Source organism: Stigmatopora nigra, chromosome 1 (assembly GCF_051989575.1).
Source record: "Stigmatopora nigra isolate UIUO_SnigA chromosome 1, RoL_Snig_1.1, whole genome shotgun sequence".
Classification (NCBI taxonomy): domain Eukaryota; kingdom Metazoa; phylum Chordata; class Actinopteri; order Syngnathiformes; family Syngnathidae; genus Stigmatopora; species Stigmatopora nigra.
In genome coordinates this window covers 20,605,626-20,727,521 of record NC_135508.1, presented here as the reverse complement: position 1 = coordinate 20,727,521, position 121,896 = coordinate 20,605,626, and the positions used below count along the sequence as shown (strand labels likewise).

The 121,896-nt window shown below is 40.0% G+C and overlaps 7 protein-coding genes and 1 long non-coding RNA gene across 25 annotated transcripts in view; 5 read left to right on the top strand and 3 right to left on the bottom strand.

Moving 5' to 3' along the window:
* The first annotated feature begins 263 nt into the window (after positions 1–263).
* Positions 264–29,105, top strand: mcf2la (mcf.2 cell line derived transforming sequence-like a). Of its 5 annotated transcripts, XM_077710294.1 has the most exons (33): positions 264–333; positions 417–529; positions 12,221–12,304; positions 12,641–12,755; positions 14,007–14,097; positions 17,595–17,708; positions 17,818–17,934; positions 18,009–18,158; positions 18,824–18,948; positions 19,013–19,127; positions 19,203–19,322; positions 19,398–19,589; positions 19,667–19,858; positions 19,947–20,100; positions 20,184–20,236; positions 20,315–20,394; positions 20,479–20,545; positions 20,633–20,748; positions 20,828–20,897; positions 20,961–21,053; positions 22,661–22,753; positions 22,840–22,965; positions 23,045–23,266; positions 23,347–23,439; positions 24,283–24,361; positions 24,425–24,488; positions 24,561–24,664; positions 24,839–24,931; positions 25,323–25,397; positions 26,001–26,110; positions 26,892–27,004; positions 27,077–27,180; positions 27,273–29,105. In XM_077710294.1, exons 2-33 carry the CDS (start codon positions 487–489, stop codon positions 27,350–27,352), a joined length of 3,447 nt encoding a protein of 1,148 aa, XP_077566420.1. In that variant the 5' UTR covers positions 264–333; positions 417–486; the 3' UTR covers positions 27,353–29,105. The 5 variants fall into 5 exon arrangements, with proteins under 5 accessions (XP_077566420.1, XP_077566404.1, XP_077566428.1 ...); XM_077710278.1 differs by lacking the exons at positions 264–333; positions 417–529 and adding an exon at positions 3,300–3,453; XM_077710287.1 differs by lacking the exons at positions 264–333; positions 417–529 and adding an exon at positions 6,567–6,794.
* A 572-nt stretch (positions 29,106–29,677) lies between these two features.
* On the top strand, positions 29,678–35,043 carry cab39l (calcium binding protein 39-like). The gene is made up of 9 exons (XM_077710322.1): positions 29,678–29,910; positions 32,047–32,173; positions 32,261–32,425; positions 32,506–32,624; positions 33,084–33,252; positions 33,326–33,385; positions 33,483–33,548; positions 33,606–33,749; positions 33,813–35,043. Exons 2-9 carry the CDS (start codon positions 32,072–32,074, stop codon positions 34,029–34,031), a joined length of 1,044 nt encoding a protein of 347 aa, XP_077566448.1. The 5' UTR covers positions 29,678–29,910; positions 32,047–32,071; the 3' UTR covers positions 34,032–35,043.
* Positions 35,044–35,723: 680 nt separating this feature from the next.
* On the bottom strand, positions 35,724–41,096 carry cdadc1 (cytidine and dCMP deaminase domain containing 1). Its single transcript, XM_077729299.1, has 11 exons — positions 40,564–41,096; positions 39,401–39,498; positions 38,441–38,618; positions 38,092–38,371; positions 37,810–38,016; positions 37,428–37,522; positions 37,291–37,340; positions 37,037–37,206; positions 36,782–36,971; positions 36,275–36,311; positions 35,724–36,171 (listed from the first exon to the last, which is right to left on the bottom strand). Exons 1-11 carry the CDS (start codon positions 40,670–40,672, stop codon positions 36,068–36,070), a joined length of 1,518 nt encoding a protein of 505 aa, XP_077585425.1. The 5' UTR covers positions 40,673–41,096; the 3' UTR covers positions 35,724–36,067.
* A 637-nt stretch (positions 41,097–41,733) lies between these two features.
* Positions 41,734–71,609, top strand: LOC144196650 (fibroblast growth factor 14-like). 2 transcript variants are annotated; one of them, XM_077717011.1, is made up of 5 exons: positions 41,734–42,947; positions 57,783–57,893; positions 59,353–59,456; positions 65,699–65,897; positions 66,445–71,609. In XM_077717011.1, exons 1-5 carry the CDS (start codon positions 42,293–42,295, stop codon positions 66,591–66,593), a joined length of 1,218 nt encoding a protein of 405 aa, XP_077573137.1. In that variant the 5' UTR covers positions 41,734–42,292; the 3' UTR covers positions 66,594–71,609. The 2 variants fall into 2 exon arrangements, with proteins under 2 accessions (XP_077573137.1, XP_077573146.1); XM_077717020.1 differs by lacking the exon at positions 41,734–42,947 and adding an exon at positions 53,176–53,983.
* Positions 71,610–74,612: 3,003 nt separating this feature from the next.
* LOC144199778 (uncharacterized) lies at positions 74,613–76,629 on the top strand. The gene is made up of 3 exons (XR_013326971.1): positions 74,613–74,894; positions 75,447–75,513; positions 76,508–76,629. It is a non-coding gene; the product is annotated as an uncharacterized LOC144199778 (long non-coding RNA).
* Positions 76,630–77,490: 861 nt separating this feature from the next.
* tubgcp3 (tubulin gamma complex component 3) lies at positions 77,491–84,120 on the bottom strand. Its single transcript, XM_077731169.1, has 22 exons — positions 83,874–84,120; positions 83,118–83,225; positions 82,609–82,676; positions 82,434–82,511; positions 82,141–82,349; positions 81,884–82,053; positions 81,555–81,667; positions 81,323–81,448; positions 81,177–81,245; positions 80,971–81,103; positions 80,729–80,895; positions 80,547–80,657; positions 80,340–80,448; positions 80,019–80,208; positions 79,441–79,645; positions 79,241–79,376; positions 79,072–79,160; positions 78,787–78,918; positions 78,411–78,551; positions 78,218–78,334; positions 78,040–78,134; positions 77,491–77,970 (listed from the first exon to the last, which is right to left on the bottom strand). The coding sequence occupies exons 1-22, from the start codon at positions 83,947–83,949 to the stop codon at positions 77,904–77,906; spliced, it is 2,709 nt and encodes a 902-aa protein (XP_077587295.1). The 5' UTR covers positions 83,950–84,120; the 3' UTR covers positions 77,491–77,903.
* A 981-nt stretch (positions 84,121–85,101) lies between these two features.
* Positions 85,102–108,299, top strand: atp11a (ATPase phospholipid transporting 11A). Of its 12 annotated transcripts, none has more exons than XR_013325961.1 (33): positions 85,102–85,487; positions 95,457–95,579; positions 96,009–96,098; positions 96,923–97,003; positions 97,076–97,183; positions 97,342–97,470; positions 97,578–97,681; positions 97,780–97,827; positions 97,981–98,045; positions 98,130–98,211; positions 98,377–98,527; positions 98,642–98,839; positions 98,910–99,023; positions 99,139–99,198; positions 99,282–99,448; positions 99,527–99,598; positions 99,694–99,767; positions 99,835–99,938; positions 100,027–100,208; positions 100,675–100,923; positions 101,052–101,229; positions 101,312–101,414; positions 101,496–101,641; positions 101,720–101,779; positions 101,851–101,978; positions 102,824–102,959; positions 103,371–103,394; positions 104,454–104,519; positions 104,598–104,701; positions 104,801–104,966; positions 105,573–105,664; positions 105,845–105,948; positions 106,371–106,498. XR_013325961.1 is itself a non-coding variant. In XM_077713936.1 (33 exons), exons 1-32 carry the CDS (start codon positions 85,443–85,445, stop codon positions 106,989–106,991), a joined length of 3,537 nt encoding a protein of 1,178 aa, XP_077570062.1. In that variant the 5' UTR covers positions 85,102–85,442; the 3' UTR covers positions 106,992–107,007; positions 107,568–108,299. The 12 variants fall into 12 exon arrangements, 7 of the variants coding, with proteins under 7 accessions (XP_077570062.1, XP_077570076.1, XP_077570055.1 ...); XM_077713936.1 differs by lacking the exons at positions 105,573–105,664; positions 105,845–105,948 and adding exons at positions 106,940–107,007; positions 107,568–108,299; XM_077713950.1 differs by lacking the exon at positions 105,573–105,664 and adding an exon at positions 105,118–105,156 and having other exon boundaries at positions 106,371–106,519.
* An 11,371-nt stretch (positions 108,300–119,670) lies between these two features.
* Positions 119,671–121,896, bottom strand: part of sox1b (SRY-box transcription factor 1b) — a 3,065-nt gene continuing 839 nt past the window's right edge. The window contains exons 1-2 of one of the 2 annotated variants that reach the window (XM_077727365.1): positions 121,607–121,896; positions 119,671–121,472 (exon numbers count right to left, since the gene is read on the bottom strand). The exon at positions 121,607–121,896 is cut by the window's right edge and continues 839 nt beyond it. In XM_077727365.1, coding sequence (XP_077583491.1) covers positions 121,157–121,472; positions 121,607–121,896 — 606 coding nt within the window. In that variant the 3' untranslated portion in view covers positions 119,671–121,156. The other variant, XM_077727364.1, reaches the window with a different exon arrangement.

Below are 121,896 nucleotides of genomic sequence, written 5' to 3'. Positions count from 1 at the left end.
ATTTAGGCTAATTGGGACCTGATGAGTGTATAAACGAAGAATTATCTTTTTACATGATGTAGTTTCTGAGAAAAATGAGTAGTCGCCAGGCTTTTGTAGTCCACAATTTAACATTGTAGTCTTGTGACAACCAAAAATGTGATGTCCACACATGTGGATGCCAGTTCCTAGGTAAACAAGCTCTAGTGTGCTATATAGTCTAAAAGGCAGCCCTCTACTGGCAAATTCCTAAAATACAGAATGCCTACTTTAACTCCAGCCCTGATACAAAAAAGGGGAAAAAAGGGCTCTGAGGATCAATTGATACTGGCCACAACCTTCACCCTGTCAAAAGTAAACAACACAGAAGGGTTATATGACTGAGGTTGGCAAGTTTCTTCAACTTCACAGCATTCACTGTGCTTTTCCACATTCAGGTTTAGACAGCTGAGGAGGAGTGGTCGCTGGATTACAGTACCTTCCCACCGGAACAGGGTGGGAGCAAAGATGGATCTGGAATACACACCGACGGCATTACCACCAATCGACGGTAGGAAACCATTTCTTTCTGTGGCCTTTTAGAAGTAATGACTTGCATTTAGTACGACTAATATTGGTTTCTAAAATCCACGGAGCTGACTTATTATTATTGACATTTGGCAATGTGGCTCTCTACAGCATACGACTAAAGTGTACTTTATGTAGTTAAATTTATTCCTAAGTATGTGAAAGTACACTAAAAAAGGTAGGATTTAAAAATAGGGAATAAAATAAATGGATTATTGGTCCTTTTCTGTTATCACTGTGACTAGCCCAGCTGATTATGTCACTTGCTGATTATGTCATTGCCTAATAAAACTCAGCGTGGGAAAGCTTTTTATGTTTAACAGCCTATCCTCTTTCTTAACATCTCATTTAGATATATTTTCTGCCAATGTTTGATTTCTTAGTTTGTGTAATTACATAATGAAAGCTGGAAAGGCGTTCCGAAAACGACTCAATAAATTAAATAATAAAAAAAACTTAGATGAATGGGTTTTTTCCTTACTTTAAACATTTGAATGGATGTGTTTCTATACGTGAATATAATAGATTAATACAATGCAATACCATAAAATAATACATTGCATGGTTCTGGTGCCCTGCAATTGGCTGGGCACCGATTCAGCTCCAGCACCCCCTGCAAGCCTAGTGAGGATAAAGCGGTTCAGAAAATGATTGAATGCCTGGTTCTGTTGGAATTTTTTTTAAATTATTTTTTTAATGAAAGAATTAATTTTTATATAAAGTTCTCACCATACTGCTGTTCATATTTTGATGATATTAGACTAGGACAACATGTAACAATTGGGCAATGTTATCTCACCATTGTAAGATCAAAAACAGGAACTTCTCAGAGGGAAGTAGTCTGATTGAGTCACTGCTATCATGAGGTGGTAAAAGAGGGTCAACAATATAGATGAATAAAATTAAATACGAGCACAAACTTATTTTTGATGCCTTTAACAAGATCAAGAAGTCCTTAGATGAATAATTACAGCTTATTGTCATGATAAAGTGGAAATTTATGATATGAATGATCTAAATTTAGCCCATCTCAGTCAACTATGGGCAGTCGGCGGGTTACCCCCTGAAAAGGTTGCCAGCCAATCACAGGGCATGAGGAGACAAACAACCATTTGTGCTCACAGTCACAATTAGGGAGACTTTGGAGTGTTCAAGCAGTCTACAATGCACGTTTAGGAAAGTGTGAGGAACCAGAGTACCCAGAGAAAACCCACGCAGCCTTGGGAAGAACTTCCAAGAAGGTCGAAAGAGAAAAGAAAGGTCGTAAATTGATAACCCACCAGGACAATTGACCGCTGGAACTGTGAGCCAGTTGTACAAGCCACTCATCAACTGCAGTTTAATTATGAATTATTTGAATTACAGAGTTGTTTTACTCTAAAGTAGAGCTACTCACACTCAAATTGAGCTGAAGCTAGTAGTAGTAATTGGTTTCTTCTTTTTAATGGAAGGCGCCACTTTAATTTTCAGATTGGCCCAGAAGGGCGTGCCGTAAATAAATGTAGACACTTGACCCCGATTATCAAATTCATTCAGCACATTGGTTCAAAGGAAAGGCTTCTTGTCAGAGGAGACCCTCCTCCTCTCCTTTTCCTCTGATAAAGCAGTCCAGACATGGAGATAAATAAACACACAAACAGAAAGCAGCAGGGTGGTATCGAGCCGGCCCAACCGCGCTAATACCACCACATCAATAGGAAAAGACCATGACTCTAGTGGAGTTGATTTACGAAGTTCAAACTTTGTTGAGTCAATTGTTTCGCAATTTGTCTTATGGACTACACACCAGCAATGCATCAATAACCAGCAAAGACAAATATCCAACTTCAGGTTTGCGTTCTCTTTCACATGTACAGTATTGTTTGTTCCAAATGTGTGCTCTAATCTACCCTTTCAGAAGAGACTACATCCAGTAAGCAATACTTTCCTCTGCTCTTTATACTTAAGTGTAGTGGTACGTGGCAGCTTGACCTTAGTAACTGATTATCTCTACTCAAGTGGCTATTTGCTGGCAACGTTTATGCCTCTATACGCCCACATGAACATTTGTGGCTCAGCTGACTTGCCAACACAGGTTGATTAGTCAATAGGAAAAAGCAAAGAACAAGAAAATATCAATACAGCCACATAAGGAAGTCTGCTTGAACTCACAATGTCTGCCTGCCTTTGCTGTGGAGGACTAAAAGACAATTCTATGTATTCACCCATTAAGAACACAGGTAAGTTTGATTTCCTTGTATTAGGGTTTTATTGCCAGTTCATATGATTGCAACGGAATCTGCATGGCATGGTGTCGGAACACGTTTCGTGCACCAAGTGAACGAAACCAGACGCTTATTTGGTTTTGGGATATTTTTTTGTTTGAGCTTTTCTAAGCAAATAGTGTGCAATCCCTTCAGGGCCACTGATGTGTGTTTTAGAATGAGTAGTAGCAGACACCTTTGTGAAGGTATGTCAGTGCTAATTTACTCTTTCTGGACTATGGTCAGTTCATATAATTGCTGCAAGTGAAGTGCAGGTCTGTGCAATAAGGAATACAAATGTTATGTTGACAATTGAGTGCGCAAGTTGGATCAAAGACGTGTTTCGGAAGTCATTTCGTTAAAGGGAGTATGCAAAATCATCTCTTTGTTGGTCTGATACTCTTCTACACAACAGCACAGGGGCGGGTAAAAGGGAGGAGTAATGATGTGAGATGACAGGTGTACTTGAGTATTGAGAGGGAGAGAATCAGATATATAAAATACAATGAGAAGCGCAGGACACGAATGTGTGTTTCATTAGTGAATACAGGGAATAAAGAGCAGATGAGTGGGGAGAAGAAAGCAGGTGAGCGGTTTGTCTGTGTCTCATTGGTGGAGATGGAGAGCTACTACAGATATACACAGTGCTGTCAACATCTGCAGTGTAAGTGTGAATAATTGTTTTTGTCTTATTTGACTTACTCCAACCTTTACCTCGATGTACAAGTCAAGCCCGAATGAAAAAGCTCTGACTGGGTGAGCAGTAATGGCCGAGTTACGACCCGAATTCTGTTAATTCATGTCAGCTGTCACCTAGCAGGATGGAGAGCTTTACTTGTGTTGTAAAGTGCTTAAGTGCTCCTCTTTCAATCTTCAAGGGATGATTAAAGTTATGGGCTTTAATGCCAAATAATGTTTTGTGATGGTTTTGCTTCATATGACAAACTTTTGCAGCCAGCTGGTTGGGGCTTAATTTCCACATCCGTGTTTATTGAAGGTGGTTTGATTAGACATTCGCATGGATTGTGTTTGCGTGAAATGATTGATCATGGTAGTGGTATATTTTTGGAAAACCATGCCTGCAAAGGATACTCTGATCCATGTGCTTTGTTCTTTTTATAGACCTTACCTGGGTATTTTTAGTCTTTACTACAGTTGTGATACTACCACGCTACTATTAGGTGCTTTTCCACTTAGATAACTATTTATCTTTTATATGATTGTTTCCTTTTTATTAAAAATGGAAAAATGCTGGCCTAAGAGTCAAATTCTATTTCTGTATCAATGTCTTTTTGCTTATGTTTTCATGTACCTATCAAGTGATCTATTAATATAACAGTCTATGTAAATGCTGGTAATAAACTGCGCACACACACACAACTCGTAGCATATAATGTCAAATTATTTTGAAGTAGGTACTTTGTTAACCTTGAAAGTCATTTGCCCTCAGTTCTCTATGGGTGGAATTTAAAACTGATCATGTGCGGTCACCTGGTTCAAAATTTGCAAGAGGTTATCAGGTGCTCAGGACATAGAACCGCTTGCACAAACAATCAGCTGCTTTTCAATACTTCCTCCGGTAGTTCCCTGAATCCTGTGTGACCATATTCAATATATGTTTTTGTATTTGTTTGTACTGTGGCTTGGGTGGCACTTCCTCCTCAAGTAATATGGAAATCACAAGATTTATGATGCTTTTTGGCCCTACTGTGCAAAGGCCTTAGATGAGATTTAACATTGTTGTTTTTAATATGCATTTTTTTGACACAATAATCAGATTTAGTGTGATTTCCAGACTATAAGCCTCTACTTTTATTTTGCCGTCTTAAACCCTGCGGCTTGTTTATGGATTTTTTACTGGCTAAAGTCCTGCATTTCATTTTCTGTAAATATCACAATGTACAATGTGTACAATTTTGAGATTGCGATTTATACTCCATAAACTTTGGTATTTACCCTATCTATGTATTAATGCTGGATAATATGGAAAAAAAATATCACAATGTGGGTCATTTCATACTCTGATAGTGATATGCCATGAAATAGTCTACTCTGTGGTATTTTATGATAGATTATACAACTAACACAACCATTTCCCCCTTTTACTTTTGTTCAACACTGCTATTTCCAATTGTTTTTAATCCATGCCATCATTTTGCTAGTTTAGTAGGTTTTGTTTATTGCAAATACATGCTAGCAAATTGAAAAGGACAAAACCTAACCTTGTGCCTCCTCCCTGCAGATGTAAAAAACATGAATCTGCCATCTCTTTCTGTGGTGAGCTGCCTTTTAAATTGGCGTCTTCCTGTTTACTTTCTATCCGGCCAATAGTGTTTTCACCGAGCAGCGGAAAGAGTCGATAGCGCGTCAAATAAAAATACATTTAGTCTTGTTTGCTATCCCCTCCCCCGAGCACACCCACGTGTCTCGTTAACATCCCGTGCATGCATTTCCTACTATGAACAAATTTCTGCAGACCTCTTTTTTTTTAATGATATTTTGGTATTTTATGGTAATTTTATGCAGCCAAAATTCACCATGTCTATTTACTGATTTAAATTATTCTTGAGTGATGGCACCTTCAAAGTGCTCACAAATTTAATCACACATTGTCCAAATCGAACCAATTTCTCATGCCTGCTATAATAACCACACCTTGTATGCTTTGCTAAAGGATGTGATCCAGTTACAAAGTACATAAAATAACTCATAATTTTAATGAACTGATGTCCTCAGGGTCAAGCTTTCACTTTAATCTGTGTGGCACAATGGCTTCTCCAACTCTATGCCTATTCATAATCGACTGTAATAATAAATAAATAAATTAAGAGGAAAAAAATGCATAAAAATCTTATGACCTTACCCATTGCATTCATCAACTGCAATTAAAAAGCTTACTTTTCACTAGTGAGAGTGCCATTGTGCCGTCATGTTTTTCCTCTAGATATTCGTAAAATCCTATTTGGGTGGTACACTGTATGTAGTGGTCTTTGGGAGGGAACCTGAACGCTCCCATAGTAAACAAGTTGTCGGGAGGGAGCCCATCTAATTTTCTTAACTGCTTCATCCTCATTAGGGTCGCAGGGGGTGCTGGACCCTATCCCAGCTGACTACGGGCCAGAGGCGGGGGACACCCTGAATCGGTGGCCAGCCAATTGCAGGGCATAAGAAGACAAACAACCATTCACGCTCACACTCGTACCTAGGGGCAATGTGGAGTGTCCAATCAGCCTACCATTCATGTTTTTGGAATGTGGGAGGAAACCGGAGTACCCGGAGGAAACCCACGTAGGCCCAGCGAGAACATGCAAACTCCACACAGGTGGACATGATCTGTATTTAGGCCATATTAGTAACAGTTAAAATTTATAATACAGTAAATATTAATATTGGCCACAATTGAACTGCTTGCTAGAGTTATTAACTACTCCCTTGTTATCCTACAGCAGTTACTATATGTGAGATCAACTTCAAAATTTGTTTCAGGTTTATTTTGATGATAATATTGGGGAGTTTAGAATGAAGCACCAATGTTTATTTTTAAACACGAGGTTGGACCTTGGTTTGCATGCATGTGCTTAGTATACATTGCACGCGACAGAAACACAACCAAACAATGTTCAAGACTCGTGTGTAGCCTGTCAAGCATCAGCGATGCTCTTTGTGTAGAAACGGTGTGAAATGTGAAACTGGGGGCGGACCCTCCAAAGCGCCGCCTACTAGGGGGATACGGCGTGGTAAGGTTTGTGTGTATGTGTGTGTGTGTGCCACCACTGAGCTCTGACAGCTCGGTGAGCGGCTTCAGTCCTCAGAAGCGTAGGAATGGACGACCAGTGGCGATATTTCCAGTGGGATGTTCTCTGACAATATGTGGCTGTGTGTGAGGGTGTTTTGTGTGTGCACATGATTCTAACAGAGAGGTACCAGCAATCATGGCTGTAAACCGAATATCTCAACTGTGCTTTGACATCACCAGGCTTTGGCTTCAACTGAAGATGATGACAGGTAGAGTGACTTCTCTAGACTTCACTTTTTGTCTTTTGCTGCTGCTATGCGCAACACTGTTTCCATGTTGTGTATCTAGTTTGGAGGACCTAATAGTTTATTTTTGTTCTGCTTCAAGAAAAGAAAATCACTAATATTCTTATTTTTACACGGCCCAGCATTTCCAAAGCCTATGGTCATCCAGATTTTCTCACTGACAATATTATTAGGAATTATTTGTTTATTATGCTAATCAATACTTCAGTCATTCATTTGGGTTTTGAGGGTTGCTGGAGCTTAACCCAGCTGACTTTGAGAGAAAGGCAGACTACACCCTAGACTGGTCGCCAGTCAGCCATAGTGCACGCAAAGATAGAAACCATACACGTTCAGAATAGTACCAGCAGGAATTGAGCCCACGGATGCCCGCACAGAAGTCAGACGGGTGGACCTCTACACCATCAGGTGGTTTTCTGCTAAACATAGAAGTGTAAATAAAGTATCCCATTCACATTTAGATGAGCTTCTTAAGGAAGTTTGTTGGCAATTGGTACATCTACAAGACAGGGTTATGTTGTTGCTTCATTTGAAGTTCAATTCTAGAATCAGCTGATGAACTCTCATTGTTCCCTGAAGGCACATGTCACATCCATGGTTTTATTAATGACTCCGGTGAATGAACATGGTCTTATTGATTTTAGTCTCATTGTAACAAGACACTTCTCCTTCTGAAAGCACCACGATCCGTCCGTGTTACATAATGCAAGACGTGAATTGACCTGAGGGGAGATTCACATATTGAAGGATTGTGTTTGAGTGTGTTTTCCACTGTGTAAAGACACTGTGTTGGTCATATTATCCTAGTGACATTTGAGCAAATGAAGCCTTTTAAATGTTTGAATGTCAAATTCTTCTTCATGTGACTTTGTTTTTAAACACTTTTGACTCTCACGCGATACATTTATGGGTGCTTGCTTGCTTTGTGTTTTGGCAAGTCCAGATTAGAAGCTGTTAAGCTCCCATAATGCAGCCTGGCATGTGAGCTGTGCGCACACGGCAGAAGAGTGGTTTAATAGCAACACTATGGTTGTAATAGACTTTGTTTCGCAAGGGGACCCTTTGCTGAAGAGAGCATCTGCATCAATAAACAGAATCATCATTTGTTCACTTCATGAAATTAATTAAAGAAACTGATACCATGTTCTCGCTTCCCAAATAAATATAATGGTTGTTGGAAGTAATCTTATTTTAAGAATACAGTATCTAAATCACTGTCTTATGGAGCCAGAAGAAACACACTCATTTGCTGACTTTTCTGCAGAGGGATTGCCCTTGAGCAATTGTTGACCTTTCGATTGGGACTTATTTAAATTACAGCCAAACTCAGCACATTACTACAAGGTGCCAGATAAATATAGAGGGTATCTTTTTTTATTTCGTTTTTAAGTTTCTGGATTTGGATGTTGATTATAATAATTGATTGCTCAGAGTAAAGCCAGAATGGTACGTTTACGTCCCTTAACTCCACTGCTATTGACAACATTAGGCGTAAAATCCATTTTAAACTGGAATTGCTAGTATTGAATGTAATTATTTCAGTGCCAATGTGGGTGATTGACGTCCAATTCATTTTGACTAAGATGGGCAAACAGCAATAACAAAGCTACCAAATTAGTTGAAGAAAATATTCAAGCCATAATAACTGAAGGAAGATTGTCTGTTTCCGTACTTTGAGTGTTGTAACTGGTAATTTGACAAAGTTCTTGTGTGCCTTTCTAAGGGTCTATTCACACAGTTGTGTGTCACTGAAAGGGCTGAACTTGAAACCTTGTTTTTTTTTTTGGACATTATTTGGCAAGCAAAGCCAAACAGTAGCGGCAGAAAATAATCCATTGAACAAATACAGAAATTGGAGGCTTGGCACTTAGCTGGTGCTTTATAATTATAAAATGTTTTGTGACCGATGTCTCTGGCTGCAGTTTCCCCGTTGTTCCCTAATTCTAGCTTTGGGGTTAGAAATAGACAACACATGCACATACTATATCCCTGTCAGTCTGAGTGACCCAGTTTTTGTCAAGCAATTTGTGCGAATGTGCATTCATGTACCAGTGACGGTGGCAGTGCCAGATGGCAGATGGCATTTTGGTAAAGCCTCACCGTAATGCCTGATAATAGAGCTTGGCTTCACTTACTACACGGGTGCGTGCACTTTACCACACACACACACACACACAGTACAATCGTAGTAAATCCTGGCATCCCTACAAACATACACGTGCAGTAAAATGCAACGCTCCATTTCTCTGTTGGCATTTCACGTTTGCGTTCACCACGTCATCCCCATTAAGGTTTTTTTCTTCTTCTTTGTTTGCATGGCGAACAAGTGGGAACTTGTGGATATGTACATAGTGGACGACGTGCTTCAACTTCCTGGGTCTTTGAAATTTTACCAGCTGTCAGCTTCTGCAGCGACAAACAGCTGTCTGCTCTGTTTGAACTGGCAGTATGTGTTTAAGAAGAAAAAAAAAAAAGCTACTGGGAGGATGAGTGGTGAACAAAAGACCGGGCTTGACTCTGTCATTAAAAGTATTAGACTAAAATTCACTACCAGATGCAGCAAATTGCTCTTGAATTGGTGGTGTATAGTGTACACAAGATTTACTGTACAACAACCACAGTATAAGACTGTTGGTCACTAAAGCAGCCTGTGGGTTTTATCATCACTGCCAAAACATGGATTTGAATCTTATTTCGGTCAGTTGCGGGTTACAACTTGTCATGTGTTGGAAAGTTTGAGCCATTGGAAACGCACCAGTCTTGAGAAAGAATGGGACTACATATTAAAAATGTAAACGTGTAAAGATATCCTGTGTTGGCTCACTCAGTTGACATTGAGCACCTCGTGCTCTTCACTTTCTCAGCTGTAACAGTCATCTGTACATAGTGTCATTGTTGAATTACCGGGCAATATTAAATTCAGATAGGATCATCAACAAAGGGTCGGCCCGGCGGATGAGTGGTTAGCGCATCGGCTTCGCAGTGGCGGACAAGGGTTCAAATCCAGGTCGGTCCACCTGTGTGGAGTTTGCATGTTCTTCCCGGGCCTGTGTGGGTTTTCTCCAAGTACTCCGGTTTCCTCCCACATTCCAAAGACATGCATGGTAGGCTGATTGGACCCTCTAAATTGCCTCTAAGTATGAGTGTGAGCATGAATGTTTGTTTGTCTCCTAATGCCCTGTGATTGGCTGCCCACCAACCAGCGTGTACTCAGCCTCTGGCTGGGATAGGCTCCAACACCCCCAGTGACCCTAGTGAGGATAGAGCAGTTCAGAAAATGAGATGAGATCATCAACAAGGCTGTTCAAATGAACATTTCCTATTCTTACGTATTAGGATGTGTGTTATGTTTCCCCGTTTAGCCGATGAAAAAGCATGAATGAAGTGAAGAAGGGGTGGTTGGGGGAGGGGGGTAGAGACTAAGGCTGAGAGACATTCTTTACTCTGCCCCCCATAATCACTATTTGTGTGTGCCCCACTTCCACTGTGAATACATGTGAACTAAAGAGTTCTGTAGTGCTGAAAAAAGACGCCTGCATGTCTGATGCCGGTCTTTGCATTGGCCTGACTTCTCGTTCTAAATTCTATTGACAGAATGCAGTATTTGACCAAAGTGGCATTAGTCTTGCTTGGAATTTTAAGTACTTTCAGAGAGGCAAGTAAAATAATCTCACCAAAAATGTGCAACCAAACCTTCCAGTAAGGTTTACCTGAAAAAAACTAATTAGCACCAATCATAAGAAGGCCGGATTAAGTTGTTTAATGGCAGCAGCAGTAAGTCGAAGGGTGACCTACGCGCATGCAAACAAAGAATTACCATTTACATGTTTTTAAACTCTTTACAAGTTGCTCTTCATTGTGGAGATTCACTTCACTCAAGCATAGTGCAGATAATTATAGCATAAGGGCTTGGTTTTTGGCCAAATTAGAGGCTTTGCTGGAATGTTTGTGGTCTGGTTTGAATCGTCCTAGTGACCCACAGCTGTGCCACGTCTCAATTTTACCATCCTTTAACCTGGCCACCATATGTTTTCCTGATTTACCTTTTAATACTTCCTTTGCCTCATCAAAGCTTCCGCATGTCCATACTTTTTTACCAAAAAAAGAGACAAAGCAGGTAGTATCTTAGTTTCTAAAGATATACCATGTTGATTAGAAGATTATAGGTGTGTGGCCTCCAACAAAGTCAGAATAGCAGACTAAAGGTCCTTCAAGGTCCACTCTACTCTGAAGTCACCTTTTGCGTTTATTGTGAAACTTGTGGGAAGTATATGTCCCATGTAGACATCAATGAGCTGGGTGAACACAAATTACAGTGTCGCTTGCTGAGTCCACATTGGTAGCTGTACTATAATTTCACATTGTAAAGCGTGAGGTTTCAAATTGCAGGCTAGATTGAAACTGCTTAGTTAAGCACAATTCAGATTATTTTTTTGCTCTGTGTTATGCCAAATGGCAACAAATATGGAGGAAAATTGGTTATTACCCAGTTTGATGTCAATCTTATTCATAATTGAGATACAAATGAAAACTATAATGTTGATGAAGTCCATCAGCTCCATAAATAATTTTCAGTATTTCATTACTTTAACGGTAAATTTGGAAATCACCAAAACCTCAAGGCTTGTATTTCGCAAATTCAACAAAAACACAAGACTTTTTTTTGACGAACTCACGAAAACCTCAAGGATTAGCTTTCACAGACTCACTAAAACCTCCAAAGCTTGTCTTTCACTGCCGGGATTGCTGGTGCTAATATATTTGCCGATAAATATCTCAACTAAATCTATGTAACTCTGTGTTGATTAACTGCACGTGTTCATTTCAATACAATTGTAACCTATCTTATCCTATTCGAGTGTAACATGAAGTTTCACCTAATTGAGTCTCTGGACATATTCTCTTATGCATGGAGAAAATGTCTATTATCGCAATACAAGTGATGTGCCATCAGGGCCTTCATGGCCTTCTCTGCAGGCCTAAGAAATATCTGAATCACAGACTGATGTTAATTATATTTTGTCCATGAATACTTATTAAAGAGGGATGGATATTGTGTACTGTTAAAAATGATTTTTGGTGAGTAAAATATGACTATATTCCTAAATAATATTTCAATTGTATGAGGTTATTATTGATTATTTTTTGTGTCGCAGCTGTAGCTGCAGTAGAGGTTTTATAGCCATAAAATAGTTTTTGCTGAAGGCGTCACTAGGAAATGTAAGGACCGCCACTGTGCAACACCATACCCAAGTATTAAAAGAAAATTTTATTTGCAACATAACTTGTACTACTCCCTATCACTGGTGATTCATTTGGTAATAACATAAATGTTAAAGACATTTTGTAATAAACATATTAAGAACAAATGCTCCAATTTTTCTTCTCAGATGAAATTTTGCAGACAGAAGATCTTCCTATGTGTGCAGCACAAATTGGCACCGAACTCCAGAAGCAGTTTGCTATCCTGCCAGGTTGGTTTGTTTTCTGTTTCCTTTTCACATTCATGTTTTCCCATACTGACAAAACTCTTTATTTAGGGCAACAATTCAAACTTTTGCACTCGAGTCGTTCACAAGAACGAAACACTGGGCATTGGGTTGCCATGACGATGACGACTGCTTTGTGACGCTATGTGAATAATTCATCACTGTGATCTATCTGCGTTGCAATTTGACCCACACACACACACTTTATGCCCCTTTTTTTGCAAAGGTTGCAAACTTTATTCACACTGTACATGTCGATAAGAAAAAAACATTTGAATTGGATAGATGCAACTTTTACTAATTTTTCTTCCGATTCTACAGGAGGCCGAGGTACTGATGGGAGCCCAATCATCATCTTCCCAGAATGTCCAGGTTTCAATGAACTGGAAGAGGACGAAATCCAAAATGTGCTTAACTACCTCACTACTGTGCCCAGGTCAGTGGTCTTTCTCTGTAGTACTGCTTGACGCCAACAGATGACAGTACAGCACAACAGTGTTCCCTGAGGGATGACATCATCGATTGTTTAAAAATAGACATTATAGCTACAACAAATTAATTTAAAAAAGGATAAAACAATGATTTTTTTGTTATGATTGGATCAACTCGGGGGCAATATAAAGACATACTGTATAGTTCTCTGTGTGTGTCATAGCGGCCTGGCCAGTCTCTTTTTTTTTTTCTTGCGGCTATTGCTTTTCATATCCAGCACCCCTCTTTGAGTCCCCTCCCTTATTCCCGCTAGCTCTTTGCACCCAACTGACAATCTGGCAGCGCTCCAGAGCTCTGATAGGCTGTGAAAGACCAGTAAGATGCAGGGCTCGTCTCTAATTGGCTAACCGTGAGATGCTGCTGGTGGAGGAGGAGGAGTTGGAGGAGAGAGAGAAGGGGGGTGGGGGGCCTTGCTCTTTAAGGATGAGAACAGTCCCCTCTCTTCATCTGCACCCTGCAAGCAGATGATCAGTGATGCAGACAAAATGGAATCACAAAAAAATGAAGGAATATATCTGGATCATAACGATGGAATATTGAAGACGTGCTTTTTATAGGACTGGAATTCGATGCATGTATTTGATTTAGCTGGTTTAAATATTCATCGTTTTTGGGGGATGGATTGAAGATTTGCTGTTGCTGCTGCTGCTGCTACAGTTGTAAGGTAGCATTTTGCTAACGTGCTTACATATACTCCTTGGAAAATTGTTCACCTATCTACAAGGGCAGAACACCTATTCATGTTTAATGTGCACATTATGTGTTGCAATGTCTTTCCTTTTTCGTCTATGCAATTTGAGCAGAAATGCTGATATATTTGGACAGACCTATGGTGAAAAGGTTGGCTTGAATTGCTAACACACATAAACAGGCACCTACATGTTAATGAGATTTCTGCATCAGGCACCATAATGGCAAAATTGTTGCATACACAAAACAGCAGAGCCATGGTTGTCATGGCGATCGTGTGGATCGCAATCACTGCAAAATTGTTAATTGGCAACATTGCTGGGCAGCAAGTTATTAAAACCTTTGCTGCTCAAGCATTTGACTCCCAAGAACAACTTTGACGCAAACCGTAAAGCCCAAACGTGAACGTGAAAAAGTCATACTAATATGTGCAAAAGAATAGTTAGAGTAGTTCACAGATTAATGAATAAAAAACAACCAATGTGTTTTTTTCTCTCCCTATTAGCCTTGCCTCTTCTGGAATCGGATTCATACTGGTCATCGACAGGCGACTGGACCGATGGGCTGCTGTCAGGGCGACCCTGCTTCGAATCGCAGTAAGACACTTAATACAATGTGTGTTTGATGTGTGCGTGAAGCCATATTCCATCTGCAGGTGTCCACCCGTCTGTGGGTACTCAGGTTAATGCAGTTAAAAAAAAGAACATTTTATTTGTTAAACACAACAAGCCAGTTACTGGCCATGCTTCTTTAGCACAGCACAATAATGTACATCTGTTTTCAATATGGTTATCCTGTGGAACCCTGTTGAGCTTATTAGTTATATGCATATTTATGAGAATATATGCTAATTGGACATCATCAGTCCCTTCAACCCCTTGCGCCGTACTCTTGGTACACATGGGGTTGATTGCTAGTCCATTATGTGAAGTGTGTATAAAATGATCAATTTTTTATCTTAGGATTCAACCAGTTAGCCCGCAGTGCATTGAAGTGTGTGAATGAACATGCCTTGCTAACTAGCCAATAACCGTGTGCTCTATTGCCAAGTCCTGTCCTGTGGGATGCTCCCATTCTCAAGGTTGTTCAAGGTCACATGCTGTCCTTCTGTTGGTAGTTGTAATTAATACCCAACTCTTGATGGAGAACCTTGTCCTTGCATTGTGTGTATGCAGTGGCGTTTATTAGATATGGAGTCATTGAGGCGTGCTGGAGAACGCTGCAGGGTGAAACTTAGTGGGGTGCACACAAGCTAGACTGCAGTCCATTACGAAAGTATTCACTGTACTGAGTCACAGACATAATACAGAATGTGATCAATTTGTTTCACACAAAATTCCATACAGAGCACATCGCAATCTGTGCAAGTGTACACTAAGCTAATTGCTGAATCTGAGGTTTTTTTTCTGTAAAACTGCAAAACATCCTGATAGCATGATAGTGCCGCGTTTACTATATGGATGGTGCTGGCCAGGTGATGAGAGTTGCCTTGGTTCCACCAAATATGATTTAATCTGGAATGAGTGCCAAAAAGCCGTCTTTTTTCATTGGATCAGAGGATATTGTATCAATGTCTTAAACGTGTTTAGGTGCCCTTTCAAAATGGAGTCTCTACATGACCTTTTTTAATGACAGTAGGGGAATTAAGATCATGTTAATATCTAATTTTTTTTTTACTAGTGGTGCTAGCAATAAAAATCTTTCTTCCGGGTATATTTCTCTCAAATGCCGTTCCTATTCCTGCATCCTAACCTTTTGCAACTGTGACAATGACATTTCCCGAATACGGGATGAATAAAGTTATCCAATCCAATATTTACCACTTTGCATAAATTTAGTTGATCATTGTCTTTTTTTCATTGACAGTATGAGAAATTAAACTAACGTTAGAGTTTGAAGCTACATTTGAGTACGGCTCGTTTGTATGTAAACACATTTTCCTTAGTTTTTAAGGCTTAGAATCTAAGTCATGGCTTCAGACCTTCCCACATTTGGAAGAAAGCTTGTAAATACTTACTTGGAAACCCATGACAGTGAAAGATGAGAATGGTGTCGATATTCCAATATTGGTAAGATATTCTATAGTGCATCTCAAAGACATTTGATCAGGTTCTTCTATATCTGTATCTGGCTTGTTAGAACAGAACATGATATTGACTGTTAGTGCTAAATTGAAATCAAGGGATTGTCCAAAAGGTGTTGTTTAAAGAAACATTAAAGTTAATACTATGGGGATATTAGGAAAAGGAATTTTATGCCTTATTGGGAAAAAAAAGAATCAAAGGTGCAGTGTCGGTCCCATTTTGCCCATAAAGACTATTTTTGATATATTCCAGTTGACAATGCTCCTGCATTAAAACAAATCCCTTTGTCCCAAAAGAGGCCAGACCTTGTGGATTAGCACGTGGCGATGCTGCTCCTGGGAGAGCGACAAGCAGATTGTTCGTACGAGTATTTAAATCAGCCTGGTCGGCAGAAGATTCAATTTCTTATCATTTATTTATGAAATCATTTGATCTGGGGGTCTGGTAGTGTGTTTTGGGTGTGAACATCATTTGACTGTGATATTGTATCTCTACATTAGCATGGAGTGGGTAAGCATTGCATTGTCATGTTAATGCAACAAGACCACTCTGAATAAATTACATTTAATTCATTCCTTTTGCGTATATACAGCATTGTGTGTCAGTGTTATTGTAACGCACAGCTGATCTGCACAAACTAAGCAATTTTTGTGTTGGTGTGTGCTTGGCGAGTCTCTCTCTCTCTCTCTGTCATCTCAGATTTTGTGACTGCATTGCAGCCTGTGCCTGTTCCAAGGAGATTGGTTTCCATGGCAACTTCATGCAGTTCATGACTAGGATGAATGTGTATGTGTATTGGGTGTGCATGTCATCTTTGTGACTCAGTTACATCATTTCTACATTGACTTCATCAATATCATAGATTCAAAGGTGTCCTTTCTTTTCAGATATAAACCTTTGTGAGGTCATTGTCTTTGCCTAAAAAAATGCCATTACACACTTTATAAAAATGTATTAAAGAAAAAGTCATGACCTCAATTTCTATTTATAATTTTTACTAAGAATATGCTTTGTAATGGTGTCCTTTTGACTTTTTCATATCACACTAAGGGCAATTCTAAAGCACAATAACAATATGGCACAATATGATAAGTTTTTAATTACAAGGCAAAAACTTAAACACTTAATTTTTAAATTAATATTAAACTGCGCTGCCATAAATGTTAGAAGTGTCAAGCAATACTGCAACCTGAAACTATAGTTATATAAATATTTCGGCTCAAATGTAAAGATATCCAATCATGTATAGTAATTGTGACAAGAGATCTTAACTTTAAGTCTGTGTATTAGCCGAGTGTGAAATCATTAATAAAAGATAAATATTGATTATTAACTGTCATAAGGTGGATTGCTAAACATATCTTTTTATAGTGATTATTTATATAAATTGATGTTTAAATCAAAAGCCTTTATTGTCATTATACAACATCTGTGTATAATGAAATTAGTGGTGCTACTCCACAAAGTGTGTATTTCAATAAAATCAAATCCGTAATTTAAAAAGTCACGTATGGGCAAAGTAATTCTAAAATATTGCACAGACTAAGATATTGCAATATTTTAGAATTACCTAAACCTAACCCGTGATTTTTTAAAATCACTTATTTATGTTTTGATTGAAACATGCACTTTAAAATGCTAATATAAAAAATTGCAATTGTTTTGGCAATATATTTTGTCATATCATACAGCGGGAGTGAGTAGTCACAACATAGAAAGTAGTGAAGACAAAAAGCTGACTTCAATTTTAGTTTTGTCATGAAAAAAAATCTAACACTGCAAAATGTTTCACCCCTGCCCCATTGTGAATTATTTTTCTTTAATCCCTTCATTGTAGACATTTGGATTTTATCAGGATCAAAAAAACATCAATCAGCAATTATAGTACTTTGAAACAGCTGGGCCGATATCATAAATTACCAACATAATCATTCAAATAGTACTTGATGTTAAAATGATTTGTTGTTGTTTTTTTTTTTTAGTAGGGCTTACAATATGTTGCTTTCCAGGGCACCTTCCCAGCGAATGTAAACTTGGTTCTGGTATTGCGTCCTACTACTCTTCTGCAGCGGGCACTGTCAGACTTCCTCTTCAAGTTCAACAAGGATGAATTCAAAATGAAGGTGTGTCTTTTCTCCCTGTAATTGGCTCAGTTTACATGTTGTGCTTAACAATCAGGAATATCTGCCCGGCCCACCCCTACTCGCTCCAATCTGCTACGTGCCTTTGCAGGTGGTCATGCTGAGCTCGGTGACCGAGCTCCATGCCTATATCGACCCAGGACAACTAACCACAGAATTGGGGGGCACTCAAGAGTACTGCAATGAAAGCTGGATTTCACACCGCACTGTATGCGCTTGCTTAAAAATCTCAGGATGACATTTTTGGGTCATCTTAACCTTATTTTTGTCTTTCCAATGCAGGCAATCGAAGCATTTGCTCTCATGGTGAAGACAACAGCTCACACCCTGCAGGCCTTTGGCACTGAGCTTGCAGAGACAGAAATGCCAAACGATGCTGAGGTCACCACCAGCTTGTTGCAATCACATTCTCTCAAAAAAGACAAAATGAAGGTCTGTTTCCCCATTTTTTTCATTAGAGTGTTACTCTTGCCAGATCTATTTTATATTTCGCTCTATTTCTGGATTAATGGGAACTGATTTACTGTGATCTATTTCGAGTTTTTTAAGTGACCAAGTTGTTTTGGGCTTTTGTTTATTCATTTTCTGTTATAATAAATCCTATTTTGTTGTCTCAAAATGTAATTATATTGCACTAGCAAATCAAGAAAAAAAAATCCAACTGCCAAAAGGCCATTTTTAACCAAAAATAAATCAATAGAAGAATGTTAACCCAAAGAAAATTACTAATCTACATCAGGAGGGTCATCAAAATCATCTTTGTCACTGGCCGTCTGCTCACTAGGGCTGTCACAAATAATTGACTTATTGATAGCTGACCGGGCATCAAACGAATCAACAACAATTTTGATGACTCAATTAGAGAAACTATTAATCACAAGAATACATTTAATGTATTTACAGATATTAAATAATAAAACAACAATAGCATTCATCAAAAATACCAAGAAACAATAGTAAAAAAATAAATAAACAGGAAAATAATGGGAAAAGTTACCTATTAGGTTAGTTAACCCTTACCCCTGAATAGATGGGTCTTGAGTTTGGTTTTGATGACTCTACACATATTCTCATGTCATAAAATCTGTATTTTGCAGGAGGACCTACAGGTATCGCAATCTCAAGGCGCACGCCTATTGGACTGCATTAATGAACCGTTTCAGAATGACACGGAGTACCACATGACCCACGATGAGCTGGAAAACCTAGCCACTGTACAACGGTAAGAGTGATTTATCTTTGTTTTTAACTTGTTCATTTTAATTTTTGTCTCCTTTCTCCATCAGACTGCTGGGTCAACTGGATGAGACCGAGACGGCGTTCGATGACTTCTGGGAACGCCACCGCTCCAAGTTAGAGCAGTGCTTGCAGCTTCGCCATTTTGAGCAGCACTTCCGTGAAGTAAGTGTCAAAAATTCTAGCCCTACATTTTTTTCCTCGGTCTAAAAACCAACCTTGATTTCTCGTGACTCACAGGTACGCTCCAAACTTGATTCCACGTCGGAGCGGCTATGCGGTTTCTCGGAGGTCAGTGTCAATCCTGCCCATGCCGAGCACGTCCTTCGAGAGCTCAGCAGTCACGAGGAAAAGGCCTTCGTAAGTATGTTTTTTTTTTAAAAGTGCCTAAGGAAAACCCGAAAAATGCAAACACACTTTCTGCCATTCCAACAGGAGGTTTTGGACTACGCCCTTTCACTTGCCAGTGAAGGCGACCGGCTGATCGAAAGCGCTCATTATGCTGAGGATTCCATTCGGCCAAAATGCTGCGAGCTTAGAGTAGTCTGTGAGGAGATCAGCTCCACGTTGAGAGACAAGAAGAACCTCCTTCTAAGAACAATGGAGCTTCACCACACCTTGGACAAGGTACCCACTCTCCGGGGCCTAAAATCTACTTCTACTGTGAGAAAGTCTGAGAGCACTTAATAGATTTGTTTGATCAGGCTTCCCGTTGGTGCGAAGAGGGAATTTACCTTTTGGCGAGCCAACCAGTGGACCGATGTCAGTCTCAAGATGGAGCCGAAGCTGCGCTCAAAGAATTGGAACGATACCTGGATACAGCATCTCTACACGCCCTCGTTGACTGCAGCGCCATCTACTGCCAGTATGAGGCGGTGGTCACTACCCAGCTCAGGGTCAGCCAGACTGACATGTTTTATTAATCTGTCTAGCTTTTAGTTTTTTTTTTAATGTCATTAACATTTTGATGCGTGTTTTCATCAGGATCAAGTAGAGCAGATTTTCCAGAAGCAAAGCTCTGTCCAGGAGATGTTTGAGAAGAGACGTGTTAGCCTGAAAAAACTTGCCGCCAAGCAAACACGACCAGTTCAGCCAGTGGCTCCAAGACCAGAAGTCAAGTCCCCATTGTCATCTCCCAGTATGTTTTTTTAATCAAAATCATTCAATTCAATTTGTACATTAAACTCGCTGACTCAATAAAATGTTTTATCTGTTTGTCAGACCAACAGAGAAAAGAGAGAAGATACTCGGCAGATAATGCCCTGAATAGAAAGGTACATTTTTCCCTTTTAAGACCAATTGGGACACACTTGAAACTTTTGGAGCTCCTTTAAAATAGTGTACATGTCCAGGTGGAGTCTCCCGTACCCAACGGCAACACCAGACACGCATCCCTTTCCGAGGAAGACGAAAACCTGGCCGTGCTTCGACGGTGAGGAACTTTAACCACTTTTTGACCATGTCTTTGGAGATGGTTGGCATGATAAACCATCTTGTTTGTGTCTTTATTTTCTAGTCACGTGATGAATGAACTGCTGGAGACCGAACGAGCCTACGTTGAGGAGCTTTTGTGTGTTTTAGAGGTGATTTAATTTGCGGTCCGCTCTGTTCTTAGGCTGTTTATTGTTTACACAGTCACTATTCAATTAACTAGGGTTGTGTTACTGCAGGGTTATGCAGCTGAGATGGAAAATCCTTCCCTAGCTCATCTCATGCCCAGTACGCTGCTGAGTAAGAAAGACATCCTTTTTGGAAACATGTCCGAAATCTATCAGTTTCATAAAAGGTATTCTTCTCCCCATAGGATAATTGGCTCTTATGAAATTGCCTTATACATCTTAAATGTGATTGAATTGAATTTGCAGGACATTTCTGAAGGAATTGGAGGCTTACACTAACTGCCCTGAACTTGTGGGCCGCTGCTTTTTAGAAAGAGTAAGCACTTTTTGATCAAAAAGACACAAAGATCTATGTTAAAAATGTGTCTTCTTTTCTCAGATGAAGGACCTACAAATCTACGAGGCTTACTGCCAGAATAAACCTCGCTCTGAAAGTTTATGGCGACAGTGTTCGGATTGTGCCTTCTTTCAGGTTCTTTGAATATATATACACATATATACATATATATACACATATATACATATATATACTCATAAATACATATATATATATATATATATATATATATATATATATATATATATATATATATATATATATATATATATATATATATATATATATATATATATATATATATATATATATATATATATATATATATATATATATACACATATATACATATATATACACATATATACATATATACACATATATACATATATATATACACATATATACATATATATACACATATATACATATATATACACATATATACATATATATACACATATATACATGTATATATACACATATATACATGTGTATATATACACATATATACATGTGTATATATACACATATATACATGTATATACACATATATACATGTATATACACATATATACATGTATATACACATATATACATGTATATACATGTATATACATGTATATAGATGTATATACACATATATACACATATATACATATATATACACATATATACACATATATACACATATATACACATATATACACATATATACACATATATACACATATATACACATATACACATATATACACATATATACATAGATATACACATATATACACATATATACACATATACACATATATACACATATATACACATATATACACATATACACATATATACACATATACACATATACACATATACATATATACACATACACACATACACACATACACACACACACACATACACATACACATACACATACACATACACACATACACACATACACACATACACACATACACACATACACACATACACACACACACACATACACACACACATATACACATACACACATACACATACACACATACACATACACATACACACATACACACATACACACATACACACATACACACATACACACATACACACATACACACATACACACATACACACATACACACATACACACATCACACATACACACATACACACATACACACATACACACATACACACATACACACATACACACATACACACATACACACATACACACATACACACATACACTCATACACACATACACACATACACACATACACACATACACACATACACACATACACACATACACACATACACACATACACACACATACACACATACACATATACACATATACACATACACATTACACATACACACATACACACATACACATATACACATATACACATACACATATACACATACATATACACATACACACACATATACACATACACACATACACACACATATACACATACACACATACACACACATATACACATACACACATACACACACATATACACATACACACATACACACACATATACACATACACTTACACATACACATACACATATACATACACACATATACACATACACTTATACATATACACATATACATATACACATATACATATACATATACATAAATCCTGTATTAGAGTTTTAACTTTAATCAATCAATCAGTCCTGTACTAATATGCCAATTCACTGGATCAGGAGTGTCAGAAAAAGTTGGAACATAAACTAGGATTGGACTCCTACCTACTTAAACCTGTCCAGAGAATTACCAAGTACCAGCTGCTGCTAAAGGTGAGCTGCATTCACGTGGCATAGAGTTGGCAAGTTAGGCAAAAAAAAGAAAAAAAACTAGCTAAGCTTCCTATTGCTTTTTGCAGGAGTTGTTAAAGTACAGTAAAGGTTGTGATGGCAGTGATGATCTCCAAGAAGCTCTCTCCTCCATTTTGGGCATCTTGAAGGCAGTCAATGACTCCATGCATCTCATCGCTATTACAGGCTACGAGGTCCAATTGTGTTTTTTTTTTTTGCAACTTTCACTATTTGGTCTTAAATTTCTTAGAATCCATGTTTTTTTTATTTCAGGGCAACCTTGCCGAGCTTGGTCGTTTACTAATGCAAGGCTCCTTCAGCGTGTGGACGGAGCACAAGAAGGGGCATGCCAAAGTGAAGGACTTTGCAAGGTTCAAGCCCATGCAGAGGCATCTGTTCCTACATGAGAAGGCGCTGCTCTTTTGCAAGAAGAGGGAGGAGAATGGCGAGGGATACGAAAAAGCTCCATCGTACAGCTTTAAACATTCTCTCAATGTGAGGCACTACCACACTCAGTGCAGCATGTTCCATGGTTCAATGGCAATGCTCACATAGTCTTTGCTTTTCACCAACAGATGAGTGCAGTGGGAATTACAGAGAATGCAAAAGGAGACAATAAGAAGTTTGAGGTTTGGTGCAATTCAAGAGAAGAGGTCTTCATTGTCCAGGTAAGTTTCAAATTTCAGATCATGTACATCATAGTCATAATGTGCACTCACTTAAAGACTGAGATGAGCATCTTGTCCTGGTAGTATTTTTTATTTTTTAGTAAAGACAACAGACAACATCACTGTGTAGAATAAAACAGCATACAGTTAGACGAAATAGCAAGAAAACATTCTAATGAACAGACAGTTTTCTGATTGTTATTGTACTTTCCAGCACTCAGAATTATCTCAATATTGACTTTTTGATTCCTGATGCAATCTGATTCTACTCAATATATGTTTATAACCATTGTCCATACTTTTAGACCAATAAGAATGATAATGTAACCAGAAAATGATGAATAATCACTTGTATCGAAGGGCTTTCGGCCATGGTAGCTCTTGCCGCCGTCTGGCGGACAAACACAGATATTACATTGATAACAGTCGTGAAAGGAGATATTTCAGCGGTGCAGAGCACCTTTTCTTGTGCTCTATTTATTTTTAGACATGAATAAATCATTTCCTCATAGTTTTCTCTTATTTTTGGGTGTTTCCTCACATCTTTAATAGAAAATTGGGACGATTTGACCAATTTGAAAGGGTTTAGTTGGTAGTTGTGTGAGTACCATGGAACGAATTAATACATTTACATATAAAGTACACCTACTTACAAAATGTTCAAGTTACGAAAAGGTCTTGGAACCAATTAAGTAGAGGTACGGCTGTATGTTGTTGTTTTAAACCTTTTTTGTTACTTCAAATGTCTTTAAACCACTTTAATTAATATTCCTCAGTAAACCAGAATCCAAAATCCTGTGCCTAAACCACACTTGAATAAATATAAATATAATTTTTGTTTAGGCTCCAACACCTGAGATCAAATCATCATGGGTGACTGAGATTCGAAAAGTTCTTACCCGACAGCTCAAAGCTTGCAGAGGTAAACACTTGACTCAGAGCAAATGCCAGTGCATTTGTAACCTTTTGGCACAAACATCTGCAGATGCCAGCCAAAATAAGAGCTGTGACTCCCCAAACAACTCCTCCAACAGCCCTGTCTCCCTCAGGTCAGTAGCTCTGCACCACAATGTTTTACCGCCACATTATGTTGATGACTTTATTTTACCATTTGAACACAGTCCTTTCCGGAGTAATAGTCAGAAGAATCCTAAAAAAACAGAGGAAAAGAAAGTGGAGGCGAACCTTGTGCCTGAAAACAGCGCTTCACTTTCCAAACCCAAAGGTGAATACTACTCTTTAAGGGTTTTTTTTTTCTTTCAAAAATGCTTGAAAAACTCTCACTGATATGAAATCCTGCTTTTCTACATCATCTCATCTACATCACCTTTTTTTTCGGGCACTTACTTTGTTCGTTTGGGATCTTCTCGTTTCCTACATATCAATTCATTGCTTCCAGATGAGACGGTGACAAGTCCGAGCGCGGACAGGTCCTCAGTGGCTAAAAAGCGTTTTACTTTGCAGGGCTTCAGCAATCTCAAGAGTCCTAAAGGTAACCTTATTAAACCTTGAATTGCATTATCCAATGGACGCACTTTAGTTATAAAAAAAATGGTACATCTGCGCTTACTTTAATTTCACAAAGGTTTAACTCAAGCACATAAGAGTAATACAAATACAGCATTTGAATAGACAAAAAGATCTGCGGAACATCTATTGCATTAAATCAAAAGTACTTTCACACGTGGTATTTATTTTATGGTACTCAATCAATAGAGGTATAAAAGTTTGACCCCTTTGGAATATTAATGCACACAATCTACTTGCACTCCTGGTGCAGAATTCTATCATTTTTAGACAAAATGACAAAGAAATTATGTTTCTTATGTTTTCTCTCACATTCCTCCTCCCCTTTTCTAAACTCCACTTGCCTGCGTGGCTAGGCTCGGGCCTAAGCCCAGAGCACAGTGCCAAGCGTCACTTGGTCAAGAGTGACCCGACTCCGTTTGGGTTCAAAGGTATAATGTTCTTTTATAAGTCAACAGGATGTTGGTCTTCCATTTTGTCATCTGTATTTTCATGACTTAAACATCTGAGTGCCGTCTTGTCTTATGCGTTATCATCATCAAATGTTTTTTTTTCATCCAGTCCTTGGATGTGACAATGCTAATCTGTCTATTATCCACAGGTAGTAACCATCATCATTCTGTCATGAGATTGTTTTGTTTTGTTTTTTGTGGGGTTTCCCTCCCTTCTCAAGTGGTAACTTCTGCTAAGTCTTGCTGGCTTTTTGTTCTTGTCCAGCCTCTCACGTCAATCTGAGCAAAGTCAAATGGACCAGCACCTCTAGTCTCTTACAGAGAAAACGGCGAGGTACAGAGAAACCATTGCGGCCTATTGCTGTGAAATGCTGTGCTTGTTTGAGTTTGCTCGGTGAAATGTGGGCCAGATTCAGGCCTTCGATGTGGATCATATTTTGGGCTCTTGATACAAAAGGCTAGCCCAGGCCTTCTGGCAAAAGCTCAACACACATCCTGTCCATCAGTGCCATTCAATCACCGTTTTGAAGTTGTCTTTTATATCATAAATCAAACTTCCCCTGCTCATGTCTTCTACCACAGGCTGGACCAAAGTCTCGCTCTCGGTGGATGCCTCTGAGGAGAATGATGGCTACTCAAGTGGCGAGGAGCCGTTGAATTCTGACACTGAAGATGATGTTGGACAGAAGCTGGTGAGAGTTGCAAAAATATTTGGGCGACGGGAGAACCTTTCATGTTGAACACAATCCATCTCGGAATGCTTGTTGACCTGATTTGTATGGTGTCATTTTAGTAGTCTAGTTTTAGCTGACATATACTCAAAACCTAGACACTTGGCATTTTCGCTGTGTGTCGGCATCTGTTAACTGTCAAGCATCTCGTGGTGTTTTACTCACCCAAGAATCGTTTAGCTCGTTATTCGTGACATCATCACTAAAAAAAGGTCTTCAACATAATATATGTTCTTGCAAACGTAGACAAACAATGGGGCTTTTTTTTAAGCAGAAATCAACATTTTAGGAGAGTTTTGATGTAAAACTTGCAAATACAATTACCAAAGTTTGAACTCCGTATCATTTATATTAAGTAAGGAGAACTTAAAAGTAGGCAAAACGTATAAAGTAACCTGGAGATATGTTCAAGCACATTATATAGATTATATGTACATATATCAAGTTAACCCAAGTGGTATTTTGACTGGGGCCTACTGTTTGACAGCAAAGTCAACTAAAAACTTCATACAAGCACAACTTAACATTTCATTTGATGGTACTCTTGACCGTTTAATAACATTTAAAACAGAACACTAGTAAGGCTGTTGATCTTTTTCCTTATATTAATGTTTGTAAGTGGTGATATGCAAAAGTGAATGTGGTCAATGTAAAAACAGTTCAATTTTAAAGGAACTCTAATTTGGCAGACAATAAGCTCCATAAGCTTCTGTGGCATGCTCAAAACTGGTTTGCCTTTAAGATTCCAGGGAAGTACACGGTGGTAGCAGACTCCGAGAAGGCGGGACCTCAGGAGGTGTCAGTCAAGAGTGGAGATGTGGTGCAGCTCATCAGAGAAGGAGACGAGGGACAATGGTAAACGTCTTCAAATGTTAGCATAGTAACACCGATTTGTCGCGCTTTTGCAACAAATGAATCCCTGTACAGGTTTGTGAAGAACATTCGCAGTAATAAGGAAGGCTGGATGGCACAGGCAAACCTACTGAACTTGATTTCTGAGTCCAGATCATCTCAATCACTCAGCAGCTCAGGTTGGGTTCAGTCATCTCCACAAATTTCATTTTATATTTGAACTTTTTCTTTTAGTCTCCAGAGCTGATGCAAGCTTTCATTTGTCCTGCAGATGACAGTGTCTCTGGAAATATTAGCACGTCCTCCAGTTGCAGTGAGACCTACACCAGCTTCTCAGATATCAAACCCTGATCTTCCATCACTGATCTTCACCAGTGTTTTAACTGAGTGTGATATGCTATTTACAGTCTGTCTTCAATTATGTAGCAAATGTGGACACATCTCAAGAATGTCTGCACTAGATTTGTAGCGTACTGCTGGCAGTGAGTCACGGGGAATGGAATTCTCCTGAGAAAAGCCTGCGTAAGGCGGCACTTGGTGTCCCATATTGACAAACACGGGTGAAAATTGCCATGGGGTTGCAACTAAAATATCATTTGAAGGGAGACAAGAGTCCACAAAAACTTAGATCTGGTGTCGGATAGTTGTAGCTGCTCCAATCAATAAGGAATGTAACAATGCTGGAATCACCGGCGCCATCTGGTGCTCAAACCCCATCTCGAACTGTAGGAAAGCAATCAGAGAGGATGTGGACCTTTGTTCTGTTTTGCGAGAGCGTGCTGGGCTCACCTCTCAGCTGCTCTGGATTATCCTCTCAGGCGGCACGGGGCTGGCAGGTGTGACTGCATTCCTGCCCCGCATGGACTAAAGTCTAAATTCTTATAGATACTAAACATCTAACTACTCTCCTGAGCAAATTGTACATGTGTTTTGCCACAGATCCAAACATTGGATTGAAGCGTAATCACAGAATTGTTCCAAATTTGGCTTAACTATCGTTGGTTAACACTTGGGCACAAAAATAAGCTTTGTCCCAGCCCAACGCAGGCATGTGACAGTAGTCACTTACCTTCCAAGCCATTAAACCTAGACCGGCCAAGCCCGTTTGTTCTCCACAACCACAGCCTTGTTCTTTTACTACAGCCCTGCCACATTGCCGATGGACAGGCGCAAATATTACATGATTTTGTGAGGGAATACACAGCAGGAATGGCCCTTAAATAACAGCCCAATGATGATGAAACTCAATCTCAGTGAGAATCAGAGGAATTGTTAACAATTAATGTTTACTGTTTCTTTTTTTCTAAACACAACCTGGTTTGCAACACTCATTTTCTATGCTCACAAGGTTGTGTAATATGTGCGGCACATACATAGTGTTGCTCACTCGTGCAGTAAAATCAGCCCTGCCTGTTTATTGCTGAAAAATGAGTCTACGTACTCTAGAAAAGGAAGGCGAGGAGGCAGATTTTGTGAGAATTCTCTATGGCATTCATTGGTCTAGCAACGTAATGTTCTTGTTCTCCTCAAGAACCTCTAAAGTCCAATTTAATTGTCGAGCACAGAATGCATGTCAACCCTATGAAGGGGGACGTTCTTGTCTTACAATAAGTAAAATATAGGAACACAGGAAATCTCAAATTATGGCACGTTCTGTCTGTTGGTCATTGTAATACAGAAATGTTGCTCCTGTCTGTAATGTGTTCAGTCAATTAACTCACATCTAATTTTCTAAAGTTTGAAAATAGTTTTTTCCCCCTCGAGTCCACACCCAAGAACACATTTTACCAGTCATTGTTGTAAATTTGAAGTGTTTATTTTCTGCCCTCATATGAAAGCTGACACAGGCATGAATGCTGTAATGTTTGATCACAATTCACAAAATTATTTGTACTGTAAACATGCAAACGGGAGAGATTTTGTTTATATTTTGTACTTTCTTTTTACACAGCACATTGCAGCAACCGCAATCTTTATTTTCCTACTGTACATGTACTGATTATCGCATTGATATAAAACTAATATCTGTATATTTGTAAATATGTAATTCTTTATTGTATGTAAAATCAGATGCAGCTTTAATAAAGTCGGATGGTTTCCTCTATATAGTCCATTTACTTTTTTTGATGAGGAAGAAAACACTGCTTAAAATTTAATTTTGCTATCTTCAGTAGCCTTTATTTCATTTTTTTAAAGAAGGTTGAACGGTATAAAACCCTGAACTGTTAATTTAAAAAAAAAACATCCCATAAAAACCTGGAATGCTCATATGTATTCTTATTTTAATATATTTTAGGAACTAATTCAATTATATATTTTATTATAATTCTTTTAAAATAGGTGGGCTACCTTTCAGACTTAACCAGTCTTAACAGATTGGACGTCTATCACCGACAATGGCAGGTTTTAAATGAGACGACACACTTCATACGTGAGGTGGCGTGAACAAGACCAACCACGGCTGTAAAGCTAAAGTTGCCATGCGAACAACAACCAGAAGTGACGTAACAACACCTAAAAAATACATACTATTCTAGTTTTGATTTATAGCTACAAACAAATCATTTCTATTAATAATTAAGTATATTCCTAACCATTGTTATTTTTTTACCCAATATGTAGATATGGAAGTGGATTAGGGCAAGAACCTAAAGCCATCGTCTCGCTTTAAACCAAACCGGAAGTCGTGCAGTTTGTCAATGCTAGATTGACAAAAGGCTGGAACGTAACCAGATGGAATTCTGCACTGCCTTCCTAACAGATTCCTCACAATTTCAATTGTTTCGCACACTTTTTAGCACGCGGCCCAGTGGACTAACAACCCTGGCGTGACAAGTCAACTTGATCTGGGCGGCTGTGACGCGGGACAGAAGCGCAATAGACGCTCAGCAATTCCGATTCTTCTAACTGTAAGTATCTTTCCTTGGATAGCGGCTCGTAATGTTTTATTGCCATTGATTGTCTTGTATAACATCACTCGGGATCCGTGTGTGATTTTCCACAGATGTTTGCAACCGGGTGATTAGCATTGGAAATCCGTCTGACAAATAGCGACTTGCAAAGGGGAGAGGGGTGTAGTCTCGTCAAATCACGTTTTCTAACACTCGTCGTCGTGCGCTGCCTTTGCTTCCAAACTGTCTCCCAAACCTATTGACACACAATCGGCAAATTGATTGACGATCTGATTAGTTGATGTCCGATGGTCATTTTATTTATTCTCTTCTTGCGATTATACTTTGGACGTCAGGTGGCAAGGCTAACCGCCACGGCAACAAAGCTACGTCCGGTCATTTTCAAAACAAAACCCGGAAGTGTGGCCTTGTGCCCTGTTAAATAACCATAATAAAAGAGTGTATCCTCACACCCTGAATTGATTACCAGCCAATCAGAGGACACAATGAGACAAACAAAGCTTCACGCTCACACTCATACCTGGGGATAATTTAAAGCAGGGGGTCCCCTATCCTGTCTGTCTTTTCTAATTGTGTATGCATGCCGTATAACAACTTTTGCACAGGATTTTTTTTGTAAAACTGAGATTCTTTTACCCATTTTGGCCCTAATCTATATCGTCTTCGTCAATGGTGGCAGAAGAAAATGTCACCGCCGACTGCAAATGCTCTCTTACCTCTACTTATGAAATTAATTGTTCCAGAAGTTTTTTCGTAACTTGAAAATGTTGTAAGTAGAGCAGTACATTATATGTAAATTCTCTATTTCGTTCCACAGTCCTCACACAACTACCAACTAAACCCTTTAAACTTGGTCAAAGTGTCCAAATTTTGTATGAAAGCAATGAAAACAGAACAAAATGATAGAAAATTATTTAGAAAATATTTATTAATGTCTTAAAATCCTAAAAAGCATGCTGTCATATCGTAACCAGTTGGGCGCATTGACGCTATTCTTATCATTGTAACTATCCCCTAATATTATGACCTCATCCGTGAAAGCAGAAGTACGGCATGTTGCTGGGTTGGCCCTGGAATCCTGGAATTTGTCTCTCAGGTGCTAAAGGAATGCGCCCATCGTCCCTATGACAACCTCCGAACAGAGGCTTGAGTTAACTCCGGCTGATATCTTGTTTTGCTGACATTGCAATTCTTTGTTGAGCAAGCGGAAGTAGTTGAAGTGGTTTGAAGAGTGAAAGGTTGGGACTCAAATTATATCATGGAAATTGGGACTGGCTAACTAGGTTGTGGACATTTTCTGGGAAATCACTTGTTTTCACCACGGCATCAGACCTGAATTAATGTGTGTGTGAAACTCTTGAATGAATTTTGATTGGTATTCACATATTTGATGTTTGCTTGGATGAGGTTTCTGAAGTTTATCTTAATGCTATACACAGCAACTATAGGCCAGCATAAATTTGAATGCCAATGAAGCATATTGCAGGGGATTTTGGCACAATTAAATTCAGTTTTGTTGTCACTGTTTATTGGTTAAACTGTTGAAAAACCTGCACCCACTACAGCCCTTTGTGGAATAATTTGGACACCCCTAATTTAACCCATTCAAATCTAACATACACGCTGCATTTATATGGTTTTGCATTTATTAATACTTTCTTTTATGCTCTTAATGTGCTCGTTTTTTAGATTTAAATGTATCTAAAACATGCGCAATCGGTTCACACCCGCACAATCCCAACTAAGCAAGAACGTTTTTTTGAGGGAACTATACTATAATAGTAAATTAGGCCTTTCTGCTTCATACTGCCCTCGTGTGGCCAAAATGGTTATCAGATTTTTTATATTTTTCATGGCATTATTGATTGATTTTATAAAGTACTTCAATATTATCAAATTAAAATCTGACCTAATACACAAAATGTGTATCCTATTTTTTTCCAGTTGAACAGAACAAATACTGTTTACATTAACTTCAGTTTGGGGGAAAATATTTGAGTTGTGACTGTTATGAGCATTGTCACAAAACTAACTTGTATGTTAAGGTACCTTTTGTGCTGCGTATCGCAAATAAAATGCAAATTGGTAGAGACCTGTTCTTGAACTGAAGTCTCGTGCCGTTTCACTTTCCAGGACTTGAGGCGAGTTTGTGAACATCATGCCTCTGTTTGGTAAATCCCACAAGACTCCGGTAGAGATCGTCAAGACCCTCAAGGAGAACTTGGCTGTGCTGATTAAACAGGAGAAGAAGACTGAAAAGGTTGGTACGAGAATAACCGATTCCCGGTTCCCCCAGCACGCCTATATGTCGCCCAAGTTTAAATTCCAACTCAACTCTGTTCTGCAGGCATCTGAGGAAGTGTCAAAATGTCTGGTATCCATGAAGGAGATCCTATATGGGAGCAATGATAAGGAACCACACACAGAGACGGTGGCCCAATTGGCCCAGGAGCTCTACACTAGTGGCCTGCTGATCACAATGGTGGAGAACCTGCAGGTCATTGAGTTTGAGGTAAGGAAGAGTGCAGTGACCAGCCAATGGAGCACTACCAACACGCTCTGTTGAGTCCTGTTTGACGCCTGTGCTTCCAGGGTAAGAAGGATGTGTGTCAGATCTTCAACAACATCTTGAGGAGGCAAATCGGAACCAGGAGCCCCACTGTAGAGTACTTTTGTTCTCATCAAGAAGTTCTCTTCATTCTGTTGAATGGGTGAGTCTGTCTTACTTCCTTCATTTGCGCTTCCCGGTCAAATGGATTAGAAGTATAGTGCTGTCAATGGGACGGAAAAATGATCATTTCTGTGTGTAGATCTGATCATATTCATTTTTATTTGGTTCTGTTACAAAAAAAAAACTTTGACGAAAAGGAATTTAATAATGGATCTTTAAATTTTGTTTCTTAAGTACAAAAAAACAAGTTATCAAGTTGTATGCATTTGTTTAATTTTGTTTTCTTTGTTTAGCTATCCTGATTTATTGTGACTATGTATTTTTTTTATTATTTGATGTAAAGCTCTTTGAAATTTCTTGTCTTGTATTGTGTTGTACAAATATATTTTCCTTGCCAAAAATGGTTACCTGCTCTTTGGAGCAGCTGTCCACTTCAGCGACCACAGTCCCTGAAATGGTTAATGGGCTGCAGTTAATCCAACTCACTTTGCTTTCACAGGTACGAGGCACCCCAGGTGGCGCTCAACTGCGGGATCATGCTGCGGGAGTGCATCCGCCACGAGCCGCTTGCCAAAGTGGTTCTGTATTCGGATCAGTTCCACAGTTTCTTCACCTACGTGGAAATGTCCACCTTCGACATCGCTTCGGATGCCTTTGCCACATTCAAGGTACTTCAGGCCTTCAACGGCCAACTTTGCCTGTGCGTTGTTGTTGTGCGTTAAGCGCTTGTTTTTATCGCAGGATCTCCTGACGAGGCATAAAGTGCTTGTTGCAGAGTATCTCGAACAAAACTATGATGCGGTAGGTGACCCCCCCACCCCACCCCTCCTCAACCTGCACAGATCCATTTGGTAGAGAATGTTTCGGAGCTAAACGTTCAAGCCGTGTGTCACTTTAGGTATTTACAGACTACGAGAAGCTTCTGCACTCGGAGAACTACGTGACCAAGAGGCAGTCGCTCAAGGTTTGTGCTCTAGCAAGTTAGCAGTCGTAACCCCACCAAAATGTCACTCTCCCGCAGCTTCTAGGCGAGCTCCTGCTGGACCGACACAACTTCACGGTGATGACACGCTACATCAGCAAGCCGGAGAATCTCAAGATGATGATGAACTTGTTAAGGGACAAGAGTGCAAACATCCAGTTTGAAGCTTTCCACGTCTTCAAGGTACCATTTGAGACGTTACATGTTGAGCGTTTAATAGTTAAGCGTGTCTGTTGTCGTCCTCAGGTTTTTGTGGCCAACCCCAATAAGACCCAGCCCATCGTTGACATCCTCCTCAAGAACCAGAGCAAGTTGATCGATTTCCTGAGCAACTTCCACAAGGACCGTACGGACGACGAGCAGTTCAACGATGAGAAAACCTACCTAATTAAACAGATAAGGGATCTTAAAAAAACAGCCGAGAATTCCGGCCCTCCGTCCACTAATACAACTCTGTACCAATAGCAACGTGTAGGGAAAAAAACTATTTAAAAAAATATATATTTGTATTTTCTCTTTGGCTTCACTAAAAATGTGTGCAAAAATAGTTCTCAATCAATCACTTACTTACCTTAAATCTTTTTTAATTTTTTTTTTTTAAATCTCCAGTATGTAGCAGTGCCACGACTCACTTGGTTGGTAGCATCTAATTGGCTAAGTGGGCGTCAGTAGCAGTTCAATTCGCGCTGAAGCACGATCATGCCAGCCCTCCCAGTTAAAATGTTTATTTAGTTGATAAGTCAGCACCGAAACTTAAACTTGGTCTAATAAACACCAAGTGAATACAACTAAATACACAGAGCAACTTAAAAAAAAGCACCATTGTCAATGCACTTACTCTTGATTTCCAAATCAAAAGCCTTTTAATTGGGCTAGCATTGATTCTTTTCCTGGCACTTGATAGCACTTTCTATTATATTTTAAATGGTTCTTTTAAAAAGTCTCGGGGTGAATCATTGTATTCATGCTGTTCTGTGTTCTTTTGTACAAGATTACGTGACAAGCTTTCTTTCCTGTGTTGGTCTGTTTCAGATGTTGAGTGGAAGATTTAAAAGTGCCATTTTAGTTTGCAGTGTTTTTTCTCCCTCAATTTTCCAATGTTTTTGTTGTATTTTTAATTGGGAAGTTTAGATTTCAAAGCAATTGGCTATGGACTGGATATCTGAGGTGTGTTGTTTGCATACATGTGCAGAATCCCGTTAAAAACTCACGTCTGGGCTCTATTTTAATTACAAAGTGCAGCGGCAAGTGTTAAAAAGCCACATGAAAAGCAATGTGTGCAAAATTAAGCATGAAATGATTGCAGGAATTACAACAAACGACACAACAGCTCGAATGGAATTAGTTTATTTCCCAGTGGATGTTTCACCAAGTCTTGTCCATATTCTGAATAGAGTAGTTTGCTTTTTACATCTGGAAAAAAGCAGCTTCAGTGTGTATTATACTGAGAATGAATAAATGGATTGAAATGCTGCAATTTTGTCTCTTATCAGCATTTTTTCAGGAACAGACTTCATTCCATTGCCACTGGGGGAGTGGCATTGAAAGATAGCATGCCAATGCAATTGATGCCAACATACAGCCAACCATATTAACGGTAAGCCTTGCATGTCCAATTGGATTGGGCGCCTATGAATCCATGATTAAAGTGCCATTTTTTAAAGTGCAATTTGGAATGAGTTAACCCATTGATACCTATGCTTTTGACCCATACTTGGATATCTTATATGTATGTATATGTGTATGTGAGTATATATATATATATATATGTATATGTGTGTATATATATACACATGTATGTGTATATATGTATATATACACATACATGTGTATATATACATATATACACATACATGTGTATATATACATATATACACATACATGTGTATATATACATATATACACATACATGTGTATATATGTATATATACACATGTATGTGTATATATGTATATATACACATGTATGTGTATATATGTATATATACACATGTATGTGTATATATACATATATACACATACATGTGTATATATACATATATACACATACATGTGTATATATACATATATACACATACATGTGTATATATGAGTGTATATATATATATGAATGTATATGTATATAAGAGCAAAATTGATTGGACATCTATACACTGGCAGCGGATGAGTTAATTTATAAAACTTCGGCATCAAGGGATTCATCTATTGACTGCATATAATAAATAATCTGTGAAACACAAGCCAATAAAACCATCTAAACTTCACCATAATATAATAGTGACATTTTCCACTAAATATTTTTTCAATAAAATTCTGCTTTTGATAACCCGATAGCAATCTCAACCCACTTTTGGGTTTGCGTCGTCAATAGAATGGTTTAAGTTGCTCTAATATTGGGGTCGGTATCACAAGTTCGGGCCTCAATGCTAATGCAAGTGAGGTATCACACTCCCAACTTGGTTCCAGTGGATGCGTGTGGTTTCACCAGTCTGGGAGTGAGAATCAGGTGGTGGTTGACAAGTCATCGTTTGATTTACTGCCACAAAACTTCTTAACGTTGTGCGTGTCCTCCGGCTCTGTCATGCCGCGTTTGCAGGCATGACCGTCTAAAAGAAAAAGGTTGGCCGTTCAGATATTAGGCAGCTCAAGTGCACATATTTGCCTTTTGTGTGTGTGTGTGTGTGTGTGTGTGTACAAGAGGGAGCTTACTGGTGATGTTGGAAGATGTTGCAGGCTCTCTTTGCCACTGTGGAGAAGAAAAAAATGTCATTTGGTCACTTCAAACGAGATTTGTTATAATGGGCAAGTAGTGATTAGAACGTAAGTTCTCAAACAGCAAGTAACACCAAAGAAAACTTGGTTCTTGGTCAAAAACTATCAGGGTGCACATTTAAGCTTTCATGTACATATAAGGATTGTATACTTCTTAAATGTTTGTTATTTGGTTTATATAAGTGGGGCCTATGGGATGTGATTCTGCAGGACCAATTGACCTCCAATTGCAGTAATGTGTGGTGTATCAATTTAAATAAAATCAATTGAATTTAAAATATGAATAAATAAATCATTTAAATAGTAATAAAAGGCAGAAATGAAAAAAACACCATCAAATTGAAAAAATAATTGTGTTGTCTTTCAAAGAAGACTTAAGTGATACAAAAGTAGTGGTGGTGACGCTTTGGTAAAAATCTGAAAAATCGATCAGTTTTTGCTCACAATAAACTTTTGGATGTCCTTTAGATTGCTGAATCGGAGGTAGGAAATGTCGCCTTTATTCCTGTCCCGGTCCTGGTCGCTGGTGAAGATGTGGGTGATACCGGCCCCTCTAATCAGAGGGACGCACTCATCGCATGGGCATTTTGTCACGAACAGCATGCCATCTTCCTCCGGGTGCACATCGCGAGTTCTACAAAGATCTGCACCGTCAAACTGCTGTGAGGCGACGTAAACTCAACACGATATGCTCCGTACCTGAAGGTAAGTGCATTCTGCTCAGCATGTACAATGTAGCGATACTTGCGTCGATTTCTGTCCTCCTGTTTATCGTCCATTAGTGGGTATTCTGCATACTGGGAGCCAGCTGGGTAAGCATTATAGCCACAACCCACCAGGGACAGATGACGGGGTCCATTAAGGCCAGCCTGGGAAACGGGACGATTTACTTACAAAAGAAAAAAGCTCAATCGATTTAGTAAAGTTCAAAGAAGAAAAAGAAATGAACTCACTGACTTCCTTTTGGCCCAAATAACGGCACCGACACCCACTTTCGGGTCCTCTGAAGTGATAACAAGATGGTTACAGGCAGTTTAGTTAAAGGTTAAAGCAATGATTTGAGAGCTAGATATTTAAATTACAAGCAAACCTGTTCTGTAGGCGAGTAGTCTGGCTTGGATGATGCAATGACGGGCGAAATCTTGCATCGAGCTGGGTACTAATGTATTTGGGCCCGGGGGTTCCCTGTACCAGGTGACATTGTCTCTTTTGTTTTAAACTCGTAACTGCAGTAGATTACAAATTCCATTCAACTGGGATGGCTGACATTGAATGATTGATCATTGAGGACTAGGAATTAGCATTTGTTACCATTTTATGGCATTCAAAAGAAGTTATCGCAGTAGGAATGTTGTTAGTGGTGATATGCCAAAGTCACCATGTGGTCATTGTAAAAATTGTTCATTTTTGGAAGAGGTCTATTTTGCCTATCATTTTCAATGGCAGCCAATGATTCCCAAAGTCTTTCTAACCGGTGAAATCCATAGTGACGCTGCGGCACCCCGGCCACCACGGCAGCCAGGACTTTGACCACCTCCCCCATGTTGTGTCGCAGGTTGGAAAAATAGGGCTCCACGCCAAAGTTCTCCAGGTGCATTTGAGTCAGAAGCTCTCGATGCTGATGGTAGTCAGCGATCAGGAAACGTTTAGAGAAATCTTCCAAGTGTTTCTCCTGTTCCCTATTAGAAGAGCCATAATAAGTATTGTTGTTAGTCTCATTCTGGAGTGCAGCTACAGACAACAGGTTGAAACACCTGTGGAAGAGCTCCTCCCTGTTCAGGTCGGGCTCGTGGTCGGTCAGCGTCACCATGAAATCGCATTCTCTGGACGTCTCGGCCACAAACTGCACCATGCCCGAGGCCAGGGGTTGGAGCAGTAAGCAGATGTGTACACGGCTGTTGGACTTGAGCTTCTCCGTAGCCACCGCGTCCAGCGCGGCTTCCTCGGAGATACTGCCAGAGGGAGCGGGTGAGCCGGACCTCAGCATGCTGACCTCGGGATCTCCGGGCCAGAAGGAGATCTCGGTCACACCGGCTGAAAACACAGTCCATTGTTGAGAACTTGTGATAAATGATGACTCAATCTCGTTTGTGCTCTGCACACCGTTGATGATCATCTTCAGGCAGGTCGCGCACGGTCGCCTAGAGAAGTACAGCTGACAGTCGGCCAGGCGTGCGGCGTGCTGGACGATGGCTGCCTGGCCCGCGTGGAGCTCTGGTCCACTGTAGTGGAGGCCTACTATCTTACGGTCTCGCACAACCACCAGACCCACTTTGCCAATCTGGAAAACAGCGGGCCAGATGAAAGGAAGGTGCCTTAAGATACAATGTGTTGTCGTTTGACCTACAGTGAGTGGTACCTCGACATATGAGCAATTTCAGATACGAGTAAAATTTCGGCCAAGTATTTATTCTGAGATGAGACATATTTTGATATACGAGCATACCAAGAGGCTGCTCATGAGAACATCATGGGCACTGTCTTTCTGGTCGCAACTCCCTCATGTAATGTCTCTGTGAGCACTGGGGGGAGCGTTGGATTTTTTCAGTGATACCCCCCACCCCCCCGCTAGGCAGTGCGAATGACATATGTACTACTTTACGTTGGCAAGTGGTCATGCGTTATCCTATTGTGAGGACATACGAGTGCATCATTTTCTGAATATTTTGAAGGGAATACAAAAGCAAACAGCCAATCAATAGTGAAAGTCATGGTAGAAGAGGTGGGGCAATAGAACCAAACCAGGAGAAGAAATGTATCAAAATGTGAATCAAGTTTAGTGTAAGGTTAGATTAAATGTATTTTTTTAGTGTGTCTGAATGGTAATCTGAGTTCAATTAAACTTGTTTGTTATGTTACGAGCGCGTTGCCGTGCAAAAAGTAGCCCCCTCCTCCCTTTCTCTCTCTGTGCGTCTCTCAAATTACTTGATTTATTTATTTATTTCATTCACCTATAGTTTAAGATAATAATTTTGAATAGTGTTGACTGAGGTGATTTAAGCCAAATTACACAATTATACAAGTTTTTTTTTTTTAAAAATATCCTGGTATTTTCCCACCAACCTGATTACCATCTTCTTCTGGTTTCTCCCGAGGAAACAGCTCCAACCACAAACTCAGCAAGTTAAACAGATTGATCTTTGATAATCTGGGACCATGTCCTGCAGCACACCAAAAAATAAAAATTAAAAAAAAAAAAAAAAAAAAAATAATAATAATAATAATAATAATAACATCAATGTTTCACATGGCTTCATTATTTCTATTGACACTAATTATTTGGACTATGCAAAAAAAAAAATCCCAATAATTCACATTACTGCACTATGATGGTGTATTAGGGCCACGCAAAATAGATTTTTTTTTGTGGAAATATTACAAGATGAGTCATAATGTTTAGGTAATTTTATTTAATGTTATGAGAGTGATGTCATAATGATATGAGAAAAAAGTTGTAATATTACGATATTAAAGTCATTACATCACGTAGTTCTTTGTAATGTGTATTGATTAATACAGTGCGACTAATTTAGATAAATTAGCTCCAACTTCATAAAGCCCTTCACATCTATTGAGTATCTCAATAGATTGTATTTTAGAACCAGTTTCACAAATAAGGAAATCCTTCATCTATTAGCACATTTACATCATATTCCATCTACACTAATATTTCATTGTAGGGGGCCACCAAATGGTGCAGTGGTTCACACGCCTGACTTCGTGGCGGGCAGGCGCTATTCCGCACCACCTATCTACACTAGTATCGCGACTGGTAGTATCACGACTAGAATCTCGTAGTATCCCAATGTATTACTTTATTCTTGCATTATGACTTTATTTGATTTTTTTGCTCCATAAAGTTAACCTTTCACGATCTACCTTTTTTCTTTTTTTACAGGCCACCGACAAATCTCAGCAATTATTTATATAGCTCACATTAGACAACATGTAGAGGAGAGGCAAGGAATGAGGGGTCAAAATCCACTCTTGATTCACGCTAAAACTAATTACATGCCAAATTCATAAGAGCCTACTTAAGGAAACCAACAGAGGAGGGAGGGGATCAAAATATTGTCGTGCAATCTACCAATATAGTACCGGTAGATCGCGATCAACATAATGGGCACCCCTGGCATAGACCTATTACTTCCTTCCTTTGCGTGGCCCAAAAACACCGTCGTAGTGCACTATTTGTATTGACACATAATTTGGCGATCGGGTCAAACCTCGCACTAGGGTGGCCGTCTGACAGCTGGATTCTGTCTCCAAAGGACTCCCCTGGTCCGAATCGGTTGGACTTTCTCTGCAGCTTTCTTCCATTCGATCAGCGTTCATTATAAAACCTTGGGAAATTCAGTTCCGAATGCGGCCAGTAGGAGGATCGCTCGACCTCCACGATACGAACAAGCCGCGCTGCCGTGTTAGTCGAAAGAAACAGCCGACCCTCGACTAACAGTGTCCAGATCCGTCATGTTTTGCAAGATTTAATCATGTCGATCGTAACCCTGACATTACTTGAGCGATCGCCTGTAATTATGCTGTGAGAGTGACTAAAGGTCGAGAAAACGTAGCTCTCGTTGCACTCACCGTCCTTAACTTGTATGATCACCCGGAAATCATGGATTGTTACAGAGGTTGTTTTCCTATCTGATGTAAGACACGACGTGTCGTTTTGAGTCTTTCTGCGTTTGCACAAGAACGCGGACGCGTTTGTTGATCCTTAGCTTGTTTCCGCAAATAGAGAGTGACGTCACATCATGGCCGCGTACCCTTCCACTTTTTGCACAATTTGCCATTCCATGCCATTCTTTCAAAAACTTCCATTTTTCACTCCACCCAATCTCAAGGGACATCATTCAATTGTTTTGAGAGGATGAAAACATTGGAAATATGGTTGGGAATTTGATGTAGGCGATTCTTTTATCTGGATTTGAAAAACTAACACACACGCAGTGTGACAAAAGTCATTTAATATAGTACAGAAGTTCACATTGTAACTACAAAAAACAGCTTTTTAGGAGGAAGGTAGATGTTTTTATTAAACTCTTATGAAACAAAAAATATTGACTTTCCCCTTATAAATAAAGACAATGTTACATTTTCCATTCATTCATTCATCAAGGTTCATGGGGGTGCTGTGCCTATCCCAGCAAACGATGGTCATGGGCCGGGGATCACCCTAAATGGGCGTCCAGCCAATTGAAAAGCTATCCCAGCCAATCGACTGAGCAAATTGACCTGTGACCTTTGAGGATGCCATGCAAACCACTAGTTCAGGGGTCGTGAACAAGTATATATGTATATAATCCATGTCATTATAGATACATTCCGCTTCTGTCTTGGAAAAAATGAGTCTGGATCACTTTCACTTGTGAAAAGTTTTGCGCGTGGCACCTTTTATTGCGAAGGTTCGCGAACCGGATATGGAGTAGCGCTCACCAGCTGTCGCTCCTCACAGGTTGCCTTAAAGCGCTTGGATGCTGGATGCATCTTCTCCACGGCTTTCCTGGACATCCCAGGAACCCCCAATCGGACCACGTTGTCCCAAGAGTGAGGCAGAGGAACTAGCCAGGAGCGGCCATTTATGGATTATTGACAAGTGGACGCCGAAAGACGGATGAAATATTCATGAGGACTTTGACGAAGAGCGGGACAGTGCGGAGATTCCCTGCAGTGATTCCCGAGGAGGAAGAGCAGCAACCGAGGGTCCTTGTGGCCGCGTGTTCGCTCACTCGCCCGTGCGTGTTGTGCGTGCGTGTGTCGTGCAGCAGTTGCTGGCTGCGCGACTGACAAGAAGATGCCAGCGACTTGCTGACGGGTACCCGGGATCCGCAAGCCACCCGCCCACCTAATCCACCCCCGCCTCCCACCCCCGGACGAGCGAGCGAGCGAACGAACGAACGAACAGACGGACGGACGGACGCAGGGGGGCCCACCATCCCCTCCGTCACTAATATGCCATGTTTTTTTGCTCTGAAACCGACAGCTGCCGGTTACCGCCGACTTGCTCCTAGCGCCGCCGCATGCTTGTCTTCCCCTGCCGTCGCCGCCGTCGCCGCGGACGCCGACGCCGCCGAGCCTGCTCCTGTGCCCCCGCCGCGCGGCACACGACGACGCCATTTGAAGAGGAGCGCTCGGGGGCTCTCGACATCGACACCGCGGCTGGAGCGCGGCAGCATCCGTTCCACCTGCTCCTGCTCCTCCTCCTACTCCACCTCCTCCTCCACTGCCGCTGAGCACCTCCAGCCCGAGGCGGAGCTCCTTCTCCCGCAGCAACCGTTCGGGGAATCGGGCGAGAAACCGGGCGACGACCCGGGCTGGCTTCTTCTCTACTTTTCTATGGTGCGGATCGGAGGAGCCAAGCGCAGCAGAACTGAGCCCCACAGCTGGCCCTTTCCTCTGGCATGCAAAGAGGGGGGCGGGCCGGCCCCCATGCGGTGGCAGAAATTTAGGCTGCCGCATCCGGTGCGCCTCTCGTCTCCCACCTCCTGTCCCCCCACCTTCTCGGCCAAATCCATGCGCTTTATTTGGAGAAACATTTTCAGCAAAGGATCGCATATGCTGCAGTGTCTTTGTGGCAGGAGCCTCAAGAAAAGCAAGATCCCAACTGGTGAGTTTCCAGACTACTATTCTTACGGTCGTCGCTGTTTTCCCTGCAATTGTGCAGCAAGTGCAAAAGGGGGGAGGAAGTGGGTGGGCTGGGCACGGCTGGGGGTGCCTGATAACTCGGTCCAGTGGCAGCGGGGTGCTCCAAAAAAGTGCGTAGAGCAGTGATGCTGCGGAAAAGGAACTCGGATGCAGCATTACGCTCGTCCCAGCTCCGCTAACCCGTAGCTCTGGGTTTGTTTGTCCTTGTGTTTTGAATGGGCCACCACGAGCATCTCGTGGGGCACTCGGAGCTCGTCGGGCTGCTGACCTGATGGGTTGCCGGAAACTTTTTCACTGTACTTGTACAGTGTCATATTTAGCTAAAACTGATGACCATTGGCTTCGTTACGTTTCTTGGACACTGTGATGTTAGTTTTGCCAGAGTACGTCCTTTGGAATGAGTTAAAAAGAATCATATGCAGTACGTCGTCCGAGCCATTTTGATGAGGAGAGACCGTGATAGAATGCCAGTTCTTCCAGGTGGGTTGCCATCCAGGGCAGGCAAAGAGTTAATGGCTCAACAGGCGTCTCTATTTGGCTTCCTGAAAAAAGCTTTGTTATTGCGATAACAGTGGCATTCCTCTTTTTCAAAACAATTAAATCAGTGATCAGGAATCAGGGAGCAAAGCCTACTCATAAAACTCCCAAATTTGAATGATGAGCTGCACTTTCCCATGGCAATCCTATCCCATTTACCTTACTTTGGACAAAGAATTCCATGGGACATTTGATGACATCCCATCTAATTTGTGTAGACATTCATGCCGTGTCCTCTTTTTGCTGCCTACGAATGCAAAATCTACATTTTCCAGTAATTCCGAACTACTCTCTCGCTAACAAACAGTCAACTTGACAGAAAGCAACCTGAGCTGACAAAGACATAACTTGTTTGCTGATACAATAATATCACTTCCTCGAGATTTGTTGATCTGACACTATTCTAGTATGTGCAACCTCATTGTGTTTGTACATCAGCACAATCTGTCGAAAATAACGACTAATAAGCGCTGAATGCTAGTTATATATAAAGTAGTATTATATTGTTTTTGCATTGCATGAATGTAGTTCGATTGTCGTCTGGAGAGAGTTAATTGTTTGGCTTACGTTGACAAAAATAGACTTCCAATCCATTTCCATTTTTTTTACCAACCCTATCAAACATGAGACACCGATAATATAACCATAAATATTTGAGTTTTAACATAAAAGTGCAATGTTTTTCCAGAGAAAATAAATACAGTTACTCCAAAAGTCATATAGGATATAAATAATAATGAAAAAAGTAATAAACTGTCAAACATACTTATGAGAAAACAACCCAACCTAATTTATCGAAACAAACAAACAAAAGACAAAAAAATTAAACTGAACTAAATGTACTAATACATAACAAGAAACACAAGAAAATATCATTTCAATGCAAAAAAAACCCAAATTCATTCTGAATCATTAACTGACATCACAAACGCTTCGAATGTCTCACCATCAATGGCAATGAATGAGTTAAATCCAAACCTATTGATCTTAAACTTTAAACCACACTCAATTGCACTTTGCTCGTAAAAGTACAAGCCTTTTAAAAATCACTGCTATACATTTACCTTGGCTGGCTGTAAATGAGAGAAACCCCCATTGGCTCTCAAAGTCACAATGCTAAAATTTTGAGCCTAACATGGGTATGTTTTTAGGGATTAAAGCGTTCAAATGTAGACTGCCCTTAATGCATATCGTTTTAAAAAGGTGTCAAGATCATCTAAAGCAGTGTCACACGTCCCACGTGGTGTGACCTACATTAGAGACTCTTGGCCTTTTATAGTCTTGGTCGTATATACGTGCACATGCTCGCTTGCCTACTCTTGGGAGTTGCCATCAAGGCGACGCGTTGCATAGTTTATTCAAACGTTTTCGAGATGGAGTTTGTGCTAGCGCCAACTCTCGCATCCCAAAAGCCGCTCGCACCCAAACTACATTTTTGTGCGCCGCGAAAGCTCGCAGTAGATCACAAAGTTTTGATGCAGCTTGGCAAACTTCAACAGCGCTGTTGCTGCCGCTGTTGTTGTGGTGAAGAGCTGACAGAATTCTGACAGCACACATGGTGATCCGTGTCCTCTCTGATAAGACCCAAAGAGATGGTGACGTGAGCGAGAGTTTGTGTGTGCATTGGAATGTACATGTGTCATCATTATCTTTGTCATTGAGCTCATTAGTTTGGGGCCTTGTTGTTTAAATCACAGATTCCATGACGACATGACACTTTTGTTAAGATTATGCAGAGTTTGTATGTTCTCTCTAGGCTTATGTGGGTTTTTTAAGGGTACTCCGCTTTCATCACGCATCCCTAAAACATGCAGGGTAGGCTAATTGGACACTCTAAATTGCCCCTAGGTATGAGTGTGAGCGGGAACGGTTGTCTGTCTCCTTGTCCTCTGCGATTGGCTGGCCACCGATTTAGGGGGTCCCCAGCCTGGTGCCCATAGTTAGCTGCACCCCTGCGACCTTTGTGAGGATTAGTGGTTCAGAAAATGAATGAATACTCACATTTGACACAATCCATTATATTTCACCTAGAGCCATTTCTGACAAATTTCAGACATTTTCATTAAAAGCAATTTTCTTATTAAAACCACATATCTAAAAGAATGTTCTCACTTGCAAGCTTGCTCATCAGAGAGGCTAATTTAATTAAATGTCAATAATTGAATCAGATGTCTGCCTGCAGTGTTTTATAGTTATATTGAAGTATAATTATTGATGAATCTAACCACGTTGCACCCCTGTTCGTTAACTTGATCAATTTCAAGGAAACCATTTTTTTCTCACAGGGAAGAGTACTTAACAGTATATGAAAAAAAGTTGATGACATAATTTCCAAGTTTCTGCACATACGTGTGTGTGTGTGACACGTTCCTGTCCGAGCAATGGAGAGTGATGAGTGTTATTTTTCCGAGGGCACTTAAAGAGCGGCGGGTCATCAAAGGCTTCACAAGGAGGTGTTTTTACTGGCTTGGTGATAAGAAGCTGGGAAACATGCCCACTCTCTCACGTCCTCCCCTTTACATTTCTTTTTTTTCTAGTCCATAAAACACATTACACATACAGTATTTGTATTTATTATTAAAGACTTTGTTAGTGTCCCTGAACCTGATAAGAGAAAGTTTGATTAGTTGTCAAAGTTTGGCAATTCTGCTCAGTTTGTCCACCGGCTTGCTCAGTCGTACTTGAACTTGGACTTGCTTGCCTTTTTCCTGATGACAGCCTTGCTGACATCACTGCATGTTTGTGTGAGGCCTCGATAGGGTCTTGAAGACCCTTTTAAAAGAGTGTGGCCAGTCGGCGTGGTCGTTGTGTCAGCAATGGATTTTGAGTTTGTTCTGAAAGTTGCCGAGAGGCGCATACGAGCGGCTTTAAATCAAACAGAGCCAGGTAAGCGATTGTCAGATTTAAAAAAATATATATATGTTTAGGAGAAGGTGCGCATTTTTTCTAAAGGAAACATTTTTGAAGTGTATGTAGTTATTGGTATTGTTTATTTTCCTCCAATGTTTATATAAACTAGAATTGCTGAAGACAAACTAGACAAAAGTGTCGCAGGACTCCGTGGAATTGTCACAATATTGCAAAAATTGGATCATCACAGTTAAAGACACATTTTAAGTGTTTATTTAAAGTTGAATTTTACACCTGTTGAGTCTGCACTTACTCCAGAGCCTCAACTCAATTCAATAAATCTAGCAAAAACATGTTAAAGAAATTCTTTTTGGAGGACAAAATATTTTAAAATGAAAATATTTGTTTCTTTTTTTTTATTTAACAGCAATTAGTCTGGGAAATGGGCAAGTACATAAAGTTTGTTACAAGTTACAAGTCAAACTGCAATTCCAGATAAAGCACGACAATCATATACTATACATGTGCCTAAAGTTGTTATTTAATTGTTCAACATTCAGACATTTCATGTCGTTTTTCTTCTTCTTTGTGGTTGTGTTTCTGTCCTTTCTGGCATGTCTTTTTATTAGCTTGCTATGGACATGTGTGTACACAGCTTATGATTGACAGCTAATTGGTCCAGTGTGTACACTGCCTATTGTCCCAAATGTCAGCTGCCAGACTCCTTGATCACACGGTATTAATTGAATAGATTTTTGGGCAAAATCTGGAAGACTTACTGTTTACAAATGGTAAATATATAGAAACGTAGACCTGCCTGTCGGTTCTTCTAGTTATTCAGACGTACATGTGTGCGTTGATAACATGACTTATTATTCAATGGATGTTTGTTTCAGACTTCAATTGAATTTGAGACAGCACATTGGTGGTGGTTTGTCAGGACTTTGCATGTTCTCTCTGGGCTTGTGTGGGTTTTCACCGGGTACTGCGGTTTCCTCATGCATCCAAAGACATGCAGGGTAGGCTGGTTGCACACTCCAAATTGCCCCGAGGTATGAATGTGAGCGTGAATGGTTGTCCTTTTCCTTGTGCCATGCGATTTGCTGGCCACTAGTTAGATGGGAAAGGCTCAGGCACCCCCATAACAACCCCTGTGAGGATAATGAATGAATTTGAGACATGCACATCTTTAAATTCATCCCGTCTATGCTTGGAGAAATCAGTGTTATTGGAAATGTTTTTAGATATGGAGAATAAAGAATACAGGGAGCAGAAACTAAGACAGCTGAGAGCAGAAAAAGGGGAGTGGGGGTGTAAATGGGATGAATAATTTACTCTGTCTGTTGCATTCCTACCCCCTCCACCCCAACTGAGGTGTCCTTTTAATGAATCGAAATGTCATATGACGTATAAGTTGTTGCGTGCTCCCTTCCTTTTTACTCAGAGAGCCTCCTGCGTCATTTCTCACCGGTTACCCCGGTAACAGCGGACTTCCCCAGTGTCTGTGTGAGCTTGCGCGTATGAGTGGGTGGGTGGGTGGTTTGCCTGGGTGTGGATTATGACTCATCCTGCTCACTTCAGAGCGGCTATCCTCATGCTCCTCTTGTGTGGGGAACACCCAAGCACAGCTGTCTCCTCCCTGTCTGCATCATCCATCCCTTCCTCCCTCCCTCCCTCCCTCCCTCCACTGCTCCACTTCAGCATCACGCCCTCTCTGGCTAAGTCATTTGGCTTTGAATGTATTCCCCTTGTCAAATGAATTTCCAATTTGAATATGCCTTTGTAGCTCATGGCAAAGCTGCGTCTTTAGTTTTTCGTCTTGTTACGTGTTTGAAATATTTCAACTCTCAATAAGAGAGAGTGAGGAAGCTACGTATCTTTAGTAATAGTAATAGAGTTGCGTTTTTGTTTAATGCAACACTATTATAAATGCACAGGTATTTGAATGCAAAAAGACAGGCGACATTAAACATTCAATTTCCTGTTTTGGAGTATAAATATAGACTCAACAATTAACTCAAATTTGAAAAGCAAAAAGTGATACATGACTTAGTCTTGCACAATAACTTTCAATTATATTTTTAAACCATGGCCTGAAAAAGAGAGGACTGTTGAAAAAATACTTAAATGGAAGTAATGACTGACCCTAAAAAGTTAAATATTCATCTACTTGTCCTACTTTTTATTACTAATATTATTACTGACAAGACTAAAGGAACAGCTAGCAAGACCATGACCAAAACACACCAAATCCATCCGCAGTTTGCTTGTCTTGTGTTTTGGTAGAGCTGCAGGAAAAAGCATATGCTTGCACTTAATTGTAGTTGTTGACAATAAGTAGGAATGTAAAATTTACATTATGAGTCAATTTACTTTAGCTCCTAATCTGTCACAATGTATCATATTGTTAACAATGTGAGGCAACACAGAATGTTAAATTAGCTCAAGAGCTTAGCTAAAAATAAAAATGCACACTTTTTACTTTTCAAATTAGATTGAATTATTAATATTTCAGCCTAGTACAACACATTTTGCTCATTTTGAATCGGTGAAACTGGCAACACCATTCTTTTAAATAGAAGACATTCATAGTAGTTGTGCCAGTCTAAATAATAGTCAATAGAGGACATCACTCTACATGTGCAGTTAATGATGAAAATGTGTGTATTTTCTGAGAAATCAAATGGCCTTTTGTATAGTTTGAAATGAAGTTATTGCTAATTATGAATTGACTGCTAAGTGTGTCACATTTGCTGTTTATTCGTCTCTTTTATTGCTGTTTGTTTGCAAATGTTTATTGCATGAGGCTTGTCTGTGGATGAAAGAGGACCGAGTGAGAGCAATTTTACCCTTTTGAAGCTGGACTGTTTGCTATAAAAAGCAGCAGAAGGCATACATTTTAATGTGCATGAAATGAGGCTTATTCATATTTAACTCAAAGTGTGACCTGGATAAAGTACACACAAAAAGTCCACTATTTTTATTTATTGTTATTCTTAATTATGTTACCGTTTGGAAAATGTATGAATTCATTAAGGTGATGACGTAGAAAATGAAGGGATTTTACTCTTATTAAATAGAACTGAATTTATGTATAAATATATTTAATAAGAGATAGCATGAAATCTTTCAAAATTGTGTGTATCACTAAAACATTGATTGATTGATTGATTGTTATGACAACAAGCAAAAAAAAAGCAGTTTGTTTCCATTCAATTCACCACGCTTAGATGTACTCTGGCGCTCTCAGGTGGCTGTCCATGGTGCTGAAATGCCACCATTTCCCCACAAACGAGAAAAAAGCAGGGAACCACATTTTAGCTAGCCTTACAGTTTAAATGGGTGCAATTCCTTGATTACAGTCAACCTTTTGCTATGCATATCAGCGTTGTCCAAGCAAATTAGACATTTGTGAATTACTCAATTGGACATGTTATAGGTTATTATTGGGAGCTTCAACCTAATCATGACTGTCAGTAAAATAATCTGAGTCCAATTGCTTTCTGTACTGGACTGCAGCCTGTTTGAAAGAGACCACCTCGTGTGTGATCGTCGAAACAGTCACATGAGGCGGCTATATGTCTACGTTTTTAAACCTTTTTCAGCTGACTGTCATGTGTTGACAGCATCCTAAGTGGAAGGGCATACTACTCCGTTTGTTTACCTGTATATTATTGTTTTGTTTACCCAAGACTTAAAACTAGTACTCGACTCACATAAAATGACAAAGTGGCTATTGCACATGATAAGATATTCAATTTCTTAATCATGTCATTTTTGCAGTCTGACAAGAGCCAAGGTTTCGAGAAAAAAGTGAAAAAACTAAAACAAGGTGTAAATTGCAGGCAGTCTTCTATTCCTGCTTTCTAAGTAAACACATCAAAGATGTATTGAAATTCTAGCAGATAGTCATCTTTAAGTTTAAATTCTTTTGAAGAATTAACGTTCACATGAATGGATTTGGGCCAAATATATTGAATTATTCGTTATACTTTTAATATGGGGCACTTTAGTTGGAAATTGAACATCAATAATTTGCTTTGTGGAACCTATTGTGAGAATGAGCAATGCCAATTACAAAATAGGGCTTTTATTTTATAGTCACCACGAGGAAATGCAGCATACATGAAAATAATTTTCTCATCAAAACCATCATATTGCCAAAAACGATCTCTTGGTGGCTATTCAGAGTGGCTGTCCTAAAGCGAGAAGTAGAAGAACCTTAACTGCTAAATGAATTGCCAAATAACAACATCACAGTGGCAAATTATTCACCTTGTCACTTGTCATTTTCATGATGGCCAATGATTTGTAAGACACGTCCTATAAAGAATCACCACAACCTGTCATTCGTCTATTCGTCTGGACACGAAGCAAGCTTTATACCACTTCCTAATTGGCTATTGTTCTGTCTCACATGACAATCATAGTCATGCCTGTAGCTTGCACAACGTCACAGCAGATCAACATCAAGATTAGGAATTGTAAATATTGATAAGGTTAACATCTATAATTGTCACTCCCAACTATTTTCTGATGAAATTTTAAGAAAAATATATCATTCCAACAAACACATAGAATGAGTTCTCATGATAATCTCTACCTAACCTCTATCTTGGATCGTAAAATGGCTTTAAACATTGTTGCTCTAAAGAAAATATTATAATAATTCCTCAAGCTTTGATACAGATGAATAAAAACTGGCATAGACAATGCTTTGAAACCACCAGTTTTGTATGAAATTAATGATTAAAGAAAATTGGTGTGGCAGAAAATGACAAATTGCATATCCATATCTTTTGGGACTTGGCCCTTAGATGATGAGCTGTTTTTTTTTTTTTTTTCGGGCTCACCGTGAGCGTGGTTTCAGCAACACGGTGACAATCCACAGAGCGCTCAGCAATGCAAAAGTGCCGCAGGACAATCACTGTGGCATCCGTTTCATTGCTTTCAAAAGAAAACGCTGGCTAGCTTCTCCGTCTGGTATTTACAGAGACGCGCCCTCTTTTCGTGCTGTCGAAAATCCATCGTCATCAGTATTGCCATTGGAATAAAGCTGTCTGATTTTGGGATAATAATGGATAAAACTTGGACTGGTTATCAACACAAATAATCTTGCATTCACAAAAAGGATCAAAAACAGGGGGTCTTAAATTTATTTTTTTTCCAGGGGCAGCTGGAGAGTATACTGTAATAAATGGATACAAAAGTACAAATAATTCTATGATTCTATATCGCCGATAGTTTATGTCATATTAGGTCTTCAGAACTGGAACAGGATTGGTAACTCCTATTTGTCACTTATCTGGTATTTGGCATTCTCCTCAATTCCTTTATTTGGTGTTGTATTTATTGGGCATCGCTACTTTTTGTGGACATTTGCTGTTCTAGTTGCCACCTTGGCTAGTTAGTAGATAATGTCATGGACCTGGTTGGATTGTCATGTATTCCCTCCCTAGTGTTTGGTGGTACGGCAAATAAATAGTGTTCGTGACAAAAGCGAGAATTTCACAAGATCTGATTTGAAAAGCACAAATGGTTGGCTTTAGTAGTGGTTGCAGGAACTAAAAAAGACTATGTATTATTTAGCTTTGGCAAACATGAGATTGCATACAATTGTGAATTTTGTAAGATGTGTCTTGTTCTTGTTGACATACTTTCTGTGTTAGTTGTTTACTTTTTGTGTTCTGAGGAGAGGCTATTGGTTAAATCCACTCACACAGGCAAACTTTTATGTTTTTCATATTAGGTCTGACCTGTTCACTGATTAAAAAAAAACATGTTAAGTGTTCTCATTGTGTTATTAATTCTCTCATCTCATTTTCTGAACCGCTTTATCCTCATTAGGGTCGCGGGGGTTGCTGGAGCCTATCCCAGCTGATTCTAGGCCAGAGGCGGGGGACACCCTGAATCGGTGGCCAGCCAATCCCAGGGCACAAGGAGACAAAAGACAACCATTTAATCTCGCACCCATACCAGGGGGCAATTTAGTGTTCAATCGGCCTACCATGCACGTTTTTGGAATGTGGGAGGAAACCAGAGTACCCGGAGGAAACACACAGGCCCGGGGAGAACATGCAAATTCCACACAAATGGATATGACCTGGATTTGAACCTTGAACCCAGTTGTTTTTTTTTTTTGAGTATGAACATCGACTGGTTCCTTAAAACAGTTGCTGACCACCGATTCAGGGTGTCCCCGTCTGTTGTCGCACCTTCTTCAACCCTTGTGAGGATAAGCGGGGTCGAAATAAATGAATGCTTAAAGCAGTTGAATATATCTACACCAGCGGTCCCCAACCTTTTTAAAGCTCTTTCTGTTTTCTCATGGACTGGCAAATGGGGAGGGCGGCAACTTAAGACAAAATTGTTTGGGATTGGTTCACAAACGACACCCCCAGCAGCAAAAAAGTCCCAAGCATAAAAGCAATTATTTATTATTATTATAATAAACTTTTCACATTTCAAGTAGGAGGGCGAGATTGAAAGCGTTAGTATATTACTCTGACGGACTGGCACCAGGTGGTTTGCAGACCAGTAATGGTCCATGGACCAATGGTTGGAGACCACTGATCTACACAGCTTGTGCAAAATGTATTACAGAGCTCTTGTTTTTTTTGAGAAGTTTTAATATATTGTTGAGTGTTAAGGTCAAAATAGTATTTTTCTTTGACCCTAATACTATAGCAAGCGCTACAGAAAATGCTATTTACTTTTACCTTTACATTAATTTTACATTTACATTACAATAATATAGCAACAGGTTATTTCAAAAAGTAGACCGTAGAGACGCAGCCACTTGTTTAATTTTGAAAGTCCGAACAGTGAATTTCCGGCGAGGCTACGTGTGCTTGGCGTGGATTTGACACACCTGGAGAGGCTGGCGTCTACACGCGCGCCTCGCGCCCTCCTCGCAGCGCAAACAAACGGAAACGGACGGACACGTTTTTTTTTTGTGACCAAGCGAGCTCTACCCCCCACCCAACCCATCGTGTCCTTCACGGGCTGCCTCGCGTTCGCCTCGGCTGGGCGTCGGCCATGAGGGGGGGCATGAAGCGCAGGTGTCATTCATTCCGAGAGCGCTGCTGACAGGCGGGGCGGCGGGACGTGACGGACGGACAGGTGAACCGCTGAGTGTTTGGAAGCCAATGGCCCGTGGCCGTGACGCGCAGCGGCGGCGGCGGCGTGACTAGCTCCCACTCGGGAAGCCATGGGGCCGGTCTAGCCGGCGGATCCGAACCGCCAGCCACTGCGGGGTGCGGTATCGTCTGCGAAGCCGAAGTAAGAGCCGAAGCAGGAGTCGAAGCCGAATCCGAAATCGAAGCCAGCCCCCCTCGTACGTCGGAGAAAGGCGAACGCGGAGAGGCGGCTGTGGCGGCTGTGCTTTTGCGTCGGCTGTCTCGGTGGCCGGCGGGGACATGGCAGCGGCCATCGCCAGCGGTTTGATCCGCCAGAAGCGGCAGGCGAGGGAGCAACACGCCCACCGACCCACCACTCACCGGCGACGGAAGAGCCCCGGCAAGAAGCAGGGGCTGTGCAACGGCAACCTGGTCGACATCTTCTCCAAAGTCCGGATTTTCGGCTTGAAGAAGAGGAGGCTACGGAAACAAGGTGTGCATGGCCGGACACACGGATTTTGACGCACGTACACACCGCGCAAATGTGCCTTTTACGCGCTTCCATTGGTATCTTTGCACACACTCGGACACACTGCGCGCATAGCTTAGTTTTTTCTGTTCTTTTTGACTGACGCCCCACTGACAGATATTCAGCCTTTTCCTCTCTGTCTGTCCCTGTCATGTCTCCCAGCGCCTTAATGGTTCACTAGTTTCCTTCCCCATATACATCCATTATTGAATGCTCTTTTCCCGTCTGGCCTCTCGAAATTCTTACGTGTGCAAATTAAAAGCGACCGCTTTGTCCTGTTGCATGAAAGTGCCTTAGTTTTGTTGTTATTGTTGTTGTTCAGGCAGAGGTCACAGGCAAGAAGTCAGCAGGTGGGAGCAGTTTGGGCTCTTGATGAGCAACGGTCAAGTCATGGCCTGTCATTGACGGTGCTAGACGTCCAACTCTACCGGTTGGCTGGCCACGATCGCCGCCAGGCCCTCCCAGTTTAGTTTGGATGCCTATCGCCGTCAACGACAGCCATTGAGTTCATCTTATTGCCGTGCACTTAATCCGATTCTCCCTTTGCGTTCTTTGATCTCTACACCCCCCCCCCCCCCCCGCATCCGTCGGCGTAATACCAGCACCGTATAACGCTAATCCTCCCTCTTTGCCGCGGATCGCTCCATCGTCCTGCTCAGCCAACACCCCCAACACACACACACACAGACACACTCACCAAGCTTGGCCCTGTTTGTGTGTAACTTGCCAACATCCCCGACTGTCTTCCCAAGAGACATTCAAACAGATGTGAACTGATTATTGGTGAGCCTACCGCTGGCGAATGTGTCCATCACGGTCCTTTTTTAAAATGACATCTTCAAATTAATTCACGTATTAAGCACAGGGTTATTGACTTATTCGCCTATTGACTCACTGAGGCAAATCATGGAACATTAAAATCGGGATATGACAATCAAATGTAGTGTAAGTCTGCTCTGTAACCTCTACTTCTCCAAATGTCATCACTATAAATGTCGTCCCAATGATGGACAGGCTCCCTATGCGCCGTTCCCATGACTTGAAATCAATGCATTATAATGGCAGGTTTGGAAAATCAATGCGCGACCACTTTGTTCCGACATGGTCAAGTGTGCGTGTGAGAAGTGGAGTCAAAGATGGTGTCGCCGTTTGCAATTTGACAGTCACACCGTGCGTCATCGCTGCCATATTGGATGTGTTGTCCCTCCATTTGTTTCAGCGAGGCATCTGTGGGTGTCTACAGGGGGACGTAAAGGTTTAAATTTGCAGGGGTGCTTAACTCTCTGCCAGACAAGTCGATTTTATTTCTTTTTTGGTATTTTTTAATGCAATTTTGTTCCCAGTTTCTCATTTTCTTGAGGGGAACTAAGCCGTCCATTCTGATTGAGGTTATTTAAATGTTGAGGTACAGCAATAAAGGAATGGCATGCATTTGTAAACGATCCCCTCGACAGTCAGTAGCAGCATGCATAATCGTCCCCGAGTGTACTGGTAGTGAGTAGGAGTGTGACGACCGTGGCAGACTTTGCAATATTGGTAAATAGCACATAGTTGTCCAGGAAATTAATATCAAGAGGTGATTTAATCTCCGGGAATTTAACGATACAGCGATATGGACCCATAATTTGATAAGATATTAATCGATCAAAGCGAAAGACAATACATGATTATTGTCATCATTTAGAAATGGTATTTGGTTAAATAATAGTTCTGCAAAATTGTCTTATATATTTTTTTCTTCGAAATAAATTACGTTTTATCCAAAGAATCTAAAACGTTTTGCATTGTCATGAAATTGCTGATTTACATCCCTTAAGTGAGTCCTAAAATAGTCAACTAAACCTGACTTGACTTATTTTGTTTCTTTATGAGAAAATGCAACAAAATGGTAACCCGCTATACAACCATATATGCCATTTCCCTTTGTGAAGACTTTTAATTTTAATATATTATTATGATGTCAATGGGCATTCAATCGGAAGCACCATTAATATTAACGCCGTCACGTGACACAACAGCTCACTTCTCTAATTCCATTTAAAACGAAGGAGAGCCCCATTTACTCTACCCAACTCAAATGTTCCTCAGCTGGATTGAATGTCACACAACTACAACCTATCACCTACACAGTGGGCTCCAAAATGAAAAAAAAATTAGACACAACTCGTTAAATAGCAACATCTTTTGCATTCTGTTCTTATTCATCTAACGATCAAATGAAGTTTGAACAAGAATCTTGATCTCTCCAATTTTTGGAAGGTTGTTTCATTTGTAATGGTGGAATGACACCAAATTGGCTTGGTGTACATTTTTTTGTTTGCGTGTTCAGATGTGTGTGTGTGTGTGGGCAAAAGCCCCAGATAGAGGCCCAAATGAACAATGACAGCGTGACGCGTCAAATCACCGGAGCTTAACAGACTGCTGCGCCACATTGTTTGATTGCCCGTTACGCGCGTGGGTGTGTGCGCGTGAAAGGGGGAATACCCCTCTACTGGGACACTGTGGAATCACGAGACTGTTGTCATGGAAACGTGACCATGGGAATTTCCCTAGTAACAGACAGGATACGCAGAGGCTGGGAAGAGAAGGGAATATCACCTTGGTGACTGTGGGAAGAACGATAGATAGAGTCGAGGCTTGTTTGAAGAGATACAGTTGAATGGCCAATAATGATTGTGGCTCATTCTTTTGCCATTGTGATTTAAATGGAAACAGAGTTTATTGATAGTCCATTTAGTAGTTGAAACTCTTGCGTCATATGTCTCTTCTTAAATAATGATGCAATTTTGGACCGTGACCTGTGGAGTGCTTGTTTTAGCCTGGCGGTCAGACATGATTATGATCAATGAAATATCCAAAAGTCAGGCTGTGCACAAAGTATGACCTTGACGGTGTGCCAGGTTAAATTTGTTCTCCTTCCGTTTCAATTCTATTTGTATGAGGTCATCTCAATTGTCGATTTTTTTTTTGGAACTTTTTTTGGGGTTGTTTTTTTTCCATCAAAGGATGAATGCAAATTCCATACTGAAATGCAGACATTTTAATGTCTACAATATAGTTTTAATGTACACGCACGTTGAATTGTGACACAGCAAGCACGTATTTTGTTGCAAAGCTTCCCGCCTCGGCTTCCCCTCCGTCCTGCCACAAAATGGAGCCGTCACAAAGATGGAACCCCCCCCCTGCCCACTTCTACCTAACTGGGTCAGCCTCACTTTTGTCTCTGTGCATCACCTTGACTTTACCTTTCTTTTCTGCTTCTTTGGCACAATCTCTGAGGAGGAGATTCCCACCATGTAACAATAATGGGTGTGGTCACGAGCATTCATGCAGATCCATTTTGTGTCTGTGATTTAAAACATTGCCACCTTATCATAGTTTCTCAAGTGGAACAATGACCAGAAAGGATGGATTAGTGGTAGATCCCTGTGAAGGATTTGATATGCTTGACTGGTTGTCGCGTCCCTCTGGATGGGGCGCTGTCACTTTGCTCGGGCTCGATCCTTTGAGAAATTGTTGGAACTGGACAAAAATGACTCGCAGGTTAACAGTACTGCATTCTCATCAGATTTAATAATGTAAAAAAAAAGTGATGAAAGTAATAGGTTCTTGTGTGGAATTTGCGTTTACTCTGTTTGCTTCTTCGATTGGATTGTATGTTCTTAATCACAGCTCTCACTAGAATATATAACCAAATAAAGACATGTTTTATTTGAATTGTGAAGGTTAATATTATCAAGCTAACTTAATCATTCTACCCTAGAACCGCAGCTGAAGGGCATAGTGACCAGGCTGTTCTGCAGGCAAGGCTTCTATCTCCAGATGGGCCAAGATGGAAGTCTGGATGGGACCAAAGATGACAGCACCAACTCCTGTAAGTCCACAAAGCACTCATGTACTCAAGCGACAAAACAATGTTGGATTTTGGAAAACAATGGCATCAAGTTAACTCATTACTTTGCCACTTAAGGTACCGTATTTTCCCGACTATAAGGCGCACTTAAAAGTCTTAAATTTTCTCCAAAATAGACAATGCGCCTTATAATATAGTGCACCTTATATATGGAAAAATGTCATTCATTGAGGGTGCGCCTTATAATGCAGTGCGCCTTATAGTCGTGAAAATACGGTAGTCATTATTCTTTGCCAACAACTCATTTATTGCCAGATATACTATGATTCAAATTGGGTTAGTTATCGTTAGCTGATTCACAACCATAGACATATAGACAATTTTCTTTTTTTAAATGATAAACTGGTCATAACTAAAGAACAAAAAAAAAGACTATAAAGAAAGTTTATGCTAAAAAAACTTTTTTTGTATGTCCAGTGCTCATGTAGTTTTAGCTTGTGGCAGGCTGTTTGGTCATGAATGAGTTAAAGAAGGAGAACATTACCATTAAAAAGATTCATTGAGAATTGTAGATAGACAAATTAGCTTGGTCCTCAATCACTGTCAATGGTAGCCAATTATTTAAAATAGACTGGATGTCAATGACACTGAAACATGATCATTTACGACTAATCTTTCAAGATTTAAAGAACAAAAAACTGCCAATTGAAACTCAACACTTTTGTAACTTTTCTTCTTACATTCCCACTACTCGCCACGAAATAATGTTTGTTGGATTTTAGAAGGGTTTCTAAAAAGCACTTTGAAAAGAACCGTCCTGATTAATGAGGACTCTGCCTTCCCTCACGCAATCAAGCCTTGATTGGATGGAAGACGCGATGCAAAAAAAAAAAAAAGTCATATCTGCTGTCAAGCCTTTCATCAGAACGTCTTATTGTGATTATATGCGCGCATATCCTTTTCAGCATAATAGAGAGCTACTTTCATGAAAGATGCACTATGTAGACAAACGCATTAAGACTCACGGCAAAAGAACATGGCAGAAAGTGGATTGTTCCTGTCACTACAGCTGCTTCAACTCTTCTGCTTGCTGTGTGCCTCATCAAAAATGTTTGCAATATCACTTGTCTGTTCAAATTCGGGTTGTCTAATGGGCTTTCAATAACGTTCACACCAAACTCAAAACAAGCATGCTCCTTTGTTTACTTTTATGTAAACTGAAGGCTCTATTTTCCAAGCCTGCATCTCTTTTGGGGGTACAAATGCATGTCTTCTACCTGTTGAGACACCTTCTAAATACATGAGCAGCTGCTTCAACGTCATTTTGAATCTAATTATCAGATTCCAGTTCTAATTGGGATGTGTACGGGTTCACGTCACCCTCCCAGTCCGATTTACGTTGCTCTTAAAAAAATTGAGGCTGAATTGTTCAACATTTTTGGGGGCTTATACAGCAATTATTTTTAATCTTTCCATGCAGCTCTGTTCAACTTAATTCCAGTGGGACTTAGAGTCGTGGCTATCCAATCAGTAAAGACTGGTCTCTACATCGCCATGAACGGAGAGGGTCACCTCTACTCCTCGGTAAGCTTCTTTAAATACCTGAACACATAAGAAGTGTAGAGTAGTACTACTGAGAAATATACAGGTACATTTAGTATGGCACAAATGGCAAGTTGTTATGTGTTTTGCAAGAAAGAAATGCTGGGGCTGAATATGAATAATTTCCATGTTGCCTTTTCAGCACACTTACCCCATCGCACTGTTTCTCCCAAATGGGGGTTTCCTATGAATAAGGGAAGCGGAGTCTCCCTCAACATACACACGCACACAACAAATTAGAGAAAACCCACCACAATGGCGTGCAGGCAGCCTCTTATTGAAATCTAGCTTCAGATTCATGATGTCAGCTCTGCTTCTCATTTAATTGGTTTCTGCAATTTGGCAGCTTGTCATATGCAGTTGAAGAGATGCTCATTAAACATCACAAGGACTCCATACGCATGTTTTGGGTCCGTTTGCAATGGTGCACAAGCCAATAAAAGTGGCATTTTAGCGGGTTCTCTTGACTCGGAGGCCATTTGCACGACAACAAGGGGAAAAATGAAAATAAATAAATAAGTAAATTTCCATTTGTCCATATCGCTTAGTCAGAGAAAGAAAAAAAAAAAGGCAATTCCACTATTACATGGGCCAACTTCAATTAAAAAACAGCCCTTATTACATCCTCATTTCCAATATAAGATTTTCTTAAAATGACCCCAAATTTGACCAACCTGTCCATTTATTTCACTCCCCGAGTCTTTCAAAAATGGCACAATTTAGTCTGGCTAGATTGAGCATGCATATACATGAAAATGTCGGAAATTTCATTTCATTTCTCCAAACAAAAACCACCAACAAAACTCTGCTCTTGCATTTCAACTTAAACATGGTGCTGTTTTGTATTTTTAAAACTATTCTCAAGCATTTTCTCATACTAATTTTATGCGTATTATTTAAAATTTGAAGGGTGGGACATAAAACTTTTCCTTTTATGCTTGATGCATGCAAGGCACTAAATTTTTATTTTTCACAAGCATTAAAACAGTTTGTGGTTTTTAACCAGTAAATAATGTTTTAACATGAATGATATTTTCTTGTCATAGACGCAGCATGAGTCGTACTTAATTTTTGCATTCCATATCAGCCTGCAAAATGTAAAAGAAAAATAACTTCCTCATTGTTTACTGTTCCATGAGATTTTTGGCTTCTTGAAATTTGATAATGGTGTGTTACAAACTTAGTTATACTTGGTCGCACTCGCCTACGGGTGCTTGATTTTAAGCATCTGGTTGTGTGTGCGCGTACATGTGCGGAGGTGTGAACGTGCCTTTTTTGAGGGTGTGACCAACAGATGGCTCCATGTGCAATGAGCTGCTATCGGATAATTATGCACCAGGCCACAAAGTGTGGATGAGCTTGGTGCGTAAATGAAACGTGGAGGAGGAAAAGAGTTTTTTCCTGGGGCACAGGTGATGAAAAAAAAAAAGCATGCAGGCTTTTTATCGTGTTTGAATCAGACTTTGTGGAAGAAGTAGAAAGAAAGTGGATTTTATCATGCTGGCTACAGTGAGACATTTCTTTTCATTCCTGACTTTCATCCATCTTTTCCACTGTGCTGCTTTAGGTGTGACTGTCACTAGTCCTGGTGGACAGATTTTGGGGGTGCAAAATCTAAAATTGAACTCAGTTTATACCTCAAGTTGATGGACTGAAGGATCCTAGTTTTTGCAACAACAAAAAAACAACCAAAAAAAACCACAACGAGAATAGTGTACATTCTCATCTCTTTCTGAAAAGGTTTATCCTCACTAGGTTTGCGGGGGGTGCTGAAGCCTATTCCAGCTGGCTTCGGGCCAGAGGCGGAGCACACCCTGAATCTGTGGCCGGCCAATTGCAGGGCACAAGGAGACAAACCACCATTCATGCTCACACTCGTTCAATTTAGAGTGTCCAATCAACCTAACATGCATGTCTTTGGAATGTGTGAGGAAACTGGAGTACCCAGAGAAAACCTACACAGGCCTAGGGAGAACATGCAAACGCCATACAGGTGGACCGACCTGGATTTGAACCCAGGTCTCCCACTGTGAGGCCAACACGCTAACCACTCACTCACTGGGCTGCCCTACAGCACGCTTTTGTTTAAAAGAATAATTTTCAAATATTGATACTCCATTAAATACGAAATAAGCACACATGACTACAATTTATATTTAAAACAATGATTTTTTAAATAATTTTGTCCAAGTACTGTAATGAAGGTAAAAGTGAATAGCCTTTTCTGCAGCTTTTGCAGTCATCATACTTTGCTTATCTGAAGGAAAAGAATAAAAATCTCACACAAAAGATTTATTTCGTGTTCAATTTTTTCCCCAGTGATATCCATGCCACAAAGTTTAAGGAGGAGTACTAAAACCTATCCCAGTTGAACTAATGCCAGTACTGTGACAATGCAATATTGACAAGATTGGATAGAACAACTCACCTACACCCTTTATGTTTTTATCACTACCAAGAAAAATCTGCTTCCAGCCAACGTATTTGTCAGCAAAATTACAAAACGTCTGCAGTGGCACTCGCTTTTTACTCCTTTTTTTTCTTTTTGTCTCGCCTCCTCCACACCAGATCCTGTTTCTGTGGAACAATTTGTTTACCCACAATTCCCCTGTGTAATTAGTGCTCTGATAATAACTGGAAACAAACACCCACAAACTGAATATATGCAGGCATACGTGTTTTCTGCCACTCTGGCTTGAAATGACAACTTTTTAAACAAAAGGGCACCCCCGATCTTGTTTCCGTTTAAAAAGCCTGAAACAATTTAGGGTGATCTTTATTATTATTAATTTTTTTTACAGCAAAAGCTGTTTTTTTAAAGCGCTTGTCCAAAGAAGCAGGTTTGAACGATGTCTCTTGTAGAAAACACATTTTCAGCAGACTTCGCAGTACTGTGTTTGGGGACCCCGCTTTACGTCACCAGCTTGAGCCATCTAGCCATCAACTAGTCTTCGACCCGTGTGGCCTCACAGTATGATGATCCCTCAGGAATAGGAAAACTCGCGACCTTTCTGACATTTAATGTTGCGCAGCTTTTTCATAGTTTGTTCTAAGATGCGAGTCATGCGGACAAGAAAGGAAACCAAATTAAAACTGGCTGAGAATTTAAGCTAATTGTTATTTTTTTTGGAGTGCAATGGACCATAAAAAAGGGAACATTCAGGAATTGGAGGACTAACACCGTCCTGCTGTGAAAATTAAAAATAATGTAGTACCTCGAGATGCGAGCTTAATTCGTTCCGGGACTGAGTTCGTATGTCGATTTACTCGTAACTCAAATGAACATTTCCCATAGAAATGAACTAAAATCAAATTAATTTGTTCCAACCCTCTGAAAAAAAGGAGTCTAAGCACTCCTTTAAATCAGATTTTTCCACATGCCAGTCACAAAATTGACTCCAAAATTAAACTAGAATAATTCATTTTTTGGGGTCTTTTTTTCAAACTATTTATGGTACATGTGTCCCGCCACCATAACCTATATAGCCAGATAGAAAAAGAAAGTAGTAAATCACATGTTTGATGGTCATCAGACAATTTTTCAAAGGAACGATCAGGTCAAGTTCACATGCTCTCTCCAAGCTTTCATATTTTTCTTAAATTGTCAACCTTGAGTGAATGTCTCATTCTACTTCATGTCATTCTGTTATGTATTTCATCAGTATAAGACCCTTCTTTATTTTTTCCTTTACTTATATAAATAAGTAATGAGGTCCTTTTTGGTCAGCAATAATTGATATATAAGATAAGTTTGGAAAAAGTAATACGAATATAGGTTTGCAACTTGGCTACTGTTATTAATTATTATTTTTATTGCAATGAATCATAAATATCCCACAATTTTCTTTAAAAAAAAATACCAATCTGTAAAATAAGCTAATCAAGCCTTTCATAATTTGAAGGAATTAGTGGCAGAAGACCAAAAATGTCCAATTTTATCAAGAAAAGGGGATTTTTCTTTAATAATGTTTGGGCTGTCTGGAACCTTGCCCAACAAGAAACATGTGACAACAAGATTTTTGTGGCCCTTTTTCCGTTTCACCCTGAATGGAACTGGCAGAATTGTATCCAGGGTTCACGTCCCAGTCAAACGTTAACATCGAACATGTCCGTGTATAACTGAGAGGCAGAAGGAAGAAGAGCAATGAGAAGAATGCGAGAGAATCTCCTGCTGTTTTTCCCCAACCGGGAGCCTGTTGTTGTCGTGATCCCGCCTTTGTGATTTCTTCTCCCTCTTCTTTTTCTTCATGTCCCAATTTCCCTCCACCCTGCGCTCTTTCATTCATTCTTTTGCCCTTCTGCTATTTAGAAACGAATGACGGGACCTCACGGTCGGTCGAGCGCCGCTGAAATGACTCACCTAGTTTGAGATTCAGCGTCAAACAGCTTTTATTCTAAAAGCAGCTTTGAAAGATGCATGGCTTCCCTGCTCAGCGCAAACACACAAAAAATCATCCTCCTCAACAAATGAATAATGAATATTAGCCCAAGGTCGAGCCTAAATATGTATTACAATCTATTAAATCCCCCCAAAAGATTGAGTGACGCTTTCAAATCAGAGCAGTCACCTACCTACGCGCGTTTGGTGGCGGCGACGGCGGCGTGCTCGTATCATAAATACAGTGTTCAATCTTCATCAACTGCCTGATTTTGTCAGCAAGCAATTATTTAGTCACATTTTGTAGCTGAGCAAATGCTCCCGAACCTCCTTCCATTCATCCCCTGGAGCCACAAGTGTGTTTGCGTGTGTACGAGTGCGCAAACACCACAATCGACTCACAGCTGCTTACCGACAGCCCTTCTTAGACTTGCCACACTTGTGTTCTAAAACAACAATCTTAAGAAGAAAGCTCTATATTAATAATATACCTTAATATACTTAAATATAGCACGTGGTCATGGCATACATTCATGCCTCATGCTCAAAACCCCACTAACCACGTACGCACATACTCACTCACTCACTCACTGACCCCTCCCTCTCAGCGCTGGTTGGTTGCCACGGCTACATTGTCGCCTCTCTTCCTCATGTTGCTATGAGACTCGGACCGGCAGACCTGATCTGAATGACAATGTGTCTGTGCTTCTGGAAAGAGGGCCACAACAGCCAATAAGAGGAGGCCCAGACAAACATAGCCAAAAGGGGCTTTATTTAGGCCTCCTGGGACATGTACTTCATCGAAACGTTTGTTAATCCGCGCAGACAGTTCATTCATGGGAGAAGAAGAGGATTACCGCCGCGCACTTGTTCTCATTGCCATTTCTTTGTTGTTTGTGGAGTTGGATTAAATTCCCGAAATGACTTGCTAAAAACTTTGCAGAGGTGGGGCTTAGGTCACCATCCAATCCATTGCTTAAGGATTTGATTAAACGTTTCCTCTCTGCGGCTCGATAAAACTTGCTCACGTACAGTGTTGCCACACCGCACAAGCGGGGAAAGCTCTGCGTTTGAGCCCTACGCCACTAGAAATGAACTGTTTTCATTTAAAGAAGACTATATATTGTGGACTAGTCTTTTCCCCTATTAGTATAAATAGCTTCCTTACATTTTGCATCATATACTGCTGCCATTTGCAATAATAGGAGCACTTAACAACTGTTTGTGTTTACACAAAAGACTTATTAGATTAATTATGAGCTGAACACACATCACCACTTCTATTTGGATGGGTAAGAATTACCCACAGATAAGGACGATAAGCATGGTATTCTTAAGAACTTTGTAGAAAAGGCCACTGCATAGGTTATATATTTAAACTTAGAATTATCAACTCATGTTATCTTTGTAAATATTTAAATTCTGCTACAATTTGGTCTTCTCCCAATAAAAATGGGAGACAAATTCAAATACAATTGGAAATACCATTGTGCAAAAATATACTTACAGCTTGTGTGTTTTCTTAAGTGATGATTAATTAAATGTCAATAGTCAGTATTTCAAAATACACATATATTGTTCTTGGAGACTAAGTAGCCACTGTTAGGGTGAGATGTACCATTCCACCAAATTTTCCATAATTTCCTCTCCTAGCCTGACAGAACAGAACAAAAGAATCAATGCAAACATGTCACCTTGGGCACTGAATTGACTGCCTGATTAAATAGCTCATCAAACCAATCAACATATCATTTTTTCCCCCCAAGTGCTGTTATATTTCCTCCCTTTCCTCCTATACATTGTTTCAAAATGATAACGTTTGGTCTTTTCATGCCCGTCTCCTTAGGAAATGTTTACCCCGGAGTGCAAATTTAAGGAGTCTGTGTTCGAGAACTACTATGTGATCTACAGCTCCATGCTGTACAGGCAGAAGGAGTCTGGCCGGGCCTGGTTTTTGGGCCTTAACAAGGAAGGCCAGGCCATGAAGGGCAACAGAGTCAAGAAGACCAAACCAGCTGCACATTTCCTGCCTAAGCCTATAGAAGGTAAAATCCCACTGAAACCACGTTGTTCTTGTCCACTTGCTATTGCCAGCGATATATCAATTTAGAATCATTTTAAAAAGGATATTGGTTGATTTTATCAATTTTACTATATATTTACAGATTTGGGGGGGGGGGGTCAGTGAATTAAAAAAAAGTATGTATGGATTTGTATGTATTTATTTTGCTCTCTCAGTTGTTCACAAAGTGGTGCACTGCGCCACATCCTTGCTTGCCTTTCAGGATTTATAATAGAAAATAAAGACACTTAAGTATTTTATTTGATCACCTTTGGAATTGATGCCAACAGTTGTTTTTTAAGACTGCCCTTTCTCCCAAATCCAAGTTTAAAATGAGTAAATAAAGTCATTGTAAAATAAAAAACAACTAAATTAATCAGTTTAGACGTAACTCTGTCTTTGTACTGTATTCATACATTTGAGTAAATAGGTTAAAGACACTTTGCAATTTTACATCATGTCTTAAGTTTATTGGAATTGGGTTTTGTATAATGCACATTAATATTTCTTCTTTTTCATCTCCTCCCTAGTTGCAATGTACCGAGAGCCTTCACTGCACGATGTAGGAGAGGCGGCGCCTAAGATCGCCGGGGTACCGCCTTCCAAAAGCACAACCAGCCAGCCGGTGGTCATGAACGGCGGAAAGCCTGTCAGCAAACCTGACAAGGAGGAAACATAGCGCACCCCTCTCTAGCCCCACTCCCCCTTTCCGTCCACAAGCAACCAGGCCAGGAAAAGTCTACAATTCTGCCACAAAAGTGACACAACAAGACTCCAAAGTTGAGAGTGGTTAACAGCGAGTACACAGCAAGCATCCCACTGCTCACGTTATACGACAGAAGTGATGTTGTAGACGGCTTAGTGCCAAAAAAGGAGGACGACAAAGTGGCAGCAGTACGACATCCCTGTCTGTGCTGGAAAGGCTTTTCCTGAAATCAAACACAAATGTGTCCTCTCTACCGGTGTTTTCCTGTGACAGTATGTTACTAAGAGGCCTCCTTGTCCACTGATCATGTTCGGTTGCCAGGTATGCTTGCCTCAGACACACACACACACACACACTATATAGATTTGAAAGAGTGCAAGAGATGCGGCACACAACGTTCTGCATCTGACCTGAAATAAAAACCCTACTGTTGGGTTTTTATTCGACAAATACAGTCAAGCATGTTTCATTGTGGGTTTGGGGACACAATAAAGCTGGTAAAAACCAAGAGTTGTGCCCATACACAACACACTTTAGTTGCTACCTCCCTGGCGAGCACCAAAAGAATGCCACCACTTCTTTCCCTTTTAGTTCTTCAAGAATTCTGGCAAAAGATGACTCGAACAAAGTTAAAGCTATGGGCAGCGTTACTGTTTACATGAAATAGCAGAGGACACCTAGAATGTAGCTGAAAGGGAACGTTATGCACTCTCAGAGAAAAGTATAACACGGTCTAATGAAGGCGTACAATGGCCCGTATATCGGATGCTTGATGTACCGTTTGGACGCTCCAAAAAGGTAACTGCATGACAACCAAGCAAAATGGTAGCCCCACACATTGATTGTACTTTGAGGGAAAGAAATCAAATCCCATTTCTGACAGTGTATCATAACCTGCTGCCTTGCAAATAACTTGATAAAGGTGGAAGGGTAAAAGTGAACAGGGTAAATTATGTTAAAGCCACAATATGTCCATGACATGAAACATGAAGGTATTGTCATGTTTTTTTTTTTGTTTAATGGTTGGTTTTAAGGACCGACCGAATAGTGCAGAAATGTTTGCCTCCCTCAGAATGTCGATGAAAGGCGATAATTCACTGTGACCGTCACATGGCTCCAATCTGTTTGAGACTCGCTCAACAACTGAGATTTTTTGTTTGTGAAGTAATCTAGAAGTTGTGTGTATCGTCTCTTCAACGAAAAGTATACTGTGATGCTTCTCGTCTTGTTTATACAAATGCACGAGAGATGCGGCTCGGAGTGATTTTAATGTTTGACTGCCGTTGACAGTGTCATACATCGAATCCATTTGAATTGCCACTCTTCCAAGTCGAATGGATTGGATGCCTGTCATCGTCAATGGCACGGAATGAGTTGAGCGGGGGTGGGTACGCCAGTGCCCACCAATCTACATGAAGTAAGATTGACATGGTTATTTGAAATGAGTTATTTAGGCATGCAGAATCCACTTACACGGCAAGTTTTAGCACCTGCACAGGGAAAATGTGGTACTATATATCAGGGCTATATAGTATGTAAGGATTTGGACCAGCTTACACTGTAAAGAAAAAACATGTTGATTGAACTGGCTTTTTTCAAGTTTTTAATGGAGAATTCAGACACGTTATCTGCTCACCATTCAAATGGACTTCAAATTATTTAAAGTAAAATTTGGAACATTTAGTTCACAACGGTAACATGTTGAATTGAGTTTTGCTTAAAAAATTTGGTTAAAAAATTGGTTGAAATTTCATGTTCAATCAGCCCCAAGTAACGTGAACTTCAGGTTACCGTATCTACAAAACACTTTTTTTACAGTTTGACTAGGCCTGCCTGCGTTTATTTTGTCTGTTTTTCCCTCTTTTACTCTTACTTTAATGTATAATAGTTTCAAGGTTTCTCATTAATTAAAAAATTGACCCTAAAAATGCCGTTTATACTATAGGGCGACTAATATAATTTGTTTCTCCTTTCACTCTACATTGTTTGGCTAGTGCAATTTATAGTCCCAAAAGTACTTAAACTGAAGTCCTACAATTAAATATTTAAAAAATTGGAAAAGCCAGTGAAGCGCATTGGCTTCAAACTTCATCCAATTAATTTATTCTGTGTAGTCCAGGTCATATCTAAGAAGATGAACACAATGAGGAACGGTTACTGTAGGATTGCGTCAAACATTTGCTTTCAGCCACTTTTTGTTTTTTTATGATTAACAGACAATCTCTCTATGGACTATAATGAAATTGTGATCTGATGCGAGGATGGGGCAAGGGGAAGTGAATTCAGAGAAAAGAATGTATACACAAAAGACAGATGAGAAATGAAGGCCAGTCGTTACAAGGCAGAGAACTATAAAGTACAACAGAGCCTGGTAGAATAGTAGTATACAACAAAACAACTTGTGGGAGTAAGAATCCAGAGAAAGCCGGTTGAATTCACCCTGTAAAAGGGCTACACACACACCTGTCCTATTGCCTAATCTGCCCCACTGAGCATTTACATCACCAAGAGATACTTTGCCATGAAGCTGCTAACTAGAAATGAACACAGCCTCACTTGGCTTCACTGTGGCGTCTCTTACGACAGCAACGACTGTCCTGACTCTTGCGCATGACGATGCATTGCACCCTCAACATGACTACGTTAGCCGAGGCCGCTATAATGGTAGCATGCCTTACTCATGTGTGAAAGTTGTAAAAGAAGAAGTATTACTACTTTCATGCACTATCCGTTAAAAAAAAACAAAATAAAATAAAAAAAACAGGAGCCTCAACCTCATCTGGTGAGATGTTGACGCTAAGTCTTATTTTAAATCAGTTTTTTATTCGTTTTTTTATTTTATTTTTTGCTAACTGGAATTTAATAATCTGTCCAAAAATAATTCTAAACGCGAGCCTGGCATATAATTCGATTATATTTTTTGCATTGCAATTTCTGATATAGGCTGTTATTATTGCAGTGTTAAAATGTAAAATGAGAGGTCTAAGATGGCAATGATAATGCTCATTTTGTACATTTATCTTCTGAGTCGCTTTATCCTCACTAGAGTCGCGGAGGGTTCTAGGACCTATCCCAGCTGACTTCGGGCCAGAGGTGGGGGACAACACCCTAAATCGGTGGCCAGCCAATGGCAGGGCACGAGGAGATGGACAACCATTCACTCTCACACTCATACTAAGGGGCAATTTAGAGTGTCCATCCAGCCTACCATGCATTTTTTGGGGGATGTGGGAGGAAACCGGAGTACCTGGAGAAAACCCACACAGGCCCGAGGAGAACATGCAAACTCCACACAGGTGGACCAACCTAGATTTGAACCCAGGACCCTAGAGATTTGAGGCTGACACACTAACCTCTGGCTGCACCGGTTCTGTGCCGTTCATACAGTGTTTTCTATTCGAACCCGCTTTAAATGAATAATTACTCATCCATAATGTGCATTGATTGAAGTCTATCGCCATTTTTTTTTTCCATTTGCTCGGTATTTGTTGGAAAGATTTTACAGCAAATTCTAAAATAATATCCGCAAAAAAAGATAACATTTTTTCAGCACATATTTAGTACTAAAGTTAGCTCAGCCTTATGCGCTCAGATTCCAGCAGTGGTTCTTTGTTCCGGATTAGAATGAGCACTCTGTAAAGATAGCCACAAAGAAAGAAACAATGCCATTTGACTCATCAGACCAGCTTGATCTTCTCGGTAGCAGGTCGTCAGCGCCCGTAGCCAAAAACACTTGACCGTAGCAGACGCACATGACCGGATGTCGCTAGGTGACCTCATTTTTCGTACGGCACATTTCGGTCAATAGTTTGCGTTCTGCACCTGCGCAGACACACTCACTCTTGGGCTTCAAATTGGTTAAAAAAAAAAGAAGAACAAAAAAAACAGTGTCATGTCAAAATGTGTCACGCGTATTTATGCTGTTGTCTCAATGGGAAGTCGTTGTAGATTGTCTGATCCGATACCGTTTGGCTTATATAGTGGAACCTTCTAGGGCAAAACACTGCTGCGTTTTTGTACTATTTGCAATTCCACATCATTAGATAAATGAATAACTTGTGCCTGTAGTGGCGCAACTTGAGATCATAATTAAAGTGAGCATCAAAGGAATAAACTTCCTAAAAAAACAACAACAAAATAACACAAACACTCATTACAGAAACAGCAGCAGCCTCAACGTGAGGTGTTCAGAAAACAAAACAAAAAGATTTCAAAAACAAAAGAAAATTTTCGCTAGCACCAATTTTCCGTCCCTCCATTTTGAACCTGATTTTAACTGGCACAGGATTAATTATGGATGGTGGTTGGTTATCCAATAATGTAGGTCACATGGGCATACCTGTCAACCTCAATCGTTTGCTTGCCTTATTAATGATTGCAATTCCCCTTATTAAGCAATGATTAACCGTACAAATGCAACGTGGCACAAATTTACTCACATAGGGCGCACTTAAAAGTCTAAAATGTTCCCCAAAGTGGACGGTGCGCCTTTTGCATGCACTAAATTCAACATTCTGTAGATGTCGACTTATGACACTGACAGCTTGACTGTCTGGATACATTGCTTGCTGACTCGCTATGTGAAAGGGGAATGCACGTGTGCTTATCATGCTTAAAACATGACAATATTAGCAGCCATACATGATGTTTTTGTCTGCCGAGATGATCTGGATTTGAGTCAAAATGGGAAAAACGGGATTGGATTTATGAAAAAACCTACATAAAAGTTGTTATACGGCATAAACTATTTGAAATGATCAAAAACTTATAAAATTTGGGATAAAATCAGAAGTTGACAGGTATGTATGGGAAATGGGAGACCTTTTCACTGCGTACTCAACACTAAAAAATATGTCAAAATATGAAACATTTGTTTATAATTATATTTGATTTGGTCCCTTGCCTATTTTTTCCTTCCATATAGAATACTACTAGTCTGCTTATGTTTGTCTCTTTAGATTTCTATAAATCATTGGCCTATCTTAAGAATACTTTCTTTAGTAATGCACTGTGATTGGTCCAAAAACGTTGCTTTTGTGGTGTATTTCTCCATAAACATGACGGTTCTCCGATGCCTTGTTATTTTCCTTCAAACGCTGTGATAAAAAGCAAAAAAAGCGTCCCATAGAGTTTCCCCATGTAGGACAACTGTTCACATGAGTAATGTTCCACTGTATGGGCCAATTTCAAGTCTTTTGGCCAGTGTTGTGCTTGTCTTTTGTAGACAAAATGTGGATCTTTGCCGTGTTTTGTAGCACTTGTGTAATGCTGTAAAAGGTTGCTAGGAAATCAGCAGAAAGCCCTGACAATCATGTTTCTCATCATTTCATCAGGATAACCTGGATTCAAAGTTGTGAGAGATTACATTCAAATGTTGTGTGTGTTATTCACAACAAATTTGCTGCTGTTGAATTAGTGAACAATGTTCTGCAGTTCTTAACATGGAGCATTTGTCATGTTTTTGATTTGAGTTGAAGATCTTCTATGTACTGTTGGGATGCATTATTGTCATTATGCGGCACTCCTCCTTTTTTTTTTCTTCTTTTACCGGGAGGGAATCTTTTTCATGGTGCACTTCAACTCTGAATTATCAATCATCTGCTTGTTGGGTCAGCACCCGGGGGAATGCGGCTTTTGAAGATCTCTCAAACGTATTCAAGAATAATTGTGCGGCACGGACCAAAGATGCAGATAAAACAGGGTTCTCCAGGTTGCTAATCACACATCCCAATTAAGGTGAGCATCTCTGTAGTTAGTCCGTTCTGGCACCAAGGCTACCACTAAGAGCCCTGCACAGGGAAAGAGCATCTGTTTCAATTAGCAGGGAGCCATGGTGACAAAGCTGGACATCTTTTACTTTACACTCATGTGTGCTGCTTCCGAGGGGACGTGTTGTAACGGTGGCTTGTCAGCAATGCGGCCACCTTTTTGTGACTCACGGACATGCGATAGTTGAAACTGTGCTGGTGATGTAGCCCGTCTAATTCTGTTTCTCAAACAGGAGAACGCCTTACTACATTATGCTTGTTGCGGTAGCATAAACTGTGTCCTCTCACTGCTTGGTTTCCACTTGTTGCACTTGTTTATTTTCTAAGGTCCAAAGCAAGCTTTCGTTGGGGCTAATGCATGTGATCATGTAGGAAGTATATATTCAATACAAAAAAATCTAATAAAATAGTGGGGAAAATATGGTTTTTAATTTAGTCCATTTGGATTCCTTACATTTTGGTTGTCTTTTTTGTTAATATCCACATTGGTTATTTAATTTATTGTAATGATTGTTTTTATACTAGTTCCTTCCTGAGTTCCAAAATCATGCTTGTTAGGTTAATTGAAAACTATTCATTCATCATATACAGAAGGTGAATGAATGAATGAATCATTGTTACTTTCGAATGTGTGTACTCAAGTACTTGGTGTACTCTTTCAGCACTTATTTTCTACAGAATCTCCCGAGAAGGACGTAATATGGGAAAAATTGATGATCATACATACAGAAATCAAATAAATCCTACATTTAACACTTTCGTTTTAGCCTATTTTTTCATTACCCAATTTATCAACTGATTTGCACTAGTCAATTTACTCTACCGTCAGAAGGCATCTTTAAAAAAAAACGATATTTATTGTCTTTCCTGTTTTTTTTTTGTGTGTGTGTAAAGATTAACAACATCGGTAATAAAAGCAAGCTGATGTCCTGCATCTCACCAGTGTTACTCCTGTACGGTTACAGTAAGTTGGTAGCAAAATGTGGCGAGTGCTGAATGTCTTTGAGTCAATGTTCAGTTTCTCTAACATCCATAATATGCAAATATTGTACAGTTTGTGTCCAACTTATTGTATACACACAGAGCATAACAATATTAAATAAAAGATTTATAGAAAGGAAACATGGCTTTGTGTTATTTGCCTTGTGTATATATATATATATATGTATACATATCTATATATGTACATGTATATATATGTATATGTTTGTGTATATGTATATATATGTATATGTTTGTGTATATGTATATATATGTATATATGTTTGTGTATATGTATATAAATGTTTGTGTATATGTATGTATATATGTTTGTGTGTATGTATATATATGTATATGTTTGTGTATATGTATATATATGAATATATGTTTGTGTATATGTATATATATGTATATATGTTTGTGTATATGTATATATATGTATATATGTTTGTGTATATGTATATATATGTATATATGTTTGTGTATATGTATATATGTTTGTGTATATGTATATATACATATATATGTGTATATGTATATATAATGTTGAAAATAAGGTTTGAAGACAGCAACAGGATTATTTTAAGCCTGCCGCACACCAAGAGGTGCGGGCCTAAGCGAATCAATTGGACAGGTGCAGGGGGAGAGGGAAAAAAATACAAGGCGCGACTCTCTGCGTCACGTTGGGCTATTGATCTTTGCACATTTCAGCCACCTCAATAATACAAAGAAGGAATGGGTGAGAAATGGGAGTCTGCTGGTTCCTCTACACACTGCAATCCGCCATTTCTGTGACAAAGACAACACTTTTCCTATGCAGTAAATATGAAAAAATAAATGTAGTTAATATATTAAATATAACATTACTGATACTGTCATGAGTGAAGTTGTTTGGACCCAAATGCAGGGACAGGATGCACACGGGAAATTGCAAAAACTTTTTAATGTCAAGAAGTGGATGGTGGGCAAGCCAGTTGTCTGGAGCCAATGAGGCCTAAGGGGCAGTTGGCTTATGACGGAGTAATCAGGTGGTTAAAGTCTCATGTAGTCCTGAAGACAACCTGGCCCGGCATTTGCGTTTTAGACAGGCTTTTACTATACTGGGCTGATTTGAGTACATTCCAGCCATGTTGACAGGTGAGCTGAGTTGGCTTGATGAGGTGGGCGTGCCTGGCCATCTTTCCTGCATTTTTGTTTGAACTCCTCACCTTTGTGACACCAGACTCTATTCAAGCCATGTGTTACTAGGAGATTAATCTTGGTCTCATTGTTCCAAAGACAAGAGTCCCAGTGGTGTAAAGTGGTTCAGAAAATGAATGAATGAACTCTACTATAGTTCATTCATTCAAAGAGGAATGCTATCGTTATTATAGCTTCCCTCTTTGTGTTTAAAGATACATAAGAGTTTCATTGTAGTATACACATACTTTTTTATAGCATCAAGACCACAAAAATAACAACCATTCTATGTCATCTTCAAACCATGGATGTTGAGTTGGGAGGACAAACCACCTCGTGGAGCGCGGTAAGCAAGCCACCATCTTTTACACATACAATATGGCGGGACAATATGGGCGTGGTTACGCCTAATGGAGACGTAGGTTCGTAAATTAAGCACATGCGCAGTATCTCTTCCTTTCAAAGTGTTTTCCATGCCGACAGACGACTAGCACACCAACGAGGTAAGTCGTTGAGCAATTTACTGGCCTAAGTGCATTTTTACCATGCTACAGGTAGATTGTTTAGGAATCACACCATCGACAATTTGAGTTTGGGGTCCTTTTCCCCACCGGCTGTGTGCCCCATATAAATATATATACAATGTGTATATGTTTGATTTTTGCAGCTATCGCTTTTAAGGATAAATGTCAAACCACACTGCCATTATTCTATAACACTCATCTTTGCTTTTCTGTGCAGTTCTCATTCAAAAGCGCAACACAATATGTATTTGAAATGCGATGACATTTTCAAAGGGTGCCGATATCTTTCTTCCAAAGATTTAAGATGCTCCTTTCGTGATGTCCTATGTTTCAAGTTGGCTTTTTCCATCTTCCTCCACCGTCTCCTTATTCAGTCAACCCCCCTCCCTCCACTCCGGAGCAACCATAAGGCTGATGAAGAAAGAAATGTGGATATAGGAGGTGAGAAAGCAATCATTTATCTCTCAGGTGATAAGTGACATTTGGTGCATTCACACATCGACACGTGCACCTTGACACACACCTGCACACGCACACACTGGTTCAACAGTGTACAGCCCAGCAAACACACAGTCTGAATACTGATTAACCAATCATGGCCTGCTTTTGCCCGGCACCAGAGATGCTTGTTTGGCACCATGGCAACCGTAAAAGCATCGGCCAAGTCACTTATTGAGGATGGCTGTGCGCATGTCTTTCCAGCATGGACTGAGGAAAATAAATTTGATCTAGAATGATCCGCCTCAAACAAGCTGCAATTTGTTGTTTACGGACATGTGCTGTAAAAAATAATTATACATATATTTATATATTATATATATATATATATATATATATATATATATATATATATATATATATATATATATATATATATATATATATATATATATATATATATATATATATATATATATATATATATATATATATATATATATATATATATATATATATATATATATATATATATATATATACATACATACATACATACATATATAATATAGTTAAGATCACTGACAATGTATACAGTGTTAAACACACGAGCGAGTGTATTTTTTACATGACAACCCAAATGAATGCACTAAAGCTAAATCTTGTGAATTTTGTTTCAGAAGTTAAATTTACATTTTAATTTCATTTTACAGCAAACTAAAGCCAAATATTAACCGCCACAAGAAATGTATTAGAATTTGAATATAAAATAGAAGTTTGCATGTTTTCCGCGTGACCCAATTGGTTGTTTTGCATTGGTTCCAGTGTAGGAGATAGGCCCGGTGTTTTGTTCATAAAATTGTAGGATCGGGTGTTTTCCTTCCACTCTGTATTTGTCTTTGATGTCACAGTGCTCTGAAGAAACAAGAGACATTTCTTTCCAGCCAAACCTGAAAGAAAAAATAACATTTACTTTTTCTGTGTCCCCCTCTTTTAGACAAGGAAGGTAACCAAAGTATAAAGGTAACCGATCCAATTATCATTTCTGCCCGTTGAACCCTCTCCTGTATACACACCTTGTCAGCCTCATCGAGAACTCCTCAAATGCGGTAAGTGAAGTCTTAGGCACAGATCTGCTTTCCCACAGTCCTCCTCTAGTGTCGTCTCATATTTATAATTCAAGAGGTTCAGTTTTGCAACTACAAACAAGAATATGAGACCAACAGTACCATTGTTGTGATTGATGGAACCATTAAATTCTTGAGTGATCAGTTTGTGAACTTGATGAAGGAGGTGCGTGACTACATTAGGTCAAGTTCAACAAAAAAAAAATCTGTTTTTATTAACTTAATCCTGACTCCACCATAGATTTAAATTGAAGAGCTGCACTAAAACCTTCAAAAAAGGCCACTCAAAATACTAAAATGATCCATCAACAAAGAGAGGCTAGAAAAATATCTCCATAGATACAAGAACAACTCATTCCCAAAGAGAGAAAACACTTGATTTAGAATTTTAGATTCTTGCTTCTCAGCTCATCGAAAAGAAGCAATATGTCCGTTTCAAGACACGCTTGCTAAGCGAAATGCCATTAAATGGCAGCTGTTCACTTGAGAGCCCTGTTATTTTCATTGGTACCTTTTAAAGGTAGACCATTGCTCCTATGTGGAGGCCTGCAGAAAAGGCCAATTGAAACGCTTGTCAATGGAAATGTCAGCATGTTTTCCATGTTAAGTATATGCTAAAACTACATTGACAGTCTGCTTATTTAAGTTATTGTGCACTTCCAAGTCTACCCCTGAATGCCAAATGGTGGTTTGATGGACTAAGTACGTATTATATCAGGCGAGCAGAATGGATACTTGCATGATTTAGCTTAGGGTGGCTGCAAAAGACAACATCGTCCTCTAGTGGCTTTTTTGAGTGCAGTGAAATCCTCATATGATCATTTAGCACATCTAAATCAAGTCCCAACAACTCTTTAAAAAATTATTTTTATTGAACGCGCATGGCGTTTCTTTAGTTCTACTTGCTTGAAACATTACACGATTTGCAATGCTAATGATAGTGACACAGCACAACCTGTTACAGTATTTACACGTGTGAAGAAATGGATTCAATTTATTTGTCTTCATAATTGCTAACGGAAAAACACAAAGCATACCTGTAACATGCGTGCTTGTATATACATGAGAGTTAGGTCATAAAAAAATGTTCTCATCAATAAGGCTGTTTGTTTTTCCTGGAGCTGACTTTTGCTGGGTTGGCGTCAACTATTGCCGGATAGTTCACAGCAGCAAGTGAGTGCAGGCAAAAAGCACAGCATTCATTTGGAGTGAAGTGCTGGTTGTCTGGTCTGTGATGTCATATTAGTAATCCCCAAGAAGTAGAGCTCAGATATTGGACATCCGTCGCCCCCTTGTGGCTCCTATCGATGCTCGCAGCCTAGGTTCTCTGGCCCTGAGTGCGGAACAGTTTGGACAGCGTTAGCTCAAAGTGCGTCTTGTAAAGAACTGGGCTTTGTCACACCTGTAGTGCTCATTGAAGTCCAGTCGGAAGCTGAGGAAGCGAAGGCTTTCATCTGTACTGGTGGTCAGCAATACTAGGAACTGTTGAACAATACTCTGAGAAGAGCAGAACACAGGGAGAATTTCAGAAAGGGAAAGGCAGGCAAAAGGTAAATAACCTATGTGGGAAAGTGAACCACCTGGTAAAAGTGTGTAAGAATTCGAAGCTGTGAGCACATCTTTGGGATGGTCTCTTGAAATTCCCGAGTCCTCCTCTTCTCCTCTGCTTCTTGTTCAGCTGTCACGCCCCACTGACCCTGAAACAGACAAACAGGATGATTGGAACGGTGCAGATTTTTTGGTTATTCCTCTTTCTTGGGCTCCTCCTCACACCTCCTCCTCGTTTTGCTGCTTTTTCTTCTCAAATTGCAACTGTAGGGCCAGTTCCTCCAGCGCAGCACGGTACAGGGAATCTTGAGCATTTTGGAACTCGATGATTTGGTCAAAGATGGCCCTCAGTTGGTTCAAAAGAGACTTTAAAAAAAAAGAGGGTGTGATTCAGGGTTATTATACACTAAAATTAAAAAAAAACAAAAGAGCTAACTAAAACAAGTTAAAATTATTCAAATTAAATGGACTAAACCCAAATGCCCTTTAAATTACAGAAGAAAAATCCAAACAAAATTACCATGAATAGCTCTAACTATTAATGAAGGAGCAAGACTATATTTAGGCATGCCCCTTCTTTTTTTGTTTCAAAATACCATACCCCACTATTATTGTCCAGCAAGCATCTCGATATGATGGAGTCCAGGAACACTTCATGGGCAGCAATAATATGATCCAAATCCTGTGCCTGGTTGACTTTATTCCATAGCTCATCCCAGGAACACTCCAACACCTATGAGAACACATTATGGAAGATTAAAATTGAAAACCTCTGCTCTATTAATAATGGTTTCAGCAAAGTCCACAATGTCCATAGTTGGTTTAATCTTGACTTTGAATGCCCTTTTAAATGAGATGAGTGAAATAGCTTCTCTAATGGCCTGACCTCAAAGGTGATGTAGTACTGCATTTGATGGATGAAGTGGACCATCTCAGACGCCAGGATGTGGCACTGATGCAGCACGCCGGACAGCTCTGGAAGGGAAGACACAAAAAAATTCAACTTTACCGCCGACTTCCTCATTGTCGTCGTAGGTTGTTTTGTATCTACAAACCGGGCATCGTTTTGAGAAGCTTTGCATTACACATTTGACCCTTCCAGATGTCGGTGAGTGTGTACTCCATCCGCTTCGCCCTCCACAGAAAGTTAAAAACGCGCAAGTAGTGCCCCATACATTCCCGAGTGAATACCTGTAACGCACAGCTTTGTGAGCATGAGAGGGAGATATACAAACGTGTCAATAATGAGCAGTACCGTAGCGATAGGTCCATCTACGTGGTAGTCGAGGCTGAATACATCCCAGCCGGTATCGCCCGGCGACACCTCCAGCAGTCGCACATCAAGCCGCTTGAGGATCTCCACATTGTCGTACTGGGCGTTGGTTGCTCTGACAGCAGTTTCTAGGATACCCGTCAGGTTGTGTTGGTACAAAGTGGTGGCAGGTCGTGCAAGCTCTGGTCTTGAAGAAAAAAAATAAGAAATCACCATTATTAAATCATTATTGAAATATTGCCGCTGTCCAATGTAGCACTGATGGGTTCTTCCAGAACTGGAGTAGATTATCAAGATTCCTCAAAAATAAGTTGGCACTTTTCTGGTACATTTGACATATTTATCAATAATAGTACAGAAGCAAAGAATGTCACAATTAGCTTAGTTTACAGATCAATGGTGCTGGTGGACTTTTGGCTTATCTCCTCAGGGCCACTAAGGTGAAACTGTAGAATCGCCAGTTAGATTTGTCACGAGTTTTTCTCTAATTTGTTTTAATATGATTTCCAATATTTGTCATCATCACAGACAATAGAAGACAAGACAAATGTGTAGCTTACTTAAGAAGGTCCATCAAGTGTCGGATGAAATCTCCCTGACCCAAGAGCAGGTATCTCCTCATTGCCTGAAGGTGTTCCAGCAGCAGGTAGTTCCGGTTGAGAACATCCAGCAAATACTTACTGGTGTCAAAGTAGGCAGCGTCAATCTTCTCCTGAAATGCCCCCTCGAGGTCTGACAGCAGTTCTGCCGCTACAAAAGAGAAGTTCATTAGCCTAAGTGTACCTCATTGACACCCAAGACAAGAACAGCAAACTGGAAGAACATTGATCACAGTGTTAACACACAAATACTAATTCCTTTACGAAAAAAAAAAATCTTACCATCTTTGGGTGTATCTGTAAATTTGGACGCTGGTGTGATTTTTCCAGGTGGTGTTCTGTCCTGACAAACCTGGTGCAGGAAGTTTATGGATTTCCCAATCAGCAGAATCTGAGGAGGTATAGCAATGAAAATTATTTGATGATAAACAACTCACTGAAAAGCCATTTTTGGAAAAAGACAGGGATTTGGAACAGGTGTGCTCCTACCTTACGAGCCTGGTCCATGGTGATGAACGAAGGGATCATTGACTTCCTGAGAGAGTACTTGACGTGCCACAGGCGATCAGTTTTCACGTTTGGATCTGACGCCACAAAGAACTACGGGCAAGAATCGACATGAGACCCCATAGACACAGTCGAAGCTGCTTTGGAAGTTTTGTGCGCTTCACCTCATGATAAGTGTCCTCAAGCTCTCCATCGTAGATCCACCGATACAAGAAGTTAAGAATGGGGTGCGACACCAAGCTAAGGATGTGTTGCACCAACGCCCTCATTTGTGGATCGCCTGTCTTTCCATAGGCGTGAACAGCTGACGCGAGCTCCCCACCTTTGCGGCCTGAAACCAACACAAGGCGTTTAAAACTCCGGGAAAGAAAACACCATCGCAACACAAGTCGTAAACGGCAGCCACCTTGACAGAAGTCGACGAGGGCGGCGAGCGTTTTGAGCCGGACTCTGGGGTCGTACATCCAGACCAGAAGTCTTCTGAGCGTCAGACTGTTCTCTGTACAAATGGTGACACCCTGGTCGTCTTCTACCTGCAACTGAAAAAGTACAGGTACGTGAGCAAAGTGACTAGCTATCCTATATAAAAAGAAAAAAAAACATCTTTCAAACCTGAGAGTGTAGGACCGAAAGGAGTCTGTAATACTCCTTTAGCTCTTGGTGGAGGGATGCACAGAAACTCTGGGCCAGAGAAGGAAAATTGCATTTACATGGGGACATTGACATTCATTAGACATGACGCCATCCCACAAAGGCACCTGTCCAACTAGTCCAAAGGCCCGGTCGAGGCTCCTTGCGTCTGTATACTTGCGGACTTTATTGTGGAGCCACCCGAGCTCGGCCAGTCTGCTGCAGGTGTCCTTAAGGGATTTGCTTACCAGCACCTGTTGACGTTGACATTGTCTTGAAGTCAAATCAAATGAGTCTCAGTTATGCACAAAATGGTGGTTCCTGGTATTGTGTAAATCCTCTATCAAGGGCGTTAGGTACCTTGCTGTCTATTCTGTAACAATTTTCTTGGTTGCTCATCTTGACAAACTTGCCATCGATCCCTTGGAACACGTAGAGGATGTCCCTCACAAGCGCCACCTCGCTCACCTCGCCTACCGCAACCGAAGAAACTAGGTCAGCTTCAGATGATGATCATTAGATGCTATTGACAATAAGACATTCAAGCCAATTCAACTGAGAGGGAAGGTGCAGTCTCGAGCCGGCCGACCCCTCCCAGTTCAAATGGATTGGCTTCCATCGATGTCCATGGCGTTTAATGGAACTCTGAACACAACAAAGTCTATTGACACTCTAATAGGTGAACCTACCAGTTGCATCGCCGTCTTGCCTAAGGCGGCCTGATCTAGCAGCAGGTCCGAGAGGTGGCCGTACGGTGACGGGGCCCACAGCTGAGGAGGGGGAGGAGCTTACAGGAAGAGCCCAGGCCAGACGGGAGACCAGGGAGGGGGGAACTCCGGCCCCAGACTGAGGAGGTAGACTGTAACAACCAGATATCAGAGTTTTGGTAACGTGATTCAGATGCCAAGATTTTTCAGAAAATGTTGTGAGTAAAAACTATTCACACCCTGCCAAAAGTGACTGAGGTGTTGGTGTGGGTCCGTTGAGTGTATAGACTCCTAGACTTGAGATTCCGCTCGTTCCGATGCTGGCAGACAGGCTGCTGCTCCTTTCTCCATAGCTCAGTGCAAGACTTTGGGGACGGGCGCAGTAGAACGGTGTGGAGTGGGCATCTCTAGGGAGGGCTTGAGCAAACAGAGCCCCGTAGTTTCCAACCTGAAAAGGCAGAGAAGTACTGTAATACTTGGATGACAGGCATGAGAGGATGCTTCAAGCACGGAAGAAGAAAAATAGTCGCACCCGACTGGAAGGCTTGCGAGGATCTTCAGAGAGGCTGAGGAGCAAGTAGAGAACAGACCAGCGATGCTTCAAAACACCCTGTCACATATTGTAAAGTTGTATCTTACAATAGAAAATGGGTTTTCATCGGGCTCAGTTAGTGTGTCAGTTACCAGTTACAGTAGACAGTACCAACCTGTGACTGTAGTTTCCTATGCAGCTCAGAGAAAAGAGCAGCGTCTGCATCTCGCCGCTGTTTCAACACTGTAGAGAGTGGGGAGTACCCGTCAGTTAACATGCACAGCGATTTCAAACCACCTCATCTGCTGCTTGCTTCTCCTTCATTAACAAATCTCCCCAAATGGTGCATGTTGTTATCAAGAGCCAATGATGACTCAAAGCCTGACTGATTTTTGCTCGATATATGTCATCCTGAAAATGGAGTGCTATTTTTACTGACGGTGAAAGAGCTTTGATTGATTGTTTTCCCACTAATGGTACAACCTAAGCAACTCTAATGGGTCGAATGGGAATTTACTGTTAGTGTTTCAGCAATTTCTCGAGAGTGCAACATAAAAAAAAGCTTTAGAACACTGAAACGCATGCCTGAAAAGCACTTGACAATAGAGACTAGACACCAAAGCTAAAATGAGCAACAGCGTTGAGTTGTTATTGGCAGGCAATGGGAGCTTAATTTGGACTTACATTCTTTTTTGATCTTCTCCGTCACCAGGAATTCATCCCGTTCAATAGAGGGAGCATAGTTACTGCCAATGACTCGCACGGCATACTGGAACTGTTGGGCAACATCAGCTGGCGAGACAAAAAAAAAAAAAAAAAACATTGACGCATGATGATCAGTTGTTTACTCTTCCGTATATTAAACATGAGTATTTTAAATTACACCTCATCATTTGCTAACATTGACGACTATAGCTGTCAAATTTCAAATGGGATGGACTGGCAGCAGATGATCACTGTTCTGCACCAACCCTCCCAGTTAAAAATCACCGTTATTGGTAGACAATGAGTTATGAGAAGCTGTTTGCTCATAGTATATGCAAACTTTCCACTTGGCTGCACACCACCCACGTCGTGGGACAGTAAGAACATCCAAAATCGCAATTGCACCGGTTTGTAACCAAGTTGATTTGTGTGTTTGCAGAATTGCAGGCTTGATTGAAATATATTTAATTCTAGAATCACTCGTTATATCGCGATTTTATCGCCTTTGCGCACCATCATTGATAACACACTGGGTACACCCTACCTACACCTAGAGGAAAATTTAACGAATTATACATCTATGGGTGTCGTCTGACATTAAGACGAAAAGAGGATCTCACCAAATGTTGGTAAAGATTAAAAACAAACATTTTCATGAAGTGAGAATAGCGGTGATGATGTGACAAGAGTAATGAATTGGAAAGGAGGTCCGAATGGAGAGTTATGCTAATGTACCTTCACTTTTGCCTGTTATTCTGCAGCAGAGGCTCTGGAGAAGCACGTTGGGCGATTTCTGATCTAGGGTCGCCATTCTATCGGAGACTAACAATGCGTTTGGTGTAAACTGTGAATAAATCTCACAGTGTGTAAAGCAGACAGGCTTTCAATCACCCACGACTAGCAGCGCCATTTTGACAAGGTAAGTCAAGAAACCGTGAATATGGTAGAGAAAACGACGCCAGCTGGAGAAAGTTCTTCAAAGTAAGAGAACAAACATGTTTACAGTTTTCAAAAATAACGTTATTTATAAACAAAATTGCACATTATTCTCAACATAAAAATTACTATTATACAATTAAAGGCGTTTTAGTCGGCATAATCATGATATTTGTGTTAACATAGCACATCTATATTTTTATTTTGATAAGCTTATTCGGATTCTTATAGACTTAGCAAAAATAGTCATCATTAGTGTTGCACATAACCCGCCGAAAATCGTCTCCAGGAAATGCATGACGGACAAACGTGGGAAAACATTTCCGTCTCGAAACATAAACATTTAACACAGAACAATTGTTCTTACTTGATTATGATTAAGATGACTTCATTACAGATGCAGGGACCTCTATAAGGAGCACACACACTCACACATAAAAGATAATACATACAGCCACTCATTTAAAATAATTACTTGGTAAATCTAGAAAGATAGAAAGAAAGAAAGAGTCAAAACAGATTGGACAGCTTCCAACATTAATGGTGTTGATGTTCATGAGTTTCTAAACTTTCCCCCCAAGGGATTCTTTCAGAAAATGACTACATAGATAATATTGTAACAAATATGCACACACGCACACACGCACGCACGCACGCACACACACACACACACACACACACACACACACACACACACACACACACACGCACGCACACACGCACACACGCACACACGCACGCACGCACACACACACGCACACGTGCACGCGCGCACACGCGCGCGCGCACACACACAATGGTGAAAGAGACAGGTAAAGAAAAAAGTTACGTGGTGAAAAACGTCAAATCACACAGTGACCGACATAACTTTAATGAAGAGTGGCATTTTGGGCTTATTTTACGTTTAAATATTTCCGTGTGTGTGTTTTTTGTCTTATTTTCCTTGTTTACATCTAGTTGAAGTTGCGCTTTGAATGGAAAGACGTTAAAAGAGCGCATGCGCCAACAACACCTGGTTGCGCGTGACGCCTACCAGAGAAAAGCTCCTTTGTGGTTCTCGTGAGGAAATGAGATTACAAAACTACTGTGCACGCCCGCGAGCTCAGTTGTGGAGCTTCCACTTATTACTTCGTCGTCCGCCTCCATCCATCCGTCCGGCCAGGAAGATTAGAGTATACAACTTTTAGACACATCGCCTTTTCTTGCTCCCGCAGGTGAGCGCCGCTCCTTTTTTTTCCGTCCCACCCGAAAAGAGTCGGGAAAAGTCATGGACTTCGTTCGAGAATTAAGAACAAGCTAGCGCCGTTTCAGTTTGAGAACGAGGCGGAAAGAAGATTTAGTATTAGCCTGGCGAGATAAAGAGACAGGATGGGGATGGATTTCAGCACTCTCCGGACCCTCATCAGCAGATATGTAAGTTCACTAGTATAACTCACTATTTTACTATTAGCGTTTGTGCGTGCACATGAAAATGATTTATTTTCCAAAACTCACCCGTATTAAGTTTTTCAGATCTGAATTTGTTGTTTGCTGCACCGATGTCTTGGTTTTCAGTTGGTTTTGTTTTTTATCTCATTTTAATACGGTCACGAGAAATTAATGATTCGGCTTTGGTTCAGAATCAGTTCGTAATTGGAGAAAGTGATATATTAAATTAGATGTTAAACAAAGATTGTCACTGTTTGTAATCAAACTCATCCTAGCTCTGCCCGGCACGACCAAGCAGTCACAATGAATGGATTTCCACATTTCCAATACAATGGAAGCAATGTAAACAAACCCATATCAGATAGCCTCCACCTAACCCAAATATAGTATAAATAATTTGAGTAATCACCTCAGAACTAACTAAGCAAGTGGTAGTGATGCACCAGATGTGGGAAAAAAACAGGTCTGCATTGAGACATGTTAGAACTTGCACCGAAAAACAGCACCAGAAAATGTAGGTTGTCATGCTCAATCAAGTCATACTACTATACGTACTACTACTAAAACTCCACACAGCAGCACTTCTCTAACGCTCAAGTTTCACAGAGAGCAAATACACTCCTTGGGAATTGTGCAGTACACTTTTCAGATTTTGTACAGTAGTTCATTTAATTTAAAAAAAAAAAGCCGTTCTTGGACCTCTTGCCTAATTTATTATGCGACATCTCCCATTTGAGGAAGACTACAAATGCAATAGTCACATGAATTATGTAATCCCCTTGTTTCTCCCCTGCTCGTCAAATCGATGGGCTGCAGTGAAGCCACCATCTTCTCTGTCTCCTACATTAGGCTCCACACTAATGTGTGAGAGTCAGAGATCTCAGATGAGGCTTGGGTCTGGCATCCCAACTGTTGCTAATGGACAATAAAATGAAATTCTGGCTGGACGGGGGCTGAAATGGAGCTGCGTAGTAGAACGCACACTGAGACACGGACTATGACTGATAGGTTGTGGGATGCTGATGAGGTCTGCTGCTGTAATTGATCTGGATAACAGCTCAAGACAAATGGCTCAGGGCTAAATTGATTGGTTGCCAGAGCATGCACAGCCAATGCGGAATATTTAAGATTAGAGAAAGGCCCATTTATCACTTTGTCAATACTAGGCTTTCATGAAAATTTATAAGTCAATACAGGGTAGACAGCAAGGTAATGGGACGTGGCTGATTATTAGGAGCTTTTAAGGATTGAGCTAATTTGTCAGGCTAGTTTGTAATTCTGTTTTTCTTCCACATCAGCGCATGGGAAATGGAGGCTAAAATTCAATTTGTATGGTGAATACCACTTTCAAACTCACCGCTTGGTGGTTAAGGTGCAACATTTACTCCAATTGCGCCATCTCTTATACAGTAAAATCGAAAGGGCACAAGATCATTATGTAAGAACACTTCCCAAGTGTTAAATGTACTGTAATCTCTGTGTCTGTGCAGACAGACAATGAAATGTGACATGAATGAACTCACTCGTGGACCAGTCGTGCCATTCTCATCCCCTCATTTATCCGATCAAACTCCACAATAGTTTTGACAACACCCTTTAAAATTCTGAATCTACTGTATCAAATGCCTGCTAATAATCGTAGCATTCTTGATTTTATTTTGTGAATATTCATCAGGCTTAAACAATTTCAGCTTATTCTATTTTAATCTAAAATGTAAAATACTTTCCAGGTAAAGTGTGTCTCTCAGTGAGCCAGCCTGGAAAAAAAATAACTAAATTAGATTACATGTTTCATTCCCTTAATCTGGAAATTGGCAATGTTTACAGAGAATACTGTAGGAATGTGTGAAGAGTCATTAATGCCACACCTCCGCCATCGTACCTGTGCATCTGCAGCCAAGCAGCATTCCTCTGTACCTGATTAGTTGTGATTCCTGGACAGAAAACTCATTCTTATCCTTCTGTGTTGGGATTAAAGGGTTACTCTTGTTCACTAGTTTCTCAAGCTCAATCAGGTGGATAAATCGGAGCCAATCACTGGCCTTCTGCTGCTTGTGTTCCACCGGTTGCAGTTGGATGTTGACGTAAAGGTTTCAACATGAAATGCTGCTAGAGAAGCAGTGATATGTTTGTTCCCATGTTACAGTGATGTCATGCACACGCAGACGGGTAATGGAGTTGCAGCTACATGAGGTGGAGGCCAGCGCCTCACATGCACTCCTTGGCGCAGTCCGCTTGTCAATAATTCATAAGCGGACAGGATGATAGTACTCGTAGTCTTCTATTCTTTTATAGGAGATGTGTGTGTGTGTGTGCAGTAGGCCTCTCTATTTGGCCACAAGCCACATAAAGAGCATGTAGATGTCCAGTTACTGAACCTTCATAGTCAATACCAGGCAGTTTCCATGTTCAAAATCATGTTAAACTTTTTAATTCTTATTCTGACTATTTTATTCAGGCTGTCCCATGTTAAAATTGTATGTATAATGGTCCCAGGAAGTAGCAGCAGGTTTATTCTAATTATTTAACACCCACCAGCAGGGTTAACCTATTTACCAGAGGGATTTAAAAGTTCTCCCTAAGCTTGTCTTCTAGCTGTTCCACTTCTTGTCGATCCACTGGGTTTAGTTTGAGGCTATTAAAGCACAGTCTAACCTCCGTTGTTTACGGTGGTAGTATCTGCTTGCCTTGGGTGTGGAGTGAGTGACGTCACTTAGACCGGTTAAAAAATGACAGTACGCTGGGCTCTTTAGTGAAGTTAAACAACCCGAAGGTCTCATCATGATGAAGCAAAAGAAAACATGGACATCTTTGTAAAAGTTTGTCTTACGCATTAAAAGTATTCATAAAACTGTGGAATACTACCACTTTATGAACACTTTTTTTTCGCCTCATAGGCCATTATAAATTGTTGCAGGTGAATAAAAAACAATTCCTAAAAGAGCATTTACTAGAGCATTACAATTTTTTAAAACGTTTTCTACATTTATAGTTTACAACACCCTCTCTTATAATTGTATCAGAGTAAGATAATTTTTGTAACGTATACATGATAATCTAGATTACAGAAATCTCTAAATTTCTGCGGAATGTAATTTAAATGAGTTAAATAGAAAGCATGTGAAACAGTGACACTAGTATTTATCCAAGTGCTTGTTTTCAGCCATCAATTTCTATTGTATACTAACTTCAGCAACACTGTTGGCCCACTTGGTGCTTCCGTTGTTGTGTCATTTATTTTTGCTCAATAAATCCATCGCCGAGGTACTAATGGTAGATCACGTGACTGTAAGAATTTATCCAGTCTGTCGGTTTTCATTGGGCCTGAACAATGTCTTGTTTGTGCCGCGACATCGCGAACCACGCATACACAATACTCACATTGCTGGACATGCGATACCTTTATTTAATTCTTTTTTTTTTAACGCATATGTGCCTTTTTCAATTAGAATATCAGGTTCTCTTCCAAACTTCTTTTGTGTGGAGCCGACAGCTTCATCCAACATAAACACATTCATGTTCTGAAGTAAAGTTCAAGAAGGTACCTTTGAAATAGAGTAGTATTTATGTAGTATGTATTGTTTTCCATGTCTTTGTCTCAAGTGGTAAAGCATACTTGAATACTGACCTGCCTTGTGCCACTCATATGCTTTCAATTCGAGGCCCCTATGCGACTGAGTTTTACACTCCCTTCTTTTAACGCATGAGACACCTGCAGTAAATATCATCCAACTTATTACTGTAAGGTTAGGTTTCGTGTACAGTAATGGCTTGGAGGTGGAATTGTGGTAAAGGTCTTGAATCAGCACCCTTGCTGTTATATTCAAACACATTTCATCCCATAGAACAAGGAAGGAAAAGGATGATTAGCCCAGGGTTAATAAAACGTGGTCTTGTCCATTTAACATTCAGAGATGTTTGAACTTGGCTTGTCACATTACCATTGCTCTCTGTAACCTTAATGTTCTCCCTGACACTGGGAGTAATAGCGGTGCAAGTCATTGGAACAATGCTTTCCCAGTCCAAGTCCGAGACGGTAAATAAAAGTCCGGTGATAATATACGACCCATCTTCCCAAGCGCTGACTGTGCACCCGACTGATACCCTGACTCTCGTAGCTATGTTTGCTTAAAAGCTTTCCCACAAAGTATCATACTGACCTTGGACAGATCTAGTAACTCGGTGAATGGATGCAGTTGTGCACCTAAGTGACCCCATAGTTGAACAATGTGTGCACAAATCATAATTGATTGTTGTGTAATATATAGTAATTGATCTATGCTGGCAATCAACATGAAGATAAGGCCTGTGACCCTTATTGACCTCTGACATAACTCAACCAGCTGCATTCTATACTTTGGGGTGCATTCATTGTTATTGAACAGCACTTTCTACAATTTTGACCCAACTAAGTAGACATTTTGCATGTAGCAACAATAGAAATTTGACAGATGATCAGTGGTGGGCAAACTTTTCGGCCCGGGGGCTACATTGACTTTAAAAATTTGACAGATGGGCCGGCTCAGCACAAGATACGATACATATAAAAACTGCATACGTTAACAGCACATATGAAACATAAACAGAAAAAAAGGACTAAAGTATTAACATACTCATCACTCATCATTAAAGGAAAAGGTACAAAGTAAAGTAATAAGGAATGTATTAATAAATATTAAAATGTCATTTAAAAAAGATGGGTGGGCTGTAAAACACGAAAAACAAATAAGAGTGGACAAAGCTACTGCCACTGGCTTCCGCGTGACGGCGCCATCTTGGGTTAAAAAAAAATTTGGACGACGTCGGCGGGGCGGATTAAAAGGCCTCGCGAGCCGTATGTGGACCACGGGCCATAGTTTGCCCATGTCTGTTCTAGATGTAGTGAAAATTGACCACATGGTGCCAGACGATAGTATCATTAAAAAAATCTAATGTAGTGTTACTCAGCGTAAATCTATATTATTGTTTAACGGCATTAGATGAAGTATTTAAACATGAATAAATAAACAGTGCATTAATTTTTTATTTTAATTTCTACAAAGACTGCTGAATTTGCAAATCTGTGTTACTTTATCATATCCAAAGAGCTTCGCTTCTACTCTATACTCATCAGTTCTTGTATGGCTACACCCTGAGCTTCCTTGTTAATTTTAATTTTAAATTGCTGAAACAATGTTCTGAAGAGCTCGAGAGTTATACTATCCATCTCCACCGTGGCACTCAGCCTAGGTCATGTGTCTTAGCAGCTCTAGCTAGGCTTGTGATGGCCACATGATGCCATGTTGTTCTTGCGCCCTTTTGACATTCCTAGTCAACTTCACTCTTGGCAATTTTCATCCAGCCTGACATTCATTCAAAAGATTCACCAAGGTTGTAAATTGAGATTTCTACCCTTACACTACAAGGCACAGTTAGGTTAGTATGTTCGCCTCGCAGTTCAGATCTAGTGGTTTCAAATCCAGGCTGTTCCCATCCTGCACATTATGTTAATTTAAGATAAAATTGTCCTTGGATCGCCATTTGTTTCCAACTGTGCACTAGGTTTGAGTGGCAACAATTCAAGGATGCAAAGCGCTTCTCAACCAAGGTCATTGGGGATTGGCTCCAGTGCCCCTGCAACCTGAGAGATTAGTGCAGAAAACGAGAAAACACTTACTTTATTTGTACATGTTAATTTGCACTGTAAAAAAAGGTTAGAGGTGACGTTTTATACCTACGGTATTATGGTCAATGTTTTGAATTTTTTTTTTTTTAATTCACTCATTATTTTAGTTTTGTTTGTTTGTTTCGTCTGGTTGATTTGTGTTTGTGTTGTGTGGTGTCGCTAACTGACAATACGATGTAATGGAGACCATTACGCTAGTCTCTCAGCAGGACAAACAAACATTAGGGATGAGTGAGAAGCGCTCCCACTAATGTGCAGGCCATTGTAAAGTGGTGAAACATTCACATTGGTGGGAAATAAAAAGTGAAAAAGCATTTTGCCTCATTTTTCAAGGCTCCCGTGAGACAGACTATTGAATTACGTACAGCTTGAAACGAAAGTTCATGAAACACATGCACCATACCAACAGTTATTGGCCTCCCTGACCTTAGCAAAATAAACCACCCAGATTCCCTAAATGTATACGATTAATACCTGCTTTGTCTTTCTTTGTTAAAACATGCATGTCGCTCTGGTTGTGAATGGTTTCGTGGTCTTTCAAGAGCTATTCCACTAAGACCTTAATAGAGAAATGTAATTTGTGGATCATGTGACTGTCAGGAGTTCCCAATGAACCCAAGAATGAGCTCTATGCAGTGTTTCCTTGATCCCCCTGACATGCAAATAATGACTCTGCATATCCTCAGGAAATTACTTAGTGTTTTTTCCAGTTCAAAGACAATTGTAGCAATACATGCAATGGTTACACAACAAAGAAAACTGTTGCGTGTTCTTGAGACAACATGAGAAAAATCTGGATTTTTTTTGACAAGGATTCTAGGGTTATTAGTCTTAAATTATTATAGAATCTCTTACAATGAAGAAAGTGATTCGCTTACTACATCTAAAATGCCTGCTTGCAACGAGGTAAATGCTTTGCTCCTTAATTAGACTAAACAAAAGGGAAGCCGAATCCACTTGGAATGCTGGAATGTGAAGAAGATCCTTCGGCTGCACATGACCTTCATTTGTTTTGACTATTTGACGTCTCACTTCTGTTTCCCACCCCTCCCTTGAGAGTTGAGACGTCCATTGTAACTAAGGTCCTTGAAGTTAATAAACAAGGAAAAGGAAAGTATTATTCCGCTTGTCTCAGATCGACATTGATCCATGTTTTGGTCTAAAATCAGATAATTCACTAAGATTTCATTTAAGTGTTCTGATGTGGAGCTGTGCTCTAGCTTCTTTGCCCAATAAGGCAAAACAAACCAACACTGCTGGAACAACGGTTTCATTCTGGTGTGAGATTGCTTGTGTATTTGAGTGGGTGCGGTTGTATCGCATAGGCAGATATCCGTCATTTGCCTTTGTTGACTTGTCTCTGTCGCAGCCTGTTGGTAAGACAGATAAAGAGATCAAAGACAGTGGCGACCATAGCTCAGCCTCAATAGATGCTTAGAAACAATTCTCATCTGTTTCTGTGATTCAACAGCGCCGTGTGCTATCTTTACCTTCCACATTTTAAGCCCTTCTTGTATACCACTGAACCCGTTCACAGTGTTGACAAACTACGAGAACCATCATATTGGGACACCTGACGGGAAGTGAAAATGAGTGGCTCAGCCAGGATGCAATGCTTCCGATCTTTTGTAATATTTTGTACAAAAATGTCACACATTTGTACTTCACCAGCATTTGAATCCTCCGTGCTCACTTAAGTTTGACACGAGAGGTCAGCTTTCTCACAATCTCTTTTTAAATTCATTTCAAAGTATTTTATGGGGGTATCGCTGGAAATACTTCAGAATCAGATGTACTTTTTTTGGCCTTACTTTATATTCTGAGTTTGTCGTTACCCAGAACTTTTTCAATGTGTACATTTTCATAGTTGTTTAAAACCTTTCCTATTTTAATCGTTTAATTCACGGAATACAATGTTGCTCAACAGTGTTGGAAGGTTTTATGTTAGGACCATGTCAGAGTTTTTAGGAAGCCTGTCAAGGCTTTTATTGGTAGGTCCATGTTCTACTTGTTCTGCTGCCTCTTAAAGATTTGAGGAAACTGAATTGTAAAGAACAATAGGAGAGGCGGAGCTTGGAAGCTGAATTGTGAGGAACAATCGCGGGGGCGGAGCTTGTTTGCTCATCTAAACATTTCTAACATGATAAGCAACTCAGTCAGGATGTTTGCATTTGTGTGTTTAACCCACTGTGCGCCACTGATTGAGATAGACCGTTAAAAAAAAATCTGCTATTCTCCATCATCCATTTATCCTCCATTCTGACCACAAAAGCTTCCCCTCAAACTATAAATAAACTTTTGAAAGCCACAACGTCCTGAAACATGAAACTCCACTCGAAGAGATTACCAGGGTTCAGAATAGCCAAATGTCTCCTGTTACAACTGAATGCTGAAGATCCCTGCTCACGTTGGCAGTCTTCATGGTATAATCAGAGTTTTATTTCGTAAGGGTGACATCTGATTTGATTAAACATGGACAGGCTTTACTGCAAAAAGCTTGAAAGCCAATTCCAATCGATGGAAGCCTTTTTTCACTGAGTCGGGAGATGAAAAGGACACTTAGGCCAAAGATGGCAGTAGAATTGGACAATAAATAGAATCTCCTGTGAGTATCTTTAGATATCACAAAGGGAGTCTGCAAACACAGGCCTTAAAGGAGTTAACTTGCCAGTTCTGGCAAAACAAATTCCATAGTTGCTACTTTTCACCACTATTAAATTGAAACAGAATTGTTTCAAACTCTTTTATTAATGGACCTGTCAGGTGTGGGTTTGTGTGAGTAATGTGCCAGGGCAAGGAGACAGATTTGTTTCCTAATTTTCTACTGGCGTAACTACAAAGGGATAACTGAAAGTCAATCGCAGGTCAAAAACAACAGAAGTAATAACTGATAGTCAGTCACAGGTCAAAAACAACAAGTAATTACTGAGAGCCAGTTTGTGGAGACATAGAAAAACATCCTTTCACACCTACTATGAGTGTATTTGTTGAACTTAACTGGCATATTGCTAAAAAGTGGATGGAGGCCAGATAACCATAGAAAAGTCCATTGACTTAGTGTGCCCAACATGTTTTACTTTCGCCCCTAAAACCTCAGCTAAGAGGCTAATTTGCTTCTATTAAAATAAAAGAAAAAGGTGTTGTGAGGTCAACATCGATTTTGATTGTAGTGGGACAAAACCGCACCAATCTAGACTACAGTGTACTCGCTCTTTCCCCTGTATTTACAATATTTCAAGGCAAAATGCTAGTTAATTGTCACTGCCGTTACCTTAAGTAAATTATTTTTAAAATTGTACTCAACTCCTCAATGATAAGGATAGAGAGATAGCACTAATTTACCTGTTAGATTCATGGCAAAATACCTTGCAAAACTGGAAATACAACTGCTTTCGCATTCTGCTTATGTATTCTGTCACACAAAAGTGTGTTTAATTTGCACAAATGTGTGTTTCTGGTAGTATTGTAATTGTGTCGGTGTCTGATTAGTTGGGAATAATGGAAGTAACATTAAAATGGCGTGTAAGCTCAAGTCAAGTCCATATAACACTCAGGAGAAAACTTTGCCAGCAAATAGGTCAAAGGAAGTGCAAAAAAAGCAAGTTTATACAAAAGATAATTGGGAATTCATAACGAAAACACACTTTCATGCAGATAAAACACATCCTTGTGCATACAGATCGTGCACTGCACTTCAAACACCTTTTACATACGCTCTGTTATGAATAACACACAAGGAATTGTGGATAATTATGTACATATTCTATTTTGTGTGAAACATTTGACTTGCATGTTGTATGTTGAAGAATAGCATTAGCATGCTTCATCCGGAACACTGTAAAGTCTTTTCGTCCTTTACTTCTCAGTCTGTACAATGTGTGTCAGTTTCATTGTGACATTAATGATACAAAAGCTGTGTGAGTAATATTCTAACTAGTAATGTTGTGATGGCCAGAGAATGAGTACATTCAAAAAAAGACAAAGAGAAGCAAAATATGGAATAAATGGCATTTCCATTTGTTTTCCAAGTAATCTGTGTATTTTCTGAGTGATTTCATCGTCTTCTTGCCATTCGGAAGCACACATAACTCTGTGTATCCGTGGAAACAAAAACTGCTGTTCATTGAGGATACCAAATAAGTCACCCATTATACTATTTGTTAGAAATGTCACACTGTCTAGTGTCACATGACCTACTGCTGCTGTTGAAATTGAAAAGGACCTTTAACATTGTATTTAAATGCAATGTCAAGCTGTTATGATTTACAGTATGGAACATTTTCTTATAGTGTGTTGGTGAGGAAAATTGGGTTGACAGCCGGACAATATACATTGGACACAAAGAGCCTCCTCCGGGTGCAGAAGCCTTCATACAACAAAGATTCCCAGACAACCGGATAGTGTCTTCCAAGGTCAGTCACAGCACACAAGTAAAGGCCAGTCTCACAGAGGACCTGAATTATTTAGTTTCCTAATAGTGGCTGCTTAATCAAACAAATTGATGAAATAAATTGAAGTAATCTAAACACAAAACGGAGTCGTTGGCCGTTTGAACTATGAGCACCACTCACTTAACTGAAACTAAATCCAAACATGCAATATGTTGTTTCAATTTCACCCGACGCTAAATTCAGGACGGCTAAGTTTAAAAAAAAAAAAAAGGCTACTTGACATATTACACAATCAGACTCATAGACTTTGGATGACGCACCTGTTTAAACTCCCAGACTAAGAGTGTGAGGTCACATTTCTAATTGAAGTAATTTACACTGAAAACAGAAACCCAATGTTTAAACCTTAATTGTCCTGCATGCATGAACCGATTTATTTTTTGTTACCAGTACACATTTTGGAACTTCGTCCCCAAGAATCTGTTTGAGCAGTTCAGGAGAGTTGCCAACTTCTACTTCCTCATCATATTTCTGGTTCAGGTAACACTCAACAATTAGGATATCTGTTTACAGTATATTATAGGTTTAGTTACACACAGCATTTTTCAATCTCAAAATGGTACAGTTATGAACAATCATACCTGCACCAGACTTGGAATGCCACCCTGGTTTTCTTGGCGTAATGATGCCAGCTGTACGAGTTTGTTGTATTATCAGTTACATAAACAGATCAGAATGAATGCAAACCTGTAAACAAAGATAACAATCAAGGTCAAATCCACCATTTGTTGGTTTCTCTTCTTGGCATTTGGCTGCAGTTACATGAAAACGTCTGTGTTCTTTCTTACCATTCCCATCTAAACATGGTAAATGGAGAGTACTTGTATAGTGCCTTAAATTTAAACATTTTTACCTGGTTTAAAGTGCTTTACATTAGCACCCGTTCGTTCATCAAAGCTGCTGCTGCTGCTGCTGCTATGAAAAGGGCTGCCAACCTACTGGGGGCAAATTTGAGTTCAGTGCCTTGCCCAAGACCAATTCAATAGTGGGGAGTCATGTACTGGAATTAAACCGCTGACCCTTCGGTCTCAGGACAAGTTCAGCTACCGTCTGTGTCATGGCCACTTTGTTAGATATGATTAAACCAGATTCCAAACCAGTTTGGCACGCAGTGGTTTCAAGAAGTTGCAAAATGCTAAATTATGTCTAAAATGTATTTTCCTGTCTGTATTCTCACCTTCTTGCTACTGTGACAATAAAATTTCCCGAATACGGGATGAATACAGTTATCTAATCTAAAATCAGGAATCATTGTTTCCCTGTTTCAAAGCTGGAAAATGACTCAACCGTGTGTTTTTTTTCAGTTGATCATTGACACGCCCACCAGCCCAGTCACCAGTGGACTGCCACTCTTCTTTGTCATCACCGTAACGGCAATCAAACAGGTGAGAGAAGAAGTACTGATTTGTTGACTCATTTGTCGCCGTCAACCATGGAATGCTCTCTTTCTTCTCCAGGGTTATGAGGACTGGTTGAGACACAAAGCTGACGACGCTGTAAACCATTGCGCTGTCCAAGTGCTGCAGCATGGCAAAGTCATCCGCAAACAGAGTCGCAAGCTCCGGGTGAGTTTGTACACGTCAGTTTGTCCAGATCATTGCTTTTTAGTAAAATAAAACCTCACCATGAATGAATGTGTGTGCTGAGTTTTAGGGCATTAATGCCCATTTCAAATGCCAGGTTCTGTTGCTAACTAGCCTTTTACTCTGTTTGACGGGATCAGGTGGGAGACATAGTCTTTGTGAAAGAAGACCAATCGTTCCCCTGTGATCTCGTCTTGTTATCCTCATCTCGAGATGATGGCACATGCTTTGTCACCACAGCCAGTCTGGATGGGGAGAGCAGTCACAAGGTGTTTGAATATGTATTACTATGGCGGACAAATATTTGACACAGCTTCCCTGTCTCATGTTAGAGTTTGCTCGTCTCAAAATGGTTTTGTTTTTTATACATTTCTAGACGTACTATGCAGTGCAGGAAACCAAAGCATACAATGCCGAGAAGGAGGTGGACTCAATCCACGCTACTATTGAATGTGAACAACCACAGCCAGACCTGTACAAGTCAGTGAAACTTGAAACACAAGAGCTATGTGAACTCTACATAGAATACATTTTCTTAATGCTTCCATCTATTTTCCTTTTTTGTTTGTTTGTAACAGGTTTGTTGGTCGTATTAACATTTACATGAGCAATGAGCCAGTGGCAAGGTAATACTACCACGTGTAAACTTCTCATATGGGGTAGATTGGTGTGCGTTTGGAATATTATAACCATTGTAAAATGACACTGTATATAGAATGTGTTTCTTTATTAAAGGTTTGATGCGCCGGAAAATATTTTGACCTTATTGCCGTTCACAGGCCATTAGGTTCAGAAAATCTGCTTCTTAGAGGAGCCACACTGAAGAACACGGAGTACATTTATGGTAAAATAGGATAAATATTGTTTTTTAGTGCTCTCTGGGTGAAGATTCTAATGAAGCTTAACATTCTGTTGGTATGATATGCAGCAGTTGCCATCTACACTGGGATGGAAACAAAGATGGCTCTCAACTACCAAACCAAGTCTCAAAAACGCTCTGCTGTAGAAAAGTAAGCTTTTTCCAAACCTTTGCTTGGAGGATGTTTTAGCTTGCCATCACCCATCCGTTCATCGTTTTTTTATGTAATGGTTATACCTCAGCTGTTTATTGAGGATTTTTGCAAAATTGTTTCTTGCACCACTTGGTGTTTCTTAACTTCTTTTGAATTTCGCAGGTCAATGAATGCTTATTTGGTGGTCTACCTATGCATTCTTATCAGCAAAGCCTTTGTCAACACGGTGCTAAAATACGCGTGGCAGTCTGATCCTATCAGAGATGAGCCTTGGTATGACCAGAGAACAGAGGCAGAAAGAGAGAGACATATTGTGAGTGTTGTTAATTCCAGCATTTTAGACTGAGATGTTTTTTGTTTGTTTTTGTTTTGTTTACTAAAGGTTTTATCTTGTTGAACCTCTCACATTTTCGTCTTGCCTCCACAGCTGATCAGGGCCTTCACAGACTTCCTGGCATTTATGGTTCTCTTTAACTACATTATCCCCGTTTCCATGTACGTCACTGTGGAAATGCAGAAGTTCCTGGGCTCCTATTTCATTATGTGGGATGACGAGATGTTTGACTCTGAGCTCGGCGAGAGAGCAGTGGTCAACACATCGGACCTCAATGAGGAGCTTGGACAGGTTCCCTAATTTTCTTCCCATCGTCCAAATATCATGATCCTTAGGCTTAGATTTTTGTTCTTCTCTCAAGGTGGAGTACGTGTTCACTGACAAAACAGGGACACTTACAGAAAATAACATGGAATTCATTGAGTGCTGCGTGGATGGACATGTTTATGTAGCCCAGGCTATCTGTAATGGACAAGTAATAACACAATATCTTACCTTCTTTTTTTTCCCACCAAAGCATTGTGAAATAAATTCCAACATCCATTATTATTATTTTTTTTAAATACCCTCTCACTTTTCCATGCTTGTAGGTGATGCCAGGTGCAGATACTATGGACATGATAGATACATCACCAGGTCCAGATGCCAAGGTGGGTGAGACCGTGCAGTTTATTGAATGTTGTTTTTATGTGCATTACTCAGCAGCAAATTTTGTTGGCAATTAATATAACAGGAGCGTGAGGACCTCTTTTTCCGTGCACTGTGTTTATGCCACACCGTGCAAGTGAAAGAGGAGGAGACAGTGGACGGTATCAAACAAGGCATCCATCTAGGCAAATCCACTTCCTTCTACATCTCGTCATCTCCGGATGAAGTAGCACTAGTGGAAGGCATGAAGAGGTGCTTAACACAAACATGTACACATATGCTTCAAATCTTGTGGAAAGACAGCTTTTCTACTTTGTTTTTTGGCTGAAGGCTTGGTTTCACGTACCTGAGACTCAAGGACAGTCACATGGAGATCTTGAACAGAAAGGAGGAGATTGAGAGGTTATTGAAACCATTTTCATTTGTCAATACTCTGCTCCGGAGGATAAACTTACGGGTTTTAAATACTGTACACTTTTACTTTTTCCTCCAATCAGGTTTGAACTCTTAGAAGTTTTGACTTTTGACTCCGTCCGACGAAGGATGAGTGTCATTGTCAGGGCGAACACCGGTAATATGAATATTCTGTTTGGTTTTTGCTTCTATATTTCTTCATATCTATTCACTCATGTGTGAAGGGGAGCTGTACCTTTTCTGCAAAGGAGCAGACTCATCCATCTTCCCAAGGGTCATATCAGGCAAGGTGGATCAAGTCAGAGCTCGAGTGGAGCACAATGCAATAGTGAGGGCACACACTCATACACATCCAAAGACATATTGCACTGGTTTTCTCTTGTCCATTCATCATTCCTCATTGAATCTCTTTCCAGGAGGGGCTTAGGACACTCTGTGTAGCATATCGACCTCTCAGTCCAGTGCAATATCAGGAGGTGTGCCTGCTGTTAAGTGGAGCCAAGTTGGCATTGCAAGACAGAGACAAGCGGCTGGCAGATGCTTACGACATGATTGAGAAAGACCTCATCTTGCTGGGAGCCACAGCTGTGGAAGACAGGTACTAGATGATACCAATTTTCGATCATTTACTGGTTACTCAATTCAGTGTCGAAGATCTCATTCATCGCAAACAGTTTGCAAATTCATTCCATCCTAGTTTTCTGGGTTATCTCAAAGCAGTTTTGTTGCCCATTCCAGATTTGTAAGGCACTTTAGCCTTCAAAGTTTAAATAATCCACATATTAAAATGCATGCAGTTTCCCAGTAAATACCAAATATTTTTTTTAAGTGCGTAAAATGTTGTAATCATTAAATACCACCTTTCCGTAAGATGAGCTAACCGTACTTTTTGATTGTTTATTTCCATTCTGAGGAATGTCAAATGCCTCTCAATTCTGGAATTACTTTTGTTCCATTGAGAAAACATCTGCTGAGAAACTTGCTGTTTGGCCGCAATTAATACTACACACAAATTGCTGATTTTTTTCTTCTGTCCTTTTTTTTTTTGGACTTAACCATTACAGACTACAAGAAAAAGCGGCAGACACCATTGAGTCCCTGCACAAGGCTGGCATGAAAGTGTGGGTGCTGACTGGCGACAAGATGGAGACAGCAGCCGCCACTTGCTACGCCAGCAAACTTTTCCATCGCAACACGCAAATCTTGGAGCTTACCACCAAGCGGACAGAGGAGCAGAGCCTTCACGATGTTCTTTTCGATCTGAGCAGAACCGTCCTTCGACAACACGGTGGCATGAGCAGAGACGTTTCCGGGTTTGTTTTAAAATATTTCTTGGGCTATTTTGACATTTCAAGTGCAACTCGTAGTTAATCAGAAGAGGTTTTTTATCATCGGTTCTGCCATGCACGCAGTATAAGTGTGCTCTCATGGGTCTGTGCAGTTTATCTAGTGAGTATGTAGACTATGGCCTCATCATCGATGGAGCCACCCTCTCAACAGTGATGAAACCAAGCCAAGAGGACTCCAACACAGGGAACTACAAAGAGATTTTCTTAGAGATCTGCCGCAACTGCAGTGCTGTACTCTGCTGTCGAATGGCTCCTCTTCAGAAAGCACAGGTACAAGAGCGATCCCCTTCTATGAATTGCTTTGAGCCGGAAGATTAAAGATGACTGTGTTTTTCCATTCGCACCTTTCTAGATTGTGAAGCTCATTAAGACCTCCAAGGAGCATCCAATCACACTTGCCGTTGGAGATGGGGCCAATGATGTCAGCATGATCCTTGAAGCCCATGTTGGCATAGGTTCACTCTTTTTTTAACACTAACATGGATTTAAAACTGAGAAACTGCTGAATTGACCATATTTCTGGGGTTATCGCTCAGGCATCATGGGTAAAGAGGGGCGTCAGGCAGTAAGGAACAGCGACTACGCTATCCCGAAATTCAAACACCTTAAGAAGATTCTGCTGGTCCATGGACACTATTACTACATACGCATTTCTGAACTTGTACAGTACTTCTTTTACAAGGTGCAGTCATCGTACTATAAAAAATTCTCCCATGCAAATGTCAACGTGCTGACCATGTTTATGCTTATCTTCCTCCAGAATGTTTGTTTCATCTTTCCGCAGTTCTTGTACCAGTTCTTCTGTGGTTTCTCGCAACAGGTAGAGACGAGTGAACAAACAGCCACAAAGAGAGGGCGAAAAAAATTAAATATCTCTGTCCTCTTTGTCAGCCACTCTATGATACGGCTTACTTGACTCTCTACAACATTAGCTTCACTTCGCTGCCCATTCTGCTCTACAGTCTCATTGAGCAGCACATCAACATGGACATTCTGAAGAAGGACCCATGCCTGTACAGGTTGGTGCTGATAATAGTTGACTTAATGCTTTCTTTTCAAAGCAAATTATAGCATACACAATTGCACAATCAAAGGGTTTGAGTATTTTATATATATATGGCTGTCAAAACAAGTTTAAATTCAGTCTACATTCTATTGCACTTATCAAATTTAACACTAGTTTTAGCTAATTTACTAAATAGTTCCTGTCTATTAGCTCATAGGGTGAAAAGATGGCAGTACATTGACATCATCTCAGTTGAAAACTATGTAGAATTTTAGTATTTTCTTTTGCATTGATTAGACTGTATAAAATTGTAAGGTTTTTATTTTTCTTTACTTAATTTCTACCGCTGGGAATTTTTCCCTTTGTTCTGCACGTAGTGACAGTAGTGTAGTAAATAAAGATATGTTTCAATATCTTCTTGATTGAAGCTCTCAATTCATTTATCGCTATTGACAGTTTTGGACATCAATACTGGCATTTAGTGATCATGTTTTGTTGTGTTTATACTTAAAATAAAAATAAAAAAATAATTAAAAAAATATATATATATATATATATATATATATATATATATATATATATATATATATATATATATATATATATATATATATATATATATATATATATATATATATATATATATATATATATATATATATATATATATATATATATATATATATATATATATATATATATATATATATATATATATATATATATATATATATATATGTATATATGTATGTATATGTATGTATATGTATGTGTATATGTATATGTATCTTTATCTCTGTACGATGTATGAAAATGTTTTTTTTTTCTCAGCATCTTTCTTTATCTTGACCTCCACAGAGACATTGCCAAGAACTCATTACTGCGGTGGCCCATCTTCATATATTGGACTGTCTTGGGTGTATATGATGCCATTGTGATGTTTTTTGGCGCTTACTTCCTATTTGACAACACCACGTTCACCAGCAACGGACAGGTAGCCCCAATGAGTTTATGTTCTATTTTGGGTAACTTATCAAAACAAGCTAATAGGAAATCATATAGTAATGAAACCGACCAAAAACTGTTTAATCTTGTTGTGTATCTAGTTTAATTGTATCAAGTGCAAATCAATTATAATGTCAGACGGGTGTTCGATATCAGAGCATTTAGAGACGGTGTGCTCAAATGTCACCATCATCCGTCTGTCTCCTTTCATTCTTGGCCAGCGTTACTGTCCTAAAACTTTGTCTGCTCCTTTATTATTTTTCTTTGCTGTAGTTTATTTGTTTTTCTTCTGTCGCCGGGCAGTTGTTAAGTTACAGTTTTCTTCTTCTGGCTTTAGTTTTCCTCTCCTCTTACCTTTTTATGTTGCTTTTTCTTTATGCTTCTCTTTTCTTCCTCCCAGCTAATGACAACCAACACACAGATGGTAAGCCTGCCCACGTCTCACTGTCATATCTTCAAGATTACCCCGTTCGATTCCATCCCACTACCTTCTTGGGGGAAAAACATTTTCCAATCACCCAACCATCTCTTGTTGCTTGCTGTAGTCACACTAACTATAGGCTAATAACGTAGCCACCCCTTCTCTTATTCCGTATCTCCCATTGATAATCTGTGTGATGAATAGGAGAACACCTAGAAGTGTACTTGGCTATTTTTTACTATCTATGCCAATGTGAACATGGAGTTGCATCCATTCTTAGAAGTGAACGAGTGGATAAGTGAATCCGTTTACTTTGTCCTATACTTTTTGTTGATGTACTGAGAAGTGACGTGTTTGAAAGATTACTTGGCACCTTGTGAGTTTTCTGTTTCTTTTCTTTTCTAAGCGCTTAAGTCCATTAGGTGATTTGAACTTGATTAGGGAATTGGAGTTGATTCAATCTACAAACAGGTTTTTATCTTATTTTGTGCAGAGCAAAACCAGGGGTCACCATTGTTAATTCATCATCGCATATTTAACTATCCAACATTGTGTCAACTTGACTACTGCGTACTTAAGTGTCATTTTTTACATCAACCACCCAACCCTCCACTTCATGTCGCTGTTGCTGTTCACCATCTGTTTGATTGATTGAATCTTGTTGATTTTTTTTCTCTATTTACACAATGTATAGGTTAAAGAATTTGCTTGAATATGTCACTTTAAAAACATTTTTGCTAAATTATGGTAACTAATTTGCTGCCATTGAAGGGAAATGTAGCAGTGACGGATCAAGTTCCCATGCCATTGGGCGTAATGGAAATTCAATCCATTGAATTTGGAAGGGTTGATAGTGGCTATTCGCATTCTAATTTGTACCATTTGACGTCAATCACCTTCAAAGGCAGCCAATGTCTCAACCATCTTACTAAAGACATTCCTATGCCCCACCCAGTTTATAAAAAGATCTAAAAACACATCTTTGACACTTAACGGGCTAAAAATATAAATGTATTGATTATTTGGAAAGGGAAATGAAACAACTTTTTTTTCTCTCTGTAGATGTTTGGAAACTGGACCTTTGGGACACTAGTCTTTACAGTGCTGGTCTTCACAGTTACATTCAAGGTATACATCTGAAATGCAATGCAAATGCACGTACCCATCCACTCACACGCCTTATTACCATGACTTGTCTGCCTTCAGTTGGCTCTCGATACTCACTACTGGACATGGATCAACCACTTTGTCATATGGGGCTCGCTGATCTTCTTTGTGGTGTTCTCTCTGCTATGGGGAGGAATCATCTGGTACGCTTGACATGTTTTTCCCCTTTCCGTTTTGTTCAGTATCGATGAGCTGTTCTCTCTCTGGTCAACTACTCAGCCCACATGTTTTGTATACTGCAGGCCCTTTCTCAACTACCAGAGGATGTACTATGTGTTCATGCAGATGTTATCCAGTGGTCCAGCTTGGCTCAGCATAGTATTGTTGATTACAACCAGTCTGCTCCCAGATGTGCTTAAAAAAGTCATTTGGAGGGCTCTGTGGCCCACTACAACTGAACGAATACAGGTGAGCTTTCCTATGGATCTCTTCTATCTTAACAGGGTGACCAAACCCTTTTGCAACACTCACCAGATTTACCTCCAGCATTATAGATTTTATTTAAAGCTTGGTAAGACTGTGATAGTTTTGTTCCTAATTGGTGACTATGGGTCAGCAGACGTACGCAGGACTCCGCTACGTTCCTGCTTTTGTGGATGTAAGTCAGCCAACCTCTCGGCGTGCCTATCCATATTCTATTGATTCATTTCAGAACGTTGGAATTGAAGTAGTGCTTGCACTCAGGTACCACTTGGAAACTGTAGAAGCAATGATTTGAAAACGTCTTCCTAATTTCATCCGAATCATTTCAGCTTTTCCTTTAGTAGGTAGTACGCATCTTGAGTTGGATCTGCGATCAGAACTGATCATCTTCCTCGACTTTTAGAGTGTATCTAGTGATCTGAGACAGTTTTCTAAGACTCTTATCTAAACTTTTTGTAGCTCTCATTTCAATGACTCTACATCTTTTGATTGATCTTTTGTGTTTTAACCTTCTACTTCTCCCTCCTTCTCCTCACTGTCCTCTGACCTCCTGGTTGCTTTCTTGCCCTGCGATTCCGCTCCCCCCGGCAGATGAAACGTCAGTGCCTTGCCTCTCAACCTTCCACCATCTTTATGCTGTCTCAGACCTCCAGCAGAATCAGTTTTTAACCCTGCCCTAAGAGGTGACCCGTCCGCTGCTTTCCCTTTTAGGCCGCTTACCTTCTTCCTCTTACCTGCCACAAATTCCTTTTGATGTGCTCATACTGCATGAAACTCACGTCACCCCTGGATTACCTTTTATAAAGACAAACTGTTTGTGTTTGTGTGTCTGTGTTTGTGTATGCGTATATTCGTGTATGCAGCATGTGACGGATAATAGCGCTTACGAGGAGGCCGAAGCCTGCTTGAGTTCTGACTCCTTGCTAGGTGGGCTCGCTGCCACGGAAGCTTGAAGGGCTTCAGCATGGTAAAGCTTATCTCGCGTGCGTGCGTGCGTGCGTGCGTACGTCCGTGTGTGTTTTTGTTGGTTGAATAAAGGTGATCGCTCTGCCTTAATGAAACATGGATCTGATTATTTGGTGATTATTTGGTGGTTGTGCATGTATCTGGACTTTCTGGGTGGTTTGTTTGGATCTCTAGAGCCCCCTGGTGACCAAGTGCATTCTCTTTACCAAAACCTCTGTGGGGCATTTGCATGATTTGTTTTTGGAGTTTTTAAATCTTGAAACGGTCAAACATCCCAGTTGAGAAATTGGAGTAAAAAGACCAAGTGTTACCAATAAAGGCAAAACAATGTTTAAAACAATGAACCCAACTGGGATGTTTGTGTTGCTTCTCCGTAACCTCTCATAATGCCATTTTTTTTTCTCGCCCGTGATTTTCACACAGGAAGCTGATAAACTGTACAAGGGTCAGCTTTCCGAGTTTACCCCCCTGTCCTCCATCCATGCCACTGCCTTGGGTGGCGCCCCTCGTCGAGGCTCTGGCACCTACAGGAACACGCCTAACTCTACAAGGTCTGAACCCCTTACCAAGAAAGCCATGTTGACACGTTGGCATAGACCACTGGACTATTGTACCTTTACACCGCTGCTGGGATTCACTAATGTCAATCATAGTAAGGCGGGGCCAGAGACCTCAGTTTAATTTATTAATTGTCCAAAAAAAAAAAAACATTCAGCAGAACTAATGGAATACTGCTCTAACCGACTAGAATCTTCAAAGATGAGCTAGGCAATATTAATTTGGGGATGTCGCACCCAAATGGCAGGTAGTGACTGTCAAGACAACACAAAGCCTTGTGGGTTGCCGATGAAGAAGACAACATTCTGATAAGGGCTCAGCATCGCAGCTCGACTTTATTATTGGAATCATGCGCACTGGCCCTTTATTTTTCAAGTGCAATTGGACTTTTTAGGATGTGCTCCTCACTGTCAATGTCCTCTGTGTCTTCATAGGACTAACTGGTCATGCCTGCGGGCAAACACATTGTCCCGAAACACTTCATAGGACACACTGCAACAGTGTAAGAAAGATGTCTCAAGAGGGCCTACAGGTTTACATCCGACACTTGTAGGCTTCTCCGTGTATCTAGTCTTGCTAGCGTCTAGCACAGACCTGGGCAATTCTGTCTTGGAGAGCCACTGTGGGTGCAGGTTTTTGTTCCAACCAATCCAACACAAACAATTGAACCAATTAGATTCCTGCTGAAACAAGAAGCACCTGACACCTGATTGTATATCTAACATACCAGATTGGTGGAAAGGTTTCCTCTTATGACTTGGAATGAAAACCTGCAACCACTGCGACCCTTTGTGAAATGAATTGCCCATCCCTGGTCTAGCATATAGACAAAACTACTGTGGATACTGTCCTTTCCCTGTGTACCGTAGCTATTGTAGCATGTTTACCGCCAGCACTTCATCTGTCCTCCCCCTTTAGTCTTTATTTTTGAAGAGAATATTCTGCTCGCAGTGGTAGTTGTGTGACAGTGTGCCAGCTGTCTCGTCGCCTTCACGTTGTGTTGTGTATACGTCATTAATCATATTTACCTGCTGGTTTGCGAAAGAGTATTTTTCCATACAGGAAAATGGAAACGAATCTCCTCATGTATTCCATCGTCACGTGCCACTTTCAACTGCCTGGTCTCCTGTCTTCTTTCTTTCTGTTTCCCGCGCATTATCTACCAGTTGTTGTCACTGTGGCAAATGACGCTGGCGACGTTATGGAGACCGCGTGACCAGCGCCGTCAATTTTTCCCACTCCTCGCCATGGCCTGTCATTGGCACTCCAGTACGCGACTAGAAAAAGTAGAAAAAAAGTGTTGGTGTCTTTTTGTCATCTCTGAACCAAAGCCTTGTTGATGCTTCAGATCTTTGTAGCTGCTTCCTGTTTAGGTGCCTTGTGCTAGTTGATATCTCTGCAATGCAGAGTGCGAGTGTGGGAGCAGGCCAATGTACACATATCTATCTGTAAAGAGCACTGGAAACGGATCAAAGATCAAGATGTTGGACCATTGCTGTAGGATTTCATTATTTGTATGTTGTTGTTTATTTTTTAAAGATGTTTTATACACTGGACCTGTGGGAGGACTTATTTAAATGCAGTCGACCAATGTTACAAACTGACTATTTTTAACATGTATTTCTTACATGAACATCAGTATCTGGACTTGTGTTGCTGTTAGTTTATGGCAGTAATTTTTCAACATTTTTTCTTATTTTCCTCACGTACCTCTTGTTAGGATGTGATTATTTGATTATTTTACGATCTGGCGACAGTATTGGACACCAATAAACTGAGTTTGGATGAACATCATTGACTATGAGCGTGTGCGAGCATGTTTTAGAATGATCTTAGCAAGTATGGTAGAAACACACATGGAATTTGCTGTAGCTTAGTTGCTTAGTTCCGGACTCTGCAGAAAATTGTCCTCATTTGAGGATTAAGGCTTCCAAAGTCATTTTGCTAGAACGACTCAAATAGCCCATAACACAAAGAAATAATAAATGACACGTTTCTATGTGTACAAAAACGTTTTACAGTGATAGCAAAATGTATTTGTTGGTGCTTGAACAGTGTATGAAGTGTCTTACTTAAGTTAAATAGTATATACAGCAAGAAAAACTCCCTTTTTTATTTTAGATATCAATTAAAAAATCAGTATTTGTGCAGATTTTATTTGAAGGTAAATTTTGTGGAATTGTACTAGTATTTTATATTTCAGTACAGACAGTTCAGACATTTACAAAGAGTAGATCAGAGTATAAAATAAAGTAGCTGCTCTCAAGTATTGAACATTTTGCCACTTTTTAGTAAAAAAAATGATTCACATTGGGCTTTATCCAACTCCAAATGCATTTTATACCCACGGGTGTGTCTTTCACGACAGTGAGGATCCACCTAACTCAAATGCCATTTCAAATACTGTGTTGATTCTGCAATTCACCTGCTTTCCACTAAGGAGCAGCACAGTAGTATTGTTAGATTTAGGGTTATAGTATACATATTTAAACTATTCCATGTGATACACAGATAGAGAGGTAGTCTTTGCATTCTTTCACAAATGGAAAACTACTGGTAACAGTGTAAAACATTGACTGATGCTATTAAACATGGACATCATGGCATAATGTCATATATTTATAACAATATTGACCAACACAAAATAGACCCCCAATAGCAAAAAACAACTTTCCATGGTTTTTTTAAACGGCAAAGTGAGTCATTTCACTGCAGGTAAAATATGGAGGGGATTATGCAAATTAAGTTTTGCATCGGTAAATAATTCAAAAGAAAATGAGGGTAAAAGAATAGTATTCAAGTGGACTTTCAAACCTGGGTGTTCATGGCATTGCTTGTAAAATGATTAGTAGAAAATTGTCATAACTGACGCGCTGTGGAACAAAGGCTTGGAAACTTAGTTCCAATGATTCTTTAGGGTGTTTTTCTTTTTCTTTTTTTCCCTCAGATATAACAAGTGGAAAATGTCTTCTTTACTGTTTTATAAGGATCCTCAGCCTTGGCAATGCCTCATACAAGGAAAATAGTGCAAAAACATATTTTCTTTCATCGGTTCAAGATAGCCACGTCTTCAGCATGCATAAGTCTTGACACACAATAGACTCACATATACCATACCGGCTAATCTTGAGTCTGAAGGACATCTATTAAGTTAAGAGCTGAGGGTGCTATCCAGTTTGAACAATGTACACTCACAAGGCCGCCAATGAATTCACACACTGAAGCTCCAAATTATTTCATAAGCAACCTTTTATGAAAGCATAAAAAAACGGAAGTTAATGTTTTTTGAAAAACTTCACTCATTTTCTTATTACTGTATGTCCATACGGATAATTTTAGTATGGATCAATTTGATTGGAATACATATTTAAACTTGTGGTAATCATTAAAATCAGGGTGATTCTTTTATTTGTAATTTATTTTTTTGCTTGTTTTTTGTTTCTTTGTCTCTGGCTACAATCATTTCAAATGGATTTGATGCCTACTAACAAAAATGATAACAATTTAGTATTTTTTTCTTACATTTTTAATATAAACAATACTCTTGATAAATGTTATTCAACAAGGATGGCTGGTTTGTTGAACATTCGACTGTTTCTACAGCCCGTCGGATGTTTAAAGTAATTTAGAAATGTGTTTGTGTGTGTGTGTGTGTATAACTGTACTCTATCAAGCTGGAATTCACCCATTTGAATATAACTAAAATTACTATATAACAAGTGCTGATATTGGTGTGCAGGATCTTCCTGTAGAGAGCAACATTTATTGTTCCATTAATAACAGCAAGTTGTCCAGTCCATGAGGTAACAAAGTATCTACACTACTAACTTTGCCTTTTGACATTTTGTCAAATATTATGTATTTATACTTCATACCTGAAGCAAGACTTAAAAAAAAAAGCTATTTCTTGTCATTTACCAAAATATTTTCTGAAGATTTGATATAAAACCCTGCTTAAAGACTAAACCAACTACTTTTGTAGTCTTCCAATCCAATGCCACATCCCAGGATCATACCAAAGTCTTTGGAAATAGATAGTGTTTTTTTCTTCTTCATTGTGTATAGGTTGCGGGTGTTTTTCTTCACTGTAACCTGGAACGTCATCAAATGTTAACCTTCTCAAGCTGGAGATTTCTTTGATCATAAGAAGGTATTGATGGAGTGTTAATCATAATTCATCACTTGCTGTCAACATTTTCTACAAGCTTCCAATGAGTTAAGTCAAAGGCTAAAAGGTCAAATTTGAAATGTTTGTTTTGTACAATGGCTAAGTGGATCAATATGTTCTTTCATTGTCAGAACCCCTTCTTTGAGGCAAAAGAAGACTCACTGAATGTGAGCGGAATTTCTCGATATTTTGGTAAATACATATGTGAGATCAACCTGAAGAAAGGCACAGAGCAAGGACACATGCTACAAATGAAAAACATTTTTCTAATATATTTTTACCACCTTAGTGCCACATCCGTGTGTACCTGGCTGGTAATAAACGTTTATCCCTTGAATAAAACACCTGCACATACTGTTGAACATTCAACTACAGCCCCTGCACAAACGCTGCCACACAATTACCTGATCGCTATGTGTTTACAGTCAAATAGAAATACATTGTGAATCATTGTAAACTTCCATGAAACAAAACATATTCAATGGACAATCACCAATTTTTGTGCTTATGTGTACAGTTTTCCCCCGCTACTTCATGCTTCAGTTAACGCGGACGCAGAGCTTCGCAGATTGTTTTTGGGAAAAAAATACAAATATTAAATTGAAACAACATATTTTACAGTTTTTTTTGTTATAACATGAATTTCACTCTCTCTACCCGTATTGTATATGGTGTACTGTATACAGGGGGGTAAAAAAAAAAACAAGACTTGGGAGTTAAATTCAAATTAACCATTTTGGAAGGGGAATCCCTACTTTGCAGAAATGCACTTATCGCGGGTGGTCCCGGTCCCCATTAACCGCGATAAGCGAGGGAACACTGTACTTTCAGATTTAAACATCTACAAAAATAGTTCTGGTGAATTACTATTTTGAAATCTTTTACTGCAGATAACTTCATTTCTTTTTTTTACTCAAAGCCCTTGTGAATCAATGTGATCAACCTAACTAATGTTTGCCAACTCCACCTTACAGCTAACGTTATACTGAGTATGTGATATACATGACATTTTCAATTCATGTTAGCATTGAATTTTCTTGTTGAAATGACGCTCTTTTTTTCTTAATTTAGTTTGGCTGAATTCCAATTGGCAGTACTAATAATTAGCTTTTAACCTTAGTTGATGAGGGCTCACTTGTTTTACTGCTCCTAATTTTAAAGTGATTTCAAACACGTATCACCACCACAATGCTCCGATCTAGTTTGTGCTGGCAAATCAAAGCAAGATTTCAGCCAACGGGCGATTGCTATCAAAAATAAATGAGTTATGTATTACATTTCCTATGGAAGGCCCAGTGGGCAAGTGTTAACTGTGTCGGCCTAACAGTTCTCGGGGTGAGGGTTTGATCCCAAGTCGGTCCAAGACCAATCCCTAACAACTTTAGTGAATCCTTTTGAACACACCAATGTACGTCGATTGATTGCGTCTCAGTAAGAGAAAATGTACATTCTGATGGTTAGAAAATTGAGAAAGATTGTTTGAACTGTCTAACCAGGTAAACCACAATGATCCTGCGGCTACTTGGTGGACCACTGTAATGACTACCACAATGTCTTCCTGTGGGGAGAGAGATAGAGAGAGACAGAGGGAAGGAGAGATAGAGAGAGAGAGAGAGAGAGCTGTTGCGGAAGAAAGGGAACGAGGCTTTCTAGGGCTTCCTTTTGTCATTTGCCCCGTTAGAGCTCTTAGTCTTCGCCTCTGACCTATTGGCCTAATGGCCACATGGAGCGGTCAGTGGAGAGGGGTGCATGAGTAGGGGGGCTGCTGATTGGTACTGGAAAATGTGGACTTATTTTAGAGGTCAAACCTCCAGTCAATTTTTTCCCACCGCGTCCCCTTTCATTGTAATTATTGATCTCCTTTGCAATGCTCATTCACATAAAATGGTTAGCCGCAGTTCGGAATGTTTTTACTGAGGCTCAAGACCTCGTGTTGTTGATGTTGTTGGTGGTGTGTATTCTATCCTTTTTTATCTATTTGTGGTTGGATCAAGGAACCGAATTCTACATTTAAACTGCCACCTGGTTTCCCTCTAAAGACATTTTCAATTTGAACGCTGATGAATTTCAATTAACTTGTGTTTCAATGTGATGGGTTGATTCTGAAATGAAGATAGGCTCTTGTGATCCCACTTTTTTTCTCTCATACTTTTCTTAACTTGCTGTAAAGGTGGTACAAACTTATCATTTAAAAAAGGTTGCGTTGACTTTTTAAAGTAAACCCACAAGTTCAAAATCAATTCGGTCATTCAAAGCTATCCTAATTTATGCCAACGCAGTCATTCAAATATCCAGATTTGTAATATCATATTTATATGAAACGAGCTCCTCGTTTCATTTCTCCCGAAAGTTGCATTCTTGTATAGAACATCGACATATACAGTATATGGGCTGAAATGACGGCTGACAAAAATACACATGGATGTGGAAAATGCGCACAGTTGAGTCATTGGCATTTGCGTAAATAGGGACGCTCTTGGCTGCCATCCTCGTAGCTCTGAAGGCTTTCCAAGCTCTGCCGTGGCAAGGTGGCGTCCCGGACACTTTTTCTCGGCTGCCTCCACGCTTGATTACACGGCTTATTCTTTTCATCTCGCCATCGGTAAGCGCGCTGATGCAACCATCTGCAAGCTGGCTCTGGCTCTCGCCCGCCTCCTCTTCCTCATCTGGCTCGCCCCCGACTTCACCTTTGCTCCTCATCTCTTCACGTGTCCTCACCTTCTTGCTGTCCCCAAACTTTGGAGCGTCCATAGTTTTTCCATTGGAAGGTGTTTTCATTCCGACTTCCTGTTTGTCTGGCACTTCCTCTTTGCACCTTTTTATCAGTCATGGAATGTGTGATGCGCCTCCAGCTAATCCCATGCCTAAAGCACCTTAGCAACGCTCACTAAGAGAATTTGGTGGGAGCCGTTCACACACATAAAGACACCAACACGCTAACGAGACATGCACAAAGCGGAGTAAGCAGCCCCCTATTGGCAGCAAGTGGCTTCTGGGTTGCACTAATACATCTTCAAATGTGCTTTTTAAAGCGTCTCTGTGGTCGGATGATAACACCCCAGCAGTTAAAGGACGGATGCTCCCATTGTGTCTGGGCATCCCTCTCCTCTTTCTACCACGCTGCATACCTCCACTTCCCCTTCGTCTTCTTCTCTACTTAAAAAAAGTTTGTGTTGCAACTAGCTGTCATACAAGTGCAGAGTTCCCCTGTTTGGTATTAAGGTCACGTGTCGCCAGATAGACAGTAAAATGTACTGTTAGCATGTACATTTTTGCTTTGAAGTCACTTACTGTTGAATCGGGGGCGTTTCAGATCACTTCTTGTTGATGAGTGACATTCTGGAGTCACTTCTTTGTTTCAATGTATTTATTTATAAATATTATATATGTATAGAATAAAAAATAATATATATATATTTTTTTTCCTCCATGGTCTGAGGTTCAAGAAATTCGATGGTCATTTATAATCGGCTTTATCTGTCATTTGTCATCAGTCATGTACATCTATGTGTATGTATATATACATATATATATGTATATGTATGTATGTGTGTACATATATGTATATATATATATATATATATATATATATATATATATATATATATATATATATATATATATATATATATATATATATATATATATATATATATATATATATATATATATATATATATATATATATATATATATATATATATATATATATATATATATATATATATATATATATATATATATATATATATATATATATATATATATATATATATATATATATATATATATATATTTCAGCAACACACTTATTTATTTATATATCTATTTATGTCTAAAATGTCTTTCCTGTATCTGCATGCTCACCCTCTTGTTACTGTGAGATTGAAATTTCCTACTTAACATATAACCTTAGATGCAATTGTATTAGAGGTGCATGACAAGTTCCAAGAATTTCATTTTAAAGCAGGGCTTTGTTAAAAAAAAAAAAAAACTCATGTGAATGGGCAGATTTTTTAACTACTAATCAACGTTCATTTACAAGAAGTCCCTTGCAATCCCTTGTGTTTTTTTTTCAAATGGGATTGAGCACACACAAGTGGCTGCATGTCAAACAGCAAGCACTGTAATTCTTGCACGCTTACCAGTGATTGGCACTAATTGAGCTTTGTTTATTACGGCCAGAGCGATGGGAGGTCGCAGAATCATGAACCGGGTCCCACCTGTAGTCTGTAAATGAGGCAGATCCTCACCGCATTGGTGCTTTGCTGGCCTTTGGGCCGGCAGGAGACCTTTTAACTGCAGTGATTTGGCTGAGCCTGAGTTACTGTGATAATTATGTTAGTGTTTCCTGTTTCTCTTTACTCTGGAGCTTTCTTCTCCCTCCCCCTTCTCTCCAATGTGTCTTAACCCGCCAAGGAAATGTTATTAGAGATAATTGCTCCTGCACTTAGACATGGCTTTGAGCTCACCTGCAATGTGCAATGTTACACTGTCTCGTTGAGGGCTTGTTGACACCTCTACTATAGCCAATTTCCAAATTCAGTATTACTTTCTCAAACCTTTGATTGTTGTCTTCGAAATGGACGATGCAAGGCTATTGATGTGACAACTTCATTGTCAAATCCATTCAAATGTGAAATGTGGAGCAAATGACATTAAAATCATACATGGCTGCTATCTATCAAACCATCTATTTTCAACACTGCTTATCCTTGACAGGTTCACGGGGTACTGGAGTCTATCCTAGCTGACTGTGACCAAAAGGCAGACTGCACCCAAAAATTGGTTGCCAGATCACTCGCAGGGCTTATACGCCACCACACTGGCAATGCGTGGGAATTGATTCCATGCTGAAGTCGGGCTAAATCCCCACGATGACACCAGTGTCTAACTACTATCTAAAAATGCAAATTTGAAACAAGTACTTTTGAAATCACCCCAATAATTTTCCTTGCTTAAACTGTGAGCATCTGTTATTCATTCATTTAATCCTTCCTTTTCAGAACTACTCATGCTCAGACTCAAACCTAGGATCAATTTAGAGTGTCCAATTAGCCTACCGTGAATGTTTTTGAGATGTGGGAGGAAAATAGAGTACCCGGAGAAAACCCACACAACCTAAGGGAGGACATGCAAAATCCACACAGGTGGACCGACCTGGATTGGAAGCCAGGACCCCAGAGCTGTGAAGCCAGTGCACTAACCACTCAAAACATTTAACAGGACAGCTTTTTTCCAACTGCCATTAGGACTCTGAACCTGCAGTAGCACGACACGACAACACAAATCCTTTCTATGGAATAAATTCGAAGTGAGGTAACAAGAAGGACGTTGGGCTTGGATCTGCCTTCTACTGGCTGACTGAAGGTAAGTCAGAAGACAATGAGAGGTAAGTGATCCATTTTATTCTTTGTTGGCATCGGCGAGGCAACTTGCAGTCGCCTGGATTGCTTGGTTGCGCTTAAGGGACGATAAGATGTATCCATTGTGGCGGAGTGCTATCCAGTCTTAAAAATGTCGTTTTTTGGAGGGCGTGCTTGTGGAGAAGCACTACCAATTTCGTCATATGCAGCTGGGTATGATGACAATTAGGCTTTTTGTCAAGTCAATGTTGCCTATGTCTGATTTTATTTATTTATTTATATATATATTTTTAAATCAAAACTGAGGTGGACGAGTGGTTAGCGTGTGGGCCTCACAGTTCTGGGATCTAGGTTTTGATTTCAGTTGGCACTTTCTTGTGTGCAATTTGTATAGAGGCACATCATTCAGATTCGCATGCGATCGGCTGACCACAGATCCAGGGTGTCCCCTGCCTCTAGCCTAGAATCAGCTAAAATAGGCTCCGGCAACCCCGGCGACCCTAATGAGGATAAAGCGGTTCAAAAAATGAGATGAGATACTGCAGTGGACAGAAAGACTGACAATAAATCTACACACACCTCTAGGATCCCAGTAAAAACATCACATGGATAAATCTTTAAATGTGATCTGTAATCTCCACAAATCAATAGAAAATAAAGGCATATAACTAAAAACGAGCAAGTGACATAATGTGTTCAACCTTCATAGCATGTGTTTACACGTTAGCGCTGGTTTCAGCCATTGGTTTATCATTTTGCCTAATATTTTTTCCCTCGGTAATTTAGTAGCATTCTTTTGGCCCCATCGGGGCTCCCCGCTGCCATGTAAGCAGATGGGGCATGATGATTATGGCCCCCCTGGGAGATCTTGGGGGTCCTCCCTAATTGATTGTCACGAAAGCTCTAATTGAATTGAACAACCTGGTGGAACAACACTCACTGCGCTCCATCTGATGTTTGCTGACTTAGTCAAAGCAGTCAAAGTGCAAGGGAGACATCAGTTCCCGGGATTGGAGCTAGTAGGGAGGGTCTCTGATTCATTCCAAATCAACACTGATTTATCCTGGATTCCATCAGACAGGTTGGGGTACTCACACAGTTTAGAAAGGCAACCAAACATAGTCTGTGGTGTCAAACCATGAGAAAAGAAAGTGAAGCATCAGGCTAATTGAGGTAGTCAGGCAGCCAGCAACACCAGTGGTTCCCTTCCTGGAAGTGGGAGGGGGCTCTCGGATTAGGAGGCAGAAAAATGGTTAAAACGTGTCAACGTGTAATTGCACGATAAGGCCCTCTCGTGTAGAATTTGTCTGCCCCGTTGCTATTTTCAATGGCGGCCCCACTAATCTCTCTGCACCACATTCGGTCTCGTGCAATCGGCCCCCCCGTAATCTCCCGTGACAGGACCGCGTCCAACCTCGGAGGTGAAGGCTTTTATAGGATGAGGAGGGGGGGTATGCGTAGGCGTGATAAACTGACGGCGATTATCCCTGTTTAGGACACTAGGAGCATTTAGGAAGGGGAGGGGGTTGTTTTACGGTCCAATCGTGAACTGTAAAATGGTATGGGACGAAATGTATGGCATTAGTTGACAACGTCATGACTTCCTTATCACTGCAAAGAATTTTTCCCAAATGATGACAATGAATTTATTTCCAATCTGATCAGCGTACTGGAAAACAGTAAGAACTGTCATAGGGGTAAAAGGTGCTGTTTAGCTCTTTATAGACTATTTAAAGTCATGCCAAATGATGTGGCCAATACTGACTGATAAGATAACCATCATGTTATTTAATTTGAAACTTTGATGACTACATTTGTTTGACTGGCATATTTGCTTCACAGTTCCTGTGTTTGAATGTTCAGTGACTGCTTATCTATAAAAAATTCTAAAAAGTAGTAATGCCTTTTTTTTAATTCAAAAGCTGTGGTTTTCAAAGGCCATGATTTTGACCATTGAAAATACAGATCTATCTCATTATGAAAAATATTAACCTGTTTTTTTTTTAATTCTGCAATTGTTTAAAGCTTCCTGCAAAATAGTTAAAAATAGTCAAAATAGTTCAATGATGTTTTCATCCCAGCAATTCTCATTCTTTCATTGGATCATTGTTGTGAAAAATACTTGTCAGTTGACTAAAGGATTTCCTGTGTTGAAACTAGAGAGTCTTTCACTCAGGTGTTACAATTTGAACGATGACCCGGCTTTTCTTCTTCTGTGCCTTTGGAAATGGATAATTGGTGGGTGGGGCTGTACAGACACCTTTTAAAAATCCACTCACAAACAATATTCGTTCATCTTTTGAGCCATGTATCCTCACCAGGGTCGCTCGCGGGTGTGCTGGAAACTCACCCAGATACTATGAGTTTAAGATGGGGTACACCCTGAATTTGTTGCCAGCCAATCGCAAGTCACATGAAGACTAACAACCAATCACACACTCCTACCGACATGCAATTTAGAGTGTTTAGTCAGCCTACCATGCGAGATTTGGGGATGTGGGTGGTGAGTACCCAGATACAACCCACGCAGGCACAAGGCAAACATCCAAACCCCACACAGGATTTAACTTTCAATTTTAGAAGTATCAGATAGATTCGCTAACACAAAGAAAAAGTACTGATGATTATTTTTAAAGAAATATTAGAGTAAACTCTTTGTCTGCATATGTATTCATTTAATTGAACTATCGTACTTATATTTTGGCGTGAAATTCATCAATATCAAACGTGTTTGTAAGAACTTTTCCTTAAATGAGAGAAAAGAATTACTAACATTTATTGTAGAGATGAACCATGCAGGTTTCAAGTGGAAAACAAATATAGTCAATACACAACAGATAACAGATAAATTAACCAACAATCACACTTTACAGATTTAGTATCATTTTCAAATAATATCCATACAGTGAGTGAAAAGTATGTATACAGTAAAGAAAAACAATCAACTGTCAAAACTTTTTTCCATTATTCTGACCCTTGATTTCTTTGTTTAACTACTGTACACCTACTTTTGCACCCCATCTCGCATCACATAATCTTTTCCAATGCTACTAAATATTTTGCTCAAATGCTTCCATATCAAAGTATTTAAGTGGGAGAAAAGCCCAAGCCAATCTTAACACAAAACTATAGATATTGTTTTTAATTTGATTGCTTTGTTGTTCTACTTCTTTCTGAAGTGTACAAATTGAAATGGGCAGGTATATACCACAGATTTTTTTAAAATCTGGATTTGAATAGATGAATGAATTGCTTAAATTATCTAATCCTTCGTAATTCGTGCACAATATCTCTGTAAAATTGTGAGGTAGATTTTGAGGATGTATACACAGATCTTCTTTTTTTCCCCTCATTGTTGATTGATGACATTAATTGGGGTATTATTGTTGCCTGTAGTCAGTATGAGGCATGCACACTCTTTGGTTGTGCTTTTGAGTTCTTTAAGCAAATGAGACATTTAGGGAGCGAACCGTATGTTTGTAGTTCAATTTGAACTTGTTTGTCAAGAAAATGTAGGTCATCATAGTAAGTATTTCCTAAGGAAGCTTTTTTGGGGGGGAGGTGGGAGTGCATGGACGACGATCCTGCCAACAACCCCCCCCCCCCCCCCACACACACACACACACACACACACACAAACACACACACACACCATTCCGGGAAATTCAGCCAAAGCCACCACACTTATCCCCTTTCTCATCCAGACAAAACACTCCTGCTCCATTTAGCCATTCAAGCAGGCCTCTATAACCTGCCTGGAAGTTTGACTTATAAAAAGAAATAGCTAAGATGCAAGTTTGCAACATAATCTAGCAGATACACATGGTATTTGATTACTGGACTTGTGACCATGATGGCACCGATTGAATATAACCAATATAAATGAAATTAGAGGTGGATTAATGAAGGGATGAAACCACTCTCTTTGTAATTATGAAAGCTTACAGCAACTTTACCAATTGCTTTAGTTAAGCATTTGAGAAAATATGTACGTTTATCTCCAGTGATACGTTTTAGCAGTTTGGGCACTGACGTAAAAAGAGAAAGTGAGTTTTTAAATGGGAAATATTTTGCGTGTTTATAGTCTGGATCTTTTATGGGTTTAAAAAGGGAAACATCACTAAGTGATTTGAAAAAGTTTTCTCTTTTGTAATGTTGAGAATTAATCAAATTGAGGGATATTAAAAAATGCATTACAATTAGTATTGTAATGATGACATGAAAGCTCTGTCTATAATAAAATAAAAGCTCATGTTGATTTTTCAAAGATGATAAAAAATGATTGTAATGTGTCATACAACAATAATTTATATGCAATTGAAAATGAATTTGTCTATTTACTTCCTTTATATAATTAAAACAAAACAGTGAAAAAATGTGGCAAATAACCATTTAGCATAGGCCTGCAAAAGACATCATGAGGGAAAATATTTTACAGCTGAAGTTCACTTATACATTTCATCACAAAAAATAAATATCTCAATATTTATAGTCACGCTTAGTGAAGTGAATCGATCGATGTTCGCGTTCATGTCCCTGTGTCACATCATGTTCTTGGCTGAAGATGTTTAACATTTTTGGAATTGCTAAAAAATAAAAGGTATCCCAATAATGTAAAATTAGGTTTGTGTTTTCTTAGTTCCTGACAATACAATTGCATATAACGCGTTTTCAATAATAGGCATATTTATTCACCATGAACAACACTTACAACAACAAAACTCAAATTACAGCGACAGACTCACGGGTTTACAAGCTTTAAAAATTTAAATCAATTTATATTGCTGCATGGGAAACTTTTTCAAAACACATTTGCACGCCTTCCTCCTTTGCTAAACAGCTAGAGCCGTAAATTCCACGCAAAAGTATAAATGGGGGCAGGGAAAAAAATTAAATCTTAGAAAAAAACCGCAGAACTGGAGGATTATAATTTAAATGGAGTTTTTAAAAAAAATGTCAAACTCTTTTACTGAAAAATCAAATAAATCACCGTGTCGTTGTATCAAGCACGGGCAGACAAAAGAAGCAAACTTGGAATTAAATGGGAGGTTATGGGGGGGGGGGGGTTGTTTAGCTCAAGGTGATTGCATTTTTTTTTTGGCTTTTAACGCCAATTTTCACGCGAAAAGCAGCGGCCCACCTCTCCTTTGGAATATTTGGTTGCTGTTTAGTGCTTTTAAAACATTGACTGCTATTAAATGTGCGTCAAGGGAAGGGTCCCGTTCACGTGGCCGCCGCCCCCCTGGTAGTGCTGCGCGTGGAGCATATGCAGGCGCCCCTGCACGGACGAGTCCCCCGCTGCCGCCGCTTCTCCGGTGGGCAAGTACATGCTGATCATGTCCCGCAAGTCCCCGGAAGGGCACTGTTGTCTCGCCGTGGACAAAGGGGGGCTGGCGCTGGGCTCTGACTTGACCAGGGAACCCCCGAGCGCCCCTGACAAGGGAGACAAGCCGGCGCCGTGATGCTGATGCGTGTACCCGGTGATCCCCCCGTAGCCCGGGGGAGAGCCGCTCGCGTAGCTCTGGCAGTTCGAGATTGGGCTGTAAGACAAGGCGCTCATGTCGTACCTGTGCACGGGCGTAGGGTTGTGCGGGTGAGAGTGCGGATGAGCGTGCGGGTGAGCGTGCGGGTGAGGGCCAGCCGGGTGTTGCGTGAAAGCCAGCTGCGCCTCCTGCATCATGGCGTGGGCGGCCGCTGCAGCCGCCACCTGTCCCGAGTAAGCGCCGTTGGGCCAGCCGTTGACGTGCGCCGTGTAGACCCCCGCGTTGGAGCCCAGGTGGCCTCCACCGGGGCTGTCCAGTCGCGGGCCGACCACGGCGCCGCCCATCCCCGCCGCCGTCGCGTTGCCCAGCAGCCC

Coding starts and splice junctions, on each gene's coding strand:
- mcf2la (XM_077710278.1), top strand. CDS start 3,315: ATGTGTGTTTCATTAGTGAATACAGGGAATAAAGAGCAGATGAGTGGG. Junction 14,098..17,594: donor CGACCCTGCTTCGAATCGCA/GTAAGACACTTA, acceptor GTTGCTTTCCAG/GGCACCTTCCCAGCGAATGT. Junction 18,159..18,823: donor TCAAAAAAGACAAAATGAAG/GTCTGTTTCCCC, acceptor TGTATTTTGCAG/GAGGACCTACAGGTATCGCA.
- cab39l (XM_077710322.1), top strand. CDS start 32,072: ATGCCTCTGTTTGGTAAATCCCACAAGACTCCGGTAGAGATCGTCAAG. Junction 33,253..33,325: donor ATGCCTTTGCCACATTCAAG/GTACTTCAGGCC, acceptor TTTTTATCGCAG/GATCTCCTGACGAGGCATAA. Junction 33,549..33,605: donor CCAAGAGGCAGTCGCTCAAG/GTTTGTGCTCTA, acceptor ACTCTCCCGCAG/CTTCTAGGCGAGCTCCTGCT.
- cdadc1 (XM_077729299.1), bottom strand. CDS start 40,672: ATGAACGCTGATCGAATGGAAGAAAGCTGCAGAGAAAGTCCAACCGAT. Junction 38,372..38,440: donor CCTGAAGATGATCATCAACG/GTGTGCAGAGCA, acceptor CTGTGTTTTCAG/CCGGTGTGACCGAGATCTCC. Junction 37,523..37,809: donor CGTCACTATGGATTTCACCG/GTTAGAAAGACT, acceptor CACCTGGTACAG/GGAACCCCCGGGCCCAAATA.
- LOC144196650 (XM_077717011.1), top strand. CDS start 42,293: ATGCCATGTTTTTTTGCTCTGAAACCGACAGCTGCCGGTTACCGCCGA. Junction 59,457..65,698: donor AGGGTCACCTCTACTCCTCG/GTAAGCTTCTTT, acceptor CCGTCTCCTTAG/GAAATGTTTACCCCGGAGTG. Junction 65,898..66,444: donor CCTGCCTAAGCCTATAGAAG/GTAAAATCCCAC, acceptor TCTCCTCCCTAG/TTGCAATGTACCGAGAGCCT.
- tubgcp3 (XM_077731169.1), bottom strand. CDS start 83,949: ATGGCGACCCTAGATCAGAAATCGCCCAACGTGCTTCTCCAGAGCCTC. Junction 79,646..80,018: donor CACTTGATGGACCTTCTTAA/GTAAGCTACACA, acceptor TTTTTCTTCAAG/ACCAGAGCTTGCACGACCTG. Junction 78,919..79,071: donor AGTACTACATCACCTTTGAG/GTCAGGCCATTA, acceptor GTGTTCTCATAG/GTGTTGGAGTGTTCCTGGGA.
- atp11a (XM_077713914.1), top strand. CDS start 85,443: ATGGGGATGGATTTCAGCACTCTCCGGACCCTCATCAGCAGATAT. Junction 98,046..98,129: donor GAACACGGAGTACATTTATG/GTAAAATAGGAT, acceptor TATGATATGCAG/CAGTTGCCATCTACACTGGG. Junction 100,924..101,051: donor ATGAGCAGAGACGTTTCCGG/GTTTGTTTTAAA, acceptor GGGTCTGTGCAG/TTTATCTAGTGAGTATGTAG.